At 40.4% G+C, this 144179-nt stretch overlaps 3 protein-coding genes and 2 pseudogenes across 37 annotated transcripts; 2 read left to right on the top strand and 3 right to left on the bottom strand.

The window, feature by feature from the left end:
- Nucleotides 1-13925: 13925 nt before the first annotated feature.
- Nucleotides 13926-23189, bottom strand: SNRPE (small nuclear ribonucleoprotein polypeptide E). The gene is made up of 5 exons (XM_010381379.2): nucleotides 23061-23189; nucleotides 22549-22575; nucleotides 21017-21079; nucleotides 19642-19720; nucleotides 13926-15212 (listed from the first exon to the last, which is right to left on the bottom strand). Exons 1-5 carry the CDS (start codon nucleotides 23112-23114, stop codon nucleotides 15157-15159), a joined length of 279 nt encoding a protein of 92 aa, XP_010379681.2. The 5' UTR covers nucleotides 23115-23189; the 3' UTR covers nucleotides 13926-15156.
- Nucleotides 23190-25168: 1979 nt separating this feature from the next.
- LOC104659081 lies at nucleotides 25169-26676 on the top strand (annotated as a pseudogene). The gene has a single exon (XR_004055934.1). The product of XR_004055934.1 is annotated as a protein PIMREG pseudogene (transcript).
- A 5729-nt stretch (nucleotides 26677-32405) lies between these two features.
- ZC3H11A (zinc finger CCCH-type containing 11A) lies at nucleotides 32406-92056 on the bottom strand. Of its 34 annotated transcripts, XM_010381375.2 has the most exons (21): nucleotides 91802-91973; nucleotides 91240-91301; nucleotides 90993-91143; nucleotides 85947-86000; nucleotides 84553-84611; nucleotides 70745-70943; nucleotides 69499-69618; nucleotides 58354-58477; nucleotides 57142-57345; nucleotides 56900-57016; nucleotides 56589-56669; nucleotides 54731-54841; nucleotides 52029-52091; nucleotides 47513-47611; nucleotides 44628-44696; nucleotides 38663-39166; nucleotides 37947-38023; nucleotides 36475-36790; nucleotides 35820-35986; nucleotides 35386-35453; nucleotides 32407-34395 (listed from the first exon to the last, which is right to left on the bottom strand). In XM_010381375.2, exons 6-21 carry the CDS (start codon nucleotides 70796-70798, stop codon nucleotides 34137-34139), a joined length of 2433 nt encoding a protein of 810 aa, XP_010379677.1. In that variant the 5' UTR covers nucleotides 70799-70943; nucleotides 84553-84611; nucleotides 85947-86000; nucleotides 90993-91143; nucleotides 91240-91301; nucleotides 91802-91973; the 3' UTR covers nucleotides 32407-34136. The 34 variants fall into 34 exon arrangements, with proteins under 34 accessions (XP_010379662.1, XP_010379665.1, XP_010379677.1 ...); XM_010381360.2 differs by having other exon boundaries at nucleotides 32406-34395; nucleotides 84553-84905; nucleotides 90993-91301; nucleotides 91802-92056; XM_010381363.2 differs by having other exon boundaries at nucleotides 32406-34395; nucleotides 84553-84905; nucleotides 91098-91301; nucleotides 91802-92056.
- Nucleotides 80393-82006, top strand: LOC104676529 (annotated as a pseudogene).
- On the bottom strand, nucleotides 87037-90980 carry ZBED6 (zinc finger BED-type containing 6). The gene has a single exon (XM_010381347.2). The coding sequence runs from the start codon at nucleotides 90064-90066 to the stop codon at nucleotides 87133-87135; it is 2934 nt and encodes a 977-aa protein (XP_010379649.1). The 5' UTR covers nucleotides 90067-90980; the 3' UTR covers nucleotides 87037-87132.
- Nucleotides 92057-144179: the final 52123 nt, after the last annotated feature.

The following is a 144179-nucleotide window of genomic DNA, read 5'->3' as shown; positions in this document are numbered from 1 at the left end:
GCGCCATGACCCTACTGCTGCACTCCAGCCTGGTCAACAAGAGTGAGACTGTCTCAAAAAAAGAAAAAAAGAGAAATACTCATGACGGGATAAACCTAACAAAATGTGGTAAAGCTGAAAACTACAAAATACTGATGAGAGAAAGAAGAAAAATCCAAATAAATGGGGAGATATACCATATTCACCACTGGAAAGACAATATTGTTTTTCGTTTTTTTGTTTGTTTTGAGATGGAGTTTCGCTCTTGTTACCCAGGCTGGAGTGCAGTAGCTTGATTTCGGCTCACTGCAACCTCCACCTTCCAGGTTCAAGACATTCTCCTGTCTCAGCCTCCCGAGTAGCTGGGATTACAGGCACACACCACCACTACCACGCCTGGCTAATATTTTTGTATTTTTAGTAGAGATGGGGTTTAACCATGTTGGCCAGGTTGGTCTTGAACTCCTGACCTCAGGTGATCCACCTGCCTCGGCATCCAAAAGTCCTGGGATTACAGGTATGAGCCATGCGCCTGGCCAACAATATTGTTAAGATAACAATTTTCCCCAAAATGCTTAATAGAGTTAAACAATCTCAGCCAAAATCCCAGGTTTTTTTTTTTTTTTTAAGAAATCAATAAACTGATTCTAAAATCTAAATGGAAAAGCAAAGACCCTAGAATAGCCAAAATACTTTCAAAAGGAAGAACACAATTGGAGGATTCAAATTACCTGATGTCAAAGTTTACTATAAAGCTAAAGTAATCAAGATAATGTGGTATCGGTAAAATGATAGACCTATAGGTCAACGAAACAATAAGAGAATCCAGAAAAATACCCATGTATATGGTCAATTGGTTTTGAAAAAAGGTACTAAGGCAATTCAATGAAAACCAATAGCCTTAAACAAATGGTTCTGGAATAAATGAACATCCATATGCAAAAAAATGAACCATAATCCTTAACTCACATCATATTTTAAAAATTAACCCAAAATGTATCATAAATGTAAAAATATAAGAATTTTTAAAAAGGGTGGTCATGGCCGGGCGCGGTGGCTCAAGCCTGTAATCCCAGCACTTTGGGAGGCCGAGACGGGCGGATCACGAGGTCAGGAGATCGAGACCATCCTGGCTAACACGGTGAAACCCCATCTCTACTAAAAAATACAAAAAACTAGCCGGGCGAGGTGGCGGCGCCTGTAGTCCCAGCTACTCGGGAGGCTGAGGCAGGAGAATGGCGTGAACCCGGGAGGCGGAGCTTGCAGTGAGCTGAGATCCGGCCACAGCACTCCAGCCTGGGTGACAGAGTGAGACTCCGTCTCAAAAAAAAAAAAAAAAAAAAAAAAAGGGTGGTCATGGTGGCTCACGCCTGTAATTCTAGCACTTTGGGAGGTCGACGCAGGCAGACTGCCTGAGCTCAGGAGTTTGAGACCAGCCTGAGCCACACGGTAAAACCCCGTCTCTACTAAAATATAAAAAATTAGCCAGGTGAGGCGGCGTGTGCCTGTAGTCCCAGCTACTCGGGAGGTTGAGGCAGGAGAATTGCTTGAACCAGGGAGGCAGAAGTTGCAGTGGCTAAGATTGTACCACTGCACTCCAGCCTGCGCGACAGAGTGAGACTCCATCACCAAAAAAAAAAAAAAAAAGAAATAATAAAAACAAAAAACTTGTGTTTTTTCTTTTTCTTTTTTTTTTTTTTTTGAGACAGGGTCTCACTCTGTCTCTAAGGCTGGAGTGCAGTGGCATGATCTCAGCTCACTGTAGCCTCGACTTTCCAGGTTCAAGTGATACTCCCACCTCAGTCTCCCAGATTTCAGTCCCCCAGGTAGCTGGGATTACAGGCATGCACCACCATGCCCAGTCAGCTAATTTTTGTAGACATGGGGTTTCACTGTGTTGTTTGTCCAGGCTAAAACTTGTGTTCTTTAACGATATTATAGAGAAATGAAGACAAGCCACAGACCAGCAGAAAATATCTGCAAAACACCTATCTGACAAGGAACTTTTCATCCAGAAGAACCCTCCCAACACAAAAAAAAAGGAAATCAAACAACCCAATTTTTAAAAATCAGCAACAAGTCTTGAGATACTTCACCAAAGAAATATGTGATGTCAAATAAGCACATGAAAAGACACACAAAAATCATTTGTCACAGGAAAATGACAATTAAAACAACGATACTGCTATTCATCTACTAGCATGGAGAAAAAAATAAAATAAATCTGACAATATCAAGTATTGGTGAGGATACAGAGCAACTAGAACTCTTTTTTTTTTTGGAGACGGAGTCTCACTGTCGCCAGGTATGAGTGCAGTGGTGTGATCTCAGCCCACTGCAACTTTCACCTCCTGAGTTCAAGTGATTCTCCTGCCTCAGCCTCCCAAGCCAAGTAGCTGGAACTACAGGCACATGCCACCACACCCGGCTAATGTTTTGTATTTTTAGCAGAGATGGGGTTTCACCGTGTTAGCCAGGATGGTCTTGATCTCCTGACCTCATGATCCACCCACACCGGCCTCCTGAAGTGCTGGGATTACAGGCATGAGCCACGGCGCCTTGCCGCAACTAGAACTCTTATTGCTAGTGGGCATGCAAAATGGTGCCACCACTTTCAAAACAGTCTGAGAACCTCTCACAAAGTTAAACACAACTAATCATTTGACCTAACCATCACATTCCTACTCATCCAAAAAAGTTAAAATGTTCACAAAAGGCCTACACGTAAATTTTACTTTATGCAAAATTGCCCTAAGCAGTAAATATCCTTAAAGTCACTTTTCTATTTTTTTTTTTTTTTTTTTGAGATGGAGTCTTGCTCTCTTACCCCCAGTTTGGAGTGCAGTGGCATGATCTTAGCTCACTGCAACCACCGCCTCCCAGGTTCAAGCAATTCTCCTGACTCAGCCTCCCAGGTAGCCACCCACCACCATGCCCAGCTTTTTTGTGTGTGTGTATTTTTAGTAGAGACAGGGTTTCACCATGTTGGCCAGGCTGGTTTTGAACTCCTGACCTCAAGTAATCTGCCCGTCTTGGTCTCCTAGAGTGTGCTAGGATTATAGGTGTGAGCCACAGTGCCCAGCCTAATGTCAACTATTAATACTTGATCGACAAAAGTACATCCATACAAAGAAATATTAATCAGTAATTAAATGGAACAAACTATTGATACATGCAAGGAATTAATAAATCTCAAAAGCATTGTATGGGCCCAGTGCAAAAGCATTGTATGGGCCTGTAATCCCAGCACTCTGGGAGGCTGAGGCAGGCAGATCACTTGAGGTCAGGATTTCAAGACCAGCCTGGCTAACATGGTGAAACCCCCATCTCTACTAAAAATACAAAAATCAGCCTGATGTGGTGGCATGTGCCTGTGATCTCAGCTACTCAGGAGGCAGAGGTCAGGAGTACAAGACCAGCTTGGCCAATATGGTGAAACCCCGTCTCTACTAAAAATACAAAAAAATTAGCTGAGCATGGTGGTGTGTGCCTGTAATCCCAGATACTTGGGAGGCAGAGGCAGGAAAACTGCTTGAACCTGGGGGGCGGAGGTTGCAGTGAGCCGAGATTGTACCACTGTACTCCAGCCTGGGCAACAGAGGGAGACTCTGTAAAACAAACAAACAAACAAACAAACAAATAAACAAAAAAACGCATTCTATGAAGGAAGTTAGATACAAAAGACTATATATTATAATATTTCATTTACATAACATTTGGAAAAATATAATACTATAGAGTCGGAAATCAGATCAGTGGTTACTAGGAGCTGTGGGTGAGACAGGTTGACTGTAAAGGGGCCTAGGGCAACATCTGAGATCATAGAAATACTGTATATTTTGACTGTGATAACGGTTACATGACTGTATACACTTGCCAGAAATCATCAAAGTATACACGTAAAAAGCATGAGTTTTGGTACCTATAAATTATACCTTAATATGTTTGACTAAATAAACAAAACTGATCCTCAAAATTGTAATTTCTTGTCTTGCTCTATGTGGAACAGAAGCTTGAGTTTACCTTTTCCCCACACATATTCCTAGATAAATCATTTAAACTATAAATCATTTTCATTTGTAACAAATACTTTCCAAGGATTTTTGCAGCCTGATAAAGTACTTTATACGTATTATCTCAGGTTATTCCAACAACCCTATGAAACTGAGGTTGAGAGGTATGGGTAATTATAAAGTTGAGATTTAAACCCACGTATGTTGGACTGGGTTTAAATGTCTCCATGTCATCTTTCCCTCTATACCATACTGTGCCACCAAAACTCCAAAAACAGACTGAATTTTATATTCTTCATTGTGCCTAGCATATAATAATATCCAATAAAAGCCAAGAATGGTGAAAACTACTCAAAAACTGAGTCCACTATCAAGTTCAGGATCTAAAGAAGTCGGCTTTTCTAAAGAAAATACTCCTTCCCCCATTCCATTCCTACTGTCTACCATATCTCTGATTTAGCAATCAGTTCATCAGGAAGAGATATTCATTTGTTCTTTCCTCCCAGTTCCCCTGTACAATTTCCCTGCCTAGCAAAACACCTTTATCTCAGGATGGCCCTGGGGACACAGCTAATCTCTTAGCACTCCAGAGACAGTAGTTTCTATGGACATGAAATGAAGATCCAGATCATCTTTCCTAGGAATTATTTTCTTTTCTTTTCTTTTTTGAGACAGAGTCTCGCTCTGTCATCCAGGCTAGAGTGCAATGGTGGTGTGATCTCGGCTTACTGCAACTGCAACCTCTGCCTCCTGGGTTCAAGCAATTCTCCTGCCTCAGCCTCCTAAGTAGCTGGGATTACAGGCGCCCACCACCATGCCCAGCTAATTTTTGCATTTTTAGGAGACGGGGTTTCACCACGTTGGTTAGGCTGGTATGGAACTCCTGACTTCGTGATCCACTTGTCTCAGCCTCCCAAAGTGCTGGGATTACAGGCATGAGCCACTGTGTCCAGCCAAATTATTTTCTTAATTAGAGGAGGGAGTAATATCTACCAGTTTACTGAGTAAAATCAGTTGCATCACTTCTTCATTTGCATTCCCCCATAGAGTCCAAGATTACCACTTCAACTGCCAACTTTTTCAATGATTTAGCATTTAACAATTCTTCATTGGACAAATGATCCCCTTCTAAGATTAAAAAGTACTGAAGAGAGGGACTCCTGGTCTGAGCCATGGCCCCTGACTGAGCCTTTCATTTTTATTGAAACTGTTGCCTGATGATTGGCTGGTATAAGGAAAACAATTTTCTCATATGTTCTTTAGAAGGCAATTTAGAAGTACCTACAGAATTTTTTAAAATATACGTATCCTTTGATTTAGCAATTCCACTTGTAACAATTTATCTCACAGAATCATGTAGGTAGACACAAACAGGTATAAAGATGTACAAGAACTCTCTATAACAGCAAAAAATTGGAAAGACCCTAGAATATCTATAAAAATGGGGCTGATTACTTAAATTGGGAGAGCATACAATGGAGAATGTCACAGCTATTTAACATGGAATTATGTCCAAGTTTTACTGGCAAGAGTCAAGCTGCAGATAGTATGTGTGTATTAAGAGTAAAAATGTGGGTAGTGACATCCAGCGAGATGGCAGAATAGGAAGTCTCAGACTCCAGTCCCTGACACCTCCAGAAAGTTCAACTAGCAACTATCCACAGACTAAAATATCTTTTTGAAAACCCCATTATTTGGAAACAAGCCTAAAACACGTGTGGTCCAAAGGACTGAATGAAAATTGAATTAGAGGGGTAGGGAAATACAGCCTCACTTCGACCATGCCACCCCTTCCCCAAGCTAGCACACCACCAGAGGGAGAGAATTTCCTTGGGACCATGGTTTCTACAGAAGAAAAGAGAACTGAAGGCAGACACACCGCTTCCCTAGCATTCTGAAGTGCTTCTCAGGAAGCCCAACCTGGTCGTACCTCACAAGGAACAGTGGAGATAATGACACAGCTAGACTGCCTGTTCAGGGCTGAGGCAGGAGAACCACTTGACCCCAGGAGGTCGAGGCTGCAGTGAGCCAAGGTGGCACCACTGCACTTCAGCATGAGTGACAAAGTGAGACCCCATATCAAAAAGAAAGAAAAAATGTACAATATTGCTAATCATTTGGGAAACACAAATTAAAACCACAATGAGATATCATCTCACACTTGCCAGAATGGCTATTATCAAAAAGAGATAAGTGTTGGAGAAGATGTGGAGAAAACAGAAAACTTATATATCATTGGTGGCAATGTAAATTACAAGAGCCATTATGAAAAACTGTATGGAGATCTGAAGTCAGTTTGTCAAAGACATCCACACTCCCATATTGATTGCAACACTATTCACAACAGCCAAGTTATGGAATCAACCTGAGTCCTCATCAACAGATGAATCAATGGCTGGTGCAGTGGCTCACACCTCTAATCCCAACATTTTGGGAGGCCGAGGCAGGAGGACGGCTTAATCCCAGGAGTTTGCAAGACCAGCCTGGGCAACATGGCGAAACCCTGTATTTATAAAAAATACAAAAAAATTAGCCGGGTGTGGGGGTACACACCTGTAGTCCCAGCTACTCAGAAGGCTGAGGTAGAAGCAACATCTGAGGCCAGGAGTTTGAGGCTGCAGTTAGTTGTGGTCATGCCACTGCACTACAGCCTTGGCAACAGAGTTAAGACCCTGTCTCAAACAAACAAACAACAGATTAATAGATAAAGAAAATGTGTTATATATACATGATGAAATAATACTCAGCCTTAAAAAAAGGAAATTCTGCTATTTGAAACAATGTGAAGGAACTGGAGAACATTATGTGAGAAAAAATAAGCCAGGCACAGGAAGACAAATTCTCCCAAGCGAAATTTAAAACCATTGAACGCATAGAGGCTGAGAACAGTGGTTACAAAGGCTGGAGAGTGAGCAGAATGGTGTGGTAACAGTAAATGGGTACAAAATCTCAGTTAAGCCAGGCACAGTCGGTAACACAGTGAGAACTGGTCTCTTTAAAAAGATGTCAGAGGGCTGTGCACAGTGGCTCAGCCCTATAATCCCAGCACTTTGGAAGGCCGAGGCGGGAGGATTACTCGAGATCAGGGCTTTGAGACCAGCCTGGCCAACATGGCGAAACCCTGTCTCTACTAAAAATACAAAAATTAGCTGGGTGTGGTGCTGCACGCCTGTAATCCCAGCTACTCGGGAGGCTGAGGCAGAAGAATCACTTGAACCCGGGAGGCGGAGGTTGCAGTAAGCTGAGATAGCGCCACTGCACTCTAGCCTGGGCGACAGAGTGAGACTGTCTCAAACAAACAAACAAACAAACAAAAAGATAGGAGACAGAGAAATAAGTAAGTCTTTGATACCTATCATACATCATTACAAATGTAGTTCATAACAGTGTATTGAACATTCCAAAATTGCTAACTTTCAAATGTTCTCACCACAAAAAAAGGGTTTGAAGTAATGAATATGTTAATTGGCTTGATTTAATTATTTTAAATTGTATTCATAAATGTAATATCACTTTGTGTTCCATAAATGAGTACTATTTCAAGGCCAGGTGCGATGGCTCATGCCTGTAATCCCAGCACTTTGGGAGGCTGAGGCGGGCAGATCACTTGAGGTCAGGAGTTTGAAACCAGCCTGGCCAACATGGCGAAACCCCATCTCTAATAAAAATATAAAAATTAGCTGGGCGCCTGTAATCTCAGCTACTAGGGAGGCTGAGACATGAGAATCACTTGAACCCAGGGGGTGGAGGTTGCAGTGAGCTGAGATCATGCCACTGCACTCTGGTCTGGGCAAGAGCGAGACTGTCTCAAAAAAAAAAAAAAGTACCATTATAAACTGTCTACTTATAATAAAAAATACAGTTTGAGTATCCTTTACCCAAAATGTTTGGGACCAGAAGTGTTTCAGACTTTAGGTTTTTTCAGATTTTGAAATATTTGCATTATACCTACCCATTAATCATCCCAAATCTGAAAATCCAAAATCCAAAATTCTCCGATGAGCATTTCCTTGGAGCGTTATGTAGGCTCTCAAAATACTTCAGATTTTGGAGTATGTCAGATTTTGGATTTGGGATACTCAACTGTAAAAAGAAGAAAAAAAGAAAAGAAACCCTCTCCAAAGTAAAAACACCTAAGACACCAAAAAGGCAATAAAGGTAAAAATAGATAAAATGAACATCAAAATTAAAAACCTTCTTTGCACCAAAGGACCCAATCAATGGAGGGAAAAGAAGCAACCTACGGAATGGGAGAAAACATCACAGATCTGATACGAGATTAATATCCCAAATATACAAAGAATTCCTACAACTCAACAACAAAAAAACTAAATAACCTGTTTAAAAATGGGATTTGAATAGACATTTCTCCATCTGAATAGCCAATAAACACATGAAAAGATGCTTAACATCAATAATTGTTAGGGAAATACAAATCAAAACCACAGTGATACCATTTCATACCCATTAGAAAGGTGGCTATTGAAACAACCAGGAAAGTGTTGGCAAAAATATGGAAAAACTGGAACCCTTATCCACTGCTAGTGAAAATGTGAAATGGTGAAGCTGCCATGAAAAATAGTAGGGTGTTGGCCGGGCACGGTGGCTCAAGCCTGTAATCCCAGCACTTTGGGAGGCCGAGACGGGCGGATCATGAGGTCAGGAGATCGAGACCATCCTGGCTAACACGGTGAAACCCCGTCTCTACTAAAAAATACAAAAAAAAACTAGCCGGGCGAGGTGGCGGGCGCCTGTAGTCCCAGCTACTCGGGAAGCTGAGGCAGGAGAATGGCGTGAACCCGGGAGGCGGAGCTTGCAGTGAGCTGAGATCTGGCCACTGCACTCCAGCCCGGGCGACAGAGCGAGACTCCGTCTCAAAAAAAAAAAAAAAAAAAAAAAAAAGAAAAATAGTAGGGTGCTTCCTCAAAAATTTAAAAACAAAATTACCATATGATCTAGCAATTCTATATCTAGGTATACATCCAAAAGAACTGAAAGCATGTTCTCAAAGAGACATTTGTATACCCATGGTCATAGCAATATTATTCACCATAGGCAAAGATGGAAGCAATCCAGATGGTCCATCAATGGACAAATAAACAAAATGTGAAATGTGGATACAATGGAATATTATTCAGCCTAACAAAGAAAGAAAGAGGCTGGCCATGGTGGCTCATGCCTGTAATCCCAGCACTTGGAAGGCTGAGGCAGGTGGATCACCTGAGGCCAGGAGTTCCAAGACCAGCCTGGCTAACACAGTGAAACCTTATCTCTACTAAATATACAAAAAAATGAGCCAGGTGTGGTGGCACACACCTGTAGTCCAAGCACACAGGAGGCTGAGGCACAAGAATCACTTGAACCTGGGAGGTGGAAGTTGCAATGAACCGAGATCGCATCGCTGCACTCCAGTCTGGGTGATGGAGCGAGACTCCGTCTTCATCCCATGTCCCCCCAAAAAGACGGAAAAAATTTTTTCTACATTTTCTAAATTTTGACATTTTCTACAACATGAATGAAGCTTGAGGACATTATGCTAAATAAAATAAGCCAGTCACAAAGAGACAAATACTGCATGATTCTATTATATGAAGTACTTAAAACAGAAAATATAATAGAGACAGAAAGGAAGAAGAATGGTGATTGCCAGGGCATTAGGGAAAATGTAGAGTTAATAGGTACAGAGTTTCAGTCCTGCAGGAAGAAAAGTTCTGGAGATTGGCTGCACAATGTGAATATACTTAACACTACCAAACTGCACACTTAAAAATGGTTAAGATGGTAAATATATGTGTATTTTACCACAATTCAAAACAATTTTTTATTCTTCTGAGACAGGGTCTCACTCTGTCACCCAGGCTGGAATGCAGTGACATAAACCTAGCTCACTGTAGCCTCTCTCAACCTCCTGGGCACAAGTAATCCTCCTGTCTCAACCTCTGAAGTAGCTGGGACCAGAGCCATAACTGGCTTTTTTTAAATTTATTTTTTATAGAAATGGGGTCTCACAGGCCAGGCACGGTGGCTCACAACTGTAATCCCACTACTTTAGGAGGCTGAAGTGGTGGATCACCTGAGGCCGGGAGTTCGAGACCAGCCTGACCAACACGGAGAAACCCCGTCTCTACTAAAATTACAAAAAAATTTAGCCAGGCATGGTGGCACATGCCTGTAATCCCAGCTACTTGGGAGGCTGAGGCAGGAGAATTGCTTCAACCTTGGAGGTAGAGGCTGTGGTGAGCCGAGATCTTGCCATTGCACTCCAGCCTGGGCAACAAGAGCGAAACTCGGTCTCAAAAAAAAAAGAAAAAAAGAAAAAATAAATGGGGTCTCAACATGTTGCCCAGGCTGGTCTCCAACTCCTACGCTCATGTGGTCCTCCTGCCTCAGCCTCCCAAAGTGCTGGGATTACAGGTGTAAGCCACTGCACTCAACCTAAAAACAATTTTTTAAAAAGGAATAAAATACCAAAATGATAAACAAAACAATCTGTACCTATTAGCATGAGGTTTAGAAGAATAAGCATCTAACTCTTTTAACAGTGGTCATCTAAGGAGAATACTAGTAGGAAAAGGAGCAATTTTTTTTCTATTTCTATTTCTATACTGTTTGGATTTTGATCATGAAAATGTACTAACATTTTTTAATTTTTAATAATTCCATTGGATATAACTTTTAAGTTAATCTCCAGGTACTAACAGACTTAAGTCCTCAAGCTACCTTAAAAATAAAGTTTTGCAGAGCGCAGTGGCTCACACCTGTAATCCCAGAACTTTGGGAGGCCGAAGCAGGATTGCTTCACCTCAGGAGTTGGAGACTAGCCTGGCAAAAAAAAAATTAAAAATTAGACTAGATGTAGCTTCTCTATTCTCTCTCAAATCTCTGCCTGGTTTGGACCATCTGCCTCCACTCTTGCCCCTACCATGTTCACCAGGGTGATCCAGAAGTCCCACAAGGTATCCGTCTCTGGTCCCTGAGTCTTCAGCAGCTGCTTCTACATGAGTAGGCCCAGTGCCCACATTAGCTCCTCAAGGCTCTCCCAAGTGGGTAGCAGCAGTGCTTCTGGGGTGGTCTGGGTGCCGGCCCGGGTCTGAGTGGAGGCTATAGCGGGGCCAGTGGTAATGGGGAGCATTACAGCCATCATGGTGAACCAGAGCCTGCTGAGCCCCCTCAAGCTGGAGGTGTAACCCAACACCCAGGCCACGTGTACCCAGGAGAAAGAGCAGATCAAGACCCTTATCAGTAAGTCTGCCTCCATCACTGACACGATACAGCTCCTGGAGCAGCAGAACAAGATGCTGGAGAGCAAGTGTAGTCTCCAGCAGAAGCAGCAGACAGCGCAGAGCAACATGGACAATGTGCTCGAGAGCTATATCAACAACCTTCAGCAGCAGCTGTACATTCTGGGCCAGGAGCAGCTGAAGCTGGAGGCAGAGCTTGGCAACATGGAGGGGCTGCTGGAGGACTTCAAGAATAAGCGTGAGGATGAGATCAATAAGTGTACAGAGATGGACCATGAATTTGTCTTCAAGAAGTTTATGGATAAAGCTTACATGAACAATGTAGAGCTGGAGTCTTGCATGGAAGGGCTGACTGATGAGATCAACTTCATCACGCAGCTGTATGAAGAGATCCAGGAGCTGCAGTCCCAGATCTTGGACACATCTGCGGTTCTGTCTATGGACAACACCCACTCCGTGGACACAGACAGCATCATCACTGAGGTCAAAGACCAGTACAAGATTGCCAACCGCAGCTGGGCCGAGGCTGAAAACATATACCAGATCAAGTATGAGGAACTGCAGACACTGGCTGGGAAGCATGAGGATGATGTGTCGCACAAAGACGAAAATCTCTGAGATGAACCAGAATATCAGCCGGCTCCAGGCTGAGACTGAAAGCCTCAAAGGCCAGAAGACTTCCCTGTAGGCTGCCATCACGAACGCCAAGCAGCATGGGGAGCCTCCATTAAGCACAGCAATGCAGCTGGGTGCAGTGGCTCACATCTGTTAATCCCAGTACTTTGGGAGGCCAAGGCAGATAGATTGTTTGAGGCCAGGAGTTTGAGACCAGCCTGGGCAACATAGCGAAGTTCCCTCTCTACCAAAAATACAAAAATTAACCAGTCTTATAACCCAGTCTAAAAAAAATAAATATTTAAAAATATATATATATATTTTTTTAAAAGATACCACCCCCAAGCTGGCATACCACGAGCTGAGGAATGTCAAGCTGGCCCCGGACACAGAGGCTGCCACCTACATGAAGCTGCTGGAGGGCAACAAGAGCAGGCTGGAGTCTGGGATGTAGAATGTAAGTATATATATAAAGACCACCAGTGACACTGAGCTTGGCCTATGGGGCCTCACAAGCTCTGGCCTCAGCTATGGCTAGGTTCCAGCTTTGACTCTGGCAGGGGCTCTAGCTCCTCTAGCCGCACCAGCTTCTTCAGGGTTCCTCCAGTGCTATGGTTGTGAAGAAAATAGAGATGCAAGATGGGAAGCTAGTGTCCGAGTCCTCTGATGTCCAAGTAAAGGGCCATGGCAGCCCCTCCCAGCCCATCCCTTCCTGTGGATGCCCCAGAGCCAGTGGAAGAGGCCACTGTGCAAGGGAGCATAGGGAACAGGAGTGAATATAGCCTCACCTAAGTGAGGCTCAGTCCTAGCCCTCAACCCACTCATCGAGAGAGTTTATTGCCTGGGGTACCCCCCTGGCCCATGACTCCAGCTATAAAACAATTTTTTTTTTTCCCCAAAATAAAGCCTCAACTACCTCTGCCATTTAAAAAAAAAACTGCCAGGCTTGGTGGTGTGTGCCTGTGGTCCCAGCTACTCAGGGGGCTGAAGTGGGAGAATCGCTTGAGCCCAGGAGGTCAAGGTCACAGTCAACTATGACTGTGCCACTGCACTCCAGCCTGGGCAACAGAGCAAGACTCTGTCTCAACAATAAAGTTCAAACAAGCATTTCCTCACAAAACCATGCATCAGTAGATAGTTAAGGAAAATGCCTGTGTTACCCAGTTAACCTGAGATGCTACTAGGCTTACCCCACCATGACACTTTACGGCCCATAATGCCTTAATCCAAATTAGACGTACACTCTCTAATCCTGAAACTGTTGACAAGTGTGATATGACAAGAGTTGGTACCCCAAAGCACAATATCCTATTATTTTCAAACTTTTCCTTCTCCCTACCTGCTACTAATTGAACACTAGGCCCACATCAGCACTTTTCTTTCAGAGCCTGATTCTCTATTCCTCCCACCCCCACTTCAAGAATGCTATGAGGGTTAGGGGTGTCTATCACGACCCCCTCAGCAACCAACAGCCGTTCTAGAAAAGGTGACATAACCCAGGGCTGCCAACAAGAGCAGCTTCCCAGCAGGATGTTCTAGTAACCTTAATGAGGCAGAGAGCAACGCCTCCCGTAAATTCTGGTTGGAAGAAACGATTTAGAGATGGTGGAAAAGTACAACTTAAAAAGCAAACACCACAGGCTCCGGTAGAGCAGGAAAGCAAGCAGGGATTTCTAAATACAGACCTCAATTGTAAGAGTTCACTGTACCTTAATTCTCACTATCATCATTTGCTCTGTCAAAAATAGAACCTTCCATGTCTTGATCCATTCAGAATAAGCCACAGCAGGCACAGCTCTGCTTCCACAGGGCAGCCAGGTCAGAAAGGCCACACAGGGAAATGGAAAAGGCAGCCAGCAGGTTTTCTTAGAGATTATACTCCTCTGGGCTTTTATCCTTCTTCCCAGCTATTCTGGTGCCAAGAAAGCTGCAGGGAGGTCTTTGCTCTGCTCTGAAAAAGCTTCAACTCAATCTTTTCACCAGCAGGGCTGAAGCAGTCTCAGGGCTGTAACTCCCTCTGCTGCCCAATGTTTTCTTTGCATGTTGTGATCAGTTTAATTAATTTCAAACTCAAATGTTAAAAGAACTAATGCAGCCCTTTATTTCAAAATATAATCAAAAGAGCATGAGTTCAGACAGGAGGAATATAGATGGAATGCACGGTTCAAAGCTGGATACACTTCTGCATTCACCTACAAATCTCCTCTATCTCAGAAAGGATTTCTTTTATTCAGTTTCATGAACTGAAACTAGTCTCCTTCACAGGCGTGTAGAAAAGTAGGAGCCAGACTTCTTGGTCCTTCCTCACCCATCCTTAATAACAGCATTGCCTTTAGCAGAACTTAAGGCAGGCCTTATTCACCTTTCAAGATCCAATTTAAGTAGTACTTAGGATGACGCATTAAAACTACCTGTTTACCAGTCTGTTTCACTGTATTGATTCAACACTGTGTCTAGCTAACAGCATATGCTCACTATCTATCTAACAGAATTCTAACTAGAACCATGTGCGATATTGGGGGAAGGGAAACCTGCCCACATAAGAATTCAACCAGAAATCACTGGGGGAAGAACCAAAATTCTTAAGAGATAAGAGTAAGAGACAGGTGTGTTTCTCTAATATACCATTATTCTGCCTAACAATTTACCTACCAGCTGTGCTTGTGGTCCTTTTCAGATTACCAATCTCAGTCTCTTTCCTGTAAACTCTTAACTCATTTTTAAAGTACTTGAAAGGCACTTCATTCTTTGCCTATACCCAAATACTTTTCACATTCTGATCTTAGTGATAAAATTCACAAAGACCTCACAGTGACTCAGTGTTGAGCAATACTGACCCAATTAAATAACGTACCCAAACTATTTAGGTTAGAAACTCTGGTATTCCAGCATCCAGAACCAGAAGTGATGAAGACATTTATTAGTGCAATAACCCCAATTTATTTTTGTGAACCCTCCCCTTCTCCACCTCCCAATACTGGAAGCTTACCTGTCAGGCAGAATTTCTAATCTGCCTCAAAATCTACAGGTCCAAGCTCTGCAAATACCAAGTGCTCAAGGCAACTACCACCCTTCAGAAAACTAAAGTAAATACCAACAACGAATGGTGTTAGTGTGTAAAAACTCTCTACTGATGAATAGGAAGAAGCAATGTAAATTTTTTAATACAAACAATCCCACAGCATTTATTGACATCTTGTATAACACAAGGCTAATCAAAACACTATGAATAAATGTTCATATTGGACAAAGGACATCTAAAAACAAACTGTATTCTTCTCAACAATTTCTCACTTCATTGATCATTTCTAGTTGGAGACACTTTGTAGCAGAGTAATATTATCTCCTTTCAGCATGATCCGACCTGCAACACAAAAACAACAAACGGCTATTTAATAGCCACACACATAGATGTTTTACTCTCAGAATTTTGTATCCAGTTTTTGAACAATATTTTGAAAATGCTTTCTTATAAAAACATGTAAACATTTTCAAGTGTCCATATAGTGAAATGCTTTCTGGCTCCATTAGAATACACTTACCTTTTCAACAAACTAACAAAGGTAGATGATATTTCATGACAAGTATCATTTCTATGAAATAAGTCAACTCAATAGGCCTCATACAACATTTCCCAATGCTGAGTTTGTAAAAGTTTGGAAATGAGTCGTATGTCAAGTTTGGGAAATACAGCATATTATAACTCCATTCTTAAAGCTCTTAGTATATTAAAGACTCCACCCTATCTCTACTAAAAATACAAAATTAGCTGGGCATGGTGGCGTGTGCCTGTAATCCCAGCTACTTGCGAGGCTGAGGCAGGAGAATCGCTTGAACCTGGGAGGCGGTGGTTGCAGTGAGCCGGGATCGCACCATTGCATGCCAGCCTGGGCAACAAGAGCGAAACTCCGTATCAAAAAAAGAAACAAACAAACAAAACTCCACCCCACAATAAACAAACCTATTTAAGTTTTACCCAAACTTTCCTAAGGTTATTTAAGACAATACTTTTCTGAGAAATCTATAAACATCTTCAGGAACACTGGTGTTCACTGGCAGAACAGTTTGAGACGTGTTGATCAACTCCAACAGCAATTAAACTATTCTACTTTCCCAGGCTTCTGCAGGTATTAATACTCTTCTATTCTACAGGATGAATACTACCATGAGAATTCAACAGTTGGTGAATAATTTATAAATAATATGACCTCGGTGAGGCTAAGCTTGCCCTTCCTGGCAAGACATCTTAAAATCTGAAAAACCCAGCTGGGCATGGTGGCTCACGCCTATAATCCCAACACTTTGGGAGGCCAAGGTGGGCGGAATGCCTGAGTTTAGGAGTTTGAGACCAGCCTGGACGACACGGTGAAACCCTGTCTTCTACTAAAACACAAAAAATCAGCCAAGTGTGGCGGCATGCACCTGTAATCCCAGTTACTTAGGAGGCTGAGGCAGGAAAATCGCTTGAACCCATGAGGTGGAGGTTCCAGTGAGCCGAGATTGTGCCATGGCACTCAAGCCTGGGAGACAAAGCAAGACTCCGTCTCCAAAAAAAAAAAAAAATAAATCTAAAAAACCCAGGTTTTCATAAAAATAGTATAAGCAGAAAGAAGCTAGCGAAACACCATACTGCTTCTCAGAATCTACTTTCCACATATCTAGTATAGGTTCATGAGAATCCTGAGGGTCTGAAAGAGAGACACCTGAAACCCACCACTGATAAAAGTATTAGTGAGCATTTAACAAATGAAGACAAAATGCCTAAATAAACCTCAAGTGAATGGGATGTTAATAGAAATGATTCAGTGTGTCTTGAAACCGTGAATCCTAAGACCATTCATTAACTGGGTTAAGAAATACCATTCATTGCCAGGCTTAGTGGCTCACACATGTAATCCCAGCATTTGGGAGGCCAAGGCAGGTGGACTGCCTGAGCTCAGAAGTTAAGAGACCAGCCTGGGCAATACAGCGAAACCCCATCTCTACTAAAACACAAAAAATCAGCCAGGCGCGGTGGTGCACGCCTGTAGTCCCAGCTACTCGGGAGTCTGAGGCAGCAGAATTGCTTAAACCCGGGAGGCGGAGGTTGCAGTGAGCCAAGATCGCGTCATTACATTCCAGCCTGGGCAACAGAGTGAGACTCCGTCTCCAAAAACAAAAGAAAGAAATACCATTCATTGTTCAAGTAATTTTTAGTTTCTATTATGCGCCAGGCATTGAGTTAGGTACTGAGCACACTAGGGATCAAAAAAGGCATGATTCATGCACTTACAGTGAAGCATCTCATAACAGGAGAGACATTAATAAAATAATTTCAATAATAAATGTTTTACTACAAACTCAGGGAGCACATAACCCCGCCGCCCCCATCCCCAGCAAAATCAAATTAAACTCTGAACTTTTTAGAACAGGGCTTCCTAACCCCTGGGCCACAGACCAGTACCAGTCCTGGTCCCTGTTAGAAACCAGGTCACACAGCAAGAAGTGAGCAGTGGGCAAGGTGGCGGAGCTTCATCCGTATTTACAGCCACTCCACATCACTAGTATTCCTGCCTGGGCTCTGCCTCCTGTCAGATCAGTGGAGGCCTTAGATTCTCATAGGAGCACGAAACCTATTGTGAACAGGGCATAGAGGGATCTGGGTTGCACACTCCTTATGAGAACCTAATGCCTGATGATCTGTCACTGTCTCCCATCAACCCCAGATGAGACTGTCTAGTTGTGGGAAAATAAGCTCAGGGCTCACACTGATTCTACATGATAGTGAGTTGTATCATTTCATTAAATATTACAATGTAATAATAATAGAAATAAAGTGCACCATAAATGTAATGTGCTTGAATCATCCAAAAACCATCCCCCACACTCCGGTCCATAGAAAAACTGTCTTCCAAAAAACTGGTCTCTGGTGCCAAAATGGTTGGGGACCACTGTCTTAAAAGAACTGATATTTGATCTAAAGACACAAGGAATATCATATACAAAGATTAATGGTTGGGCAAATGTGCAGATTCAAAGAACTGAAATAAGGCAAGTGTTGCTAAAGCTCAGAAAGTAAGGCACAGTGATATGAGATGAGCAGAGGGAGATAAGACTAGATCATGAAGATCATTAGATTTGCAGAATCATTAGATTTTTTTTATCCTAAGAGCAACAGGAAGTCACTGAAGAATTTCAAGCAAAGGGATGACATGTTCAGATTGGTGTTTTTAAAAGATGACTGAGGCCTGGAAAGCAAACTGGAGGTTGCTGCAGAGAAATCGATTAGTAAGCTGAATTGGAAACTAGTGCCATTCAATAAGGCGGGAAATAATAATGCAATAGCTCTAAACAGTGTGAGTTGGAATTGAGTTTGCTTTCTGATATGCTGACTTTAAGAAGCCTTTGAAACATTCAAGTAGAAATGGTGATTAGGCTCAGACTTGGGAGTCCCAAATTTGGGAGGCAATATACATAGATGGTAATTGAAGCTGTACTCCAGTGCCTAGGGAGACGATACTGAATGACAGGAGGGCCTAGAACCAAGCCTGGAGCAACTCATTTAGTGACTGGGTCCCAAAGAATGAACATACAAGTCTGAAAAATAGCCAGAAATGAAAAATAAAAACCCAAGTATAGTATCGTAGAGCCAAGGTGTGATACTGCAAAATGTTTATTTGGTCTTCAATCCCATACAACTCCTAAAATTCTTAGAATCTCTAAGGTGTTGCCTTTTTGTATGCTAATGATTGACTGACGGCCAGCAGCCCCTGCAAAGTTTCAGCATTGGAGCTGCTCACTGAAAGGACCAAGGCATTAGTGAGGTCAGACTTTCAGCCCCACCCTCCAACCCAGGGAGGAGGAGAGGAGCTGCAGGTTAAGCTGATCACCAATGGCCAATTTATTCAGTCAGGCCTACATAATGAAGCTTACATAAAAACTGAAAACAATGGGTTTCTGACAACTCAACATATGGAGGTTCCCAGAGAGCGGTGAGCTTGTAGAGGGCACAAAAGCTTCGCATCCCTTCCTATATGCCTTGCCCTGGGCATCTCTTCATCTGTATTCTTTGTAATATCCTTTATAATAAACCAGTAAATATAAGTGTTTCCCTGAGTTCTGTGAGCTGCTCTAGCAAATTAATTAAACCAAAGGAGGGGTCATGGGACCCAGTTTACAGCCAGTCAGTAAGAAGGACAGGTAAAACAATCTGGAGCTGACAATTGGCATCTGGTGGAGCATCGAGGGGCAGGGAAGGCAATCTTGGGGATTAAGCCCTCAACCTCTGGGAATTGACACTATCTCCAGGTAGACAGTGTTAGAACCGAACTGAACTTGACAACTCTGAGCTGACGTCCACTGCCGAACTGACTGCTTGCTTGGTGTGTGGGGAAATACGCCCACACATCTGGTCACAGAAGTCTTCTGTGTTAATTATTGTCAACTGAGGAAATAGAAAAATCTACTTGGGTTCCCCCCCCCACTCAGACAAGGGAACAAAGCGCTTTAAGGAGGGAGTGGCCAACAGTGCCAAATGCTGTTGAGAGTTTAATTAAAATGAGGATTAGTACTGATCATTAGATTTAACACCACTAGTCTTTGGTTCCCTTGGTGAGAGCTCTCTGGGCAGAGAAGCCAAAATGGAATGTGGTAAGAAGTGAGTGGTACAGAATAATTTCAAAAGTGTACCACTACTCTGAATAATAACTTCTCAAATGCAAAGTAAATTCAAACATGAACTGAGTTGCAGGTCACTGAATTCTGCAAGTGAATACAACATTTCTAGAATTCTGTAAGACCACTTATATCCTTACCCAGTTGTTTTCTTGACTTTGTTTTAGAATGAATCTCTTCTGCATCATCTAATACAAGGTTCATATATTCATCAAAACCCTAGAAAAATAAACAAACTGTCATCGTCGAAGAAAATCACATCCAACCCATTTTAAATGAGTATACCTATGCAGATAAAAAATCCAACTAACTTCAAAGATTCACTCATCTCAAGCCCCGCACTCCACCTTCCACCTAAAGTCTTTTTTTTTTTTGAGAAAGGATCTCACTTTGTCTCCCAGGCTAGAATGCAGTGGTGTGACCTCGGCTCACTGCAGCTCAACCTCCTGGGTTCAAGCAATTCTGCTGCCTCAGCCCCACCAAGTAACTGGGACTACAGGGCGCACCACCATGCTACTTTCTATATTTCTGGTAGAAACAGGGTTTCACCATGTTGCCCAGGTTGGTCTCGAACTCTGGAGCTAAAGTGATTCATCATGCTCGGCGTCCCAAAGTGCTAGGATTACAGATGTGAGCCACCGTGCCCAGCAAAATATTTAAAAATTAGCTGGACATGGTGGCGTATGCCTATAGTCCCAGCTACTAGAGGCTGAGGTGGAAGAATCACTTGAGCCAAGGAGTTCAAGATTGTAGTGAGCTATGACAGCACCTGGGTGACAGAGCAAGACCCTAACTTAAAAAAAAACATCACTTAGGGTAGCCTGCTATCCCTATTTAACCCCACTGAGCTCTATTCAGGTATCACCTAACCCACAACAAATAATTCCATTAGTCCCCACCCCCCCAATTTCCTTTCTTCTGTCCCCTCTCTCCATACTAACATCGTTGCTCAAATATATATTTTTTCAAATAATTTTTAAAAGTTAATTTTCAGCCAGGCGTTGTGGCTCATGCCTGTAATCCCAAGACTTTGAGAGGCTGAGGTGGGAGAATCACCTGAGCCCAGGAGACCAGCCTGGGCAACATAGTGAGACCTCGTCTCCATAAAAAATAAAAATTTAGCAGGCTGTGATGGTGCACGATTGTGGTCCTAGCTACTTGGAAGGCTGAGGCAGGAGGACTGCTTGAGCCCAGGAGGTTGAGGCCACAACGAGCCATGACTGTGCCACTGCACTCCAGCCTAAGCAACAGAACAAGGCCCTTTCTCAAAAATAAAATACAAATTTTCTTCTCAACACAGACAGATGAAAGAAAATGAATTAAAAGTTAATTTTCCCTATTAAAAATTACCCAATCCTTACCTATCAGCAATGAAAAAAGGCTAAATAGCAGCCCCCGAAAACCTTTGCTTAGCTTGGATCTTTCACTTTTTATACACTGTTCTGGCTAGTCACTTTCTGAGAAATCTTTTTCTATGACCAAACTGCTATGAGATAAAATTGCCTGGATACTCACAATGATACAGCCTTCTATCCGCATATTCACTTGCTCGTAGAGCCACACCTGAATCCGCGATCTCTGAAATAATCATAAAAGTGAAAACGTTAAAAAAAGAAAAATAGGGCCGGGCACAGCGACTCACGCCTGCAATCCCAGCACTTGGGGAGGCCCAGGCAGGTGGATCACAAGGTCAAGAGATAGAGCATCCTGGCTAACATGGTGAAGCCCCATCTCTACTAAAAATACAAAAAAATTTAGCTGGGCGTGGTAGCACACGCCTGTAGTACCAGTTATCAAGAGGCTGAAGCAGGGGAATCACTTGAACCCGGGAGGCGGAGATTGCAGTGAGCCGAGATCGCGCCACTACACTCCAGCCTGGGCGACAGAGTGAGACTCCGTCTTAAAAAAAAAAAAAAAAAGAAAAGAAAAGAAAAAAAAAGAAAAAGAAAAAGAGGCCAGCTTCCTCGATTCACACCCGTAATTCCAGTACTTTGGGATGCCAAAGCAGAATAATTCGCTTTGCGGCCAGGTGTTCAAGATTAGCCTGCGCAACATTAAGCAAGATCTTGCCCCCCACCCCCCCTCCTTCCAAAATTGAAGTATACAAAACCTAACCATTTTGGTCAAACGACAAGAGAAATATGGCTCCTAAAAAAAACTGTAATGAATGTAAGTCAAGAGTTTTAACTAATTAGCCCATATCTAAGAATTATTCACCAGTAATAATAAACTCAAAGAGAATTTTCATTTAATAAGTTCTATATTGGAACTACATAACTTAATTTTCCTGTGATCTTGGGACTCGATATTTCTTACTGCTTCTGGTTTCAATCTATTTAAGAGTGAAAGTTTTTGACAGCATAGCACAAAGCAGCAATTTCTAATGACCAAGGGCTTATCTCCTGCAGCAAAATCCAGTTCCAAAACAAAGCTTTCTCATGTCACACACCTAACAACCAGGACAAGAGCCCTCAATTCAGGTGGTTAAAAATTATTATCACCCGAAATTAATGTTTTTCAGTTGTGTTGTCACATTATAAAATTTAAGTTGCTAAAGTTTCCCCCAAAGGAAAGTAGCTGCCACCAAATTCCTCTGAAGCTACCCCTTCTTTCTTTTTCCGTCTTGAAGTTTTCCAACAGGTATTAAACACCACCTCTTGACATGGTTTAAGTTGGTTGGGTTTTTCTTCCAATGTTTCATCCTAAAGGGGAGAGGTTCCAACGTTCTAGGCATAATCACTACTAACAAAACTACTGATGCCCAAATACCATGCTCAAGTCTGCTGATAATACTTTTTGGAATTAAAAAGTATTTTTGATCTTGCAAAGTAATAATACAATTCTTTGCATGTTGGGAAGTGGCATGGATACACACCACTTCACCACATTAGTGCTTTCTCAGTACTCCTTCCCCTCGATTACCCTCCAATCTCCAGTTACATCTATTTTTAAATTCTAGAACACAGTGATTGCTCAGGTTAACACAAAAAACTAAATCAGTTCATTTCTTATTTAAAAAGTAGTTACGAAAAAAGCAACTTACGTACATTTTGTAAGTATCTGAAGATGAGGTTCTGCACCACAGTGGCTAAGGAAAAAATACAAAAGCAGCATAGACTCTGCTTCCTGAAACAACTGGACGACCCTGTTCCCGTCTCACCTTGGTATAATGAACGCGAGGTCTGGTGCTTACGCAAACAAAAAGTGCCCAGCTGGGCATTCATTAGGGGTCTTCTAAAGATTAAAGAACATCTCTTCCACTTTCATTCCCCTGGAGTTTCCCGAAACCTTTAACTCCCGTTTTCACTCCGCACCTAAAGTTCTCTTCCCTCCTTTCGCCGCCTCCATTCCTGCACTCCCCACGGCAGGGGTCCACCCAAGACCACCTCCCCACCATCACGGTTCTTCAACTACCCGCGCTTTCTTCCAGTTTTGGTCGCCCCGGGGGCTCATGGGATGTGGATTCGTACTCCGCTACCCCAGGCCTGCTCTCAGTCTGCGCCTTCGCACCCCGTATTCTGGCCCGAACCTCCCAGTCCTAACATCCTGCGTAGGATACGATGGGCTGCACCATAACCTTCTGTACTTTCTGGCCCTGGCCACGGTACGCCATGGTGAAACTTCACAAAGAGCACAACCTCACGCAGCCTCTGAGACCAATTTCCGGAATAAAGAACCGGAAGCGGAAGTGTGTGAAGGTCATGCGGCGACAAGGGCGGTGCCTAGGAAATGCCCCTCTAGCCACGAAGTCACGTTTCTTCGCTGCATGGCCTCCGAGGGAGGCCAAACTGAGGCGGCTGCGCTGTGGAAGGTGGACCGGTCCTATAGCGCCACCTGGAGGCAGGCGGGAGGAGGTGCCTTCGGTTGCGGTGTCCCCAATTTCTTTTCTTTTTTCTTTTTTTTTTTTTTTGAGACGAAGTCTCGCTCTGTCGCCCAGGCTAGAGTGCAGTGGCGCGATCTCAGCTCACTGCAACCTCCGCCTCCCGGGTTCAAACGATTCTCCTGCCTCAGCCTCCCGAGTAGCTGGGACTACAGGCGCGTGCCACCACGTCCGACTAATTTTTTGTGGTTTTGGTAGAGACCGGGTTTCACTATGTTGGCCACGATGGTCTCGATCTCCTGACCTCAAGATCCGCCCGCCTCGGCCTCCCAAAGTGCTGGGATTACAAGCGTGAGACACCGCGCCCTGCCCGCATCTCCATTTTCTGAGTTAGCTTAAAAAGCCAAAATCGTCCCACTGTGTATCTGTGTGTGTAAAGTGAGCTAATTTCGTGCCTTTCCTACAAGTTTAGGCTTGATAGCAGCGTTGTGGTGGAAAGGGTAGGGCGGCAAGAAGCCCAAACTTCAGGCCTCCCACCTCTGGCAGTCGGCCAGGGGCGGTCTGCATTCCAAAGCCAGACGGCTGGTTCGCTCCAGTTACGGATTCAGCTCAGCCACTTCGTGGAGCGAGTTACTGTTCAGGTGGCAACTGAGGGTGGCGATTTCCCATGAAGACGCTGAAATCCACATGCTGGGCGCAAATCCAGCTCTTTTAGAGTTGGGTGACAAAGGATAAATTAGCCTCACCGTGTCTTGGCTTAGTTTTCAAAACGGAGATTAAAGTAAAGATTAACTTTACTCAGGGGCTTGAAGATTCAATGAAAGAATTGTCTATGTGTGCACACAGGCGTCAGCCAGTGTCAGAACATGTTCTTCCCTGGATAACACAGCTACTAAGTGGAGGAGCTGGAATTCGTAGGTGTGCCTGACCCCAAAGGCCACCTACCTTTCCATTGTGTCATGGCTTGTGGCCTGGCAGAGAGTTCATTTAATTGGCATACACATGTTATAGAGGAGGAAACTGAAGTTTAGACTTTTGAAAGGACTTGCCTTAAGGGAACACGGATTAGGGCAAATGGCAGAATCAAAATTAGCTTTTCTGAGGGCTTCTGTTTAGTGGGGATAATAGTAATGACGACCTCAGAAAGGGGTTGAGTTGAAAGTGATTTTTAAACTACGCAAAGCGGCCAGGCTCATGCATGTAATCCCAGCATTTTGGGAGGCCGAGGCAGGTGGATCATCTGAGGTCAGGAGTTCGAGACCAGCCTGGGCAACATGGTGAAATCTTGTCTCTACTACAAATACAAAAATTAGCCATGCATGGTAGCACACGCCTGTAATCCCAGCTACTTGGGAGACTGAGACAGGAGAATCGCTTGAGCCCGGGAGGCAGAGGTTGCAGTGAGCCGAGATCATGCCACTGTACTTCAGCCTTGGCGACAGAGCGAGACTCCGTCTCAAAAAAATAAATAAGAATAAATAAATAAACTACACAAAGCTAGCAAATGCATGGGATAACTATTTCCTTTAAAAAATTTCAGCCGGGGCTGGGCACAGTGGCTCATGCCTGTAAATCCCAGCACTTTGGGAGGCTGAGGCGGGCGGATCACAAGGTCAGGAGTTCGAGACCAGTCTGGCCAATATGGTGAAACCCCTGTCTCTATTAAAAATACAAAAATTAGCCAGGCGTAGTGGCGGGCACCTGCAGTCCCATCTACTCAGGAGGCTGAGGCAGGAGAATTGCTTGAATCTGGGAGGCTGAGGTTGCAGTGAGCCGAGATCGCGCCACTGCACTCCAGCCGGGTGACAGAGTGAGACTTCATCTCAAAAAAAAAAAAAAAGGTGCTCCGGCTGTGATCCGCGTTGGTGCTGTCCGGGTCTAGTGGACAGAGAAGACTCTTGGTCAGGCAAATGGCTTCTCGGTGGCAGAGCATGGGGACCTCTGTGCGCCGGAGATCTCTCCGGCACCAGGAGCAGCTGGAGGACAGCAAGGAGCTGCAGCCTGGGGCCAGCCATCAGGAGACCTCTGCAGGGGCCCTGGGGTCTCTGTGCAGACAGTTCCAAAGGAGGCTGCCCCTGAGAGCCGTCAACCTCAACCTCTGCACAGGCCCCTCCTGGAAGCGCCTGGAAACCGCAGAGCCAGGTCAGCAGGGCCTCCAGGCTGCAGCTCGCTCAGCTAAGAGCGCTTTGGGTGCCATGTCCCAGAGAATCCAAGAGTCCTGCCAAAGTGGCACCAAGTGGCTGGTGGAAACGCACGTGAAGGCCAGGAGGCGGAAGAGAGGCGCACAGAAGGGCAGTGGATCCCCAACTCACAGCCTGAGCCAGAAGAGCACTCGGCTGTCTGGAGCCGCCCCTGCCCACTCTGCCACAGACCCCTGGGAGAAGGAGCATCACCACCTCTCGGCCCGAATGGGCTCACGTGCCCACCCATTACGGCGGTCAAGGCGGGAGGCTGCCTTCCGGAGCCCCTACTCCTCAACAGAGCCCCTCTGCTCTCCCAGCGAGTCTGACAGTGACCCAGAGCCTGTGGGGGCAGGAATCCAGCATCTCCAGAAGCTGTCCCAAGAGCTAGATGAAGCCATTATGGCGGAAGAGAGTGGTGACATCGTCTCTCTCATTCATGACTGAGGAAGTGCCTGCAGGAAACAAGCCCTATCTGACCGCCAAGTCTTCATACTCAAGGATGTCTATGCTTCCCCATGAGCTTCCCGGAGGAAACCCCCAGGAGTTGTCAGTACCCCCGGGCCACTGCTAACAAGCACCTAACAAGGGGCCCAGAGCCCCCTGCTCCGGCCACATCTGGACCCATCAGTGACTGCCTGCCATAGCCTGAGAGTGTCTTGGGGAGACCTTGCAGAAGGGGAGAATTGTTCCTTCTGCTTTCCCAGGGGACTCTTGAGCTTAGAAACTCATCGTACACTTGACCTTGAGCCTTCTATTTGCCTCATCTATAACGTGAAGTGCTAGCCTCAGATGTTTGAGAGCTCTTAGCTGTGTACCCACGTGCCTGGTTTTTGGGGAGTCATCCGCAGAGTCACTCACCCACCGTGTTTCTGGTGCCAAGGCTCTTGGGGGCCCCATTGTCATCCCCGCTTTCCCTACCAGGGACTCGGAGGAAGGCATAGGAGATATTTCCAGACTTACGACCCTGGGCTCACGGGTACCTATTTATATGCTCAACGCGGAGTACTGTGGGTGTGCCGGGAGGGGGTAGCCCTGTTCAAAAGCAATTTCTGCCGTGTGTAAATTATTTAAGAAACCTGCTTTGTCATTGTATAAGAAACCAGCGTGTGACTTTCCTAGATAACACTGCTTTCTCATAATAAAGACTGTTGGCATTTGAAAAAAAAAAAAAAAAAAAAAAAAATTCAGCCAGGTGCGCTAGTTCATGCCTGTAATCCCAGCATTTTGAGAGGCAGAGGCAGGAGGCTTGTTTGAGCCCAGGAGTTCAACACCAGCCTGAGCAACATGATCAGACCTTGGCTCTACAAACAAATTTAAAAATTAGCCGAGCCTGATGGTGCGTGCTACTCTGGAGGCTGATGTAGGAGAATCTCTTGAACCCAGGAGGCAGAGGTTGCAGTGAGCAGAGATCATGCCACTGCACTCCAGCCTGGGCAACAGAGCCAGGCCCTGTCAAAAAGAAAAAAAAAAAAAAAAGATTGCCTAGCTGGGTTTGGTGGCATGGCCTGTTTTCCCAAGTACTAGGGGAGCCTGAGGTAGTAGGACTGCTTGAGCCTAGGAGTTCAAGAGTGCAGTGAGCTGTAATGGCACCTATAAATAGCCACTGCACTCCAGCGTGGGCAATATAGTGAGACCCAGTCTTTAAAAAAAATTCCCCCATCCAAACCCAATAGAGTGTCACGTTGTCTGACTTCAAGATAGCATGTTTATTTTTCCCCACTACCCTCCCCCTCTTTTTTTTTAGACAGGATCTTCTGATGTGGCACAGGCTGACGTGCAGTGGTGCAATCTCGGCTCACTGCAACCTCTCCACCAGGGCTCAAGCGATCCTCCGACCTCAGTCTCTGGAATAACTCGGACCACAGGTATGCACCACCACACCTGGCTAACTTTTTGTATTTTTAGTAGAGACGGGGTTCTGCCATGTTGGCCAGGCTGGTCTTGAACTCCCGGCCTCAAGTGATCTTGCCTCTGCCTCCCAAAGTGCTAGGATTACACGTGTTAGCTGAAGCCGGCCAGGATTACTTTTTTAAATCCAAGTACATGATGTCTTCTTATTTGTTCAAACTTTCCTTTGAATCTTTCAAAAGTTTTTGGTTTTCTTCATATAGACCTTGTGATTTAAGTTCAACCTTAGATATTTCATCTCTCTTGTTCTTAAAAACTGTATCTTTTCCTCAATTATATGCTCTAGCTGGTTTTTGGAGAAAAAAGGAATAAATGCAACTACATAAAAATAAAATTTTGCGTGACTAAAAAGTGAAAACAAAGCCAAAACATCTGGGAAAAATACGTTTGCATTACATCTGAAAAATGACTAATTTTACTAATATGTAGAGTTCCTGAAAAAGAATGCTATTCTGGTTCTTTAATGATGTGTAAGAAATATTCCAAAACTTAGTAGCTTAAAACCACCACCATTTTGTTATAATTCATGACTTCATTGGTCAGGAATTTGGGCAGGTTCTCAGCTGGGTGATTCTTCTGCTCCACAAGACACATCTAAGGCTTTGGTGTGTATCTTTGGAAAACTGGCCTTAGCTGGGTCCCTATCTCTATGTAGTCTCAGCTCTCACATGGTTTCTCTAGAAGGGTAGTATGCTTTCTTATATGGGGAATTAGGGGTCTAGCAAAGCAAGGCTGAAGCTACCAGCACTTTTTTTTCTTTTTTTTTGAGATGGAGTCTCACTCTGTCGCCAGGGTGGAGTGCAGTGGTGCAATCTTGGCTCGCTGCAACCTCCGATTCCTGGCTTCAAGCGATTCCCCTATCTCAGCCTCCCGTAGCTGGGATTACAGGTACGTGCCAGCACGTCTAGTTGATTTTTGTATTTTTAGTAGAGATGGAGTTTCACCATGTTGGCCAGGATGGTCTTGATCGCCTGACCTCTTGATCCACCCGCCTTGGCCTCTCAAAGTGCTGGGATTACAGGTGTGAACTACCGCACCCGGCTGCTCTACCAGCACTTTTAAACGCCACGCCTGGGCCGGGCACTGTAGCTCACTCTTGTAATCCCAGCACTTTGGGAGGCTGAGACTGGCGGATTACCTGAGGTCAGCAGTTCAAGACCAGCCTGGCTAACATGGTGAAACCCCATCTCTACTAAAAATACAAAAATTAACCAGGCATAGTGGCAGGCACCTGTAATCCCAGCTACTCAGGAGGCTGAGGCACAAGAATTGCTTGAACCCAGGAGGCAGAGGTTGCAGTGAGTGGAGATCGCACCACTGCACTCCAGCCTGGGCGACAGCGAGACTCCATCTCAAAACAAAACAAAACAAAACAAAACAAAAAAAACACCCAAAATTAAAATTGGCAATGGATGTGAGCAATCAGTTTGTAGCAAAGGAAATAGGAAAGTTCTTTAAACATGAAAAGACGCCCAGCTTCACTCATAAGAGAAAGGTTACATTCAGAATGTTGTCATAAAAGAAAAGAAAGAGAAAGGCAAACCAAACTACACTGAAGTGCTATTTCCCTTATTTGGCAATGATGAAAAAATAGTGGTACTGTAAATTATTAAGCTCTATTTCTAGGTACTTATCCTCCATACAAACCTACATGTGTGGTATAATGTAATCATCACAACATTGTTTAAAATACCCAGATGGGAAGCAACCTAAATGTCTATCAATAGGGACTACTATAAATTACTGCATCTTCATAGGGTGTAATTCTATGCAAGTGTTATTAAGATTAAAGTTCTCTGTGCCACGATATGAAATGATATCCAATATACAGGATGAGAAAAAAAGGAAAGTATAATGTGCTTGAGATTCACTTCAAAATAACTCAGGGGAGCCAGCAGGACCATATCTCAGATAAGGCAAGTCTAAGGATTTAGCATAATTGTAGGAATCACAATCACATGTGCAAATACAAGCCTTGAAAAGTGAGTGCCTCCTTAAATTGTGCCTAAGTACCTTGCTTGCCTCACCCTCAGCCCAGCCAAGTAGGTCAGAATAGGGGGTGATGGATAGTTAGTATGGTAAAGAAGAGGATTGGCCATGAATCTGTAATTGTTGAAACTGGGTGACTATGTGGAGTTTATTATACTTTAATTCTAAATACATTTGAAATTTTAATAAAAAAGGCAAGGTTCAAAATGTCATGTGTTTTACAGCATGATACTGTATGGAAGTGTACTGCCTTACACGTGGCTCAAGTATCTCTGGAAGAATACCTGAGATACAGATAATGGAAAGTAAGATGAAACATTTGTTTCCTTTTGTTATTACAACTACCTTTAAGGTATCTTTAAGGTATCTGCAAAGTGGGCTTCAGAACCACTGGCCCAAATAAACATACCCCTGAGCAAGGAGTCTGCCAAACCTCCCAAATATTTCAGAACATTCTTCCTCTCAGCTTGAAGTTTCTTTCATCCCAATCAGAAGCTTCACAACTTGCTGAATGGCTGTGATTAACTATTCTCTGTCATGCCATAGATTCAGACTCTGCAACGTTTTTAGCAGTTAAATCCAACCAAATATAAATAACTGTAGTAACAGACCCTCTCAGTAAATATAAATTATTATTATTTTTTTGAGATGGACTCTTGCCCTGTTGCTCAGGCTGGAGTGCAGTGGTGTGATTGATCTTGGCATCTCGGTTCACTGCAACTTCCGCCTTCCAGGTTCACACAATTCTCCTGCCTCAGTCTCCCAAGTAGCTAGGATTACAGGTGCGTGCCACCCCATCTGGCTGTTTTTTTGTATTTTTAGTAAAGATGGGGTTTTGCCATGTTGGCCAGGCTGGTCTCAAACTTCTGACCTCAGGTGATCCACCCAACTTGGCCTCCCAAAGCGCTGAGATTACAGGCATGAGCCACCGCGCCCAGCCAAAATTACTTTTTTTAATGTAAAATTAAATTCTAGATTGCTGTTCTTATTTAGGGTCATCACTTATTTTTTGCCCACTTTATTGTACAGTGTTAAGAGAATGGTCAAGGATTTTAATTGTGCTCATGCCCCTTAACATCATTTTGCAAATTCAAAATAAATTGCAGTTTGGAGTCTTAATTATTAATGCAGTTTAATGTCTGCATTTGGTTGTAGGAACTTTCAAAGATTTATTGAGCAGCTTCACAAAATCAAGATTTTAAAAACACTCTTGGCCGGGCGCGGTGGCTCAAGCCTGTAATCCCAGCACTTTGGGAGGCCGAGACGGGCGGATCACGAGGTCAGGAGATCGAGACCCTCCTGGCTAACACGGTGAAACCCCGTCTCTACTAAAAACTACAAAAAACTAGCCGGGCGAGATGGCGGGCGCCTGTAGCCCCAGCTACTCGGGAGGCTGAGGCAGGAGAATGGCTTAAACCCGGGAGGCGGAGCTTGCAGTGAGCTGAGATCCGGCCACTGCACTCCAGCCTGGGCGACAGAGCAAGACTCCATCTCAAAAAAAAAAAAAAAAAAAAAAAACACTCTTGAAAAGATCTACTAATCAAACCCAATGGCACATAATATATAAACACACTGACCCTGAAACTATAGTGGGGGAATATTCATCTTTAATGTCCTGTAGAATTTAGTGTCTAAATGAGTATGTGAATTAAAGATACACACAGTAAGTACTCAGTAAATGTTGGCTAGTTTAAAAGTGTTACCTATTAAGCAGTTACAACTGGAGACCATGTATTTCCTGTTGCTACAGCCAAATTCAAAGCAATCAAATACTTTACAGAACTGCAGAATTGCTGGCTGGGCGTGGTGGCTCTGTAATCCCAGCACTTTGAGAGGCCGAGGAAGGCGTATCACTTGAGGTTGGGGGTTCCAGACCAGCCTCGCCAACATGGTAAAATCTTGTCTCCACCAAAAATACAAAAATTAGCTAGGTGTGGTGGCACACCCCTATAATCCCAACTACTGGGGTGGCTGAGGCAGGAGAATCGCTTGAAACTGGGAGGCAGGGGTCGCAGTGAGCCAAGATTGTGCCACTCATTGCATTCTAGCCTGGGCAACAGAGTGAGACTCTGTCTCAAAAAACACACCGTGCAGAATTATTCTGGCAAAATAAAGCCACCATTTTAGAAAAGGATCATAGAACTCTGATCAATATATTAATAGATCAAGTTTTGTCACTGCAATTGTAATTATTAAACATCAGTCTTATCATTCAAATACTGATCAAGATGAAAACATACTATGTTCTGGCTTTAAAGAGGAACCAGAGATTTAGGGTTAAGGCCACAACTTTAGGAATTACTACCTTGAGATAAAAATATGAAACATAAAACTATCTTATTTCTGGCTATAACCAAACTGGAACATTTGGGCCCTTTTCTTACTGGTAAAATGAAAAACTATCAATCAAAACCAGTTTTTGCTTTTTGTGAAAAGTTGATTCAACTTGTTGGGACGAATTTAGACTAACAGGAAAAATCTATGTTCTTTAGTAGCTAACAAACATATGCAATCCCACAATTTAAAAAATTGGCACACCTGTTAAGAAACCTGGACTTCCATCAATTTAATTTCTTATCTGCTGCACCTTCATGCTTGAAAATTCTATATCGTTGACTCTAAAGATCACGTTTATTCATTTATTTTTCATCAGCCTCTTGAGCCAGAGTAGGCCCAGAGAGACTCCCTAAGATCACTTTTAAACCCTCCCTCCTTTTAAAAACTTAATGGCATTGCTTGAGTTACAACACTAAGGAGTAAGTATCTGTGTCAGAAAAAAAATCTTCACATTATAATAATATAAATTCTTACCTAAAGCACATGCAGCTAAAACTGAGCACACTTGTTAATTTGGCAATATATCCAGGTGAAAGATTTCTAAGCCAAATAATAACTGAAATTTGGGCACTTACACGAAAGGCCAATAGCATTCTGATTGGGGTCTCTTGTCAAGGTGGATCCTAGGCTGACATGATGATGTAAGATTACTTAGCTCACAACATCAAGACTTTCCTACATCAGTTTTATTTAAAACACAAACAAGTATTTCTCTTTCTGTAAGGGCAAATGGTTCAAATAATGCGGAACACGAAACATTGACTAATACAAGTGCTTTAAATATGAAACAAAATTATTTTTTAAAAAAGCAAAAGAATAAAGAATATATACAAAAGGGATCTGGAATCTGTAAGCTGATTCCAAAAATGAAATAAGTAGAAAATTTGTGGTGCAACCTGAACATTCTACCCCTGCTTTGGAGAAGGGCTATCATACAACATTCAGTCAGCTGAAGATGGATTGGTAGAGGTGTGTCTATACATAAATTTCAAGTCATTTTTGCTTGTGCAGAATCATCCAAATCTTCCCAAGACTGAATGGGCAGTCCTGTGGCTTTCTTCCTTTTCCATATTCCCAACAAGGCTACATGAAGTTCAACTCTTGATGAGCCGCTTACAACAGCAGTTCCTTAGGAGCCAACATGACAGGTGGGTCAGATTTCCCTATGAGAAACAAAACTGGCCACCTACAGCAAAATATCAAAATGGGTAAGTCCTTCCTTCCTCCTCCTCCTCCTGATTATATACAACGTATCTCCTTTCAAGACTATTATTCCCATCATGCTTATTCCTTCACAAATCTAAACCTTGAGGTGATATGAAGGAAACCAACATCAAGAAAAGAAAACTCAATTCAGAAATGAAGAAAACTGGCAGGTATACAATACACCCCCAGAGCATCTCAATATCCCTGGCACAGTACAATTCCACGTACTGCTATAGCCCATAGATAAACACTGGCAGCTTGAATAAGCTCATTTTTTCCCTCAGGTGGGTGAAGGCAACCAAATAAATACTGGGCAACAGGGGTTTGTTGGGAGAGTTAGAAATAAAAAATTTACCAGATTTTGTCCCTGTGATAATTCCATGCCAGTAAGGAGGCAAGTACTGAAGAAGAAAAGGGACAATTTTCATACTACAAAAGAATTTCCTCTAATCATGTCACCATCTCATAAAATGAATCCAGGGAATCCCAGAAATAGAAAATTAGTTTCAGGGGACCCCCTGAGGCACTTTAAAGCCTTTTAAAAAATTACAGTAATAATAAATTAGATATTGCTCTTCAGAGGCTAACGGAGCAGCAGAAGCATCAAAATCAGGTCCAAAGAGTGAGGCCCACATTACAGGCGTCCTGAGCTGCTCAGCCCTCTTTAAAGCTTAGCTGAATCTCTAAATACCTTTAAAAAGACATACAATTTAACACAGACTGAGTGGGTATTTTTGTTTAGTGGTAGCACAAAATTTGGTCCTTAATGGTAGCAGCTGTCTTCATCCATTTCAAACTCAGGTAATATTAAGTACATCAAGACAATACATAAAGAACACAACAAAGGAGAAAAAAGCCAAAACTGACAAACACCTCAAGGAGTCACTAAGTTCGCTTGCACCCTTTCACTTGACCTCCCTCTCAGTCTTTTTTTTGTGGAGAGAAGGGTATGACAGAACTTTTTTCTCAAAAGATGATAAACAATGGCATCAAATGGACAAAATGGTTATAAAGTAACTTGAAAAATCTGACCCCAAGGAATCCAGGACACATACAGATAATTCAGAGGTATACTTCTGATTTGGGGCAAATTCTAGACTAAAGAAATGATCATCTCAGGTAAATGTTACAATAGATGAAACTAAGTCCAGCTTTTTGGCGATTTTTTTTTTAAGTGTCCTCACTACCACCTTCAGCTATCAATCATTTCTGATAGCTCAAGCAGAAGGTCATCTTCATCTTTCCCAGGATCCAGGTCAATCTCAGCTTCCAATTTGCCTCCTGAAATCTCCCATATTAGTTTCTCAAAATCATCCTCCACAGAGAGTGGGGGCTTTCCTGTTGAGGCAGAGCTGAGTCGGCGAGTTTTCATGCTCATTTGGGATGAGGAAGGGCCAGACACCTCTGGGGGTGAGGAATCAGAAGAGGACTGGGTTGGAGGCAGCACAAGACTGTAAGAAAAAAAAGATTATTAGAAAACTGCCCTTTTTTCAATAGTTGGCTGAATCACCTAGTCTCATGGACACAAAGAGTGAGCAAAAATTTGTTTAGAAGAACATACATAAAGAAACAATTCTTTTACTGATTTGGGATCAAGCATCTTTTTTGGGGGGGGGCAGAGTCTCCCTTTGTCACCCAGGCTGGAGTGTAGTGGTACAATCGTGGCTCACTCCAGCCTCGACCTTCTTGGCTCAAGCGATCATTCTGCCTCCACCTCCCAAGTAGCTGGGTCTACAGGTATGTGTCACCATGCCTGGATAATTTCTTTGATTTTTATTAGAGACAAGACCTCACTACATTGTCCAGGCTGGTCTTGAACTCCTGAGCTCAAGTGGTCCTCCAGCCTCAGTCTCCCAAAGTGCTGGGATTACAGGCATGAGCCGCCTTGCCTGGCCAGCACCAAGCATTTCTATAACTCAAAGTAGGTGTTAAAGACATCTTTCAGAGGCTGGGCATGGTAGCTTACGCCTGTAATCCCAGCACTTTGGGAGGCCAAGGTAGGTGGCTCACTTGAGGTCAGGAGTCTGAGACCACCGAAAATAATGTGGCAAAACCCTGTCACTACTAAAAATACAAAAATTAGCTGGTCCTTGTGGCAGGCACCTGTAATCCCAGCTACTTGGGAGGCTGAGGCAGGAGAACTGTTTGAACCCAGGAAGTGGAGGTTGCAGTGAGCAGAGATTGTGCCACTGTACACCAGTCTGGGTGACATAGTGAGACCCTGCCTCAAACAAAAAAACATCTTTTAGGTAATATAGCAAAATGTAAACAATGGCACCAAAGGAGAACAGCAACCCTAAATTTTCATATTTTCTTGCATTTAATTTGAAGTGCAGCAGATTTATTTGGATGTTGCTAAAGTTATTTATCAGTGTTATTCTCTAGAGAGCCTACAGTAACAGGGGCCTAGAGTTTGTTTAGAAAGAATTACAAAGCATTACCTGTCTCTAGGATTTTCTGCTTCAGGCACAGTGACTGATTTGTCCTCAGAGACAAGCGGGACAACAGCCTGCAAAAGAAGAGTCATGTAATTCAGTGAGAGTTGGCTTTTTAATTTGAGCATATTCATTTTCTTTTGCTGCCTTCTTAGAATTGTGGCTACGATTCTTGAAGCCTGTGAATCTAAGAATCGATAATCTAAAGGTTGAGTATATAAATAAGCAAAATATCTTGCCACCTAAAAATTAGCTTTTAAAAAATCCTGTCCTGCTACTTCACAAATGTCAAACTATGAGTATAAAATACAGTAATAACCCAAATTACGGAAATGCCAGGAAGCGATATACACAAGATATGGATAAGAGTGCTAGTAGACAGTCTTTCCCGCTTTCCCACCACACAGAATAAAGCACCACGAAGTGAATATACGTCTTACCACAGCTGCTTTTTTGGCTGGGGGTTCCTGTAGGACACTGCTGGAGCTGAGTGGCTTCACAGCGGCAATGACAGCAGGGTGCATCTCCACTGCCTTACGTTTTGGGGCCAATTTGGGGGATGACACAACTTTAACCACAGATGGCTTCACATTCACTTTGGGTTTAGCTACAAGGGGCAGAAAATATCTGATAAACAGCGAGAATAAACTCTTTTAAAAATGGAGAATAACTCAGAATAAAATATCAAAACTCCTTCAGTACTAGAAATATCACAAATAATTTATTTAAAAAGAGACTGAAAATGATCCAAATGCAATTTGTGGTCACCATGGTGGTCACCACAGGTGGTCACCGTGTAGATATAATACCACTTAAATTTGTTACCATTCCTCTATTCTTTTTTATTCAATACTAGAGGAAAGATGCACCATAGAAAGTTTTACACAAAGCTTTTTAAATAGCAATTTTAAATTCTGAGAAAAGAACTCATCTTGTTTTGCCTTTGTATAAAAATATCAGAAATATTACTGTCTACCTGTGGATATAAGGCAAATGAAATTCAACCCAGTTGTTGCCAGTAACTTCCTGGCAACAACTGGGTTGAATTTGGTAATTTTGATAACCTGAAACAATACATAGTATAGAAATACTTGCCTTTACCCCTTTTTTCCAAGGTCTGTGCTGCACATTTCACATTCAATACTGAGTCTCCAATCCCTGAGGTTTCTACCTCCACCTTCTGGGATGACTTTGTGGGAAGCCGTTTGGTCAGGTGCCGTGTGATTCCTGGTACAGCAGTGAGCACTGGTTTCTCTGCCACTTGGGTATTGCAAGAGGCCACATCTCCCCGAAGAGGTGTCAAGACTGATTTTTCCCTCTCCTGCTGTTTCTGCATGTGCTTCTCTCTCATGGTCTCACATCTCTTGACTTGAATTTTAGTGATGTCAACTCCTGTGGTCTCACCTGAAGTCTGTGGATAAATTAAATGACAGAATTAAAATCTGATACCTCTAATAACCTCTATGATGTAAGTACCAGGCTAACATCTAAGTTAAGCAGAGTCTCACATGATCCAGAATCTGAGAGAAAAGCTCTTTATTTGATGTCAAATAGACAATACCCTGTTAGATATGAAAGATTAGAATTAGACATGTGTGCAGTAATAAAAAACCCAGATTCTACAGGCTGGACAACCATGACTCTAAGTCAAATACTAATGATTCCTAAATAATCAAATACTTGCACAAAGATTTATGTACAAAGATATTATTTTATTTATGATTGTGTAAAACAAAATCTGAATGTCCAGAAAAAGACTATATTTGTATAATGGAGAATCATGTGGTCAGTAAAAACAAACTTCTTGAAGAATTATTAACATGATAAAGCAGGCTGTAAAATGATACACTGTAGAGTTCTCGATTATGTTCTAAACATGGGTTTAACATTAAACAAATTCACATGCATGCATATATAAACAAAAAGGTCGAAGAAGGCCAAGTGTGGTGGCTCATACATGTAATCCCAGCACTTTGGGAGGCCAAGGCAGGCGGGTCACTTGAAGCCAGAAGTTCGAGACCACTCTGGACAACAAGGCAAAACTCTGTCTCTACTAAAAATACAAAAATTAGCCAAGCATGGCGGTGCATGCCTTTGATCCCAGCTATATGGGAGGCAGAGGCACAAGAATCGCTTGAACCCAGGAGGCAAAGGTTGCAGTGAACCGAGATAATGCCACTGCACTCCAGCCTGGGCAACAGAGCAAGACTGAAAAATCTCGAAGAAATCCATGGAAAAGATAATGATGGTTACATCTAAGCTGTATATTTTTAGGGCTTGTTCATTTTTTAAAAAAATTAAATTTCCAACTTTTGTATGATGCATAGCATTAGAAAAAACTCAGTTTAAAAAATATTGATGGCCAATTAAACAAAAAACTTTAAAACGGCAGCAAATACTGATATACACAGAACTATAGGAAATTCTCATAAGAAATTATAAGTAAAAAGAAAGATTGTTTACCTAATATATGAGTGAATTATTTAGAAATTTACTGTAAGGTAAAACTACCAATTATCTAGCCTTTGTTTGCCATGAACAAAATCATACAATGATCTTAAATTTACCTCTTTAGCTTCTGTTCTAATACTGCTCTGAGAATCAACTTCATTTCCTTCCTGAAGGTTCTTCTCTTCTTTCATCCCTGTATTCACATTAAAGACATCATTAGTTACTTTATTTAAGCTGCAACTTCATGATAGATATGTTAAACAAAACTTTATTTAATGAAAGTAGTAGGACAGGACAAATAAAATTACAGTTAAAGTCCATTTGTGCTCCTAAAGTCTCAAAATACACATTAAAATAGCAAAGGTTGGCCGGGCATGGTAGGTCACATCTGTAATCCCAGCACTTTGGGAGACTGAAGTGAGCAGATCACACTTGAGGTGAGGAGTTTGAGACCAGCCTGGCCAACATGGTGAAAACCCATCTTTATTAAACATACAAAAATTAGCCGGATGTGGTGGCACATGCCTGTAGCTCCAGCTACTCGGGAGGCTGAGGCAAGAGAATCACTTGAACCCAGGAGGTGGAGGCTACAGTGAGCCAAGATCACGCCACTGCACTCCAGCCTGGGTGACAGAGTGAGACTGTCTCAAAAATAAAATAAAACAAAAGCAAAGGTCTACATAGCACTACTGAAAAAATTCATTTAATTCAGTGTTTTCAACGTTATCTGAGTAAAGAAAGGTTGTCAAAGAACTCCTACGAAGATCCCATGGAACACCCCTCTAGAATATTATGTGGGGACGTGGTACTAGAGACCAAGTTCTCTTGTTACCTGTTCTTTTGGTGATTCGCAGCAGCCGCCTTGCCCCTGGAGTGGCCTCATGTTGAGACGGGGAGCTGGTGCTGCTCTCAGAGCTCTGCTGCACCCTCAGTGCCTTCTCCAGTTTAATTTCTTCTAGTGTCTTGATGTGCAACTCCTGCATAGACTTTGTTTTACCTGCAGGCTCCTCTGATTGTCCTTTGCTGGCAACAATGGGTGGCAAAACTACCGTTTTTTTAATTTCACTATCAGTCTTTAGCTTGATGTAAGTTGCATCCTTTTTGCTTTTTTGTCTCTCTGCTTCCTGCTGCCGATGTTTTTTTTCAGCCAGGACCTCAGAGAAGGTTTTGATACGGATAGTGGAGGAGCTTCTTGCTCCTGAAGTAGAATCATCAGTTTTTGAAGGTCCTTCTGTCTTGAGTTTAGTTTGCAATTCTCCACGTTTCTGACTGGCTCTTTCAAGAAGAATTTCTTCTAATGTCTTCACATGGATCTCACCAACTTTATTAACTTTCTCTGTTTTCATAGGAGAAAAACATGTCATTATACTTGAAGTTCACCTCTTATTGACTTATGATCTCTCTTTTCTTGGATCAAGACAGTCCAATAGAGAGCTATCATTTAAGCAGTCAATTAAAAGGATCAAAAGGGTAACATTTATTTCTTTTCTTTTCTTTTTTTTTTTTGAGACAGTCTTGCTCTTTTACCCAGGCTGGAGTGCAGTGGTAATAATCTCGGCTCACTGCAACCTCTGCCTCCCAGGGTTCAAGTGATTCTCCTGCCTCAGCCTCCCAAGTAGCTGGGACTACAGGTACCCGGCCACCAAGCCCGGCTAATTGTTTCTATTTCAATTTTAGATTACTACAAGTTTCAGGCAGTGGTCCTCAAGGAAAACTCTTTGGAGGCAAAAATCGATTTGCATTTCTATTCAGAAGCTTATTCTTCAGAAACTGAAAGCCATTTACTAGTTGGTTAAATTTGTCATTATAAACCTTAACAAAAATAGCAATAAATTATTCATTAACTTATGGCTATAAACACGTAATGAACACTGGGCTAGAAATACAATGGTAAGCAAAATAAAATCTCTGTCCACATGTAATTTACAGTCTAATAGATAAATAATTAAACAAGCTATAGCAGAGTATGGTAATGATAACTGCTTTGATAAGGGAAGTATAATGCTATAAAAGGACACAGCAGGAACACCTACCCTTGTCTACAAGGAAGTGATATTAAATGATAAAGGATAAAAAGAAGGTAAAACAAGTGACGAGATAGAAGAAAAATGCAAAAGGCCCAGAAATTGGCATGCCACTGAAGAGCTATTTTCAATGATACATTAATCAATCTATATCTGTCTAAACTGAAGAGCAAATGTCACATTTCACAGATAGAACCATTCTCATTACCGAAGGGCTAAGAAAATAAATAATGAAAAGAGATAGTGCTATGAAATAAATAATTTGGAGATCATACACATGTAATCACTGAATAACAGCTTTTAATGAACTCCCACCCCCACACCTAAAAAAAACCATCCTTCTAAAATCTTTTTTTTTTTTTTTTTTTTTTTTGAGACGGAGTCTGGCTCTGTCGCCCAGGCTGGAGTGCAGTGGCCGGATCTCAGCTCACTGCAAGCTCCGCCTCCCGGGTTTACGCCATTCTCCTGCCTCCGCCTCCCAAGTAGCTGGGACTACAGGCGCCCGCCTCGTCGCCCGGCTAGTTTTTTGTATTCTTTAGTAGAGACGGGGTTTCACCGTATTAGCCAGGATGGTCTCGATCTCCTGACCTTGTGATCCGCCCGTCTCGGCCTCCCAAAGTGCTGGGATTACAGGCTTGAGCCACCGCGCCCGGCCTAAAATCTTTTTTTTTTTTGGTAGAGATGAGGTCTTCCTATGTGGCCCAGGCTGGTCTCCAAACTCCAGGCTTCAAGCAATCCTTCTGCCTCAGCCAACCAAAGTGCTGGGATTACAGGTGTGAGCCACCATACCCAGTCTGAAATCTTAAATATACTGTGTTCTGTCTCACTTTCTGAACCCTTGAGTATGCTATTCCTTCTACTTGGAGTATTCCCTGCTGATCTCATTTCTCTTGCTACCTGGTTTTTTTTTTTTTTTTTTTTTGAGACAGAGTTTTGCTCTGTTGCCCAGGCTGGAGAGCGCAGTGGTGTCGTCTTGACTCACCGCAACCTCCACCTCCTGGGTTCAAGTGATTCTCTGCCTCAGCTTCCCAAGTAGCTGGGCCTAAAGGCACCCACCACCATGCCTGGCTAATTTTTGTATTTTTTGTAGAGACAGGGTTTTGCCATGTTGGCCAGGCTGGTCTCAAACTCCTGGCCTCAAGAGATTTGCCTGCCTGGCCTCCCAAAGTGCTGGGATTACAGGCGTGAGCCACCACACTGGGCCTGGTTAGTTTCAACTGAGTTCTGCTTAAAACCTGATACCCTCCAATTTAGTTTTTCTGATCACAGCACTGAATACTCAGTACACTGTAATTGCCTGTATCTTCAAGTTCTTTAATAAAAAATTGCAAATTCTTTCAATCCAAGGTAGCAAACATTTCACAATTACTACTCCAAGAAAGTACAATATGAATGGTGACATGCAGCCCCTGTTTCCCTCCCTCCCCTCCCCCACCAAAATTTCATTGAAATGACAAAACATTAAAAATAAATCCACACCAGCAATGAGAAATAAGGATGTCACTGGCAGAGCATACATCTTGAAGAATTTCTAAAACAGAAAGCAGATGTCTGAATTTACAGAAAAATGGAAAAAGAATAGTTAAAACCATAGGCGTGAGTTCTGCTCCTCCCAATAGAGCCAAAGGAAACTGCCAAACTTGGGTTAACTAGTATTAAAAGCAACAGTGGGATCTGACATAACCATTAGGGTAGAATTTAAGGACCACCTATACAACAGACGGGCCAGTCAAGACCTCCTCCTGAGAACTGCTCCATAAAAAGAGGCAAGTTTGCCCATGAAGAGCACATTATGAAGATGTTGGGGCTGAAGAGAAGCAGAGCATGAAAATCCCAGGCTTTCACAATACCAAGCAGAAAAAGGGGAGGGAGGAGGGATAAAAGTAAACAGCAAATCCAAAAAAGGAAAAAAGTTGTTTCCATCAGAAAATAAAGTCTTACTGTGGCAACTGTATTGAGCCCCCAGACTTCCCATCTTCAGTCCACACAAGCTGCCTGTTAGTACACCCTCTCCACTTAGCCAGACGTAAATGAAGTCTCCCAGTCAGGAAAGAGGACAACTTGGGGATAGGGTCTTTAAAATCAAAGGAAACCCAAGCCAGGTACTTACAACTATAGAAAAACAATATGCAAGATAAACCAAAATAAACAAAAAGAAGTGGTTAAGAAGCCAAAATAATACACAAACTTTTAAAAATAAAAATAAAGACTTGAATTAGAAATCCCAGAGCAGGCCAGGCACAGTGACTCACACTTGTAATCCCAGGGCTTTGGGAGGCCGAGGTGAGCAGATCACTTGAAGTCAGGAGTTGGAGACTAGCCTAGCCAACATGGTGAAACCCTGTCTCTACTATAAATACAAAAGTTAGCCAGGCACGACTGTGCGTGCCTGTAATCCCAGTTACTTGGGAGGCTGACACAGGAGAATCACTTTAACCTGGGAGGCAGAGGTTGCAGTGAGCTGAGATCACGCTGTACTCCAATCTGGAAAACACACTGAGACTCTGTCTCAAAAAAAAAAAAAAAAAAAAAAAAAAAAAAAAAATGGTGGGCACAGTGGCTCACGCCTGTAATCCCGGCACTTTGGGAGGCCAAAGTGGACAGATCACCTGAGGTTGGGAGTTCGAGACCAGCCTGACTAACATGAAGAGGCCCCGTCTTTACTAATACAAAATTAGCCGGGCGTGGCAGCGCATGCCTGTAATACCAGCTACTCGGAAGGCTGAGGCAGGAGAATCACTTGAACCTGGGAGGCAGAAGTTGCGGTGAGCCGAGATCGCACCATTGCACCTAGCCTAGGAAACAAGAGCAAAACTCCATCTCAAAAAAAAAATTAGAAATCCCAGGCTGAGAAAAAAGAAAAAAAAATAAGAGAACAAAGAAAGTTACTGAAAAATAAAATTTTTCAAGTGCCAAAATAAATTCATGTGAAGGACTGGATAATAAAAAAAGATAAGGCTGGCCCCAAATCAGCCATCTAAAAAGGAATAGGCAAACTACATATAGCCCATATGGCAACCACATAATTTTGTAAATGAAATTTTGCTGGAACACACCAGCATTCATTCATTTACATATTACATACATATGCATATGGCTGCTTTCACTCTATGGGGTAGCTGCAATACTGTAGACTGCAAAGTTATTTATATCTGACCCTTTACAGAAAAAAATTGTCAATTCCTTATCTAAAAAACAAAGTTGAACAAAGCTCACAGAAGGTTAGCCAAAAACAAAAAAACAAAAAGTATAAAGAGACATGCAGGCATATGTCCCAAAGTTCCAACATCTATCTAATACAAATTTCACAAGAAAACAAAAAGAAATGTGCAGCAGTCATACTCAAAATAAATTAATGTTTTCTAGAGCTAAAGAAGACAAATCTTTAGATTCAAAGGGCCCACTGAATCAGTATTTATGTATTTATCATAAATACTGATTTAGCAGAATGAACAAAAATGATCCATGTTTGATCCGTAACAGTGAACCTGCAGCATACTAGGGAGAGATAAAATCCTAGAAATCTCTGAATAATTCAGGTTGCGTACAACAGAATAAGAATGTCCAACATCGGACTTCCTTGTTATGATGCTAATATAACTTTAACATCCAAATCAGATAAGGATGGGGGATAAAAAGTAACCTAAGGCGGCTAACACCATTCATAAATAGAGATGTAAAAATATAAAATTTTTAAAAACCTCAAACTGAATCCAGCAAGGTATTAAAAAAAAAAGATGGAAGGTTGAATACATGGATGTTCATTTTATTATTCCTTAAATTGTACATATATATACTTATGTAGTTATATTTCATACTTTAAAAAATTTAAAAATTATAACACAGGAAGAATATACAGAAAACCTCAATACCCAGATAACACCAAATTTTATTTATATTCTGGTGTATTTTTGAAGATTTTTTTAAAGGCATAATGTTTATATCTTTACAAAATTAGAATAATCTCATATATATGCATGTTTCCCTAGAGAATAAGTTTCTATAAGAGGAAAATAAACTTAAAAAAAAAAGATTCTTATGTTGCCCTAAATCAGGTCAAAAGTGGTATGTGCTCTTTTGTTATCTTTCTTCACTAATGCAATTTGATTTTTCCGTATCATTGTTGTTCAGCATTTGACTTTTCACGACAGCAATTATTTTAGCACATAACTATCATAATTTTATCTAAACCCTTTTTGTTGTATATTTAAGTTGTTTCTAATTTCCTACTATTTAGCCAGGTGCGGTGGCTCATGCCTGTAATCCCAGGACTTTGGGAGGCTGAGGCAGGTGGATACCTGAGGTCAGGAGTTTGAGACCAGCCTGACCAACATGGCGAAATCCCATTTCTACTAAAAATACAAATATTACGAGGCGTGGTGGCACACACCTGTAATCCTAGCTACTGGGGAGGCTAATGTAGGAGAATCACTTGAACACAGGAGGTGGAGGTTGTAGTGAGCTGAGACCTCACCATTGCACGCCAGCCTGGGCAACAAGAGCAAAACTCTGTCTCAAAAATAAATAAATTAAATAAGTAAGTTCCTACTATTAATGCTATGATGAACAATCATTTTACCATCTCTAAGCACAAAAAAGGAATTGATCCCAATTGAGTTTGAGTTGACTTGATCAATTACTTAAAAAACAAACAGAACTACAAAAAAACAAAAATCCAAAGCCCTTAACGAGCAACAGGTAAATCTGAGAAAAAGCAAAGGCTCTTACAGCAAAGAAAAAAATTATCAGAATCTGGTCTTAGGATTTACTTACCTGTTGCATCCTCATTATTTGGACCAGCTGACATGCCTAATCGCTCCTTAAGAGACTTGGAAACTTGAGCTGTGAAAAGAAAGGTTTTCAAAAATCAAAAGTTGAATAGAAACTTTTTACAGCTTAAATATAGGTTTGCTGGGCATGGTGGCACACACCTGTAATACCAGAACTTTGGGAGGCCGAGGCAGGCTGATCACTTGAGGTCAGGGGTTCAAGGCCAGCCTGGCCAATATGGTGAAACCCCGTCTCTACCAAAAAAAAAAAAAAAAAAAAAAATTAGCCAGGCATAGTGGCGGGTGCCTGCAATTCCAGCTACTCAGGAGGCTGAGGCAGAAGAATCACTTGAACCTGAGAGGTGGAGGTTGCAGTGAGCTGAGATCATGCCACTGCACTCCAACCTGGGTGACAAGAGACTCTGTTTCAAAAAAATAAAAAAATAAAAATAAAGATTTAAAAAAATCAAAAGTTAAACAGAAACTTTTTACAGGTTAAATACAGGTTTGTTGGGCATATTGGCACACATCTGTAATCCCAGCACTTTGGGAGGCCGAGGCAGGTGGATAACCTCAGGTCAGGAGTTTGAGACCAGCCTGGCCAACATGGTAAAACCACGTCTCTACTAAAAATACAAAAATTAGTCGAGCATGGTGGCGTGTGCTTGTAATTCTAGCTACTAGGGAGGCTGAGGCAGGAGAATCACTTGAACCCGGGAGGCAGAGGTTGCAGTGAGCCAAGATCGCGCCACTGTACTCTAGCCTGGGCCACAGAGAGGGACTCTGTATTTAAAAAAAAAAAAAATTAAATTTTTCTTCTCCACAGAACAGATTTATGTCAACCATAGATTCCCTAGAGTACTCTGGAAAGCTTAAAACATGCCAGGCATGGTGGCTCACGCCTATAATCAAACACCTTGGGAGGCTAAGGCAGGCAGATCACCTGAGGTCAGGAGTTCAAGACCAGCCTGGCCAACTTGGTGAAACCCCATCTCTACTAAACATACAAAAATTAGCCAGGTATGGTGGCACATGCCTGTAATCTCAGCTACTCTGGAGGCTGAGACAGGAGAATCGTTTGAACCCAGGAGGCAGAGGTTAGGGTGAGCTGAGATCGCACTACTGCATTCCAGTCTAGGTGAGAGAGTGAGACTGTCTCAAATATCAAAAATACCAAAAGAAACAAAGAAAAACTTACTTTATATCTGAAAAGCAAAAACTACTGAATTAAAGAAAATAATTTTGTTATTGTAGAGCCTTCTAAAACCTTATTGTCATCGAAAGAATTTTTCCTCCAAGTAAATTTAAAATATGCTCCTTAGTTATGAAAATCTTCAATATGATCGATAGACAAGGAGGAAAGGAATGTGGCAAAGAAAGCAACTTTAGCTTGCTCTGAGAATGCAAGAAAACCTCCAAACAGGAACATCTACTCATCAAAGCCCCTTGGGCAAGGGGAAAAATTAAAGGAAGCTTATTTCAAAGAAAGTTAAAACCAAACACAATGAGAAGAAAAAAAACACCTATTCTTTAATAATTTAATGTCAGTGTTTCACTGCAAGTCATAAAAGGGGAAAAAACATAAATCCAACCTTGGCTTTTTGTTCTCCTTCAACCAGAAAGAATTCTAATTCCCTGAGGGGCACAATAGTGCATTCCTATATTCCCAGCTACTTGGGAGGCTGAAGGAGGAGGATGGCTTGAGGCCAGAAATTTGAATCCAGCCTGGGCAACACAGCGAAATCTTGTCTTTAAACAAACAAAACAAAACAAAAAAATCTAACTTCCAGCCATCTCTTGATTTAGTCCACATGCCTCAAATAAACTTCCAAAATACCAAACCTATGCCACGACCTCATCCTATCCAGATTATTTTAACAGCCTGCCAACTCATCTCCAGGCCAGTATGTTTGCCCCCTTCTAATCTGTCTCCATATTGCAGGCAAGGTAATGGTTTTAAAATGCACATTTGAACCTTTGATCCTTGTTTATAACCTTTCTCTTTTTTTTTTGAGATGGAGTCTCACTCGGTCACCCAGGCTGGAGTGCAGTGGTGTGATCTCGGCTCGCTACAACCTCGCCACCCAGGTTCAAGCGATTCTCTTGCCTCCGAGTAGCTGGGATTACAGGTGCCTGCCACTGCGCCCAGCTCATTTTTGTAGTTTTTAGTAGAGACAGGGTTTCACCATCTTGGTCAGGCTGGTCTTGAACTCCTGACTTAGTGATCCACTCCCCTCAGTCTCCCAAAGTACTGGGATTACAGGCATGACCTACCATGCCCAGCCTGTTTATGACCTTTCAATGGGTTGTTAATATCTTAGAATAAGTCCAAACTTTCTAACATGGCTTAAAGACTACATTATGATCCAGTCACCACGCTCTTCAGTCCACTTCTATGTTTCAGCCATATGCAGTTCCTTGAGCATACCACTCTTAGCTCTGCCTTTGCAGGAGTTATTCTCTCTGCCTGAGACACAGCCCCTGGCTCTCGAACTTCATCTGGCTAATTTCCAACTCATGTCTTAGGTCCAAACTTTAATATAACTTCTTCTGTGAACCTTCCCCTAACAGATGATAATAATAGGTGCCTCTCCTACATGTTACCATAACACTGTGTACTTTTCTCTGTTACAAAATTTATCGCATTTCTAAGTATTCCTACCTGCCATTTATCCTATAAGCTCCTGAGGAGTGTGACAGTGTTTTTTTCAATGGTGTCTACCCAGAATCTAGCAGAGTAAGGATTAAATGTTTGTTGAGTGAATAATGTAACAAATACAAGATAACCTATTTACCTGAACAAAAGAATGACAAACCACAGCTGTTAGCATTACAAGAAACAAGTGTCACAATTACATACACACACAAAGTATATAAGAACACAGGTACCTTTCTTTGGTGTTTTGTCAATGTTAGTTTCTGGAACTTCAACTTTCTTCCCTAGCCTCTGTGCCAGGCTACGCTTTAATGGAGGATCACTGTCACTGCCTATAAAGAGGGAGAACTTAGTTTAAGATTTCAAGTCAATCTTCAGCAAGGTCAAGAAATACAAACAAAAACAGACAACACAGCATAATTCTGTTAAGTGTTCTGCATACATATGGCATGTTTGTTCATCGGCCTCCTTAGAGCTCAATGTTAGAAACATAAAAGCGTCCTAGAAAGAAGAGGTAGGAAGGCGAGGTGCAGTGGCTCAGGCCTGTAATCCCAGCACTCTGGGAGGTCAAGGCAGGAGGACCACTTAAGGCCAGGAGTTCGACACCAGCCTGGGCAACAGAGCAAGACCTTGTCTCTAAAAAAATTAAAATAAAAAATAGTCGGGCATGGTGGCACACACCTGTGGTCCCAGCTACTTAGGAGGCTGAAGCAGGAGGATCACTTGAGCCCAGGAGGTAGAAAGGCTACAGTGAGCTATGATCGTAATACTACACTCCAGCCTGGGCGATACAGCAAGGCCTCATTCTCAAGAAAAAAAAAAGAGACAAGGAAAAGAGCAAAAAATTAGAATGCACAAACATTTACCACATAAATTAACTGACTAAACTTACAAAGGAAAGGTCATAAACCCTGGTTGAGATTAAAGTTCAGAATTAGAAATGTGAAAAATCTTCATGTACAAAGAATCTGTTTTTTTTTTTTTTTGAGACAGGATCTCACTCTCTCGCCCAGGCTGGAGTGCAGTGGTGCAATCTCAGCTCACTGCAACCTCCACCTCCTGGGCTCAAGTGATCCTCCCAACTCAGCCTCCCAATTAGCTGGACTACAGGCACACGCCATGCCTGGTTAATTTTTGTATTTTTAGTAGAGACAAGGGTTTGCCATGTTGCCCAGGCTGGTCTTCAACTCCTGAGCTCAGGTGATCTGCCCACTTCAGCCTCCAAATGCTAGGATTACAGCACTAAGCCAAGCATCCCCAAAAATCTTAACTGGTCAGCTGCTGAATTAAGTAAATGCATCCAGGATGAGGAAGACAGGTTAAGAATTATAAAAGGTTTTTAGTATGAAGACTTTTAGAGCCACATAACCCCTTTCTCTCCAATTCTAGAAAAGAAATCTAAGGTTCTGAAATATTCTGTATCTTACCCAAGTCATCAACTAGTTAGTGATACAGCCAAGACCTAAATCAAGTTTCCTAACTCTAGTTGCTATTTTTTTGAGACGGAGTCTCATTCTTTCGCCCAGGCTGGAGGGCAGTGGCGCAATCTCAGCTCACTGCCACCTCCGCCTCCCAGGTTCAAGTGATTCTCCTGCCTCAGCCTCCCGAGTAGCTGGGATTACAGGCGCACGCCACCATGCCCAGTTGATTTTTGTATTTTCAGTAGAGAACTTTTTGTAGTAGAGATGTTTGTATTTTCAGTAGTTTCACCATGTTGGTCAGGCGGGTCTTGAACTCCTGACCTTGTGATCCACCCGCCTTGGCCTCTGGGATTACAGGCATAAGCTACCACGTTCAGCCTTCTAGTTTTATTACACTGTTCAATACAAGTTGCTTAAAAGTCACCAGTTTTTAAAAATGGTTTTTTAGGCCGGGCGCGGTGGCTCAAGCCTGTAATCCCAGCACTTTGGGAGGCCGAGACAGGCGGATCACGAGGTCAGGAGATCGAGACCATCCTGGCTAACACGGTGAAACCCCGTCTCTACTAAAAAATACAAAAAACTAGCCGGGCGAGGTGGCGGGCGCCTGTAGTCCCAGCTACTCGGAGGCTGAGGCAGGAGAATGGCATAAACCCGGGAGGCGGAGCTTGCAGTGAGCTGAGAACCGGCCACTGCACTCCAGCCTGGGCGACAGAGCGAAACTCCGTCTCAAAAACAAAACAAAACAAAACAAAACAAAACAAAACAAAACAAAACAAAACAAAACAAAACAAAACAAATGGTTTTTTAGATTGCTTGACTGAAGTTACACTGTTTGCAAGGTACCATTAAAAACTTCAAAAGACCCTACACAGAGTATGATTGTCTTTCTCCCCTCATTTATAATTTAAATAGAAAACAATCACAAAGTTTATATGTATGCTGATGTTAAAATAGCTCATTTCTATATTTTAAAAACTTTTAATTATTATTTTTAGAGACAGGGTCTTGCTATGTTGCCCAGGCTTGACTCAAAGTCCTGGGCTCAAGGGATCCTCTAACCTCAGCTGCCCAAGTAGCTGGGACTACAGGCATGCACCACCATACCTGGCTTAGTATTATTTTTTTCTACCTAAAATTTCTAGATCAGCTTTATCCAAACTGAAAGTCTTATTAATTTGGAACCCTGGTTTGGTTTGTACTCTAAATACATGCTGAGACATTAAAATACTGCTCTTAGCTCTCCCCACCATCTTGGATCCTGTGGAGGCCTGCTGGGAACAGGACTTCTTAAAGGGAATATGTCTGGAAGGCTGTGGTCCATGGGCACAGGTCTCCGGAAAAAAAGGGAGCACATAGTTTTTCTTAAAATTGAAGGTGTTTATGTCCCAGAAGAAACAGAATTCTATTTGGGCAAGAGATGTGCTTATGTATACAAAGCAAAGAACAACACAGTGACTCCTGGTGGCAAACCAAACAAAACCAAAGTAATCTGGGGAAAGGTAATTCAGGCCCATGGAAACAGTGGTGTAGTTCATGCCAAATTCCAAAGTAATCTTCCTGCTAACACTACTGGACACAGAATCTGAGTGATGCTGTACACCACAAGGGTTTAAACCAATGAAAAGTCAGTAAAAGTGGATTTGTGATATTGTAAATAAATAAAAATAAAATACTGCTCTTTAAAACCTAGAACTGGTATTGTTTCTTGATTTACAGCTACAAGAGATTTCTAAAGACTGCCTCATTTCTGTCTCTTCTAAGCTCTTTTTGTAAATGACTGTATAACGTGTAAAGTATTCATTTGACTATAACCTTGGGCAAGTTATTTAACCCTTCCTGAGTTTGAGCTCAGTGCAGAAAATATTTACTGATATCAAGTGCCAAACATTGCGCATGGTTTACTCATGGTTGCCGAGGATTTGATGAGAATTTACATAATGCTCATTGATATACAGCAAAGCCACAGCAAACATTAATTTCATTCATGGGCATTATCTCATCACTGCAAGTTTTTATTACTTAGAGCGTAAAGTGCATAACTCATTCAACAATACACTCCCATCTCTCACTGTCTGAAACTCTGAAATGTTACTAAGTTCAGAACAATTCTGAAGATAGGGTAGTGAGAATTGCATCAAAGAAAACACAAAATGGAGGTAAGATTTCCTTTTTAGGACATTTAAAACAGTATGAAGAAAATTCTGAAGTCAGAAAAAATTCTCAAAATAATTTTTTGAAAGCCAGGCACAGTGGCTCACACCTATAATCCCAGCACTTTGGGAGGCGGAGGTGGGTGGATCACCTGAGGGCAGGAGTTCATCGAGACCAGCCTGGCCAACATGGCGGAAATCCCATCTCTACTAAAACTACAAAAATTAGCCAGGGGTAGTGCCTGTAATCCCAGCTACTCAGGAGGCTGAGGCAGGAGAATCACTTGAACCCAGGAGGTGGAGGTTGCAGTGAGCTGAGATTGTGCCAGTGCACGCCAGAGTGGGCGACAGAGCAAGACTCTCGTTTCAAAAAATAATAATAATTTTTTGGAGTCAGACACATTAGGGTAGTTATACAACAATTTACTAATATGGTAAAGTACCTCCCCCCAAAAATAAAATAGCAGCCAAGCATGGTAACTCATGCCTGTAATTGCAGTACTTTGGGAGGCCAAGGCCAGCAGATCACTTGAGCCCAGGAGTTGGATACCAGCCTGGGCAACATGGTGAAACCCCATCGCTACAAAAATTACAAAAATTAGCCAGGTATAGTGGTGTATGCCTATGGTCTCAGTTACTTGGGAGGCTGGCGGGAGGATCACTTGAGCCCAGGAGATGGTGGTTGCAGTGAGATGAGATTGCACCACTGCACTCCAGCCTGGGTAACATAACAAGACTCTGTCTCTAAATAAATAAATAAGCAAGCACCAACAGACTCAAGGACTCAAATTTTATATATACATATTTTCTTCTTTCTTCTTAGGGATTCCTATATTCAAAGAGACACACATTATATTAACCAATGATTTTTTTCACCTCTAAAACACTCACATTTAAGTATGTCCAGAGAAATAGAGGTGTTCTTTACCATTTAAAAAATCTAGTTCCTTCCAAAATGCTGGTCATGGTCATAATCTAATTCAATTGCAACACTTCAAATCTCTGTAACTTCAATAAAAGGTACAAAGCACTCATGAAAACATGAGGAATTTATAAGTGCTTTCAGCCAATACAGGGGCACCAGTAACAATGATGTGATCTGTTTAAAGAGAGTTTGGAGAAGCTATCATGTTAACACACAAACAAGCAGAAAAGAAAAGATATGCACAAAACTTTACCTGCTGAAAATTTTCGTTTCCCCAGTCTCTCAGTAAGACTCAGTCTAACCAAGGGTTCTTCTCCTGAAATGGCAAAAGCAGAATTTCTCTATCCTTAGTCAATTTTTCTGTATTCAGTAACAACTAATGGGTACAAAGTATGTTCTGATATTAGCATGAACCCACCCAGAAAGTCTCTTGAAAATCAGGTCTCAGTCTCAAGGAAGCCCACTACATTGAAAAGAAAAACCAAACAAAACCCCAGAACCTATTAATAACAAACAGCCAAACATACAGCCCAAACAGAAGCAATAGCACAGTACTAATTATTATTATTATTATTTTTGATAATAATAATAGAGTCTCGCTCTGTCACTCAGGCTGGAGTGCAATGGTGCCAACTTGGCTCACTGCAACCTCCACCTCCTGGGTTCAAGCAATTCTCCTGTCTCAGTCTTCCGAGTAGCTGGGACTATAGCACACACTACCATGCCTGGCTTTTTTTTTTTTTTTTTTGAGACAGAGTCTCACTCTGTCGCCCAGGCTAGAGTGCAGTGGCCCGATCTCAGCTCACTGCAATCTCTACTTCCTGGGTTCAAGCGATTCTCCTGCCTCAGCCTCCTGAGTAGCTGGGATTACAGGCATGCACCACCACGCCTGGCTAAATTTTGTATTTTTAGTAGAGACAGGGTTTCACCATGTTGGTCAGGCTGGTCTCGAATTTCCGACCTTGTGATCCGTCCACCTCGGCCTCCCAAAGTGCTGAGATTACAGGCGTGAGCCACCACACCCAGTCTAATTTTTGGATTTTTAGTAGAGATGGGGTTTCACCATGTTGGCCAGGCTGGTCTTGAACTCCTGGCCTCAAGCAATCCACCCATCTTGGCCTCCCAAAGTACTGGGATTATACATGTAAGCCACTGCTCCTGGCCTAGCATAGTACTAATTAGTAATAGCAGTCGAGTTTAAGACAGATTGTATTCTTGGCTGGGCGCGGTGGCTCAAGCCTGTAATCCCAGCACTTTGGGAGGCCGAGACAGGCGGATCACCAGGTCAGGAGATTGAGACCATCCTGGCTAACATGGTGAAACCCCGTCTCTACTAAAAATACAAAAACTAGCCGGGCGAAGTGGCGGGCGCCTGTAGTCCCAGCTACTCGGGAGGCTGAGGCAGGAGAATGGCGTAAACCTGGGAGGCGGAGCTTGCAGTGAGCTGAGATCTGGCCATTGCACTCCAGCCCTGGCGACAGAGACTCTGCCTCAAAAAAAAAAAAAAAAAAAAAAAGATTGTATTCTTAACCAATTGGTTATAAAGCTGAAACTATACTTTCGCTTATGCACTTTGATATGTTAAATGAAATTGTACTCTACTCCAGTGTTAACTCTCCAATATAACTTTTCTTTGATCACCTCAGGAAGAAGTGAGCTCTCTTCTAATTCTTTGTTGTTTGAATTGCACAAACATTTAAATGTATCTATAATTCCTTATTAGACTTAAAATTATTAAATGAAAATACTTTATTACAGGCTGGGTGTGGTGGCTAAAACCTATAATCCCAGCAATTTCGGAGGCCGAGGCGGGCAGATCATTTGAGGTCAGCAGTTCAAGACCAGTGTGGCCAACATGGTGAAACCCCATTTCCACGAAAAATACAAAAATTAGCCAGGTGTGGTGGCGGGTGCCTATAATCCCAGCTGCTGGGAAGGCTGAGGCAGGAGAATCACTTGAACCCGGGAGGCGGAGGTTGCAATGAGTGGAGATGGCACCACTGCACTCCAGCCTGGGCGACAGAGCAAGACTCCATTAAAAAAAAAAAAAAAAAAAAAAAAAATTAATGGCAGGGCATGGTGGCTCACACCTATAATCCCAGCACTTTGGGAGGCCAAGGTGGGCAGATCACCTGAGGTCGGGAGTTTGAGACCAGCCAGACCAACATGGAGAAACCCCGTGTCTACTAAACACACACAAAAATCAGCCGGGCGTGGTGGCGCATGCCAATAATCCCAACTACTCGGGAGGCTGAGGCAGGAAAATCACTTGAACCCAGAAGATGGAGGTTATGGTGAGCCAAGATTGTCCCATTGCACTCCAGCCTAGGCAACAGGAGTGAAACTCTGTCTCAAAAAAATAAAAAACTTTATTATAGTTTTTTTTTTTTTTTTTTTTTTTTTGAGACAGAGTCTCGCTCTGTTGCCCGGGCTGGAGTGCAGTGGCCGGATCTCAGCTCACTGCAAGCTTCGCCTCCTGGGTTTACGCAATTCTCCTGCCTCAGCCTCCCGAGTAGCTGGGACTACAGGCGCCCACCACCTCGCCCGGCTAGTTTTTTGTATTTTTTAGTAGAGACGGGGTTTCACCATGTTAGCCAGGATGGCCTCAATCTCCTGACCTCATGATCCGCCCGTCTCGGCCTCCCAAAGTGCTGGGATTACAGGCTTGAGCCACCATGCCCGGCCTATAGTTCTTTAGTCACATGGGAAGCCAATAAATGTATTGAGTGGGTATCAACAGTAAATGGAATAATAAATGTGAGGGCTGCTTGAAGGTTGAAGAATTACAACCTTTTAAATATTAGAGTTGAATGTACCAACTTTTCATCTTTATATCTCATCAATATACTAACAAATTCCTGAAAATTCATCAAAGGTAAAAGATACTCAAGGATTTTGCATTCCCAATTTTATAAAAGTAGAGGCTTGACAACTCTAAGACCTACTATACCTTACCTTGTTTGGTGGAGAGAGTTACTGTCCTCACCACAGTCCTGACATTTTCTTTTTCAGGACCTGGAACAGGCTCAGGGTGGAGTAAAAGACTGGAAACTCCTGAAGAACCCTCTGAATAAGGCAAGTCAAAGAACAGCAAATAATTTATGGAAAATAATGCTACTGCAAGTCAAAAGATTTGTTTTTGTAACTAGTTAAGTCCAATACAGACTGATATTATGACTATAAGCCAATCAGCCTTTCTGTATCTGTTTGCCTACAGTCAAACAGGGTAGTGGTGAGGGGAGCCTTGGGCAAGATGTGAAAACAAAATATAAAATTATTTTGAGTGACTTAGGCACCCAAACTACTTTTATTTACCAATAAGGCTAATATTATTCTAAAATTAACCTCAGAGGTATACTAGCTATCAGGTCTATCAATCCAACCTATTCTATTTAAATTTAATCATCTGAAAACATAACTCCAAGGTTCCTATAAAGCAAGCCTTAAAACAAGGTTCTTAGAACCATTTCTCTCTATATATACTACACTTCAAACTATAAATTTTAGGGTTAGAAGCTTGGGGCGGTGGATTACCTGAGGTTGGGAGTTTGAGATCAGCCTAACCAACATGGAGAAACCCTGTCTTTACCAAAAATACAAAATTACCCGGGCGTGGTGGTGCATGCCTGTAATCCCAGCTACTCAGGAGGCTGAGGCAGGAGAAGAGCTTGAACCAGGAGGTGGAGGTTGTGGTAAGCAAAGACTGCGCCACTGCACTCCAGCCTGGGCAACAAAAGTAAAACTCTGTCTCCAAAAAAAAAAAAAAAAAAATTGGGGGTTGGAAATACAGATCAGTCAGGCTGACGTAAGCTCCAGAAGAAAATCCTAGCAGCTCTTCAGGAATAACTCTTCTACTAGAAAATGAAGTTTTTCCTTTTTTCTTTTTTTTTGAGACAGTCTTGCTCTGTCGCCAGGCTAGAATACAGTGGTGCGATCTCGGCTCACTGCAACCTCCGCCTCACGGGTTCAAGTGATTCTCCTGCCTCAGCCTCCTGAGTAGCTGGGACTACAGGCACATGCCACCACACCTGGTTAATTTTTTGTATTTCAGTAGAGACAGGGTTTCACCATATTGGTCAGGATGGTCTGGATCTCCCGACCCCATGATTTGCCCTCCGCAGCCTCCCAAAGTACTGGGATTACTGGCGTGAGCCACCACGCCCAGCCTTTCCTCTCTTAATATAACTTCTTTTTAACCACTATAAGAACTTACAGAATTAATATAGTTCTTTTTTTTTCTTTTTTTTTTTTTTTTTGAGACGGAGTCTCGCTCTGTCGCCCAGGCTGGAGTGCAGTGGCCGGATCTCAGCTCACTGCAAGCTCCGCCTCCCGGGTTTACGCCATTCTCCTGCCTCAGCCTCCCGAGTAGCTGAGACTACAGGCGCCCGCCACCTCGCCCGGCTAGTTTTTTGTATTTTTTAGTAGAGACGGGGTTTCACCGTGTTAGCCAGGATGGTCTCGATCTCCTGACCTCGTGATCTGCCCGTCTCGGCCTCCCAAAGTGCTGGGATTACAGGCTTGAGCCACCGCGCCCGGCCTATAGTTCTTATATGATATTCTTTAGAGCTATATTTTTCAAGATATACAGGTTCTTTCAGATTCTTTATTGTACCCAGCTCTGAATCATTAGTGACCGAAACACAGCTGCAGTGAATTAAAAGCAACCACAATTTAAATAAGTTTGTGTTTTACTTCAAACAGGCCATGGAAATGAATATCTATTTTCTCATTTTGGCTGTTGCTTCTAGAAGCGCCCTTAGTATTCTTTCCTAGCAACATAAAACTATCCATGCCAAAACTTGTGATGACTTACCACCTTGCTTCTTAGATTTTTCCTTCATTTTCTTTGACTTAATTTCCTCAAGAGTTTTTATTCCAAAATTCAAACATTCACCTGAAAATACAAATAGAAATTTTATGAGGAACTAGAGCCTTCTCATCTTTGTATTTTATCTGTACATAGCAGGCATTTATTTTTTGAATAAATGATCAACAAAAACTAAGTATAGGTATGCATGTGTGTAGCATGGGAAAAGGAAGAGGGAAGCCAATTATTGTCAACTAAATTTCAAAGTTAGTTTCAACAGTGGTGTAAGATTTGGCACCAATATAGCCTCTTCTTACCTTGCTTTATATTGACTGCAGGTTTCCGGACAGAAGTCACTCGTAATCCATTGTGAACTTCAGGAGTTGGTTGCAGGGTAGGTGTTTTGGTTTCATCACCTTCCTCAGAAAACTGATCTGTATGCCAACATTTAAGGCAAATTCACAATTAAAAATAAGCCTATAGCTTTAATCCTGATTCTGCCCAATTTACTATGTGACTCTATTTATTTGCCTTAAAGAAGGAGCCACACAGAACTTACCATCATCATCTTCATCATCATCTGCAGCATTAATTACAACTGGTGGATGTGTGGGACTAGGAACATTTTCGGAACTTTCTACTTTCATAACACTCCGCAGCTGAGGGGAAGGATTGGACTGGACAGACAATTTGTTCTGCTGAACTGAAAGTTGGCTAGCCTTCACTTCCTCTTCTGGTGACTCAGGCACAGTGGGCAACACAGCTAAACGCACAAAATCAGTCATAAATTAAAAACAGAAGATACAACCCCAATTTACCAAACATTCCTGGCCCCCTATGAAAAGTATGGTGCATTTATCTTATGAGCAGTTACGTCTTTTCACTAAATTTCCTCATTTAAGTTCTAAAGTCCTAGGAGGGAAAAAATGCGCTTTTAGCTAATTAACTCTCCACTGTACATAAACACAAAGTGGGCACTCAAAACAGAATAAACAGAAGACTAGAAGAAGCATAGTACCTGTTCACAAATTCTAGACCTTTAATTTTAATAGTGCAATTCTAGGCTTTTTGCTCAGCAGAGTAGCTTTTAAGACCAAGCATATGATACTTATTTGAACCAAACCAGAAAGGAGTAAGTCTACTTTTTTCCCTTAAATTGAGGTAAAAAGATGTAGCCATCAAATTTTAATCACATAGCAAATGTGGCTTTTAAATGGCCAATTCCACTTTTAAATTACTTTAAAATGGATTTTGGGAATAACTACTAGCTTTTTAGTTTTACTTTATAGTCTAGAGTAGAGTTGGCAAATATTTTTTGCAAAGAGCCAGTTTTTAGGCTTTGTAAGCCATATGGTTTCTGTCTCAACTACTCAATTCTACAGCACTAGCACAAAACTAGTAATAGAAAATATGTAAATGAATGGGCAAGGCTGCTTTCCAATAAAACATATTTTACAAAACAGGCAGAGGACCAGTTTTGCCAACCTTTGGCCTAGAAAATCAAATTTATTTTGAAAATGTTTATGGGTCTGATAAGAATATGAGAAATGAAGTAAGTATAATAACTTAAATGGCATGCCAAGATATAATGGTTCTATGGCCATGGATAAATCATTTAACCTTAATAAGATTCAGTTCACTCTGTAAAGTGGAAATAATTCTGCTGTTTCACAAGACTGAAAGGAGCCAACGTCTGAAAAGTACTGTTGTACAGTGCGCATAATAGCTGTTCATTTGATAGTATTCTTTTAAAATTAAAAACTGATCTCACTTTTGCTCGGAGGTAGGAAAAGGCCATCAACATATCGTCCTCTATTGTGATGGAAAGCGCAGTTTAATTTTTGACATCCCGTTGGCTGATTTTCCCAATAACAAGGAATTTCACTGCGTTTTTTCTGTAAGAGGGAAAAACACATTGCTTTCAAATAAAACAGTGATACGTGTATTAATGTGGTAGTTTGTTTTCTAGACAAAGTTCATACAGGGTTCAAAAATCCGAGGCATGTGAGATGAGATGATTTTTAGAAGGAAGAGAGGTTGCTGAAAATAACATAACTTAGGCATGATGGAGAGTGGAAAAGAGCAGGAGAGTAGTTTATGTTATTCTTTCCCTTTTTACCCTCATCCTGGAACCCCTAAAATGTCTACACTTAATTTAAAGAAGCAGGGTGATACAGTATTTTAAGTTTATGAAATCAAAGATAACAGGATCTGAATCTCTATTATGCTACTTATTGGCCAGATAGCCTTGGACAATTTATGCCTCTAAGCCTCACTTTCCTTAACTATAAAATGGGAATAAATGGTTTCTTATGAAGAGTACATAAAATAAAGCACTAAGCACATAGTTCAAACTCAATAAACTGCAGTTACTACTTGAAGCTGAGAGTTCAAGGCTTTGAGAAAATTCTTCCCATTCATGAATTCTCCAAGTAAGGCACATGTAACAGCACACTAAGGATGTTAGGTATCGTTCCCAAGTCACCTTACTTTTATAAACGAAAATTGGCAGAAAAAAAAAGAATACCTGTACATCTAGAATAAACTGCCGGATCATAGGATATATGTCCAAGAAAAATATATACACTAGTTCTCCAAAAGCTGTGTATAAGCAACGTTCACAGCAATATTATTTTCAATAGCTCTATACTTTTGCAAACCCACGTGTACATCAACACCAGAATGGATAAAGAAACCGTAAAGTATTCATACAACAGAATGTCATCTAGTAATGAGAAGGAATAAACTATTGCTATACTCAATGCCACAGATGTGGAATGAAAGAAGGCAGACACAAGAGTGCATACTATATGATTCCGTTTATGAAAATATCAAAACAATCAAAACTTCTCCATGGTAGGGTAGTTGGGATGGTGATCAGCTTTGGGAATGTGGTTAGTAACAAGGGGATGAAGGGGAAGATAGATTACTGCTAATACTCTATTTCTTGAACTAGCTGCTGATCAAATAAGTATATTCACTTTATGAAAATTCTTTAAGTTGTAAGATTACGATTTGTGCACTTTTCTATATACATTTTAATAGCTCAAAAAAGGGGAAAAAAAGATATGAGAAGTACTCTGAAAAAGTAACTAACCTCCAATGAACTGCATTATGTTGAATCTCTAATCATCATAAACAGCCTAAGGTTTAAAATTCCAGGAAAAAACACCAGCATTGAAATGTAAGAATATGGAGAAGAGAAACACAGAAACAATAACCATTACAAAAAGATGCTCAAATGTATCAAAAAGGGCAAATTCCAAAATCTACTATATTGAGAGACTGATAAAATTCAATAATACACTGTTTTTAGGGATATGGAAGCATCAGGCAGTCTCAAACACATAATGGAAATGTAAATTAGCTCCACATCTCTGAAAGGTGATTTGGCAAAATCAGTTTTTTAAAAATATGTTCTAAGTTTATGTCATATGCATAATTACCTATTAACATTTTTTAAAAGTGTACTGGGCACACTGCTTATAGAGTAGCCCTGCTCCACAAGGAGCAGTAAAAATAAATAAAGTAAAACTAAAAGTACAGCAAATATCATTACTTTCAAAGAACTAGACAGAATTTCTTAGTCCTCTGTCACACCCAAATAGCTACCACTGTTTTTTAGACAGGAATAACAACAATTATTCAATTCTTCCTTTCTCAAGGCAGAACCTAATGCCAGTCTTCCTTGTTCCTAAGCCTGCCTTTGCTTAAATTTTACATCTTTCCTGGAAGCAATTTTCAAATTACTGAATGACTTCTGTAACAGTATCTTCTATATACAGAAGTCACATGACATTTATCTGATCTGTTTAACACATTTACTAGATTTTGTTTCTAATTGAAAAGTAATGTATGTGCAACGAAGACAACTTGGAAAATGGAAAGAAATGCCAATTATGCTATTACCCAAAGAGAATCACTTATTTTGGTATGAATTCTTTTTACTTGTAAAAAAAAAAAAATCACAAGTGACTATATGCATACTAAAAAGAAAGGTATTCCATATAATGCTGTACTATCCTCCACATGCCAGGCGCGGTGGCTCACGCCTGTAATCCCAACACTTTGGGAGGCCAAGGTGGGTGGATCACCTGAGGTCAGGAGTTCAAGACCAGCCGGACCAATATGGTGAAACCCCGTATCTACTAAAAAATACAAAAATTAGCTAGGCATGGTGGAGGGCGCCTGAAGCCCCAGCTATGCAGGAGGCTGAGACAGGAGAATCACTTGAACCCGGGAAGTGGAGGTTTCAGTGAGCCAAGATGGAGCCATTGCACTCCAGCCTGGGAGACAGAATGAAACTCCGTCTCAAAAAAAAAACCAAAAAGAAAAAACATCCTCCACAATAATATTTCTCCTACATAATTATGTCTTCACATTTTTAACAGTAATACAGCACATGATCCAAAGTTAAAACAAGTTGATTCTCATTATTTGCAGTAGTTATGTTCTACAAAGTCACTAGGAACACTGAATTAGTAAATACTAAATCGTTTTTCCTAAGGGAAATAGAGTTGGGTTCCTGTGAGCCCTTGGTCACATTTTCATCAACTAATCAATACATAACTTGGTTTTGGGTGCATTTAATATTGTTCATTCATTAATATGAAACTCAAGACCAATAGCACTATAACTCACACTTGAATAAAGCTTATCTAACATCTATTTTCTTTTTTTTTTTTTGAGATAGAGTCTCGTTCTGTCGCCCAGGTTGGAATGCAGTGGCACAATATCGGCTCACTGAAACTTCCACCTCCCAGGTTCCAGCAATTCTTCTGCCTCAGCCTCCCGAGTAGCTGGGATTATAGGCACATGCCACCATGCCCAGCTAATTTTTTTGTATTTTTAGTAGAGACAGGGTTTCACTATGTTGGCCAGGCTGGTCTCGAACTCCTGACCTCATGATCTGCCTGCCTTGGCCTCCCAAAATACTAGGATTACGGGCGTGAGCCACCGCGTCCGGCCTAACAATCTGTTTTCTCTGTAAGACACATCACAGCTTTCTTCTACTCAGGAAACACTACAAAGCACTTCAGCAATAGGCCTAGGAACCATTTTAAGCAGCACCACCACCAACCAAAAGCCGTGGAACCAAACAGACTATGAAAAGGACACTTGTTTACAGTATCAGAAGAAGGCAGAGCTCTGTTCCACCTCACCTGGAAATGTGACTCAATTTGTGAACCAATGTGACACATGTCAGATGACTCAAATTTTTTGCTGCTCTGAACATGTCTACGAATGACCAAGTACTGATTTGGGGGTTATAAATTTTAGCAAGTAGGCAAATTCGCAAATATGGAACCAATGAATAATGAAAATGAACTGCACATAGAAGGGGTACACAATAAAAAGACTCCTTCTCATCCCTGTCACCTTCCCATAGCCACTGTTGTTAAGTTTCACCTTTATACTTCCAGAGATTTTTAAAATTCATATGCAAGTGAAAAACAAATATAAACTGTTTTCCCTCTCTCTTTTTTTTTTTTTTTTTTTTTTATTTTGAGATGGGAGCCTCACTGCATAGCCCAGGCTGGAGTACAGTGGTGTAATCTCGACTCATTGCAATCTCCGCCTCCTGGGTTCAAGTGATTCTCCTGCCTCAACCTCCTGAGTGCTGGGACAACGGGGTGTGCCACCACACCCGGCTAATTTTTGTAATTTTAGTAGAGATGGGGTTTCACTGTGTTGGCCAAGTGGCTTCAAACTCCTGACGTCAGGTCATCCAGCCACCTCAGCCTCCCAAAGTGCTGGGATTACAGGCATGAGCCACGGCACCAGGCTTCCCTCTCCTTTTTTTAACCCATCTTGCTTTTCACCTTAGGTTTTCCACTTGACAATATATCCTAATTATTTCCATATCAATAAATTAGTTTCCCCTTTAAAATTTTTTGTTAACAGCTACCCGGCACTCCACTGTATGAATGTAGCAAAACTTTATTTTAAAAGGACAGGTTATTTCCAGTATTTTACTATTACAAATTACTACAATAAGTAATTCTGCACACATCTTATTTTGCAGGTAAATACCTATGTGTAAAAAGTATAAGCACTTAGTTCTTTCAAGCCATATAGCCAATAAGCCTCTGTGCAGAAAAGAGGTAACACAGCAACTCTGAGACTAGTATCCTTAGAAATGCCTGCTTGCAAGGCTTGTTCTTGGCTAACATCTGGGAACTTGGCTTTTAGATGCTCCAAGCTAATTGGTAAGTGGGGGAGGGAGAAGGCTCAGTATATCTAGACTGTTTGTGCAAACGACATGGTTAATGCTGAACATCTGCCTTCCTTTTGGGAGTCTGGAATTCGGGTACATGTTTGGTAAAGGGTGCTTACTTGGCCAGCACCAATGAAAATCCTGGATGTTGAGTCTCTAATGGATATCCCTGCGCAGGAACACCACACATGCACTGCTGCATTTTCATGACTCGGAGAAGAGTGTGCTCTGTGTCACCCCTAAAGTGAGTGGGCATAAAAAAACAGGCACATGGATTCTTCCAGATTCCTCCAGTGTCTTTTTCTCTTATGATCTGACAGTGTGTCTTTACTCTATTGCTGTAATAAATCTTAACTCTGAATACATTCTAGAGAATCTCTAAAATGATGAGGTGCTCCTGGAGACACTGACATACCCTCCGTAGGAGTTGTGCCAATACACTCCACTAACAATGTTACAACAAGACTTTTCATGTTGTAACATAAAATATAAAAGCTGCAGAGTACTCCTTTATCAATTTGATATCTGCTGCTATTTGCAAGACAGGTAGCTTAGAATGTAGTTAAGAGACAAGAAATATGAAACCAGACTGGAGTAACTGACCCCAGGCATATGAACTGCATATTTAGTCTCATCCTAACAATTCAGTCCAAAGTCGTTAGATGGGGCTGAGGGAGACAGGCATTCAGATGGGAGGAGGGAAGGACATGGTGACCCAGAGCAGGGTATTGGAGTCTGACTGAGAATAGGAAGGTATCCACATGACCATGTGGAACTGGCATAGGGTGTTGGAACCCATGGAGAGTTAAGAGGACATGTGCATGAGAAGGTACCCTGACAAGTGTTGAGCCTGAGCAGGGTTAGCAATGTTTCTGTGCAGAAGAGATCCCAATGTAGGATAAAGAATACATACTCATGTAGGGTCAGTTTAGAATGGCATCAAAGACCAAGTAGGGTGAGGAAGGCAGGGTACTCCCAAGGGAACCTCGTACAGAGCTGGAATATGTGCGCAGGGTCAGGACAGCATCTCACATCAGAAAGCCGCTCAGCACAAAGTATCACAGCCCAAGGGTGTGAAAACAGTATCCATTGTAGGGATCGGGTTGGGGGTCGAAAGTAGGATGCTGGGGTCCAAGTAGGGTGAGAAAGAGGTCCCTACAGTGAAGGAAGCAGGGAGGCTTAGCACAGGGCACTAGAGTTGAAACATGGTGAAAAAGGTGTCCCTGTGGAGAAGCTTTGTGTGTCATGCCAGAGCCTGAGAGGAAGGAAAAGGCTGTAACATAGTATCGGTTTTTATACTAGGAGACTGATCAAATAAATAAAAGTATTATGAACAATGAAATCCAAGTTTCTCACTTCTGGAGAAGAGTCACAGGTATGGAAAAGAAGAAGCCTAGACTAAGTCCTGTGGTATTGATGAACTGGAAGCACCTATATGAACTCATAATTTTTAATACTAAGTATCTATTATTGAATACATAGGGCTGGGCATGGGGGCTCATGCCTGTAAACACAGCACTTTGGGAGGCTGAGGCGGGCGGATCACGAGGTCATTAGATGGAGACCATCCTGGCTAACATGGTGAAACCCCATCTCTACTAAAAGTACAAAAAATTAGCCGGGCGTGGTGGCAGGCACCTGTAATCCCAGCTACTCGGGAGGCTGAGACAGGAGAATGGTGTAAACCCGGCAAGTGGAGCTTGCAGTGAGCCGAGATTGCGTCACTGCACTCCAGCCTGGGCAACAGAGCGAGACTCCGTCTCAAAAAAACAAAACAAAACAAAACAAAAACAAAAAATAAAAAACAAAAAAAAGTTCTGATGTAAATGTCTGTTAAGTGTATACATTTATATATTCCTTAGCTCTGTCCACTGAGACAACCTGAAAGTGATGACACTCTAGGAGCAGCCCAAATCTTAACTTCTACATACCATTCTTCACTAAAAGAAACTAGGGCACCTTGGATAAATGGCTGAATCCAGGGCTGAAGTAGGAAAAGTACAGGATGAGCCTGGAAAATCTTGGCTAGGCCAAAAAGCAGAGATGCTCAAAGAATGATGGAAACATCAAAAGGACACAAAAATCAGCTTGAAAGGCTCCTACTGGCCAAATCTGGGTCAATCTGAGCATAAAAGTCAGTAATGATAGTAACAGAGTATGACACACTGGTTAAAATAGAAAACCACATATATCAGTCCATTTTTACACTGCTATAAAGAACTACCTGAGACTGGGTAATTTATTAAAAAAAAAAAGGTTTAACTAACTCACAGCTCTGCATGGCTGGGGAGGGTTCACGAAACTTAAAATTATGGCAGGAGGTGAAGTGGACGCAAGGCACAAACAAGGCTTACAAAGCAGCAGGAAAGTGCAAGTAAAGGGAGTCCTACACTTTTAAACCATCAGATCTCATGAGAGCTCACTCATCACAAGAATAGCATGGGGGAAACTACCTCCAAGATCCAATCACCTCCCATCAGGTCCCTCCCTTAACACATGGGGATTACAAGAGGTGAGATTCAGGTGGTGATACAGAGCCAAACCGTATCATCACAAGTTTGCATTAACTCACATAAATAACGGGGAAAAAGTTGAAGTCTGATGAGAAACGGGGTAAAGGGTCTAAAAGTACCTCTCCACAAAATATTTATGGGAGGCTGAGGCAGGTGGATCACTTGAGGCCAACAATTCGAGACAAGCCTGGCCAACACGGCAAAACCTCGTGTCTACTAAAAAATACAAAAAATTAGGCCGGGCGAGGTGGCTCACGCCTGTAATCCCAACACTTTGGGAGGCCAAGGTGGGCGGATCACAAGGTCAAGAAATTGAGACCATCCTGGCCAACACGGTGAAACCCCGCCTCTACTAAAAATACAAACATTAGCTGGATGTGGTGGCGCACACCTGTAGTCCCAGCTACTTGGGAGGCTGAGGAAGGAGAATCGCTTGAACCTGGGAAGCAGAGGTTGCAGTGAGCTGAGACCGTGCCACTGCACTCCAGCCTGGCAACAGAGCAAGACTCCGTTTCAAAACAAAACAAAACAAAACAAAAAAACCCAAAAATACAAAAAATTAGATGGGTGTGGTGATGCAGGCCCGCTATCCCAGCTACTCGAGAGGCTGAGGCACAAGAATCACGTGAACTCAGGAGGCAGAGGTCGCAGTGAGCTGAGATCACACCACTGCACTCCAGCCTGGGCAACAATGTAAGACTCTGTCTCAAAATAAATATATATATATAATTTGTGATAGTCCTGCTAAAGATACATAACCTTAATTTAATAATGAGGGGGAATACAAACAAACCCAAACTGAAGAACATTCTTAAAAACAATTTCCCGGCCGGGCACGGTGGCTCAAGCCTGTAATCCCAGCACTTTGGGAGGCCGAGGCGGGCAGATCACAAGGTCAGGAGATCGAGACCATCCTGGCTAACACGGTGAAACCCCGTCTCTACTAAAAAGCACAAAAACTAGCCGGGCGAGGTGGTGGGCGCCTGTAGTCCCAGCTACTCGGGAGGCTGAGGCAGGAGAATGGCGTGAACCCGGGAGGCGGAGCTTGCAGTGAGCTGAGATCCGGCCACTGCACTCCAGCTTGGGCGACAGAGCGAGACTCCGTCTCAAAAAAAAAAAAAAAAAACAATTTCCCTTTAGCTACCGTAAGTGTTAAGGCCAATGAAACGCCAAAGCAGGACTGAGCGACTGCTCTCAACAGAAGGAGACAAAAAGAGTCACGACAACTATGTACAACACTTGAATGTGGACTTGCTTTTTTTTTTTTTTGAGATGGAGTCTCGCCCTGTCACCCAGGCTGGAGTGGAGTGGTGCAATCTCGGCTCAACGCAACCTCTGCCTCCCGGGTTCAAGCGATTCTCCTGTCTCAGCCTCCTGAGTAGCTGGGATTACAGGCGCCGGCCACCACACACAGCTAATTTTTGTATTTTTAGTAGAGCTGGGCTTTCACCATGTTGGTCAGGCTGGTCTCGAACTCCTGATCTCATGATTCGCCCGCCTCAGACTACCAAAGTGCTGGGATTACAGGCATCAGCCACTGCACCCAGCCTGGACTTGCTCTTTCTAAATTAAAAGATATGATTGTGAAAACTGGCAAACTTTGAGTGAGATCAAAGGATTAAATGGCGGTAATATTTCAATGTTAATCTTTTTTAAAAAATTGTTGGGGTTGGCTGGGTGCAGTGACTCATGCCTGCAATACCAGAACTACGGGAGGCCGAGGTCAAGTGGATCACCAGAGATCAGGAGTTTGAGACCAGCCTGACCAAAATGGCAACACCGCATCTCTACTAAAAATACAGAATTAGCCAGGCATGGTGGTGCATGCCTGTAATCCCAGCTACTTGGGAGGCTGAGGCAGAAGAATTGCTTTAACTAGGGAGGCTGAGGTTGCACTGAGCCAAGATCATACTATTGCACTCCAGCCTGGGCAACAAGAGCAAAACTCCGTCTCAAAAAAAAAAAAAAAAAAGGCCGGGCGCGGTGGCTCAAGCCTGTAATCCCAGCACTTTGGGAGGCCGAGATGGGCGGATCACGAGGTCAGGAGATCAAGACCATCCTGGCTAACGTGGTGAAACCCCGTCTCTACTAAAAAACACAAAAAACTAGCCGGGCGAGGTGGTGGGCGCCTGTAGTTCCAGCTACTCGGGAGGCTGAGGCAGGAGAATGGCGTAAACCCAGGAGGCGGAGCTTGCAGTGAGCTGAGATCTGGCCACTGCACCCCAGCCTGGGCAACAGAGCCAGACTCCGTCTCAAAAAAAAAAAAAAAATTGGGAGTCAGCTGGGCACGGTGGCTCATGCTTACAATCCCAGAACTTTGGGAGGCTGAAGTGGGTACCTGACCTGAAGTCAGGAGTTCGAGCCCAGCCTGGCCAACATGGTAAAACCTCATCTCTACTAAAAATACAAAAATTAACCAGCCATGGTGGCAGGCGCCTGTAATCCCAGCTACTCAGGAGGCCGAGGCAGAAGAATCGCTTGAACCTGGGAGGCGGAGGGTGCAGTGAGCGGAGATCAGGCCATTGCACTCCAACCTGGGCTGCAAGAGTGAAACTCCACCTCAAAAAAAAAAAAAAAAAAGACGTGGGAGTCTTGCTCTGTTGCTCAGGCTGGAGTGCAATGGTGCAGCCCTCACTGCAGCCTTGAACTCTCGGGCTCAAGTGATCCTCCCACCTCAGCCTCCCGAAAAGGTGGGACTACAAGCACTAGCCAACATGCTCAGCCTAGTTTTCTAATTTTGATAGCTGTATTATGATTATGTAGGAGAATGTACTACTTGCTTGTAGGAAACACTAATCAAGTATTTGGAGATAATAGGGAATGTCAGTAATTTACTCCTATACAGCTTTAAACATTTTTATACTATATTGACCACTTTCCTCTAAGTATGTAATTTTTTAAAAATAAAAAGAAATTGCCGGGTGCGGTGGCTCAAGCCTGTAATCCCAGCACTTTGGGAGGCCGAGACGGGCGGATCACGAGGTCAGGAGATCGAGACCATCCTGGCTAACACGGTGAAACCCCGTCTCTACTAAAAACTACAAAAATCTAGCCGGGCGAGGGGGCGGCGCCTGTAGTCCCAGCTACCCGGGAGGCTGAGGCAGGAGAATGGCATGAACCCGGGAGGCGGAGCTTGCAGTGAGCTGAGATCCGGCCACAGCACTCCAGCCTGGGTGACAGAGCGAGACTCCGTCTCAAAAATAAAATAAAATAAAATAAAATAAAATAAAATAAAATAAAATAATAATAAAAATAAAAAGAAATTTACAGATACTCTCCAAATATGCATATGTATTTTTAAAGCTTAGATAGTACCAAACTGTCCTCCAGAAAATTTATATCAATTTATGCTTATATCATTTAGACATTAAGTGAACATTAGTAATGATGGGAATTTCACTGGATCATTAAGAAGAAATAAAAATTGGCTAGACACGATGGCTCATATCTGTAATTCCAGGACTTTGGGAGGCAGAGGCGTAAGGATAGCTTGAGCCCAGGAGTTTGAGACCAGACTGGGCAACATAGCGAAATCCTGTATCAACAAAATATATAAAATTCCTAAGTTTTTTATATATATACACACACGTGTATATATGTATATACACACACACATATGTATGCATACATATACATATATATACAGATACACACGTGTATATATACACACACGTGTATATATACACGTATATACGCACATATACACACATATATACATATATTCATATACACATACACATATATTCACGTGTATATATAAATGTGTATATGTGCATATATACGTGTGTGTGTATATGTATACATATGTATTTTTTGAGATGGAATGTTGCTCTGTCACCAGGCTGGAGTGCAGTGGTGCAATCTTGGCTCACTGGAACCTCCAACTCCCTGGTTCAAGTGATTCTCCTGCGTCAGCCTCCAAGTAGCTGGAATTACAGACACACGCTACCACACCCAGCTAAATTTTGTATTTCTAGTAGAGATGGGGTTTCACCGTGTTGGCTAGGATAGTCTCCATTTCCTGACCTCGTGATCTGCCCACCTTGGCCTCCCAAAGTGCTAGAATTACAGACATGAGCCATCGCACCCAGCCTTAATATGTTTTTTAGAAGTCACTTTTGTCCCTATATTTTTTATTGGCCCACCAGGTCCCCAGACTACTTATTAATGGAAATCAAAAACTTACATCAATCTCCATGTGCCGAAACCTGCACACCTGTCGAAAACAGCGCCCTTCTTGCCATAATGTGCAAACAGTTTCATTTCCTAGTGCAGCTTCACAGTGACGGAATGGGCAGCTGTCGCCCTGTAAACAAACAGAGAACACAGAAAAAAACTGTAGCACTGAAATACACCCTAGGTAAAATATCCATAACAACAGCTCCTGGAATTTAGATAAGCACAAATGAGTAAGAAAGGATAGTAAGGTAGAAAACAATGGAGATGGAATGACAGGAACAAACTGAGAGCAACAAATTTATTATTTCCTATAACCTATTTCTTGACAGTACCCTTCATTTGATCTGGCATGAGTGACACAAGCTGAGACAAAGGGTTGAAAAAGACAAGTAGGAGTGTTAGATACTCTTTAAAAATGTATTTTACAGTTCATCTTCAAAACTGACATACTGACTTGTGTAACTCTAGCTTGTGATGTAAATCAGAAAGTAAACAGAATTTAAATATAATTAACAGCTACTCAGGAGGCTGAGGCAGGAGAATGGCGTGAACCCGGGAGGTGGAGCTTGCAGTGACCGAGATCGCGCCACTGCACTCCAGCCTGGGCGACAGAGCGAGACTCCGTCTCAAAAAAAAACAAATCAAGATGACTGAAGAACAAATTTTTGTAATATATACATTTATAGAATTAGTCATAAAATCACAGAAAGCAGTAGGCATATGTAAATAGAGCTGCAAAAGAATCAAGCAGAAAAACAGAAGTTTTGACAAAGATAAAGCCATTCTAAATATGCTTTTGCATATTCAGAATGATGGCTCTATATTCTCAGTACTCAGCAGGAAATCTGGGAGAAGAAAGAAGTCACATTCAACCCATGACAGTTTCTGCAAGTACAACACAATTCACTCACTCATTTAATATGAAGTATATAAAATCAAAGTTAGTAAGGCATAGGTCAAAGTGACCCCATTTCCAAAGCCACCCTGAACAGATTAATTGTGAACACTGAATGATGACTACATGCCACATGCCTTTTCACTTTTGTAGAAGATGGGAATTAGTTAGATATAAAATGAAGAGAAAAAAAATGAATTATTCTAAATACATTATCCTTTAAAAAACTGACAGCCAATAATAAACAGCTAGGCAAAAAATATATATATACTAAAAACAACTTAAAATGTTGGGAAAATCTTATCCAATTCTATTAAGCAATGGTAGAAAGAACTGATTTAAAGATGTCAATTCTTACTTTGGTACATGTAGAATAGAAAAAAAAATAGCAGTCTTCTCCTTGATTAGGCATGCTGGGTAGATTCTTAGATCAGAAGTGGCTTCCTGAAATAAGCCACTGCTTCCTCAAAGCAAGGACCAGGCTCCAAGTCCTCGTGAAATGAGTTTAATCTTCCAAATGACAACTCAATCACAGAAACTGTCTTTAAACTGTAAACCTAAAATGAGGAGACAATGAATTAAAATATTTCAGGTAAATTCTTCCTCCTTCAAATCACCGTGGCTAATGAGATCATATTGCTAGAATCAAATTTTATTAATACAAACTTGCTTATACAGAGCCTTGTAAACACACTGATTGTGAATACTATACATTCTCATCTGCAATGTAAAATTTTGGCTAGAAAGGCCATGCCTTTCTTTTATATTCTCTATGACGCTTATTACACGATTACAGCATTGTAAATAAGCATTGTTAACTAAAGATCTACATTTTATTTTTAATTCTTTTTAGAGACAGTGTCTCACTCTGTTGCCCAGGTTGGAGTGCAATGATGTGATCACAGCTCACTGTAACACTGAACTCCTGGGCTCAAGGGATTCTCCCACCTCAGCCTCCCCCAAGTATCTAGGACTATAGGCCCATGCCACTACGCCCACCTAATTTTTAAAAAAAATTTTTTTGTAAAGACAGGATCTTGCTATGTTGTTCAGTCTGGTCTTGAACTCCTGCCTCAAGCAATCCTCCTCCCTTGGCCTCCCAAAATGCTGGGAATACATGTGTGAGCCATCCCGCCCAGCCTGATCTACATTATACACATATGTATATATATTTTTGCCTACTAACTTGAAAGTCTCAAAACACTACATACATTTTAGATTATTAATGGGACTTAGGTTACTAACACAAGATACTTGCTAACAAAATATATTAAAGTAGAATGTTTCATCTAAATGAAAAAGTTCAAATATTTTCACAAGCATTTTTATTTCAAAAGTATATAATCATAACTAGGTGAGAAAATCCTGTTTAGCTAGAATAACTGATGAAACAATTACTTCTGAAAACATTTACAGATCTAGCTTACATTAATGAAGATGACTAGAGCTGTACACCAATTACAAACAAGAAGCAAAAGAAGTCTTCGGGGCTTTCCATAATAGTGAGCCCACAAAACAACAAATATTTTCTCCCCTAGTCCATGGCATACCCTGATCTCCACACTAAAACGTCCAAGCAAGCTTCTACAAAAGCATATAACAAGAGCACATATGAGAATATGGAAGGTGTTTCCACAAACTTATATACACCATAAGATCAGGTTTCAGAAACAGTGATCTACAACTTCAAATCAATTAAGTCAAATTCAATCACATCTCCCACTAATAATTCTTAATGCAAGAATGGTATGCCATGATGAAAAGTCGCCTTGATGTTAACAACCTGGATTAGGAGTAACAGTCTCACACTAACACGTACCCAAATGTTTAAAGTTTACATACCCTTCGACAAACAATTCCATTTCTAGAATTTATTATAAGGTAGAAGTATTAAAGGTAACAATGCACAAGAAATGTTATCACAATCTTCTTTTAATAATGAAATAGGCCAGGTGCAGTGGCTCATGCCTATAATCCCAGTACTCTGGGAGGCCGAGGTGGGCAGATCACTTGAGTCCGGAGTTTGAGACCAGCCTGGACAACAGGATAAAACCCCACCTCCTAAAAAGCAGAAAAAAATTTAGCTGGCTGTGGTGACGCACACCTGTGATCCCAGTTACCTGGGGGAGCTGAGGCACAAGAATCACTTGAACCCAGGAGGCAGAGGTTGCAGTGAGCCAAGATTGCACCATTGCACTCCAGCTTGGGCAACAGAGCGAGACACTGTCTCAAAAAAGAAAAAAGGAAAGGAAAAAAATAATGAAATAATATCTAGAAACCTAACTGTTCAAAAACTGGAGACTATTTTTAAAAAGTTATGATATATGGCCAGGCACGGTGGCTCATGCCTGTAATCCCAGCACTTTGGGAGCTAGAAGTTGGTGGATCACTTGAGGTGAGGAGTTTGAGAACAGCCTGGGCAACATGGCGAAACCCCATCTCTACTAAAAATACAAAAATTAGCCAGGTGTGGTGGCACACACCTGTAGTCCCAGCTACTCAGAAGCCTGAGGCAGGGAAACTTCTTGAACCCGGGAGGTGGAGGTTGCAGTGCACTCCAGCCTGGGCAACAGAGTGAGACTCCATTTCAAAAATAAATAATAAAAAAAAAATTACGGTATATTCACATAATGTGACAATATACAGCCATTAGAGTTTCATACCAGAAAGTAAATGCTGCCGTAAAAAAACAAAAAAATCTAAAAATATGGAAGTAGTTTTGTTATTGGGTCATGGGTGGAGGCTGGAAGACTTTTGAGGTGCTTGATAGAAAAGGCCGAGAAGAAACTGCTGCTAAAGCATATGAGCATTAAAGGCGCTTAAGGTACTTATGGTGAGGTTTCAGTCAGAAATGAGGATCGTGTTATTGGAAAGTGGAGGACAGGTTATCTTTTTTTTTTTTTTTTTTTTTTAGTTGGAGTCTTACTCTGTCACCCAGGCTGGAGTGCAATGGCGCCATCTTGGCTCACCGCAACCTCCGCCTCCCAGGTTCAAGCAATTCTTCTGCCTCAGTCTCCCAAGTAGCTGGAATTACAGGCTTGCACCACCACATATGGCTAATTTTTGTATTTTCAGTAGAGACAGGGTTTCACCATGTTGGCCAGGCTGGTCTCAAACTTCTGACTTCAGGTGATCCACTCACCTCGGCCTCCCAAAGTGCTGGGATTACAGGTGTGAACCACTGTGCCCAGCAGGAAAGATTATTCTTGTTATAAAGTGACAGAAAACTTAGAATTGTGTTCTGTTGCACAGAAGGCAGAACTTAGAAGCAATGAACTTGGGTTTTAGCTGAGGAGATTTCTAAGCAAAGTGTGGAAGGAACAGCCTGGGCTTTTCCTGCTGCTTATAGTGAAATGCAAGGAGAGAAATATATTGAGGCAAGAACTATCAAGCAAAAAGGAATAAAGAATCTGAACTTGAAAATTTAGAAAATTCTCTCTATCCATATTGAAAAAAAAAAACAAGAATGTATGCTCTGTAGAGAAAAGGGTATGGGTGGGCAGCAGTTTGTTGGAGATTAGGTGTGTGACTAGATTCAGGCAACCATCTTAGCAAAAAATGTTGCCAGCTCAAAACGAAAGACAGACATGTACAGAGGGGACGTGATGAGAAGATACACAAGAAGATGACCATGTGGCTGGAGTGATGCATCTACAAACCAAGGAATGCCAAGGATTGCCAACAAACACCAGAAGCCAGAAGGGGTAAGGAAGGATCATTCCTCTACAGACTTCAGAGGGAGAATGGCCCTGCTGAAATCGTTTTGGACATCTCACCTTCAGAATTGTGAGACAACAAACTTCTGTAGCTACCCAGTTTGTGATACTTTGTTATGGAAGTCCTAGGAACTAATACAGATTACAAGCATAGTCAAATGACCTTTGACAAAGGAGCAAAGGATACTCTTTCCAACATGTTACTGGAACAAATGGATACCCACATATAAAAAAATAATTCTAGACACAGACTTTACACTTTTCACAAAAATAAAATGGATAACAACTTAAATACAAAAGAAAACCAATAAACTGGATTTCAATAAAAACCATTAAAATTTAGCCGGGCATGGTGGCGAATGCCTGTAATCCCAGCTACTAGGGAGGCCGAGGCAAGAGAATCACCTAAATACGGGAGGCGGAGGTTGCAGTGAGCCGAGATCACGCCACTGCACTCCAGCCTGGGCAACAAGAGCGAAACTCCATCTGAAAAAAAAAAAAAAAAAAAAAACCATTAAATTGGAGTTCATTAAAATTAAAAAAGGTCTGCTCTGTTAAAGGTCTGTTAAGAAGCTTTAAGAAAGAAAGAATGAAAAAGTCACAGGCTGGGAGAAAATATTTGCAAAACATAAGTGATAAGGTCTGATATACAAAATACATAACCCTTGAAACTCGAAAATAAGAAAACAACCCCCCAATTCAAAAAGGCAAAAGATCTGAACAGGTACCTCACCAAAGAAGGTATACAGATGGAAAATAAGCATTTGAAACCTTGCCCAACATCATACATCATTAGGGATTGCAAATTCCTTTTCCAATGGCTAAAATCCATTCAGGCACAGTGGCTCACACCTGTAATCCCAGCACTTTGGGAGGCTGAGGCAGGTGAGTCATCTAAGGTCAGGAGTTCAAGATGGCCTTGGCAAACTGGTGAGACCCTGTCTCTACTAAAAATACAAAAATTAGCTGGCCGTGGTAGCATACACCTGTAATTCCAGCTACTCAGGAGGCAGAGACAGGAGAATCATTTGAACCTGGGAGGCAGAGGCTGCAGTGAGCCAAGATTGTGCCACTATACTCCAGCCTGGGCAACAGAGTAAGACTCCGTCTCAAAAAATAATAATAATAAAAAATAAAAATGGCTAAAATCCAAAATACTGAAAGCACTAAATGCTGGTGAGGATGGGAAGCAACAAGACAGAAGTCTGAAAAATCACAAAACATGGAATAGTATGCAGCCAATGAAAAGGAACAAAATCATGTCCTTTGCAGGGACATGAATGGAGCCAGAGGCTATTATCCTTAGCAAACTAATGCAGAAACAAGAAACCAAATACAGCATGTTCTCACTTATAAGTGGGAGCTAAATGCTGAGAACACATGGACATAGAGGGGAACAACAAATGCTGGAGCCTATCAGAAGGTAGATGGCAGGAGGAGGAAGAGGACCAGGAAAAATAACTAATGGATACTAGGCTTAATACCTGGGTGATGAAACAATCTGTACAACAAACCCCCACGACATACAATTACCTGTGTAACAAACCTGCGCATCCTGCACATGCACCCCTGAATTTAAAATAAAAGTTAAGGCCCAGTGTGGTGGCTCACACTTGTAATCCCAACACCTTGGGAGGCCAAGGTGGGTGGATCACTTGAGGTCAGTAGTTCAAGCCCAGCCTGGCCAACATGGTGAAACCTCGTCTCTACCAAAAAATACAAAAATTAGCCAGGCATGGTGGCACACATCTGTATTCCCAGCAACTCAGGAGGCTGAGGTGGGAGAATCACTTGAACGCAGGCGATGGAGGTTGCAATGAACCAAGAACACACCACTGCACTCCAGCCTGGGTGACAGTGAATGAGACCTGTCCAAAAAAAAAAAAAAAAAAAAGGCTATCTGAATAATTTTCAGATGTATATGCAACAAAGGAAAAAGTTTAATAATAATAAAAAGTCATTTGAGGTCAGGAGTTCAAGACCAGCCCGGCCAACATGGCGAAACCCCATCTCTACTGAAAATGCAAAAAATTAGCCAGGCGTGGTAGCCCACACCTGTAGTCCCAGCTACTCGGGAGGCTGAGGCACAAGAACTGTTTGAACCCAGGGGGCAGAGGTTGCAGTGACCCACCATCTTGCCACTGCACTCCAGACTAGACAACAGAGCAAGATTCTGTCTCCAAAAAAAAAAAAAAAAGTTATGAAGGGGAATAAAAGGCTTAGAGGTCAATTTCACTCATGATATCAACATTCCAAAGAACATATCTGAAACTGTTACTGGTTTCAGAAAGACCAGCAACAAAGTAACTGAAACAATAAAATGGTAGCTATGAAATGCAAAGACACAGTAGAATTGACAATTTTTTGGCAACGAATTTTATTTATTTATTTATTCTTTTGGAGATGGAGTTTCGAGTTTTGCTCTTATTGCCCAGGCTGAAGTGCAATGGCACGATCTCAGCTGACTGCAACCTCTGCCTCCTGGGTTCAAGCAATTCTCCTGCCTCAGCCTCCCAAGTAGCTGGAATTACAGGTGCCCACCACCACACCTGGCTGATTTTTTTTTTTTTTTGAGATGGAGTTTCACTCTTCCACCCAGGCTGCTGGAGCGCAGTGGTGCAACCTCGGCTCACTGCAACCTCCACCTTCTGGTTTCAAGTGATTCTCTTGCCTCAGCCTCCCAAGTAGCTGGGATTACAGGCGCCTATCACCACACCCTGATAATTTATTTTTGTATTTTTAGTAGAGATGGGGTTTCACCATGGTGGCCAGGCTGGTCTGGAACTCCTGACCTCAGGTGATCCACCCGCCTCAGCCTCTCAAAGTGCTGAGATTACAGGCGTGAGCCGTCCGGCCCACAACTAATTTTCAAATCAGCTTCTGCAAAAAGCCCTCAAAGTTGGGCGGAGTGTGGAGAAATGGAATCCTGAGTAGATAACACTCCCTTACTAATGTTTCAACAGATAAAAACTCCTTCATAAGATCTAAGAGCTGGCCGGGTGTGGTGGCTCACGACTGTAATCCCAGCACTTTGGGAGGCCAAGGCAAGCAGACCACAAGGTCAGGAGCTCAAGACCATCCTGGCTGACCCAGTGAAACCCCTGTCTCTACTAAAAATACAAAAAATTTGGGCACCTGCGGTCCCAGCTACTCGGGAGGCTGAGGCAGGATAATGGCGTGAACCCCGGAGGTGGAGGTTGCAGTGAGCTGAGATCACGCCACTGCACTCCAGCCTGGGCGACAGGGCAAGACTCCATCTCAAAAAAAAAAAAAAAAAAACAGATCTAAGAGCTACAATGTAAAACAAGAAAAAGTAAGAGATAAAGAAAAAAAGAAAAGTTTCTTTATATATCATCTTCATACACTAAGCTTCTGTAACTTTCACTAGGGAAAAAACAAATATAATTGCTATTCAAGAAAACGGCAAGGCGAGGTGCAGTGGCTCTTGCCTGTAACCCTAGCACTTTGAGAGGCCAAGGCAAGAGAATCACTAGAGACCAGGAGTTCAAGAACAGCCTGGGCAACAGAGAGACCTCATCTCTAAAAAAAACAAAAACAAAAAAATCCACTCCAGCTTTTAAATGATGCTCCAATTACTTTATAATAAATACTATTCCATGCAAAAACACAAAACAAAGATGCACATTCATATATTTCTTAAGTTTAAAAGGAAAAAAAAGTATCCAGGTTGCCAAGAAAAACCCACTTTTTATTTTTTTTTGAGACAGAGTCTCGCTTTGTTGCCCAAGCTGGAGTGCAGTGGCATGATCCTGACTTACTGCAACCTCTACCTCCTGGGTTCAAGCAATTCTCCCGCCTCAGCCTCCTGAGTAGCTGGAATTACAGGCGCCTGCTATGACGCATGGCTAAACTTTTGTATTTTTAGTAGAGACAGGGTTTCACCATGTTGACCAGATTGGTCTCAAACTCCTGACCTCAAGTGATCTGCCCGCCTCAGCCTCACAAAGTGCTAGGATTACAGGCATGAGCCACCACACCCAGTTAACCTGGTTACTTTTCAACAGAAAATAACTGCTTGAAAATATGAAGCCAAGAAAAATAACAGGACCTTCTCAACCCACTCTCTAGAAGTTAATGTAGGAAAAAGGAGATATTATTTTAAAATCCTCATGCGCTCAGCAAGTTTTAAAGGATATAGCATTGCTACAAATGAACATACCACTATGAAAAAGGAATGGGGCTGGGTGCGGTGGCTCAGTAATCCCAGTAACCTGGGATTTCAGAAACGGGCAGATCACGAGGTCAGGAGTTCGAGACCAGTCTGGCCAATATGGTGAAACACCGTGTCTACTAAAAATATAAAAAATTAGCCAGGCGTGGTGGTGTGCGCCTGTTGTCCCAGTTACTCGGGAGGCTGAGGCAAAAGAATCATTTGAACCCTGGAGGTAGAGGTTGCAGTGAGCCGAGATCACGCCACTGCACTCCAGCCTGGGAGACAGAGCAAGACTCCGTCTCAAAAAAAAAAAAAAGAGTAGGAAGAAAACAAAGCTTAAAAAATAAGAAAACTCAGGCTGGGTGTGGTGGCTCATGCCTGTAATCCCAGCTACTTGGGAGGCTGAGGCAGGAGAATCACCCGAACCCAGGAGGTGGAAGTTGCAGTGAGCCAAGATTGTGCCATCGCACTCCAGCCTGAGCAACATGGAGAAACGCCTTCTCAAAAAAATAAATAAATAAAGTAATAGTAATAAAGAAGAAGAAAAAGAAGAAGACTGCGATGATGACGAAGAAGATGAAGACTCAAATTTCCAGCCCCTACCTTCAAAAATAGATTTCAGTAGAGGAAAGAACAGAATAAACACTGATGAAAAATATAATAACTGAATTATAAGAGATTACTGACAGGACATCTCCACAAATCCAAAGCAAAAATGCCAACATATGTCACTAAGAGGGAAATTGTATATGAAATGAAAGTAATTCCACAAAACTCAATTTCTATAAATAGAAATTCTAAACAGGAACGGAATGTGTAGAGATGATGAAAGATACAATGTAAGAACACTTCCCTAAATTTGATGGACTTGAGTCTTCACATTAAAGGGGCTCATCAAATGCCAGGCAGAACTTTTCTTTAAAGACATCTCTGCTATACACAGACATGGTGAAATTTTTGAATTCCAATGGTAAAGACAAAATCATACAAACTTTCAGGAAAAATCAGATTGACAACAAAGAAAATCAGACTTGACATTATTAGACTTCTCATCTGAATCTCTAAATGCCAAAAGACAAAATGCTATTCATCCAGAATTTAAAGGAAATTATGACCTTTAAGTTTAGAATTTCAAACTATATTTCACAGATAGCTCTATACCACCTAGGTACTCATACTTTCAAAAAATCAAGTATTCTAACTTAAGAAAAAGAATTTACAAAAATGTACTCAATGAAAGTAGAAAAAAAAAAAAAAAAAACAGGCCAGGCATGGTGGCTCACACCTGTAATGCCAGCACTTTGGGAGGTCCAGACAGGAGGACTGCTTGAACCCAGAAGTTCAAGACCAGCCTGAGCAACATAGTGAGACCCAGTTTCTACAATAAATTAAAAAATTAGCCAGGTATGGCAGCATATGTCTTTACTCCCAGCTACTTGGGAGGCTGAGGCAGAAGGACTGCTTGAGCCCAAGAGGTCGAGGCTACAGTGAGTCATGACTGCACCACTGCACTCTCGTCTAGGCAATAGGGCAAGACCCTCTTTCAAAAAATAAATAAATAAGCCTGGGCAACATAGTGAGACCATGTCTCCCTCCCAAAAGAACAAATTTAGCTGGGCGTGGTCCACGCATCTGTGGTCCTAGCTACTCGGGAGGCTGAGCTGGAAGGATCACCTGAGCCCAGGAGTTTCACACTGCGGTGAGCTACGATCACATCACTGTACTTCAGTCTGGGAGGCAGAGCAAGACTCTATCTCTTTAAAAAAGAGAAAAAAAAAAAAAGCAAGACAAAACAAAACTTTGTGCCACATACATTACAAACTCAAAAAACAGTCATAATATTTTTACCAATAGCCAGGCGTACTGAGTCACGTTTGTAATCCCAGCTACTCAGGGAGCTGATGCTGGAGGAAGACTTGAAGGAGTTTGAGGCTGCACTGAGCTATGATCACATCACTGTATTCCAGCCTGGGCAACGGAGCAAGACACTGTCTCTAAATAAATAAAAATTTTAAAAATGTTTAAAACAGCTGCTTTGGACATATGATTTATGATAGATGAAAAATCCTAAATAAAGCACTAGCAAATTGAACCAGCTGTATATTAAAATAGTAACATGGTCAGGTATGGTAGCTCATGCCTGTAATCCCATAGCTTTGGGAGGATTACTGACTTGAGGCTAGGAGTTTGATACCAGCCTGGGCAACACAGTGAGACCCCATCTCTAAATAAAAATTAAAATAAAATAAATAAAAATAACACTACATAATCAAACAGGTTTATTCTGGGACTAGGAATGGGTTAACATTAGGAAACTCATTATATTTAATAGAGTAAAAGGTGTAAAAAACAAAAAACAAAATTCTGTAGTAATTTTTGAAAGACTTCAAAAAAGAAAAAATGGTTAAAAAGTGAAGAAAAGTATTTGAAATAGTCTTTTTTAAACTATTAAAATAGCTAAAAAAACAAAACAAAACAAAACAAAAAAAACCAGAAAGGAACCTAAAGTGCAATATCCACTCAATAAAAACTTGGTAAACTATAAGGTACTTCCCAGCATAAATGCACATAATCACCAGAAATCATCAGCATATGCAATACGGTAAAACACTAGAGGTAAACTAACTCAAGATAAATGAAAAAAGGACACCCATTCAACTGTCTTCACCATCTTTCAACACTGTTCCTGATGTTCTAGTATATGCATTAAGAAAAAAAGGTGTTAGGCCAGGCACAGTGGCTCATGCCTATAATCCCAGCACTTTGGGAAGCCCACGTGGGCTGATCACTTGAGCCCAGGAGTTTGAGACCAGCCTGGCCAACATGGTGAAACCTAATCTCTACTAAAAAACACAAAAATTAGCTGGGCATGATGGCAGATGCCTGTAATCCCAGCTACTCAGGAGGCTGAGGCAGGAGAATCGCTTGAACCCGGAAGGCAGAGGCTGCAGTGAACCGAGATCACGCCACTGCACTCCAGCCTGTGACAGAGTGAGACAAAAAAAAAAAAGAAAGAAAGAAAGAAAGAAAAAAAGGCGTTTGGGTTTCTTCACAGCCACTCAAGATGAACTGATTCTTCAGAAAAGTGAAATTAAAGCTCTGTCGCCCAGCCTGAATGACTGCATTGGCATGGTGGACAGCAGGGCAGAATCCACTGACAAGAAGATTTCTAGATTGGATGCTGAGCTAGTGAAGTTTAAGGACCAGATTAAGATGAGAGGGGGTCCTGCAAAGAATACTGTTACGCAGAAAGCCTTGCCAGTTTTAAAACAAAAGCGGATGTATGAGCAGCAGCAGGAGAATCACACCCAACAGTCATTCAACATGGAACAAGTCAATTACACCATCCAGTCATTGAAGGATACCAAGACCACGGCTGATGCAATGAAACTGGGAGCAAGGGAAATGAAGGCATACAAGTGAAAACTGACCAGACTGAGAATTTATAAGACCAGGTACTGGACATGATGGAAGATGCAAATGAAATCCAAGAAGCACTGAGTCGCAGTTATGGCAGCCCAGAATTCAATGAAGATGACCTAGAAGCAGAGATGGATACACACTGGGTGATGCGCTTGTGGCTGACAAAGAGAGTTCTATTTAGATGAGGCAGCATCTGCACCTGCAATTCCAGAAGGTGTTCCCACTGACACAAAAAACCAACGATAGATTTCTGGTGGATGAATTTGGATTGCCACAGATCCCTGCTTCATACATTTGCATTATTTAAGTACATCATGTAAAACAAACACATATTATGGGACCATGAAATACTGATCTTTCGAAACTTACCATAAGAGATATGTTTCTGTCCTTTCTTTGAAGGAAAGTTTAATTACATTACTCTTCTATTTTTTTCCTTTGACACTCATTGCTTGGGAAATGCTTTCTTTGTACTAAAACTTAATTCTGGCCAGGCACAGTGGCTCACGCCTATAATCCCAGCACTCTGAAAGGCTGAGGCAGGCAGATCACGAGGTCAGAAGTTCGAGACCAACCTGGCCAACATGGTGAAACCTCATCTCTACTAAAAATACAAAAAATTAGCCAAGCATGGTGGCGGGCGACTGTAGTCCCAGCTAGTAGGGAGGCTGAAGCAGCCGGGAGGCAGAGGTTGCAGTGAGCTAAGATCGCCCCAACAGCCTGGGTGACAGAGCGAGACTCGGTCTCAAAAAAAAAAAAAAAATTCACTACTGTATCAGAAGTGGGTATTCTGATTCTGTGGTTTCCTCAATACTATATCTTGAAATCAATAATGAATATTTCTTGATATCTGATGAACAGGACATTTACTCAATTTTTTCAAAAGGAAAAAAAGGCATAAATTACAAACATATATTAAAAAGATGAGACAGGCCGGGCACAATGGCTCACGCCTGTAATCCCAGCATTTTAGGAGGCCGAGGTGGGCCGAGGTGGGCGGATCACCTGAGGTCAGGAGTTTGAGACCAGCCTGGCCAATATGATGAAACCCCATTGCTACTAAAAATACAAAAATTAGCCAGGCATGTGCCTGTAATCTCAGCTATTTGGAAGGCTGAGACAGGAGAATCACTTGAACCTAGGAGGCAGAGGTTGCAACGAGCCGAGATAGCACCATTGCACTCCAGCCTGGGCAACAAGAGCAACACTCCATCTCAAAAAAAAAAAAAAGAAGATGAGGCAAAAAAAAAAAATCCAGAACCTGCAGATTACATGCTTGCAAACTAGAAAATCTAACAAATAAAACAAATTGAAAATAATAAAAATATAAGATCTACAAGAAGCAGTAAATATCCTTCATACCAGCAATAATCATTCAGATGATGGCACAGTACCATTCACAGTAAAAAGATATACAGGAAGACACAATTCACAATAAAAAGATATACAAGAAGAAAATGAAGAAGTATGCAAGACTCACATTAAATTAAAAACAAAACCAATGCCGGGCGCGGTGGCTCACGCCTGTAATCCCAGCACTTTGGGAGGCCGAGGCGGGCGGATCACAAGGTCAGGAGATCGAGACCACGGTGAAACCCCGTCTCTACTGAAAATACAAAAGATTAGCCGGGCACGGTGGCGGGCACCTGTAGTCCCAGCTACCCGGGAGGCTGAGGCAGGAGAATGGCTTGAACCCAGGAGGCGGAGCTTGCAGTGAGCCGAGATCACGCCACTGCACTCCAGCCTGGTGGACAGAGCGAGACTCCGTCTCAAAAAAAAAAAAAAAAAAAAACTAGGGCACAGAAGACCTGGATAATGAATAAATAGAGTAGAGGATTAAAGAAATTACTTCTCCCCAAAATAATGCACACATCGAATGTAATTCAAGTCAAAATCCCAATGAGAGTTTATTACTGGAACTTGATTAGAAAATCATCTAGAATCGTTATTTAAAAAGGAAGGGGAGGCCAGGTGTGGTGGCTCACGCCTGTAATCCCAACACTTTGGTTGGCCAAGGCAGGAAGACTGCTTGAACCCAGGAGTTTGAGACTGGCCTGGGCACCACAAGGAGACTCCATCTCTATAAGAAGTTTTAAAAAGTAGCCAGGTACAGTGGTGCGCACCTGTAGTCCCAGCTACTCGGGAGGCTTCAGCAATAGGATCTCTTGAGCCCAGGAGTTCGACGTTGCAGTGAGCTATGATCATGCCACTGCACTCCAGCCTCGGTGACAAGAGCACAAGACCCTGTTTCAAAACGAAACAAAATAACCCTGTGCTTTTCTCCAAGGAGATGGAATTACAGGAGGATTTCACTTTGGCTATACTGTTTTTACCTTTTTTACAATGTACATATATTATCAAAACAAAGAAAGAAAAAATATGGGCCAGGGGCGGTGGCTCAGGCCTGTAATCCCAGCACTTTGGGAGGCTGAGGCTGGTGGATCACCTGAGGTCAGGAATTCCAGATCAGCCTGGCCAACATGGTGGAACTTCATCTCCACTAATAATACAAAAACTAGCTGAGCGTAGTGGTGCATGCCTATAATCCCAGCTACTTAGGAGGCTGAGGCAGGAGAACTGCTTGAACCCAGGAGGAGGAGGTTGCAGTGAGCCAAGATTGCGTCATTGCACTCCAGCCTGGGGGACAAGACTAAAACTCCATCTCCAAAAAAAAAAAGAAAGAAAGAAAAAAATACGTTTCCATTCAAAAACTAAAAGTTTGTAAACAATTATGTACAAGCAAAAATATCTGAACAATGACCTTTTAATTTCTTACTGATCCATGAAAATTATGCCTTAAATGACAACAATGTTCACTCCTTTCATGACAAAAATGTCTGCTTCCCCACTTACATTAGCTGGTTGCTCTCACAGGAACGTCTGTGTCTTCACTGAGTTCCAATCTATTACGCCTGTAGGTCGAATCAACACTCAATCCATGAATTAATAATAATGAGGCAGAAAAAATTTTCCTCTTCACACTGCCAAGAAAACCTCTCAGCCACAATTCAATCACAGCATGTGTTTTTAAAACATCTCCCAACTACTGGGAGATAAAGTCCATTCAAATAACCTTTGTCAGACTGGAGACAGCTAGGGTTAGTTATCTCCTCAAAAACAAAAACAAAAACAAAAAAAAAAAGAGTTCATTTAAAGATGAACTTGAGAGTCAAAGGATCATGAAAAAAAAAATCCATCTTCCATAGCTGAACAATATAATTTAAAAAAAAAACAAAAAAAACCATCAGTTTTTCAGTAAGATCCAATTTCTGGTCTTCAAGATTTCTTCACCTATTAAGAAAAACACAGAAACCTTCCCCCATCTTTATTATCTGTATAATAAAAACATACTTGTATGTAAAAATATAGTGTTTTATGTATATAATATACATACAGATACATACTAACTGGCTTATACACACACACACACATATATACACAAATGTATACAAATATAACATTTGGGTGAGTTTCCCCTTTTAAAATGCACTATAAAAGACTTTAGATTTGGGTTCATTATAAAAATAAAGAACTTACTCTTATACCAAAGTATCATGAACTTATTGTTACACTAAATTTTGCCCAGCCCACAAAATAAAGACGAAGGTAAATCCTTACACATATATCAATATGTATAATATGGATGTATGTATATAAATCCATCATCGTCATCAGGGAGTGTTTAACCAAAAAAGATAGAAACGTATGGTAATAGAGTAACTACAGAGTGGTGCAGCAAGCTGTAGAAGGCAGAGCAGCATTATAGCCATTCTAAACTGGCACTGTCAAAATACAGAAAGCTTTACCTAAGGGAAAATTTATTTATTTTGTATCAACACCAGTGTCACTGGTTTGCCATTAAATAGTGGCCCTGGAAAGGCTTGCTTACGCAGCCTAGGTCCAAATTCTTTACTACTAATGGCTCCAGCTAAAGACTTTGTAAGTATATATTTACTCCAGTTAGTAAAAGGGTAAACTTTTGGAGTTGAGATTTCACTTCACAATGGCGTATTTACCATTTAAGAATTTCAAAAAAAAAAAAAAAAATCAAAAACAAAAACAAAAACAAAAACCCTTATTTTGATACATAGAAATGAGTTCTAAACTTTGAAACCAGCCCAGTAACAAAGCAATTTTGATTCTCATGTAATAAATACTACATAATTTCTAGGCTAAATCTTGCCAAATACTATCCGAGACAAAACTAAAGTCAAAACTTAAAAAAAAAGTGGACACCTTTTACTCACACTTAATACTAGTCAATTTTCCAGGAATTTTTTGGGCAGGGAATATCCCCAAATCTAAAATGAAAAAAAGGAAAAATTGGGATCTCACATTAGTTATTCAGTCTGAAACTTTTAATAGACTTTTACTAAAGTCATCATTTTCTGGCTTCCTACTCAATCACAGAAACATACTTTCAGAGTAAAAAGGGATCTTAAAATGAGATCAATTCACTCATTTCACCAATGATTCCTAACACATAAAAATACCGACCTGTTAGTTTTCATTAAGAATTCAATGGCCAAAACAACCGCACAGTTAGGGTAATACAGTATTATGCGTCATTAAGTATGTTTTTAAAAAGATTACCTAAAATTACAGAAACAATCTTTGGGAATTATCTACTGGGTTTTTCCAAGCATGTTCAAAGGGCTCTCATTACAATTCCCATTCAATCTTTTCCAATTCTTGCAAACGTTTTAGTCTGTTTTTGCCCATAAATCATTTGAAAGTACCTACACAATCCTTGTTATTTTTATAATATTTTATAAAGGTTAAAACAGGCATTTCAAAGACTAAAAGTATATTTTCCTAATTTTTTTCTAATATTTCCCTTTTATATAAGATCCAATTCCAAATATAAAGGGTAACACTATCACACGCAACAATTTGAAATTATAAAGCTGACCAGTATGAGGAGGCAATTAGAAATTTCCAAATATAAAACAATTTCACGGGTTTTCTTTTTGCCAAGTTGTAATTAAGCATCAGGGTTTTTAAGGAAACAGAAAAACAGAGGCAGGAGGAATGCCAGCCTACAGTACTTTTTTCTCATTTCGTTGGTTTCAGAGCAATACAATTTCCCATGGTGGGGGAAATTTTACTTAAAACCAATTACTAGTTCAATCTACCAGGCAGAAAGCCTAAGGCCTTTCAATGCTGCACTATATTTTTTTTAATTAAAAATATCTTTTATCTCTCATTGGTATAAGCAAAATTTTCAAGTGCTAGCGACAATGAGTTATAGCTATGAAATTTTTAATCTTAATTTTATCAAAATTATATTGCCTCTGAGGAATTTTCAGCCCTTTTGTGATTTCAGGTTTCCCCAGATGTGTTTATAAAGATAACGATTATATTTAACAACTATAGCTATTAAGATACAGTAACACAGCAAAACGTTGCCCATTTTAAACGGAGAAAAAGAAATTAAGGCAGTATTTCTTTTTCATTGCTTTGAACAACTTCATTCTCAGGATCCCAGCTCAGAACCAATGTAGAATAATCGTAGTTAACATTTTTCAAGTTCATTTTCAGAAACATCAGTTGTTCTATATTGTCAAAGTCCAGGCTCATGATCTGTTTTGGATGAAAGTGGCTATTTTTAGTAAAGATACATTCAGATTGCCAACTACACATGGGGCAACTTAGATACTGGATGGCAACCTGGGTCAAAGCTGGCCATATGCTTATCTTCCTCTGCCAGTAAATTAAAGGGTCATCACCTCCTGAGAGCTCTGAATACTTCTCTTTGAAGTACTCATCCACAACTGCTACAGCAGAAGGGAACATGAAGCTTTTGCTTCCAAGGGCACAACTGTCTACAGCTGAGCTATCGACAGACCCTGAATTGGAGGTGCCTTCTTTTAGAGATGAGGTAAATGAATCAGTTCCTACTGTAACTGAGGGACAAGCTTCTGAAGTTGGAATTTGGCAGATCTCTGGCGAAGATTCCATATAATTACAGACCTCTTCTGCAAGGAACTGCTTATAAGTTTCTAAATCAGCACCTTGAGGAAAAAAGTCTTCCAAACTGTTTTTAAAGCAAGGGTCTAACAAAGTAGCCAAGATACAGGGCTTGGATTTAAGCATAGCACTTAGCAGGGTATCCGTTTCAAGTTTCAGAGATAAACTATCCACCAGATTGAGGGCCTGAGTAATACCTCTGACTTGAAAATCTTCTCTGAGTTTCTGCAAGGAAAGGAGTAGATGATGGATTAGGGGTAGCACCTGATTCAATCCTGCGGTCTTCACGCTCACTTTCTGGGTAGCCTCCTCAAATGGCGTAAGAATATCACAAACATAAGTCATTAGAGTCCACTGAAGGGAGGTGAGCACAACTCCACTGGCTCTACCAAGACTATGGTGAACTGAGTAGCAATGCTCCAAGAGCCATTTTAACATATAAAAAGTAGAAATCCAATGGCCAGTTTCATCCTGCTTCAAATTCTTCCATGGAAGTTGGTGATCATTTTGGAACTCTTGCAGTATCTGACGGGCCTTGACCGAATGACTAAAATGATGACAGGTTTTCCTAGCAGCCACTAACATATTCTCAATGCTTTTGTGCTCACAGAAGAAGTCCTGAATGACCATATTTAAACAATGCAGGAAGCATGGCACATGGGTAAAACCACCATCTTTGATTGCATGTACCACATTAGAGGAATTGTCAGAAACAATGAAGCTAGGGATAAGGAAATTTGGAGAAAGCCACAGACCAATCTGGTCATTCAATTCTTGTAAAATATTGGTTATCAAACAGTCTTTAGCCAAACCTGTAACACAAAGCACTGCCCACTTTCTAAAATCGGGGATCCTGCCATTATTGAGAAAAGATGCAGTTTCCAAAGAAACCCAGTGTACAGTCACAATAAAATAGTCAGTGGAAGGGTCATGGGTCCATATGTCAACAGTCAGGTGTATTTTTTGGCTTTGAACATTCTCTAAAGTTAAGAAAATTTTTTCTCTGACACAATCATATAACTGAGGTACAGCCTTAGTGAAAAAGTAAGTCTCTGATGGCAACCTATAATCAGGGGCCACAATCTGCATGAACCTCTGAAAGGCTGGAGTTGAGAAGTAGTTGTAAGGATGCATATCCTCCACAATCATTTGGATAATTGCCTGACTTATTTGACTTGAGACTGGATTTCCACAACATGTTGTTTCTCTCTCCTGCGCATGCATCAGAGTGCCTTGCTCTGCAACGGGAATAGGACTTTCAGATCTATTTTCAACCTCTAACATAGGTTCATCTGAATCAGAGTCACTAAGGTCCTCAGCTGTTAAATCTTGGCTGCCTGTAGACTTTTCTCCATGCAAGGTATCACTCAAGAGATCACTTCTCTCAGTCTCAGCTTCATCTAATCCATTTGCAACAGCACCACTGTCTTTGTTGGCAACAGCCCAATGGATAGGATGTGTGGCTTGCAGGTGTCGTTGAAGTGTTGAAGTCCCTAAGTGGGACCCTGGCCTACCCCGGCTCACACTTCTTTTACATATATTACACACAGCTCTTGAGATGTGTTGAGGATCAGTGTAAAAAAAATTCCAAACGGCAGATGTCTTGGCTCTAGTTCCAGGAATTAAAGCATGCTTGACAATGTTACTTTTGATGAGAAATCTCCCTCTTTCTGCCCTTAGGGCATCAGATGCTGATTTATCATGCTTCTTACCCATTCTATTATCATCTAATGGATCAGTAGGAATATATTCAAAGCTTCCATTGCTTCCAGAAGAGGGAGACAAAGATACATCCAAGGTAAAGTCCTCCTCTCCACTAGTAACTCCAAACTTGTTGGCCCTGGTCCAATGAGGTGAATGCCTTGCTTGCAGATGTCGCTGAAGAGTAGATGTACCAAGATGGCTACCTGGTTTACCCCTGCTGACGCTTTTCTCACAGAGGTTACAAATAGCCCGCCAGGTGTACTGGGGGTCAACATGAAAGAAGTGCCACACAATGGAGGTCTTGGCTCTAGTACTAGGCAGATAGATCTGTTTTTCTATATTGCTCTCAAAAAGACTTTCTTCATCCTGCTCAGCATCGTTGGAAGCTAACAAAGCAGGGGCATCTGCAACAGGCCTCCCAGATCCCAAATCCTTACTAAACTTCTTGGCAAGAATCAATTTTTTTCGACGCCTTTTCCCCTTAATTCGCAAACCCTTCTTTCTTTTCTTTTTAGCAGGCTGTTTGGCCTCTTTATTCACTCCTTCCGCTACCATCTTTTCCTCTACCACATCTTCTTCATCTGTATTAGAATTAATAGGAACACATCCCAGAATCCCAGAATCACTAAAAGTGCTGCATCTTCTGCCAGGAGAGAGTGAGGAAACTGGTACACTTAAAGTACATACACTCATTATCTTTATGTCTCCACAATTCGTACCAGAATCTGTTAGTGGGTTTATAACTCAAGCAGAAATACAGCTGTCCCTCTCTGCTTGCATTACCTTTTCTCCAATTTCTATGGGGAATCAAATTCCCACTGGACCAATAACTTCCAAGCCCGGTTATTTCTGGAGGAAAAGTGACAGCAATGGAGAACATTCCCGAACTCTTTCTTAGAGGGCTTTAAGGTCCCTTCCAATTTTCTAAGTTCTGAATTCATATAGTCCAGTGTCCTCATGTTACAGAAGTTAAGAACTGAGTCCCCCTTTCCCAGAGTCACAGAGTTGGTTAGTAGCAGCTAATAGCTAGGTCTTCCAAATTCCAGATCCATGTTCTTTCCGCTTCATCAAGAACTATATCTGCTTGAAATGCCTTCGCCTTTTAAAATATATATTTTTATGATGCCTCATGATAGCGACATCAATTTCCCTTAATTCTGAAATTAACTATTTTCAGGAAATCTCATTTAAACAAAAACATAGTGCATCATTCAACATTCATCATTTAGGACTGTGATTTGCCAATACAACCCAAAAAGTCAGTTCTGGAAAACCAACACAGACTCCGCATACTGGTCACAGCAAATGCTAGTTGAGCCCTTTCAGTTCTAACTAAAAGTAATACAACCTTTTAAAAATGTGACTGGCTGGAAAAAAATGCTTTGAGAATAAAATTTTAAAACAAGGTTAAATACTGAATTTTCAAAGTACTATTTGTATCAAGAGTTAATTCAAGTTTAGTTTTCAGATATTTTTAGACTGGAGAAGCTTTTACAGCCTGTAAGTAACTCACAAGTTGGACGCTATAGGGATAGCAAAAAGTGAAATATGAACTTTAAACCACTTCCATTTCTTTTCGATTGATCCCTCCCCTTCCCCCAATACCTACATACATTTACCCTAAAAAGCATCGCTATCTCTAGTTCCACAGCCTCCTTCTCAAGGTCCAGAACCAAGGCCTGGAAGATGTCAACAATATAGGCCTTCCCCATAGGAATCCGCACCGATTATGGGAGTTTAGGGGTGTTCTTCATTACGGTTTCACCAATCCTACAAGGAGAACGGAAGTGTCCCTGTTGCTCTTGACTCCGACGCTGAGGGCCAGGGGTGGGAGTGTAATGAGGGTGGGGAATGGGTGTAGGATACCGGAATAAGGTCGGTGGCTTTCTGTATGTGGAGTTTGAGACAAGCTCCAAAGTAGTGGGACCCTGGAGAGGAATGAGAGTAGGTAAATTCAGCGCCCGGCACTCAGTCTGATTGATTTAGGCAGTGAGGGTCCGCTCAACTAGAGAAACTGTTGCCCCGAAGAAAGCAATCTAGTGTCAGTACTCTCTTCGGATTCGGGGGAACAGTCGGCTTTCGGGGGCAGCTCCGGGCTCCCCCAGATTAGCGAACACCGGATGTGGGGGAGGGGAGAAAGGCTGGCTGGGAAAGGAGCAGGCGCCGTGGGGGTGGGGTGAAGGGGGGTGGGGGTGGGGAGGATGGGAAAAGTGAGCGGGAGCCTGGGGCTCTCAGCCCGCCCCGGCGAGGGCCGCGGCCGGGAGGTGGCGGGGGAGGGGTCGTTACGGCGAAGCTGGAGGATCCGCTCTGACTTCCCAGGATAGGCCGCGACCCAGGGGCGAGGGGAGGCCGCTGCCACTCCCCTCGCCCTCTCCCCCACCTCCCCGGCCCCAAGCCACCCGGGAATCAAAAAAACGGGTCTAGTTACCAGAGAACAGAAACTTTACCGAACCGATGACACTATCCCCGACTCCCGCTTGCTGCCACGTCTTTCTTCTTGCTTGGCCGTTGCCGTCCGTCGTCCTCCCAGCAGCAGCACCAGCAGAAAACCAAGAGTGCCAGCGTCAAAGATGGCGCCCGGCTACAGGCTCTGCTCTAAGGCCCGGCCGGTAAAAGTGCCAGCACGACGCAGGGCGCGAGGGTTCTGGAAGATGTAGTTCTTCTATGAGGCGATGCCTAAGATGGCTGCTCCGGGTCACAGGGTCACGTGACGGGGGAGGCGCTGGGTCGGGGAGTCCCTTCCCTTCAAAGGAATGCCTTGAAGCTGGCTTTCATAACGTTTTGTTTTTGTTTTTTAAATCAAATGAGGTAATAAGCGGGAGGGCCGCTGGAACTGAGACTACCATTCAGTAAACGCTCAATTTATTCTTACCAAAGTGTTTTCTTAATGAGTAAATCTCCCAAACCATGTATACATTTAATTTAGAAATAAACTGTACTTTTCCTAAGCATGCAATGTAGAAGGATTTGTTAGTTTATTTTTACTTGAAGAAGTGAGATTGGGCTTTGGGGACGTTTCTTTGATTTCTTAAAGCAAATCTGTATGTTGGAAAATTAATTCAAGCTCGTGACAAAATTCAGGAGGGTTAGTTGGAGGTCGCAATCAGCAGTCTCATCCCTGCTTCATTATTAACATTGTCCCTTATTTTCCCTTTTGAATGCTTTTACCTTTTCCCCCTGGTTATAAAAGTAATACACGTGGCCGGGCGCAGTTCCTCACAACTGTAATTCCAGCACTTTGGGAGGCCTAGGCAGGGGGATCACAAAGTCAAGAGATCAAGATCATCCTGGCCAAGATGGTGAAACCTCGTCTCTACCAAAAATACAAAAATTAGCTAGGTGTGGTGGCACACGCCTGTAGTCCCAGCTACTCGGGATGCTGAGGCAGGAGAATCGCTTGAACCCGGGAGGCAGAGGTTGCAGTGCACTGAAATCGCACCAGGCTAGGAAAGGATGTACACCTTAGAATGAATGAAAATATGAACAGGCTAAAACTCTACATTTTGTTTTGCAATTTGCTTTTTTCACTTTACAATATATCTTGAATATATTTTAATGGTCATCAGCACTTAGAGGCCTACCATATTCTTTTTTATTTTTATTTTTTTGAGACAGAGTTTCGCTCCTGTTGCCCAGACTGGAGTGCAATGGCACAATCTCGGCTCACTGTAACCTCCGCCTTCCGGATTCAAGCTATTCTTCTGCCTCAGCCTCCTGAGTAGCTGGGATTACAGGCGTACGGCCACCACACCAGGCTAATTTTGTATTTTTAGTAGAGACGGGGTGTTTTCATGTTGGCCAGGCTAGTCTCCTGACCTCAGGTAATCCGCCCGCCTCGGCCTACATTATTTTTAATAGCTCCCATCCCGCTCTCTGTAAGCCTCTTTTTACAATTTATTTCACCAGTCCCTTAGTGATAGAAACAATCATGTCTCATTTTCCATTAATATTTCTCAAGGGGGGAAACAAAAAATAATACGGTAATAAGGACATTGAAGAGGACAAGCTGGGCGGGGTGACTCACGCCTGTAATCTCAGCGCTTTGGGGGTCCCAGGCCAGCAGATCACTAGAGGTCAGGAGTTGACGATCAGCCTGGCCAACATGGCGAAACCCTGTCTCTACTAAAAATACAAAATTAGCTGGGTGTGGTGGCACCCACCTGTAATCCCAGCTACTCAGGAGCCTGAGGCAGGAGAATCACCTGAACCCAGGAGGCAGAGGTTGCAGTGAGCCAAGATTGCGCCACTGAACTCCAACCTGGGCAACAGAGAGAGACCCCGTCTCACCAAAAAAAAAAAAAAAAAAAAAAAAAAAAAAAAAAAAAAAAAAAAAAAAAAAAAAAGAGGGCAGAAGAAAAAGCCTGAGGCCATTGGAGAGAGAGTTGGGAAACTCCTCCAAGAGTCAGGAGAGTGCACATGCCAACCTCCCCCACCCGCCATATATACACACAGTATTCTCAGGAGTGTGTGTATGTAACAAACACTTGTATGTTACAAGTAGGGGTGAAGTATCTAAACGAAGAACACAATGCCAGATTCCCGCTACTCATACTGCACTTCAAATCCTAAATGGATTTTAAATAGTCTCTAGATCTCTTCAGTGAGTGACAAAACCTTTTGGGACATTCAGTGTGTTTTTGCTTTGAGAGCAAAAGTTTGGGAAAAAATTGTGAAATTATTGAGACAAAATTAGGTTCAAGAGAATCTTTATTTAGACTAGAAAAGGAAATCACAATAAATTACACATTAAAAAAAAAAACCACTCTGCGCGATGCCTCATGCCTGTAATCCCAGCACTTTGGGAGGCCCAGGTCAGTGGATCACTTGAGCCCAGGAATTCAAGACCAGTCTGGACAACATGGTAAAACCCCATCTCTACTAAAAATACAAAAAATAAATAAATAAATAAAAAATAAATAGCGGACGTGGTGGCACGTGCCTGTAATCCCAGCTACTCAGGAAGCTGAAGTTTAAGGACGGCTTGAACCCGGGAGGTGGAGGTTGCAGTAAACCAAGATCGTGCCATGTACTCCTGCCTGGGCAACAGGGCAAGATCCTGTCTCAAAAAAAAAAAGAGAATACTTTGTGCCTGGTGTGGTGGCCCATACCTGTAATCCCAGTGATTTGGGAGACTGAGATCAGAAGATCACTTGAGTCCAGGAGTTTGATACCAGTCTGTGCAAGATAGTGAGACCTCATATCTGCAAAAATATAAATAAAACTTTGTTCCAGAGACATGAAAAACTAAAAGAAAAGTCACGATATTTTTACCAATAACTGGGTATGGCAGCACACACCTGAAATCTCTACTACTCAGGAGACTACGGTGGGAGGTTACAGTGAGCTCTAATCACAGCACTGCACTCCAGCCTGGGTGACAGAGTGACACTGTCTTTTAAACAAGTAAATAAATTTACATATCACTATAATCCTCTCCAATACTTTTTTTCTCTATACGAGGCTGCAGACTCTTTGATTGCCTCTTCATATGACAACAATTTTGTAATATCTTCTATAAAGAGAATGAAAAGAGGCCAGGAATGGTGGCTCATGCCTTTAATCCCAGCACTTTGGGAGGCCAAGGTGGATGGATCACCTGAGATCAGGAGTTCAAGACTAGCCTGGCCCATATGGCAAAACCCCATGTCTACTAAAAATACAAAAATTAGCTGGATGTCATGGTGCGCACCTGTAATCCCAGCTATTTGGGAGGCTGAGGCGGCAGAATTGCTTGAACCCGGGAGGTGGAGATTGCAGTGAGCTGAGATTGTACCACTGCGCTTCAGCCTAGGCGACAGAGTGAGACTCAGTCCAAAAAAAAAGAAAAAAAAATATATATATATGATTATTGTCAAATTTGGTACAGCTACTGTCAAGTTTCTTACATATATATATAAGCACTAAGACTTTGTTGAATTATTATTAAATTATTTAATACCCTCTTTACCAGGCAAGAGCTACCATTTTTACTAAATCTATTATTTATTGCTATGTAACAAATCACCCCAAAATGTAGTGGCTTAACCAACAAACATTTGTTATTTCATATGTCTGTGGGTCAGGAATTCAGAAGCAGTTTGGCTGGGTGGTTCTGGCTCAGAGTTTCTAATGAGTTTGCAATCAAGTTGGCCAGGACTGCAGTCATCTGAAAGCTTGACTGGGGCTGGAAGATACATTTCCAAGTCAACTTATATAGCTGTTAACAGGAGAGGAGACCTCAATTTTTCACCCTGAGGGCCTCTCTGTAGGGATGCTCAGGATATAGGCAACAAGCTTCCTCCAGAGTGCATGACAAGAGAAATATACTAAGACAGACACTGTAAGCTGCAATGCCTTTTACCTAGCCTTGGAAATTACATACCACCATTTCTTCTGTATTCTATTGATTACACAGATTAACACTGGCATAATGTGGGAGGGGACTAAGCAAGGGCATGATAACAGGAGCCAGAGATCATTGGGGTCTTTCTTGGAGGCTTGCTACCACACCAGCTGTTGGTGATAACTGACTCTCCTATTTAAAGTTTTAGATGTGGCCGGGCACAGTGGCTCATGCCTGTAATCCCAGCACTTTGGGAGGCCGAGGCAGGCAGATCACCTGATCAGAAATTCAAGACCAGCCTACCAAACATGGTGAAACCCCGTCTCCACTAAAAATACAAAAATTAGCTGGGCGTGGTGGTGTGCGCCTGTAATCCCAGCTACCTAGCAGGCTGAGGCAGGAGAATCACTGGAACCTGGGAAGCAGAGGCTGCAGTGAGCCAAGATCACACCTCTGCACTCCAGCCTGGGCAACAGAGCAAGGCTCCATCTCAAAAACATGTAAATTTAAAAACTAGATAAAATTTTAGATGTGTGGCCAGGTGCAATGGCTCACACCTGGATTCCCAGCACTTTGGGAGGCCAAAGCAGGTAGATCACCTGAGGTCAAGAGTTCAAGACCAGCCTGGCCAACATGGTGAAACTCCTCTCTACTAAAAATACAAAAATCAGCCGGGTGTGGTGGCATGCACCTCTAGTCCCAGCTATTTGGGAGGGTGAGGCAGGAGAATCGCTTGAACCCGGGAGGCAGAGGTTGCAGTAAGCCCAAGTCGCGCCACTGCACTCCAGCCTGGGTGACAGAGCGAGACTCCATCTCAAAAAAAAAAAAAAAATTTAGACGTAGGAAGAATTTTCCACAGACTAGCTTCTGATGCCATATGATTCAAACCTTGTCTCTCCTCAGTGATTTACATTCTTCCAGTGCCAGATGTTGTAGGTAGGGCAGGTTTAAAACAAAATGTGACCTCTGGCCCTACAACTTTGGGTCATAATGCTAGATGAGTCACTACAGTGGGCAATAGGGGTATTCCTGAAAACTGTTTCTAGCCCCATAAAAGTGACTATGAATTACATAAATATAGCCCAAAATAATTGCATCCCAACCCCCTTTTAGCCAGATCCCAAAATGCCCAATAAGAGGAAAGTACTAGAAAGAACAGCTGAGTGAAAAGAAACAGGGCTTTTAACCATTGCCATTAAAATCTTGCTTTTGCAAGTTTTAGAATGACTGCATTGTTAAGGCGCTGCCCAGAGCCTTGAAGGGAGCCTGTGAAAGAAAGGGTACCTGAAGGTTAAGCTTCGTTATTTGCATATCAGGTCTTCTCTCTTTGGGTGGTGGTAGGATGTGTTGACTATCATATAATCTGGATTCAAATCCTGACCTAGCGTTCACCCTGAGGCTCTAGTCAACCCTGCGGGCTTCACAAACTGAGGGTAGCCCTGTGTTTGTACTACCCGGCATGAGAGATCGGAGTGGGTGAGGAACTACCATGTGAGTAGCTAGTCCCTTCCCCCACAGTGTTCATCACCACTATCCATCAGCTTGCTTTTTTGTTGTTGTTACTGTTGTTGTTTTGAGACAGAGTTTCGCTTTTCTTGCCCAGGCTGGAGTGCAATAGCGCACTCTCAGCTCACTGCAACCTCCGCCTGGCGGGTACAAGCGATTCTCCTGCCTCAGCCTCCCGAGCAGTTGAGATTATAGGTGCCTGCCAACACGCCCGGCTAATTTTTTTGTATTTTTAGTAGAGACGGGGTTCTCCATCTTGGTCACCATGTTGGCCAGGCTGGTCTTGAACTCCTGACCTCGGGTGATCCGCCCACCTGGGTCTCCCAAAGTGCTGGGATTACAGGTGTGAGCCGCCGCGCCCAGTCTCATCTTGCCTCTTTTTATCCCTGCCTTTGGGTCTCAGCTGTCTGATGTGTGAGAAGACAGTGACTAACAGAGCCTTCTAGCAAGAAGCTTTAGACAGGAGTCACAAATAACCTACTAACTACGGATAACACAATGTAAGCTTCTTTCTCTGACTGTGGGATCTGAAAACCAACCCTTCTAGGCCTGCCTTCCCCTTCCAATGCTTCCAGTGCATCCTTTTGCTGTTTTATTTCCTCATAGAGGATTTTTTGCTTGGTCCTCAAATAACATTGTTTCATTCAATGTCATTTTATTAAAATGACAATGAGAAAAAAATAAATCAATTCCTGGCCGAGTACACTGTCTGTGTGGAGTTTTACACATTTCCCTCGTGTCTGTGTGAGTTTTCTCCAGGTACTCCAGTTTCCTCCCACATCCCAAAGACGTGCAAGTTAGGTGAACTGGTGTGTCTAAATGATCTCAGTCTTTGTGAGCCTGGATGTGTGTGAGTGTACCCTGTGATGGAATGGCAGCCTTTCCAGGTTTAGTTTCTGTTCTTCTCCCTGAGCTGCTGGGATAAGCTGCAGCCACCAAGACCCTGAACTGGAATAATTGTGTAAATAATTAGCTTGTTCTTACTAATTCTTTTTTTTTTTTTTTTTTTTTTTTTTTAAGACAGAGTCTTGCTCTATTACCCAGGCTGGAGTGCAGTGGCACAATCTCAGCTCACTCAACCTCCACCTCCTGGGTTCAAGCGTTTCTCCTGCCTCAGCTTCCTGAGTAGCTGGGATTACAGGTGCCCACCATCATGCCCAGCTAATTTTTATATTTTTAGTAGAGATGGGTGTGATGGTTAATACTAAGTGTCAACTTGATTGGACTGAAGGATGCAAACTGTTGATCCTGGGCATGTCTGTGATGGTGTTGCCAAAGGAGATTAACATTTGAGTCAGTGGGCTGGGAAAGGCAGACCCACCCTTAATCTGGGTGGGCCCAATCTAATCAGCTGCTAGCGTGGCTAGAATATAAGCAGGCAGAAAAATGTGAAAAAAGAGACTGGCCTAGCCTCCCAGCCTATACCTTTCTCCCATGCTGGATGCTTCCTGCCCACAAACATCGGACTTTTTTGTTTTGGGACTTCAGTTTTGGGACTCAGACTGGTTCTCCTTGCTCCTCAGCCTGCGAGCCTGTTGTGGGACCTTGTGATGGTGTGAGTTAATACTCAATAAACTCCCCTTTATATGTGTATCTATTCCATTAGTTCTGTCCCTCTAGAGAACCCTGACTAATACAAGGGCGTGTCACCATGTTGGCCAAGGCTGGTCTCAAACTCCTGACCTCAAGTGATCCACTGGCCTGAGCTTCCCAAAGTACTGGGATTACAGGCATGAGCCACTGCTCCCAGCCTACTGACCTTTCTTAAATGTATCTATAACTCACATTTATTTCAATGTTAAATATTGAATGTTTAATGTTCAATGTTTTGGTCTTTATTTAGAAGTTTGAGCCTGGACAACACAGCAAGACCCTGTCTTTAAATAAACAAAAAAATACAAAATTTAGTGGGGCATAGTGATGCACACCTGTCACCTCAGATATTTGGGAGGGTGAGGCAGGATGATCACTTGAGCCCGGAATTTAAGGGTGCAATGAGCTATGATCATGATACTACACTCCAGCGTTGGTGACAGAGTGAGACTCCATCTCTAAAAAAATTAAAATTAAAAGAAATATGTTTGAGGACATTTCTATGACCAGAAGTATGCTGTAGGAACTCAAATTTTGTTTATATCAGTTAGCCTATAGTAAAATTGGTTTTGCTATCACTGTTTCACTTAAAGTTGAGGTTTCTGAGAACATATCAATAATATTAAATGAGAACCTTACTGTATGTAGGTGGTGGTGGTGATGGTAGTGATTGTTGTTGTTGTTGTTGTGTTGATACGGAGTCTTGCTCTGTCACCCAGGCTGGAATGCAGTGGCGTGATCTTGGCTTATTGCAACCTCCTCCTCCCAGGTTCAAGCGATTCTCCTGCCTCAGCCTCTCCATGAGTAGCTGGGATTACAGGCACCTGCAACCACGCCCAGCTAATTTTTGTATATTTAGTAGGGATGAGGTTTCACCATGTTGGCCGGGCTGGTTTTGAACTCCTGACCTCAAGTGATTTGCCCACTTCAGTCTCCCAAAGTGCTGGGATTACAGGCGTGAGCCAGTCACTGCACCCGGTCTGTATTTAGTTTTTTTTTGAGATGGAGTTTTGCTCTTGTTGCCCAGGCTGGAGTGCAATGGCAGGATCTCAGCTCACCACAACCTCCGCCTCCCCGGTTCAAGCAATCCTCCTGCCTTGGCCTCCCAAGTAGCTGGGATTACAGGCATGAGCCACCATGCCCGGCTAATTTTGTATTTTTAGTAGAGACGGGTTCTCCATCTTGGTCAGACTGGTTTCGAACACCTGACCTCAGGTGATCCACCTGCCTTAGCCTCCCAAAGTGCTGGGATTACAGGCGTGAACCACAACTGAGGCAGCTGGCGTGACCCTAGGCTGTGGCAGCTGGACCATTTGAGGTCAGGACTTTGAGACCGTCCTGGCCAACATGATGAAACCCCGTCTCTACTAAAAAAAAAAAAAAAAAAATTAACTGGGCGTGGTGGCATGTGCCTGTAGTCCCAGCTACTCAGGAGGCTGAGGCAGGCTAATCACTTGAATCCGGGAGGCAGAGGTTGCAGTGAGCTGAGATGGAGCATTGCACTCCAGCCTGGATAACAGAGCAAAATTCCATCTCAAAGAAAAAAACAAAAAAAGAGGTAATGCAGTCCCTGTGTTGCTGCATCTTCTGATTTTTCAGGAAAAGCTAAGAATTCAGATTTTTAGTGGAAGTTTCTGATTTGTAAATTTAGCAGCTAATTCAAACAGAACAACAAAATAATCATTTTATGGGCATATGCACCCTTTACTTCAGTTCTAGCCGGGTTAGAAAGGAGGAGGTGGTCATTGGAAACTGGTGTTTCAGGAAGTACTTCCGGAAGCAGGTGAGGCTTGAGCTTAACCTTAACCTGTGCAGAGGTGAGAGGTAAGTGAAGAGTAGTGTATTAGTGTCTTCACACTGCTGATAAAGGCATACCTGAGACTGGGCACTTTAAAAGAAAGAAAGAGGTTTATTGGACTTACATTTCCAATACAAGGGAATTGTGGCTGGGGGGCCTCACAATCATGGCAGAAGGTGAAAGGCATGTCTCACATGGCGGGAGACAAGAGAAGAGAGCTCGTGCAGGGAAACTCCCCTTCATAAAACTATCGGATCCCTTTAAAACTTTGCTGTTACAAGAACATCGTGGGAAAGACCTGCCCCCATGATTCAATTACCTCCTACAGAGTTCTCCACAACAGTGGAAATACAAGATGAGATTTGGGTGGGACACAGCCAAACTATTTCAAGGAAGAAAGAAATTATACTGACCGGGTGCGGTGGCTCATGCCTGTAATCCCAGCACTTTGGGAGGCTGAGGCAGGTGGATCACAAGGTCAGGAGTTCGAGACCAGCCTGGCCAATATGGTGAAACCCTGTCTCTACTAAAAATACAAAAATTAGCCGGGGGTGGTGGTGGACGCCTGTAGTCCCAGCTACTCAGGAGGCTGAGGCAGGAGAATCGCTTGAACCCGGGAGGCGGAGGTTGTAGTGAGCCGAGATCGGGCCACTGCACTCCAGCCTGGGAGACTCCGTCTCGAAAAAAAAAAAAAAAGAAATTATGTTACAGAGATCAGAGATCCTTGAAGGGATGATGGAGAAGAGCTCACAGGTTACAGGAAGGAGGACATTGTAAAAGTAGGTTGGAATTGCATTGTAGAGGGTTTTGAATGTTGAGAAGGCATGGGAATCATACTCCATTGGCAACAGGAATTCCTGGAAGACTTTGAACTGGAGACAAAATGGTAGAAGATGTGACATTAGCAAAGTTGTGTTTCAGAAAGGCTGAACTAGTGGTGATGTTGGGCAGAAGTGACAGCAATAGTCAGTGAAAACATCAATGAGTGTTCCCTCTTGGTCCTATCTGTTGTCCCCTTTTTCTCTTACAGCTTAATTTATCCCTCTCTAGTTGTTCCCCAAAGCCTACTAACATACATGCATCCTATTCTATTATGCTCAATCTTTCCTTTCCCTCTGGCACTGCTAATTTCTTATCTTATCTTCCTGCCAATTTCCTTGACTGCTTTGTTGGCTCTCATACACTCTTTAATCTGTTTCATTTGGGTCTATATTCTCATGGATTCCCTGAAATTACTGTGTTAAGGTCATTAGTTTTAAATTGAATAGATCCTTTTCAGTTTTTATTTTTCTTCATGTTATTAGCATTTATTGACAGTTTATTATGTGCCAGCACTGTGTTAAAGGCTTTATTTTCATTATCTAATTTAATCCACACAATAACTTTATAAAATAGGTGTTATGATTGTTAACCCCTTTTTACAAATGTTTATAAACTTCTAGTGACCTCTTAAAAGCGTCATTGCTGATAAGTGGCAAAGGCAAGTTTTAAACCCAGGTCTGTCTAACTACAAATCAATATGCAAAAGTTTGACCTCATCCACCATTTTCTTTAAACTCCCCTTCCTTTTAAAAGACAAAATTCTTTCATTCTTTTTTTTTTTTTGAGACAGCGCATCACTTTGTCACCCAGGCTGGAGTTCAGTGGCATGATCTCAGCTCACTACATTCTCCATCTCCCAGATTCAAAGATGACTCTATGCCTCAGACCCCCGAATAGTTTGGGACCTACAGGTAGCCCCATCACCTTCTAGTTTAATTTTACTATATGTTACTTGATAGAAGACAGGTCGTTTTTGGCTAGTGTTGGTCCAGGCTGGTACTCTAAACCATCCTGGCAACTCAGATAATCTGCCTGCCATCAGCTCATCCAAAGTGTCTGGATAACAGGTGTGAGCCACATAGGCCTGGCCAAGACAAATTCTTCTAATCCGTTCTTTTTTTTTTTTTTTTTCTTGAGACGGAGTCTAGCTCTGTCGCCCAGTCCTGAGTGCAGTGCCGGATCTCGCTTCACTGCAGCTCCACCCTCCCGGGTTTACCCGGCCATTCGCTCCCTCGCCTCAGCCTCCGAGAGTAGCTGGAACCAGGTTTCCCGCCACCACTCGCCCGCTAGTTTTTTTTTTTTTTTGTATTTTTTTTTTTAGTAAGACGGGGTTTTCATCAGTTAGCCAGGATGGTCTCGTCGTGCCTGACCTCGTGAGCCCCCGTCTATCGGCCTCCCAAAGTGCGGGATTACAGCTTGAGGCCACCGCGCCCTGGCCCCTCTATCCCTGTTTTTTTTTCTTTTTTTTCCCGCAAACTCTCTGGCTTGCTCATTCTCTAGTTGTCCTCTGGCAGTTTCCTCTTTCTCTCCCATTTAACTGTGTGTTTGTTGTTGTTTGTTTTTGTTGTGAGACAGGATCTCTGCCTTTGCCTACGCTTGGGTGCAGGGCGTGATCATCATCACTGCAGCCTCAACCTCTTGCACCTCAACGTGATCCCCTCACTTCAGCCTCCTGCGTAGCTGAACTACGGTGGCCCACCACCATGTCTGCTAATTTTTGTATTTTTTTGTAAGATGTGGTTCACACATGTTTGGCTTAGGCTTTTTCTCAAACTGCTTGGCCCAGCGATCCACCTCTTTGGCCTCCCAAGTGCTGGATACAAGGGTTAGCTATCCGTGCACTGGCCCTTTGAAACTTTTCTAGTCACATCGCATCAAGTCAAACAGAGGGGCTATTAATACGATAAATAGACTTCAGAACAAGGAATATTAGCAGCAATAAAGAGGGGGCATTAAATAATGACAAAGGAGTCAATTCACCAATAAGGCATTAGCAATCCGAAATATGCATGCAACTAACAATAGAGCTTCAAAACCCATGAAGCCTTTACGTAGGTATAACTGAAAGGAAAAACAGAGAAATCCGCAATTATATTTGAATCCATCAGCACTCTTCTCTGAACAATTGATGGAACAAGTAGATGGAACATCAGTAAGGATATAGATGACCTGAACAACAAACACTGTCAACCAACTTGAGTTCACTGATGTGTTCAAAGCATTTTGCTCAACAGCAGTTGAATATACGTTCTTTCATGTGGAATCCCTACAAGCCAACTGGAATTATTTCTGTCCTAGGATTGTCAAGAATGGGCTTCCCCCTCTTACAGAGTCAGAGTTTTCCAGGACACCTCGGGCAACTGCTCAACTTTGTGTCAGTAGTTCTCTGCTTCTAGTACAGCTTTTTACGTTATTGACCTAGCTTTTACTTTCAGCATGTTGGAGATCTCCTCCTCAAATGTCCTCCTTAGAGCCTAGGTGTCCTCCTAAGCCACTAATGGCTAGCATGCTGGTTTCCTGCTCATTTGATGTTTGTCTATCAACACTACAGGGAGAAACCTTCCTTAAATGATGCTGTTCTGATATCATAAACATCAGTTTATTCTGCGGTGGCTCATAACATGTAAGCCCAGCACTTGGAGGCCTGACTCCGGGCGAATCACATGAGGCCAGGCGTTTGAGACCAGCCTTGGCCAACATGATAAACCCCATCTCGTACTACAAATACAAGTTACTGGGTGTGTGTCAGGCGCCTGTAATCCCACTACGGGAGGCTGAGATGGTGAGAATCGCTTGAAACCTGGGAGGTGGAGATTGCAGGAGATGGATTGCAACCCATTGCACTCCAGACTGGTGCCAACGATAGTGAGACCCTGTCTCAAAAAAAAAAGAAAAAATATTAATTAATGTATCAGAAACCAGCGCAGAGTAACAGGCCCACCTAGCCTTCTTTTCCACTTCACCATTTCTTCTTTTTCTTGTTTTTTTGTTTTGTTTTGAAGAGATCCTACCTGTCGCCCAGGCTGAGAGCAGTGGTGCAATCTCGCTCACTGCAACCTCACTTCCCAGGTTCACGCGTCTCCTGCCCCAGTCTCCCGATACCTGGACGATCGGCGCGTGCCCTCATGCCAGCTATTTTTTTGTATTTCTCAGTAGAGTACGGGTTTTCAACTGGTTGCCAGGATGGTCTCGATCTCCTGACCTTGTGGCCCATCTGCCTCGGCCTCCCAAAGTGCTGGGATTACAGGCGTGAACCACTGTCCCCAGCCCTTGTTTCTTCTTTAGAAACCTAGATTTGTGTGCATGCCTACATATGCTTGTATCTTTTTACTTCTCTGAATCTTACAACAAGGCTTCAGATATTATCACATTCTTCTATCATCAGGCACATTAAATTATGTCATTGTAGTAGATAAAATAATGCCCCCTTCAACAAAGATGTTCACATCCTAATCCCTGAAACCTGTGACTATGTTACCATGCATGGTAAAAAGGATTTTGTAAGACCAGGCGCAGTGGCTCACCCCTGTAATCCTAGACTTTGGGAGGCCTAGGCGGGACCGCTCAACCTGAGTCAGGAGCCTCGATGACATCTTGGGCCAACATGGAGAAACCTGTCTCCACTAAAAATAAATAGTTAGCCGGAGCATGGTTGGGCACATGCTGTAAGTCTCGCAGTCTACTTGGAACTGAGGTGAGAAAAAAAAGATCCCTTTAACCCAGGAGTGGCGGTGTGCAGTGAGCCGATGTCAACACCACTGCAGCTCCAGCCTGGGTGACCAATAGTGTAGATTTCCATCTCAAAAAAAAAAAAAAAAAAGAAAGAAAGGAAAAAAGGACTTTGTAGGTATGAATAAAGGGTCTTGTAATGAGGATGATTACCTGTTACAAGTGGACCCAATGTACATTATGAAGGGTCTTCCAAGAAAAAAGACAAGGGGTGATTGCAAAAAGAGTGGTCATAACAGAAGCAGAGGTTGGACTGTGTGCCCTGAAGATGGAGGAACCGTGGCTCTGGAATCAGGCAGCCACTCTATGAAGTCTGTAAGGCGAGAAAATGGATTCTCCTCTGGAACCTTCAGAAGGGAACACAACCCTACTAAGAACTTGGTTTTAGCTCCATTAAAATCATTTTCAGACTTCTGACTTCCAGAACTGTAAGCTAATAAATTTGTGGGGTTTTTTGTTTGTTTGTTTAAGACGGAGTCTTGTTCTGTTACCCAGGCTGGAGTGCAGTGGTGGGATTTCAGTTCACTGCAACCTATGCCTTTCAGGTTCAAGTCATTCTCCCTGCCTTCACCTCCCCCAAGTAAGCTGGGATTAATAGGCGTTGCGTCACCACCAGATAACAACTATTTTTTATTTTCATAAGATGGGGTTTCACCATGTGGCAGGTCGTCTCAAACTCTGACCCTCAAGTGATCGCCTGCCTCGGCACTCTCCAAAGAGGCTTGGACTTACAGGCACTAGTCTCTGGCGCCTGGCCACATTTCTGTATGTTTTAAAAACAGCCACCAGTTTGGCAATTTTTATAGCAGCAGTAAGAAAACAATAAGCGTCAGAATTAGTTCCATCTTTCTTTTTTTTCTCTTTTTTTTTGAGATAGAGTCTCACTCTGTCACCCAGGATGTAGTGCATGGTGAGATCATGGCTCACTGCAACTTCTACCTCCCCAGATCAAGTGATCCTTCCACCTCAGCCTCCAGAGTAGCTGGGACCACAGGTGCCTACCGCCAGGCCCGGAAATTTTTTGTAGAGATGAGGTTTCGCCGTGTTGCCTAGGCTGGTCTCAAACTCCTGGACCAAGATCCTTCAGCCTTGGTCTCCCAAAGTGCTGGGATTACAGAAGTGAACCATCGCACCTGGTCCCATCTTTCTTTTTGTAGTTGTCTAGGTTTGAGTACTTGTATAGAAAGACCTTTACCACTTTGAGATTATGAAACATTTTCCCCAGTCTCTTTTTGGAACTGCCATGGTTTTAGATTGTATTACTTTAATATATTACTAATTACAGATTAGTACCTCTTTCTGCAGCTGATTAGCGTAACACAAAGGACATATGGTTGGCAAAATTATTGTCCATTTGACCTTTGGACTGGGGCCTGTCTTTCCCTGTGGGAGTCTGCTGCTAGCATAGATGGCGATGGCTGTTTACTGTCTATACAGCTGACATTCAAGACTGCAAAACTTAGGCTTGGGCACAGTGTTCTTGGGAGAGTGAAGGAAAGAGAGCAGGAAGTCTTTTTGTGAGAAAGGATATGTTTTCCTCCGTTGGAGTAGAGAGGTGGGACGTCCACATTCCTGAGAAAAGACTCAGATAAGCACATAAGCATGAGGGCTGGCTACATAATGTGTGGGGCCCACTGCAAAATGAAAATGTGGAAACACTTGTTCACAAAATAGAAAAAAAATACTGTCGGTTGGGCATGGTGGCTCACTCCTGTAATCCGCACTAGCTGTGGATGCTAAGGCCATCAGATCCCTGAGGTCAGGAGCATTTGAGACCAGCGCGCCAAGCATGGAGAAACCAACCCCATCTCTGCTAAAATCAAACATTAGCTGTACGTTGTGGCACATTCCTGGTAATCCCAGCTACTCAAGAGGCTGAGGAGGAGGAACCCCTTGAACCCGAGAGGCAGATGTTGCCGTGAGCCGAGATTGTGCGCATTGCAGCTCAGTCTAGGTAACAAGCAAGACTCCTCTCAAAACAAAAAAAACAAAAAAAAACAACAAACCAACATCTGTTAAAGTGCTAAAATATAAGTTTCCCCTTCTTTGTCCAGTCCAAACTTGTTCAACCCGCAGCCTGCAGGCTGCATGCAGCCCAGGACAGCTTTGAAAGTAGCCCAACACAAATTCAAATTCATAAACTTTCTTAAAACATGGAATTTTTTGGAGTTTTTTTTTTTTCCAACTTATCAGCTATCATTGGTATTAGCATGTTTTATGTGTAGCCCAAGACAATTCTTTTTATTTTTTTTTTTTTTTTTTTTTTTGAGACGGGAGTCTCGCTCTGTTGCTCACAGCTGGAGTGGCGTGCTGGATCTCAGCTCATGCAAGCTCCACCTCTCCCAGTTTACGCTTCTCTGCTCTCATGCCTCCGATGTAGCTGGACTACAGGCCCCTCGCCAACCTCGCCCGCTAGTTTTTTTGTTTATTTTTTAGTATCGAGCGGGGTTTCACTGTGTTTTAGCCGGATGGGTCTCGATCTCCTGCCCTCTGTGATCCGCCTGTCTCGGCCATCCCAGATGTGCTGGATTTACAAGGGCTTGTACACGACGCGCCCGGCCTAATCTTTTAATTCAATGTGGTCCACAGAGCCAAAAGAGTGGACATCCTACATCTAGTCTTTCGTGACAATGGCATGGTTAAATTTACTATTTATGCCATTCTTAGTAAAGAAATGAATTCTTTTTTTTTTTTTTTTTTGGACGTAGTAGATGTTACCCTAACTTGTCAAGTGTTCCCCCCCAGCCTGGAGTGCATGTGACCAGTGGTAATCTCACACCGTACTCCCCAGCACTTTGGGAGTCCGGGTGGTGATCACCTGGAGTTGCAGTGAGTTCAAGACTAGCCTGATCAACGTTGTGAACACCCGTTCTCTACTAAAAATACAAAAATTAGCAGGTTTGGTGTGCAGCCTTAATCCCAGCACTTGGAGAGCTGAGGCATGGAATTTAGCTTACAACGCCAGGAGGTGGTGGTTTGTTCTGAGTCAAGACTCATGCATTGCATTCCAGCCTGGCGCAATGAGAGCAAACCTCGGTCTCAAAAAAAAAAAAAAGAAAAAAGGAAAAAAAAAAAAGAAGAAAAAAGAAACGAGGTGGCACATAATGAAAACAATGAAAAAATGGTAATGGAACATATGGCAACTATTTCACGACCGGTTATTGATAAAAAACTCCTATTTTGTATCTTCATCACTTTTCACTTTCTTTACCCAATCAATAATTGTATTGTTTACAGATGAAAAAGGAAAGGAAAAATAGAAAGAAAAAAAAATATTAAAGTTCAAGATTCTGCTACCAAGATGTTCTCATTTCATATCTCTTGTGGCCAAGATTGTACCGCTTTCCTTTGCACTGCCTTTGCAAAAGACACACCATAATTTCCAATAATCATGTTTTCACCTCGCCCAGCATTTGGCTCTTTGGCAGCTTTTATCATCAGTGTAAATATTATAGGGAATTGGAATGTACCATTCGAGTGCACAGAAAGAAGAACAGGGGTCGGGCTGTTGGGCGGCTAATATGTAGTGGGGGTGGAGTCTAGGGTAATGGGGGGGGTGGGGATAGTTGGGGGGGTGTTGTAGGTAGATGAACGTAGAATGTCGGTGACATGCTTGTGTAAGGATAGGGATTCGGGCAGGTAGATTGTTTTGAGGGGGGAGGAGGTGTGGTTAAGAGAGCTGGTGTTGTAGGTTGGGGGCGGCGGGAGTTTGGAGGACAAGGGGTTGTGTTTTGAGGGCAAAGGGGAGCAGAAGTGTTTTCTCGCTGTGGGGGAGGAATTGGGAGAGTGGGACCGATGATCCTGCCTAGGGGGTGGTGAAAGGGAGGAGAAAGGATGGTGATGGGCGGTAGAGCAGGAATGCGGCCTAGGAGTTTGTATTTGTGTGTGAGGAACTGGGGGTTGGAGCCGTAGTTGTGGGGAAGCGGGAGAGGTGGCTGTGGGAAGATTAGAGTAACGGGGTTAGAAGGTAGAAAGATTAGGGGTGGTGTTGAGAGTTGACTCTGTTTTTGGTAGGTGCTGGAGATTGCGCAATGGGGTGTGGGGTAGAATGGGTATGGGGGGCGGTGGACGGGTTCGTAGCAGTCTGGATTGACGGGGGGGGTGATGCTCGGGTACGTGGGATGTGGGTTCGGGACGTCAATCCAAGGGGAAGTTCTGAGGATGGAATATGTTAGAGGTGGATGAGGGAGTGGGGGCTGGAATGGTATACGGCGGGCTTTGGTGGCATCGTGGCTAGTTGTGATTTCGGGATAATAGTAAAAGGGAGTATTGGAGGGACATAGATTTTTCATGCCGTGGTTGGTCATCGTCTGTGGCCGAAGTGTACCTGTCTTTGCACCTGACATGTGAAAAGAAATAATTATAACATGTTTTCACTCTCCCGCATTTGTGCCTTGCAGCTTTATCTCATTAGATATTATAGGGGAATTGGAATGACCGTTTGCACAGGGAAGAAAACCTGGTATTGTGTGCTGGTGGAATATCAGTTCTAGAGACAAACAGAATATAATGTCAGCGTGTTACCTTAATGCCTCAGCAAATATCACACTTTCTGAAGAACATCATAAACAGATATCTCTTCCACATTAGAAACCCTCTTCCAGGTTAAGAAGTGTGAGAACATTTCCCATGGTATCTTCATTACGCATAGTAGAAAACTGTTAAGAAAAGTGTCTTCTTTTTTTTAATTTTTAGTTTTAGGGGAATGAGCACAGAGCTTCCTGCCTTTCATGGTTCCACCATCCTCCAGAAACCTCCAATTGTCCAGCTCTCGGAAGCTCTGAGAACAATTTTTGTAAGTTTTATAATATACATCTGGTAAGAGTTGAAGATTTATTTCTCTCTCTTCATTGACATCTTTGTTTACTGTTAAGTATAAGATACAGAGGAGGAAGTATAGGCTTGTGGGACAATCCAAACACTAGTCCCAGATCTGCTAGTCTACATGTGTAACTACTACAAGAAACTCTAACACTCAGTATTTCAGTCCTTCATATTAACAGATAGTTAACTTCCTTTTTATAACATGGTTCTTATAGAATGAAATTTGCTATGACCACCCATGAAAAATGATAAAGTCTTTTATAAAGGGAAGGTAGCACTTTATTGCTCTTGCTATTATTTTATCATCTACAATTTTACCATAATTTCTATATAATAACATAAACCTGTTTCCTCCAATCTTAACAGTCATAAATTCCATTTCATACCTCTAAATGGATGCTGGTAACCCTAAATCTATCTCTTCATTCCCAAACTCTCTCATTATAGTTAAATGCATAGTCAACTACTAACTTAACATATCCACTGATATCTGATGGGGACTTTCATACTCAACATGTTCAAAGCAAAATTTGATGCTGTTCCTCTAATCTTTTTTCTACTCCCATCATCTCCCTTGTAATAAATTGAACTGAAAATCACCAGTTGCTCAGGTCAAAAATCTGTCATTCATCAGTATTATTTCTCTTCACCTTAATTCTTATTCATCAGCAAGATCTCAAAATATATCTACAGCATAATGTTTTTTCACCACCTTCACTAAACCACTCTAGGAAGCCTTCCTTCTTCCACATTTACCCCCTGGTAGGCTACATCTAAGAAAGCGTTCAGGTGGTTCATTCTGCATTGCCATATTTTGCAGCATGTGTTACTGTTTCCAAACCAGCTATTTTGACAGCTGGGCCAGGAATTAGATATTTCTTTCTTTCTTTCTTTTTTTTTTCTGTAGACAGAGCATCATTCAGCTGCCCAGGCTGGAGTGCAGTGGTGCAACTTGGCTCACTTCAACCTCCACTCCCCAAGTTTGAGAGATTATCCTGCCTCAGCCTCTCAAGTATTGGGACTACAGGTGCACACCACCACCCTGGCTAATTTTTATATTTTAGTAGAGATGGTTGGCCATCATCACCATGTTGGCCAGGCTGGTCTCCATCTTATGACCTTGTCATCCATCCACCTCAGCCTCCCAAACTGCTGCATTATAGGACTGATTCACCACGCCCGACCAAGAGATTTCTTAAACAAGGTTCTCCTCAGTAAAAGTACTCTATATTTGATAATGACACATTACACTAAAACAATTAGGACTGCTGCTTAGGAGTTTTACTGTGAAAGGGAGTCAGGAATATTGACAACAATCCAAGCAAGTCCACTGGAAAGGCAATGAAATAAGAATATTGAGTGGGAGAATGATGTGTGTATGCTGGTGTGTATATGTGTGTGTATGTGGTGTGCTGTATTATATCAGTATGTTTGACATTAGAAGAGAGACAGAAACATAGTTTAGCCATTGCATCCTTGGGAAAGAGAACTGCTAGGATAGTCTTGTAAACTGAGAGCCTCTATTAAGAATCTTGTTTACACAACTTTTGAAATGTTTGCTTTTGTCTTTTGTGTTTCTTAAACCATCTTTAACTGAGGTAACCAAAACAAGTCCATGTTCTTTGTAGCTTGAAAAAAAATGATCAAAAATAGCTATTTCAGGTGGTTTTCGAGTAACAGATCTTTAGAGAAGCTTGGAGGTTATGAAATAGCAATCGTGCAAATGTGGAGGGGAGAGTAAGTGTTAGCCTATGATTTGTCTGTGAAGCTGATGATCTCTTACATAAAAGATGTCCCTGCCAAGCAAAGTTTTGACTACAGTTTTGGAATTCTTTCAATGTGTTTAAGTAATGTAGGCACAGTAGAAATAAAAGTTTGCTTCTCACACCTCTAAATTACTACATAGGAAAAATACAAAAAAAGAAGAAATACTTGTGTTATATAAAATTATTTTATATTTTCTTCTTCTAACTGGTGCCTAAGCTAGCTTTAACTAGCACTTAAGACATGCACAGCACAATTAAAACCCCAAAACACTGAAGTCTAAAGTGATAAAATTTCCTGGTCAAGATCATGGTCAAGGTCTCTAATAGTGAGGGTCAGGCACTTAGAAATTTGAATGAGATTACTCAGGAAGAATTGAAAGTGTAGAGAAGTTGGAGAATCCCATCAGCTCTGATATAATCACACAACTAGAGCAAATCAGAATGCCCCATGAGCCTGGGAACAATGTCAATAAACCAGATTAACAAACTAGGAAATTTAGCAAGAATTGTATTAATCTTTTAAGCAAGCCATTAAACAATTAGATAAATATAAACTTTAACGGTTCCTGATGTAAAAGCGTACAAATAGGTAAATATTACATTGAGATGATTGATTGCTTGCTTGGTGGAAATGCATGGGGAAATAACAGACTGTTCAGTGTGTTAATGTGAACACTCTCTATAGCTTAATACTTCTTGGGTTAACTAATGCAAATTAGTCCCAGTGGTGACCCACACTTCTCAACACTGGAGAATTAATGACTACCAGCTATGGGAGGAAAGATGGAATTGTACCTATCACATGCATCTGGTTGATTCACTCCTGCCTTAAAGTCCCAGGCAGGATGCAAACACAACAAAACAAAATGTGCACTGCCATGCATTTAGGAGAAGCTGTTAAAGTTAAAATATCGGCCAGGCGTGGTGGCTCATGTCTGTAATCCCAGCACTTTGAGAGGCTGAGGCAGGAGGATCACGAGGTCAGGAGATTGAGACTATCCTGGCCAACATGGTGAAACCTGGTCTCTACTAAAACACAAAAATTACTGGGCTAGTGGCATGACTGTAGTCCCAGCTACTTAGGAGGCTGAAGCAGGAGAATTGCTTGAACCAGGGAGGCAGAGGTTGTAGTGAGCCGAGATCGCCACTGCACTCCAGCCTGGCAAGACCTGTCTCAAAAAAAAAAAAAAAAAAAGTTAAAATACCACTTTTCCGATAGTCCTGTCTAAGCAATAAATGCTAATAAGAGAGAAAAACTACAAAATATTAACCACAAAATCCCAAAGGCCTTAAATATAGCAATGGTGTATTGTTCACTCAGGCTGTACTAAGAAAAAAAAAACAGTAGGGACTTTTATAATTCAATAGTAGTAGCTCAAGTCATGTTTCCTGACAGCCTGTTGGGTGAACTATCACAAGGCTTTGCCAAATTGCAAGGTGGCAGAAAAATGCCAAATGAAATAAAGGGGAACATCATTGTTTCTGTTTCTGTTTTGTGCCATTCTGTTCACCATCTCTCCCCTGACTGTCTTTTCATAGAACACATTCAACCCTTCCCCAAGGGAGATAGCCCAGATGTTTCTGCTTATCTTGCTCTAAGTTTGGAATACGTAGGTGAGGTATGGAGAGTCCCTACATAGTCATTACCATTGTTTTCTCTTGGTCTCAAGGGAAATAACCTAAAAAAAAAAAAAAAAAAAAAGTGATCCACCAAATCTAATGTGTCACAGAATGGGATGAGTACTACAATGATATATCTAACTAGAGAGAAAAAAGTACATCAGTCTGAAGCTCACTGGGCAGATGTCAGGTCTGCCCCCACCCTGGAGAGGGAAACTGCTCATCAGGCCTCACCCTGAGAGTGACTTCACTGCTACGTTTCTTTCCTTTCTGAAATTCTTCTTTCTCTGTTTTCTCTCTTTATCGTAACTGACATTGAGTTTAGGAAATAAACTCTTTTTTTTTTATTATACTTTAAGTTCTAGGTACATGTGCATAACGTGCAGGTTTGTTACATATATACTTGTGCCATTGTGTAGCTTTCTCTTTGCCAAAAAACCCTGGGGCCTCGATGCTGGTTTAGTTACAGTCTCTTTTAATCCAGACCTAAAACCTGGTGACTGTGATTTGTTTGTATTCTATTGTATCCGCATCATGTCCAGTACCTATGCCTACAGTTTTGTTGTTGTTGTAGTTCCTGTTTTAGATGGGGTCTCCCTCTGTCACCCGTCTGGATCATGGCTCACTGAAGCCTCAACTTTCCGGGCTCAAGCCATTCCCCAGCCTCACTCTGATAGCTGGGACTACAGGTGTGTGCCACCACACGCAGCTAATGTTTGTATATTTTGTAGAGCTGGTTTTTCACATGTTCCCCAGGCTGGTCTTGAACTCCTGAATTCAAGCGATCTGCCCACCTTGGCCTTCCCAAGGGCTGGGATTACTGGCGTGAGCCACTGCACCTGGCCAACCTATGTTTCGTTACAGTTACATTTCTCATGATGAATATGTTTGGCTCTCATTTTCCACTTTCCTTCTCTTCTTCCCTCCCCTTGCCTTTTTCACTCACTTAGTGGAATTAATGGTAGGCACCTTGTGGTTATATAACCAGAAGAGTTAAAAGAGCCGCATCACTATCATAAACTTTTCCTCTAATAATTTTTTAAACTGAAAAAATTTACTGGGTACCACTCCTTAGTATGAACTTTGCTTTGAGGCCATTTATTAATTGGAAGATTTTGCTAAATATTTGTGGCTCAAAGTCATTCTCATTCTAGTTTCTGCCTCTTTGCCATTGAAAGTTACCATTAGGACATATACCTAATGCTGCAGGGCTTAAAAGCTAGATGACGGGTTGATGGGTGCAGCAAACCACCATGGCACATGTATGCCTATGTAACAAACCTGCACGTTTGGCACATGTATCCCAGAACTTAAAGTAAAATTTAAAAAAAAAGTGGCATTTCTGATAGTGCAACTTCACTAATTTCTGAGATTTCTCTAGTCCCTTTCATTTCTGGTCAGAAAATTGACAATCCGTCCGTGAGTTCAGCTTTTTCCTGCAGTGCCTCCCTGTGCAGCTGAAAACAAATAAAGCCCACTACTATTGTGCTCAAAGCTATTTGTCCATAGCTAAGGTTCTTTCATCTGTGATTTGCCTTCCAATTTTCCACGTGACAGTATTACCTAATATTTTGCCATTGTATTACTTGGATCACTGCTTTTCAGGGTTTTAGATGAGTTTTTCCCCATTATCATGACTACCCTAACAATTGAGCTAAGGGCATACATTTTCAGCTTTTTTTCTTTTGTTTATTTCTGTAGTTTGTCCTCCTTTCTCCTCCTTCTCCTTCCTTCTCTTCTTCCCTCCTCTTCTGCTTCTCCTCTTCTCCTCCTTTTTCCTTCGCTTCTTATTAATAATTAATCAGAATAGAAAGGCTATGCTGTAATGACAAACCCGTATATCAGAGGTTTTATAAACTAGTCGTGGCATGGCACTGATGGCGGGCAAGGGAAACTTTTTCTTGCTTATGCTATGTTCTATCACCTTGTGCTCTCACCATTTTACAAAACAATTGGCCTATTTGGTTGTCATAAAAGAGAAGGAGAGACTAGAGGACAATACTTGTTTGCCTATAGGATTATTTTTACTGACTCGAGTCGTAAAAATATGTAGTAATGTGCTTACTTTACTTTCCAGCACAGCCCTAGGGCCAAGCATCATGGCTCTATAGGGTGGTCGAAAATTTAGAGGTGAAATAAGTATGTGGTAAGCATTGCAGTCTCGCAGTGGCTCAGTGGTGCCTGTAAGTGTTAGAAGGTATGTGATCATTGTCATGTGACTAAGAGACTTTTGATCCCTTTTAATAACTAGATATAACTATAGTAGATAAATTATATTCATAGCTGACCTGGAAAGGAATCAGCTAGAATTTGCTTGCTGTAGAATTATTTGGAAGGATAACCAAGAAAGGAAATCTTCTCATTTGGGATAATTTAGTGCATAATATCCATAAAATATCATAGCCCTTTGTCCAGAGAACAGTTCAAGGCAGAAGGTGGACATTTACAGGTGAATAATTCATACCAACAATGGTCTTGTAAAATAGCTCTGCACAACGGCCCACTATAACAGGGCACATCTCTGTTGTGACTAATGAAGCCCATCTTAGTCCTGCTCCTGACTTTTGAATATGAGACACAGGAGAGGACATCACCAGAAAACAAGAAGCAACTGGAACTACGTCCTGAAATATATCTTATGAAAATCTCCATTTACTGAGATAAAGTGTTTCTATTTCTTGCAACTTGAACATCCTGACTCATCAAAAAGTGGATATGTGCAAATTATGAAGATATTGTATCCCCCAGAAGTCGATATTAAAGTCTCACCCCCAACGTGGCTATTTGGAGATAGGGCTTTTTAGGAAGCCAGTTAGTTTTAAATGAGTCATACAGTGGGTTCCTAATCCTATACGACTGGTGCCCTTGTACGTAGAAAACTCACACTAGATTTTTTCTTTTCTTTGTTTCATTTTGAGACAAGTTTCCCTTTGTCATGCAGGCTGGAGTGCAATGGCATGGTCTCAGCTCCCTGCAACAGCACGATCTCACTCATTGCGACCTCCGCCTCCCAGGCTCAAGTGATTCCTGTTCCTCAGCCTCCCAAGTAGCTAGAATTACAGGCACATGCCACCATGCCCAACTAATTTCTGAATTTTTAGTAGAGATGGGGTTTCACCATGATGGCGCTGGTCTTGAACTCCTGGCCTCAAGTGATCCACCCACCTCAGCCTCCCAAAATGCTGGGTTACAGGCGTGAGCTACCGCACCCGGCCTAGACTAGATATTTCTTTCTCTGTGCAACAAAGGAAAGGGCATGAGAGGACGCAGCAAGAAGGTGGCTGTCTACAAACCAGAAAGAGAGACCTCACCAGAAATAATGTGACGGCACCTTGGTCTAAGACATTCAGCCTCCGAAATTTGGAAATAAATTTCTGTTGTTTAGTCCGGCAGTTGATGGTATCTTGATATGGCAGCCTGAGAAGAGTAAAACGGCATGTATTCTTTACTGAGCTCCTTGGTATGAACACACTATGCCTACTGCTAATTGTTTTTCTTTTGTCTAAGAGCCTCTTATTCAAACGTTTTCAGTTCCATAACAGAAGTATTACTTTATTCCTTTTTGCCTTGGCAAGTTTTTGTAGTTTAATGGTTTGAAGATCAACAAAGACAATACATGGGCTTTACAAATCAGTAACAGTAAGAAAAAATAAATTATCAATATTTTACTAATCTTCATGGAAGCTGGTGGTGAAAAATTGAGGCAATTATATGAAACAAATGCCCCTGATAGTTGCAATACTTGCAAGTTTTTTGTTTACTCTTATTTTTTGAAAGTTTTGTCTAGAACTGTTTTTAATAACTTTTAATCATTTTAATAATAATTCAACTTAAACATATTTTGAGCATTTATTATATGTCGAGTTCTAGGTGCCGAGGAGTAATTAGTGAACAAAATAGACACAAATTTATACTTTCACAAAGGTGGTAAGAGAAGGCAGGTAATAAATATAGATATGCTAAATATTTGATATGCTATGTAGTGATATGTGCTGCCATGTTGAAAGGGATTTGGGTGGGAAATTATAATTTAACTGAAGAACATTTGATTAGAAAATCTGGAGGAGATATGAGATAGTCAACCACGTATCTGAGGGGAAGATCTTTCCAGGCAGAAGACAGCAAATTCACATGTGAAAAAAACATGTTGATGGGTTAAGAAGTAACAAAGTCAGCATGCTGGAGGAAGATGATGGGAATGGGGATCAGAAAGGTGATCAGCTGGGTCCTGGTTAATTGAAGGATTTGTCTTTTGACGTCAGAGAGGTAGAAGTCACTGAAGAATATTGAGCAAAGCTATGACATGATCTGACATATTTTAACAAGACACTGGCTGCTGCATTGGAGAGACAGACTAAAAGATGCCAAGAAACAACAGGAAGACCAGTTAGGAAACAACCAAAGTGACAGGAGTAGATGATGGCACCTTGGATCAGAAGCCCTAGTGGAGGTATTGGAAAGTTGCCTGATTCTGGATACATTTTGTAACAGAGCCACTAGCAGGTGCTGACTTACTGAATACAAGTGTGACAAAAAGAGGGGTATTAAGGGTTATTCCAAGGTTTTTGGTCTGGACAAATGTAAGGAGGGGTTGTCATTCGCTGAGATGGGCTAAGTGAGACGCTACACATATGTTGGATGCAAGAGAATTAGCAGTTTCTTTTCGACCATGTTAAGTTTGAAATAGTCAATATATTGAAGATTGAATATTCTGTATCTGTGTGGCGATGTCAGATGAGTAGTTCAAGATTTGAGTCTGGAATTGAGGGAATGAGACACAGTCATTTGAATGGTGTCAGTAAATAAAAGATATTTAAAACCGTGGCACAGATGATACCCACAAAGGAAGGGTGTGTAGGTAAGTAAGAGAAAAAAATTCAAGGAATAACTAGAGATTCTGATTAGATGCAGCAACTTTTATGAAGCTATTGTCAAATACTTTATTTTAGCACTTGTTGATTATATCTTGTTGTATCCAAACAAATTTATAGAATAACACTGGACATTTACTTCCTTACTTACAGTAAGTCTTTCTTTATTGCATAAAAACGTAAGTTGATTGTAGTATGTCTCTCTTTTACAATATGGAGAATTTTTATATCTTTAAGTTTACTGACTTCCTTAACTTTCCGAAAAATATTATTTTTCACTCTTTCAAACATCATCATTCTTGATTATCAAGTCTATTGCTGATATTTCTGAATGTTATTCTGTGAAACAAAACAAATAAAATGTTTCCATATTCTAATTCTTTGAAGCAAAATAGTACCTTTCTGCATCATGACAAATCCAGAAAGAAGATTACTTGTTCATAATAGGGACATGAATATCATTGTTAAATGAATAGATTCAGATGTAAAGGAAGAGAGAGTTCATGAATAAAGAAGTGGACAGAGCTGATAGGAGGTTGTTTTGATCTGATTACAATTAATTGGAAGAGAAGACCCTACATTGATCAAGACTTAATTTCGGGCCGGGCGCGGTGGCTCAAGCCTGTAATCCCAGCACTTTGGGAGGCCGAGACGGGCGGATCACGAGGTCAGGAGATCGAGACCATCCTGGCTAACACGGTGAAACCCCGTCTCTACTAAAAAAAAAAAAAAAAATACAAAAAACTAGCCGGGCGAGGTGGCGGGCGCCTGTAGTCCCAGCTACTCGGGAGGCTGAGGCAGGAGAATGGCGTAAACCCGGGAGGCGGAGCTTGCAGTGAGCTGAGATCCGGCCACTGCACTCCAGCCCCGGCGACAGAGCGAGACTCCGTCTCAAAAAAAAAAAAAAAAAAAAAAAAAAAAAAAAAAAAAAAAAAAAAAAAAAAGACTTAATTTCGGTAGGTGTTGAAATAAAATGTCTGTTATTATATATAACAAATTATATAAAATAATTTGCAATGATGGTAGCTCTGTAACTGCTTCTATTCAGGACAATCATCATATAGCCCTATGTCCTGTTATTCATGTATGAAGAAGTGAGGGTGGAGAGACAATCTGGACAGCCTTCCTCTGACCAGGCTTTTGTCCAGTGTTAATTTGGTAACAGAGTCTGCCTGAAGTCAAAATTGAATGCTATGTACACTATCCTAATAAGTAATTGGAAATATTACTAAAATGTTGTGGATTTTTACTGAGTGACTTGTGTATGCTCACTGGTCTTCTAAATGCTAAGAATTTAGCAGTGAACTAGACATACAGTCTGAGCCCTCAAGGAGCTTGCATCTTAGTAGGCAATAAACAAAGAAATATATAAATGAAAAATGTCAGATATGATGTGTGTTAAAGAGAAAATACAGAAGGTTAAAGGGATAGAGACAGAGACAGCAGTAGGTAATAGACAATGTGTTTTATGCAGAGATCAGAAAACACCTCTCTGAGAAGATACTTGAACGATGACCTAAATGATGACGTGATCTAGCACCTACACACACTGGGGCAAGATTGGTACAGCAAGAGGAGAAAGTAGGTGTAATAAATGTGTAAGGATTCATTCATTCATTTAATAATAAACACTCACATAATAATAGATGCTAGATGCTACATTTCAAAGAATACAGTATCAGTCCTTGAAGAACTTATGTTCTACTGATCTGGTGAGCGCTCTTATGAAGGTCTATTATTAAATATCAACAACTTATTACCAGAACTAGAAGGCAGTGTGAGTGGAGTTTTGAGCAGCATTTCTTTTTCATTAAGGATAACAGGTCTTATGCTCATCAGGAATGGCTAGGTCATTGTCCCACTTCTACATTTTTTCTCTGTTCCTTTCTGTTATTTGTCCATATTTATATGAGTGTTGCAGAGATCTACACACTCTGTGTGCTATCTTTTCAGTGTCCAGTTACTCCATTGCTATGACATTGATGTCCTTTGCCATTTATTTTATTCTTCCATGTCATATACACTTTGAACCTCATGCAAACCGTGCACTTTCAAGACACTCTTTCTTGTGTACTTTCAGTTTTCTGACCCATGTAACTTACTAACTTGTCTTTTCCTCAATATCATCTGCTGCTGCTTCTCTGATACTTTTTTTAAAAACGGAAATTTTAGAATATTTTTAAGTGGCTAGAAAAGTTCTGAAGTATAGAGAGTATAATCAACATCTCACATTAGTATGTTACAATTGAAACAGTAAGTGAAACAGTATTTATCCATAATTAACTAAACTTCATGTTTCATTTAGGTTCCCTTAGACTTTACCTAATGTTCCTTTCCTGTTCCTTGATTCCACCCAGTAGTACATCACATTCCATCTAGTTGTTAAGTCTCTGTAGGCCCCTCTTTATTGTTACAATATCTCAAACTTTTCTTGTGTCTGATAACCTTGACAATTTTTAAAAGTTCCCCCAGGCTGTTTTGGAAAATACTTCTCAATTTGTATCTGTCTGATGCTTTTGCCCATGACTAGACTGGGTTTATGGGTTTAGGGAGGAAGATTAGAGGTAAAAAAAGTCCCACTGTGTTTACATCAAGAGTACATCAGTATGACTTCCTCTTGATGTTAACCTTGATAACCTGACTGAGGTGGTATTTGTCAGGTTTCTCCATTGTAAAGTTACTCTTCCCTTCCCCTTTACATACAATACTGTACTCTTTGTAAGTAAGTTACTATGCACAATCCACACTTAATGAATGGGAAGATATGTTCCACCTACTTAAAGGCAAAGCATCTATCAAAATTATATGGAATTTATCTGCACAGATTTCTATCTATCTATCTATGTATCTATCTATGTATCTATCTATCTATGTATCTATCTATCTATGTATCTATCTATCTATCTATCTATCTATCTATCTATCTATCTATCTATCTATCTATCTATCTATCTATCTATCTATCCATCCACTCATCCATCCATCTATTCAGTTGTTTACTTATATCAGTATGAACTAATGGATATTAGTTAAATTTTCATGAGTTTCTTATTTTTACCATCTTATTCCATTTCAAAACACAGAAGACTTCCTGATTTTTGTCTATTTTTCTTTTTAAAATGTGCCTTTTGTTTGTCAGAGAAAGCCAGCGTATTCTTTGGGGCAGGAGGTATGCAGTTACTTTGACCTTTGGGGCTCTAGCAGTATTCTCAAATTATTTGTTCAGCCTATGAGGGGGAAAAACTCTGCCAGTATTTTCTTTAGGGACCCAGGAGAGGTGAATAGCTGAATTAGGTGTCAGGAGGAAAGTGAACAGCATTGAAGTCCCATGCCTGGTAATTCCCATGACCCAGCTTCTTGAGGCCAGATTTTTAAACCTTCAACTCTTTTTTCCCATTCCTATTATATATTTAGAATGTACTCTTTAAACTCACTTTCAAAATGTTTTGATATCTATTCTCTCTAAATATTTTGAAATCTGGTTTCCACTCCACCGTTATACTAGAATGAAACTCTAAATATTTAATGTTTCTCAACTGCTAAAGTAGCAAAAATCCAAAATTTTAACAATATACTCTGTACCTAATGATTCAGGTTCTTGATGAGTATTGTTTTTTATTGAGAAGCCACTGTTTTCTTCACCAGAAATACTGATCAGAGATGTATAATGAACCCCTATGTGCATCTCATGGTTCCACGTATAGTTCTCTTTGCCATCATTGTGGATCAGCAACAAAGTTCTCACGCCTGTAATCCCAGCACTTTGGGAGGCTGAGGTGGGCAGATCAACTGAAGTCTGGAGCTCAAGACCAGCCTAACCAATATGGTGAAACCCCGTCTCTACTAAATATAAAAAATTAGCTAGGTGCGGTGGCAGGTGCCCATAATCCCAGCTACTTGAAAGGCTGGGGCAGGAGAATCGCTTGAACCAGGGAGTTGGAGGTTTCAGTGAGTCACGATTGCACCATTGTACTCCAGCCTGGGCAACAGTGTAAGACTCTATCTCAAAAACAAACAAACAAACAAACAAACAACACCACCGCCAACAACAAAACCCTCTCGTTTTGGTAATAAAGATCAATATTTGGCCAGGTCAGTGACCCCCTTTCTATGAATTTTTTTCCAACTGCATAAGGATTACAGGTTAGGGGTAATATCAGCTCTAAATTTAATATCATTTTTCCTTAATAATGTAGCACTAGGCAATGACTTACAAACTTTCATATTTGCCAGGGAAATAAACTTGCTAATGCACAGAACACTGGATCTGAATCACTTTTATATTATTTAACAAGTCTTACTTTATATTTTATTTTATTTTTGAGATGAAGTCTTACTCTGCCGCCCAGGCTAGAGTGCAGTGACACAATCTTGGCTCATTGAAACTCACTGCAATCTCCGCCTTCCGAGTTCAAGTGATTCTCCTGCCTCAGCCCCCTGAGTAGCTGGGTTTACAGCCACACACAGCCACTCCCAGCTAATTTTTGTATTTTTAGTAGAGATGGCGTTTTACCATGTTGGCCAGGCTGGTCTCAAACTCCTGACTTCAGGTGATACGCCCACCTTGGCCTCCCAAAGTGCTGGGATTACAGGTGTGAGCCACCGCACCCAGCCCGTACCTTATATTTTAGACATCTGAGTATGTACCTTATTTCCTTTAGTAGTTGGGAAATTATTGAAAGGACATTTCATATGTTAATTAGCATCATTTTCTCTATAGAGGCATCCCTACATAGCATTTTACTAGACTGAATGATGTTGTTTCTAGGTCACACATTTGTTAGTTGTTAATAGTTGAAGGAAAGCTTTTGCTTCCTGATTTCTTTGTTCCTTCTTTCCTTTTTAGTCAAAAAGCCATTAGGTAATTTAGGTAAATATTCTCCCTGCAAGGAGATGTATTATAACCCCTACTCTTTAAGTGTGGAATGCACATAATAAATTATTTCCAAAGACTATAATATGGATAGGGGAAAGAAAGTAAATTTACAGTGAAGCAACCTGGAAAGCTCTATTCCTGATGGGTGATCAAAGTTCACATCCACAGTGGTAAGGCAGGTTGAGTGTGTACCCTTTGATATGATATGATGAGAATGGCACTTTGTTTCTCTGGTCTCCCTTCTCAAAAGCTGTAACTCCTGTATAATCAGGAGAAATACATCAGATATATCCCAATTGAGTCAACCCAATCTCTGATCAGATCAATATTCCTTAAAACTGTACATTACATTATAAAGAAGAGATGTCTGGGAAACCATCACAACCAAGAGGAACCTATGAAGACAGGATTGATGACTAAATATAAGATGGTGTCCAAGGTAGGGTTCTAGAACAAAAACAACAAAAAAGGACATGAACTGAAGACTATGGGAATCTAAATAATGTCTGGACTTTAGATCATAATCACGTATCAATACTGGTTCATTAATTATTATAAATATTACATACTAATGTATGGTAATAGTAATAGAGGAAACTTGGTATGGGGTATATGAAGACTGTGTCTACTGTATGCAAAATTTGTGGTAAATTTCAATCTATTTTAAATAAAAAAGAACGTTTATTACAAAAGGTTTAAAAAAGACATTAGGTAGCTCAAATAGGGCACCTGATGGTGGCCAAAGCCCAAGCAAGGAGAATGTCAGAACAAGGTAGCTGTGGCAGCTGGGACCCACCCAAGGCAGACTTCAAAGCAGAGTAGCAATATGTTCCAAAGATTGACTGCAGTGAAGGAGATCGAGCCAACGATTAAACATATCTGATTAACAATGGATAATGGAGCCAGGTTTCTCATTTGTTGGAGAAGTGAGGTGCAAATACGGAAAGGAGGAAAGATAGAATGAAGCCTATGGTATTGGACAAATTCACATTAAAGAACATTCTAGAAAATTATTGGTCTATAATTTTTGAAAATGTGAGAAACTATTTCCTGGAAATCAAGAAAAAGAGAAAGATTGAAAAAAGATTCCAAAGATTCCATATTTTAAAAGACTAGAGAAATAGGACATCTAGGTGCAGCATAACATCTTTTTGCTCTAAAGGACATGTAACAATAGGCAGTTCTTTGTTCTAGCCCTGTTATCTACAAAAGAAAAAATAGAAATTAAATAAGGCAAATTTCCATTTTTCTAAAATTACACTTCACACATACACACATACACACACACACACACACACACACACACACACACACACCCATTCTTAAATAATAGATTATAGAGACATTTCAGTTCAAACTACCTAAGAAATATTTAAACATTCAAGTAAAGAGATTTGATACCTTGGGAAAACTGGCTTTCTTTCCCCAACCATTCTGATTAATTACATATTTTTCTCTAATAATTCTTTACTTATACCCCCTGCTCTTCTTGGTTTAGTGAAGTTTTTCTTTTTCTTTTTTTTTTTTTTTTTTTGGTTTGGTTTGTTTTTTCTGGATACCTAAATAAATTGTATCTAATCAATTATTTGATTAAACTCTAATCAACTTTAAACCGAAGAAAACCACTTCCATGTCAATAGAAATAGATTTTGGCCTATACTCAGGTTCCACATTGGATTCTATCCTTACAAAAAAAATTGTCATTTTTTTAAGTAAGAACCATACTAATAAAAATAGGAAAGAGACAACCCTATGTCAAAAGAGAGTTAAAAATTATTTCTACTTCTCTTTCTTCCTTCCTTCTTTTTTCCCCCTCCTTCTTTCCCTCCCTCCCTCCTTATCCTTCCTTCCTTCCTTCCTTCCTTCCTTCCTTCCTTCCTTCCTTCCTTCCTTCCTTCCTTCCTTCCTTCCTTCCTTCCTTCCTTCCTTCCTTTTTTCCTTCCCTCCCTCTCTCCCTTTCTCCCTCCCTTACTTCTTTCCTTTCTTCCCTTCCTCGCTCTGTCACTTACTGGCTTTGTTTTAAATATGTTGTGGTCTAAGATATCATCCATAATTTCTTCTAATTTCTTAACTTATTTAAAGTGAAGGTAGTGACATTTACAATAATAATATATAGTACAATTAATTAAGCAAGAAAGCTCAAATTATTTTTAATGGTTTTAATCACAGGGTTAAATGCCATGCTCATGAAACTCTCTAAGGAAAGACTCTATCCAAAATCATCTGGGATAGAGAAGGCAGAAATGACTCAGGTTACTCATCAGGGAAGAGTGGCATTCTTTGAATATTTGGCAATAAATTTTATAATAAGCCAATCGTCCAGAAGAAAAGAAACACTCAAGTAATAATTTATTTATAATTAATTTTTAATAGGAGCATAGCATAGAATATTTATCTTTTAATGAGAATGGTTTTATGATGTGTTTTAAGCAGCATACTTGAGAGATGTAATTCCAACTAACTTAGCTACTTTCTGAATAGTTCAGTGTACCTAAAATTCTAGAGACTCAGATTTATTCTATTTCTACATTCTAGTGGAAGTGGCCTGGAAGTGGAAAGCAGAACTGGCCTTACCACCTTCACTTTATACATCACATGAATTAAGTTGAATTGTTTTGTTTCCAAAGCTACTAATCTCCAGCTGTTATAATGTAGTGAACTAGAGTTTGTATTTGCCTTCTCCTTTCCTCTCACCCTGCTAGGGCTCAGTCCATAAGACTTATTTTTCCTTGCTTGGAAATAAATTCTCAATAATTTTTTCTTAATACTTTTCATTAACTCTGCAATAAGATATCAAAAATACCACAATTTTGTTGGAGTGAAATACTCTCACATCAGGAATATTGCAATCGCCTTTACTTTTGTATTTGCCTTCATGTAAAATTTATTGAAAATTACTATTCAGAGTAATTTTCTTAAAATACTGCTTTTGCTACAGCTCACAATTCAGTACTGAGTGCAGAAAATTATCTAAATTTCTATATGACAATTCCAGTCAATTCTCAAGCTGCTTTGCCCTTCATTGACAGGTATATTTTCTCTTGCTCACCTATTTGTTGTCTCAATTTCTAGTCAAAGCAGTTTCCTTATGTCCCATTATCTATGTTCCTATTTCTTGTGTCCACATCTTTGTTCATATTATCTCTCCTATTTATTATATGGGCAGCAAAAACTCCTTTCCCACCTCACTTTCCCTCCTTATCAAAATTGTATCAAACATTAATCTTCAACTTAAAATCTTTTCCAACAGCAGAATATGCACTCTTCTCAAGTGCATATGAACACTCTTCATTATAGATTATATCTTAGACCACAAAACAATTCTGAATACATTTAAAAATATTAAAATCATGCAAAGTATAGTTTTTGTTTTCTTTTTTTAATTTTTTAAATTATATTTTAAGTTCTGGGATACATGTGCACACTGTGCAGGTTTGTTACATGAGTATACACGTGCCATGGTGGTTGTCTGCACCCATCAACACATCATCTAATTAGTTATTTTTCCTAATGCTATCCCTCCCCTAGCCCCCCACCCCCTGACAAGCCCGGTGTGTGATGTTCCCCTCTCTGTGTCCATGTGTTCTCATAGTTCAACTCCCACTTATGAGTGAGAACATGCAGTGTTTGGTTTTCTGTTCCTTTGTTAGTTTGCTGAGAATGATGATTTCCAGCTTCATCCATGTCCTTGCAAAGGACATGAACTCATCCTTTTGTATGGCTGCCTAGTATTCCATGGTGTATATGTGCCACATTTTCTTCATCCAGTCTATCATTGTTGAGCATTTGGGTTGGTTCCAAGTCTTTGCTATTGTAAATAATGCTGCAATAAATGTACATGTGCATGTGTTTTTATAGTAGGATGATTTGTAATCCTTTGGGTATATACCCAGTAATGGGATTGCTGGATCAAGTGGTATTTCTGGTTCTAGATCCTTGAGGAATTACCACACTGTCTTCCACAATGGTTGAACTAATTTACACCCCCACCAGCAGTGTAAAAGTATTCCTATTTCTCCACATCTTCTCCAGCATCTGCTGTTTCCTGACTTTTTAATGATTGCTATTCTAACTGGTATAAGACGGTATCTCATTGTGGTTTTGATTTGCATTTCTCTAATGACCAGTGATTATGCGCTTTTTTTTGTATGTTTGTTGGCTGCATAAATGTCTTTTTTTGAGAAGTGTCTGTTCATATGCTTTGCCCACTTTTTGATAAGGTTGTTTGTTTTTTTTCATGTAAATTTGTTTAAGTTCCTTGTACATTCTGGATATTAGCCCTTTGACAGACAGGTAGATTGCAAAAAATTTCTCCCATTCTGTAGGTTGCCTTTTCACTCTGATGATAGTTTCCTTTGCTGTACAGAAGCTCTTTAGTTTAATTAGATCCCATTTGTCTGTTTTGGCTTTTGTTGCCATTGCTTTTGGTGTTTTAGTCATGAAATCTTTGTCTGTGCCTGTGTCCTGAATGGTATTACCTAGGTTTTCTTCTAGGGTTTTCATGGTTTTAAGTCTTACATTTCAGTCTTGAATCCATTTTGAGTTAATTTTCCTATAAGGTATAAGGAATTTCAGTTTTCTGCATATGGCTAGCTGGTTTTTCCAACCCATTTATTAAGTAGGGAATCTTTTCTCCATTGCTTTTGTCAGGTTTGTCAAAGATCAGATGGTTGCAGATGTGTTGTGTTTTTTCTGAGACCTCTGTTTTGTTCCGTTGGTCTATATATTTGTTTTGGTACCAGTACCATGCTGTTTTGGTTACTGTAAGCTTGAGGTATAGTTTGAAGTCAGAAAGCGTGATGCCTCCAGCCTTTTATTTTTATTTTTTTGCTTCGGGATTTTTTTTGTTATATGGGCTCTTTTTTTGTTCCATATGAAATTTAAAGTAGTTTTTCTAACTCTGTGAAGAAAGTCTGTGATGGCTTGATGGGGATAGCATTGAATCTATAAATTACTTCGGGCCATATGGCCATTTTCACAATATTTATTCTTCCTATCCACAAGCATGGAATGTTTTTCCATTTGTTTGTGCCCTCTCTTATTTCCTTGAGCAGCGGTTTGTAGATCTCCTTGAAGAGATCCTTCACATCACTTGTAAGTTGTATTCCTAGGTATTTTGTTCTCTTTGTAGCAATTGTGAATGGGAGTTCCCTTATGATTTGACTCTCTGTTTTCCTATTATTGGTGTATAGGAATGTTTGTGATTTTTGCACATTGGTTTTGTATCCTGAGACTTTGCTGAAGTTACTTCTCAACTTAAGGAGATTTTGGACTGAGATGATGGTATTTTCTAAATATATAATTATGTTATCTGCAAGCAGAGACAATTTGACTTCCTCTCTTCCTATGTGTACATCTTTATTACATTCTCTTACCTGATTGCTCTGGCCAGAACTTCCAATACTATATGTTAAATAGGAGAGGTGAGTGAGGGCATCTTTGTCTTGTGCCGTTCGTCAAAGGGAATGCTTCCAGCTTTTGCCCATTCAGTATGATATTGACTGTGGGTTTGTCATAAATAGCTCTTATTATTTTGAGATATGTTTCCTCAATACTGAGTTTACTGATAGAATTTAGCATGAAGGGGTGTTGAATTTCTGGAAGGCCTTTTCTGCCTCTATTGAGATAATCATGTGGTTTTTCTTTTTTTTTTTTTTTTTGAGACGCAGTCTCTCTCTGCCCCCCAGGCTGGAGTGCAGTGGCCAGATCTCAGCTCACTGGAAGCTCCACCTCCCGGATTTACGCCATTCTCCTGCCTCAGCCTCCAGAGTAGCTGGGACTACAGGCGCCCGCCACCTCGCCCGGCTAGTTTTTTGTATTTTTTAGTAGAGACACTGTTTCACCGTGTTAGCCAGGATGGTCTCGATCTCCTGACCTCGTGATCCGCCCGCCTCGGCCTCCCAAAGTGCTGGGATTACAGGCTTGAGCCACCGCGCCCGGTCTTATGCCTATATTTTATAACTGTATCTATTATATCTCTTATGTCTATATTTTATACCTACATCTATTATTTCTATATTTTATACCTCTATCTATTTTATCTATTATGTCTATATTTGATTCCTATATCTATTATATCTATTATGTCTCTATTTTATACCTCTATCTATGATATCTATTATGTCCATATTTTATACCTATACCTATTATGTCTATATTGTGTACCTATATCTATTATATCTATTATGTCTATATTTTATACCTATGTCTATTATGTCTATATTTTATACCTATATCGATTATATCTATTATGTCCATATTTTATACCTCTATCTATTATATCTACTATGTCTATATTTTCTACGTATATCTATTATATCTTTTATGTCTGTATTTTATATCTATGTCTATTATATCTATTATGTCTATATTTTATACCTATACTTATTATATCTATTATGTCTACATTTTATACATCTATCTATCTATTATGTCTATATTTTATACCGATTTCTACTATGTCTATTATGTGTATATTTTATACCTATATCTATTATATCTATTATGAGTATATTTTACACCTATATCTGTTATATCTATTATGTCTACATTTTATACCTATATCTATTATGTCTATATTTTATATCTATATCTATTATATCTACTATGTCTATATTTTATTCGCATATGTATTATATAATGTCTATTTTTTATGCCTATATCTATTCTATCAATTATGTCTATGTTTTATACGTATATCTCTTATATCTATATTTTATACCTGTATCTATTATATGTATTATGTATATATTTTATACCTACATCTATTATACCTATAATGTCTATATTATATACCTATATCCATTATATCTATTATGTCTGTATTTTATACCTATATCTATTATATGAATTATATCTGTATTTTATAACTATATCGATTATATCTATATTTTATAGCTATATGTATTATATCTATGATATCTATATATTTTACCTATATCTATTATATCTATTATATGTATATTTTATACCTATATCTATTATATCTATATTTTATACCTATATCTATTATATCGATTATATATATATTTACACCTATATTTACATCTATTATATGTATATTTTATACCTATATCTATTTTATATATTATATTTGTATTTCATACCTATGTATAATATATCTATTATATCTATATTTTATACCTATATCTATATTGTCTATATTTTATAACTTTATCTATGGTATCTATTATGTCTATATTTTATACCTATATCTATTATGTTTCCATTTGACACCTATGTCTGTTATATCTATTGTCTATATTTTTAATCTATATATACTATGTTTATATTTTATACCTATATCTATTGTATCTATTATGTCTATATATTCTACCTTTATCTATTATAACTGTTGTATCTATATTTTATACCTATATCTATTATATTTATTATATCTATATTTTATAACTATATGTATTATGTCAATATTTTATACATATATATTATATCTATTATGTCTATATTTTATGCCTATATCTATTACGTCTATTTTTTATACCTATAGGTATTATATCTATTATGTCTATATTTTATATCAATATCTATTATGTCTATATTTTATACCTACATCGATTATATCTATTGTGTCTATATTTTATACCTATACCTATTATGTCTATTATGTCTATAGTTTATACCTATATCTATAATATCTATTATGTCTATTTTTTATACCTATATGTATTATATCCATTATATCTATATTTTATACCTGTATCTATTATATCTATATTTTATACCTATATCTATTATATCTATTATATCTATATTTTATACCTGTATCTATTATATCTATATTTTATACCTGTATCTATTTTATCTATTATATCTATATTTTATACCTATGTCTATATCTATTATGTCTATATTTTATACCTATATCTATTATATCTATTATGTCTATATCTATTATATCTATTATGTCTGTATTTTATACGTATATCTATTATATCTATATTTTATACCCGTATCTATTATATCTATTATGTCTATATTTTATACCTATATCTATTATATCTATTATATCTATATTTTATAACTATGTCTATTATATCTATTATAACTATATTTTATACCTATATCTATTATGTCTATATTTTATACCTATATCTATTATATTATATCTATATTTTATACCAATATCTGTATCTATGATATACATATTTTATACCTATATCTATTATATATATTATATCCATATTTTATATCTATATTTATTATATCTATTATGTCTATATTTGATATCTATATCTATTACGTCTATATTTCATACCTATATCTATGGTATCTATTATGTCTATATTTTTTACCTATATCTATTATGTTTATATTTGATACCTATATCTATTATATCTATTTTCTATATTTTTTATCTCTATATGTATTGTCTATATTTTAAACCTATATCTATTATATCTATTATGTCTATATTTTATACCTATACCTATTATGGCTATTATGTCTATATTCTATACCTATATCTGTTATATCTATTATGTCTTTATTTTATACCTCTATCTATTATGTCTATATTTTATACCTTTATCTATGATATCTATTATGTCTGTATTTTATAACTATATCTTTTATATCTATTATGTCTATATTTTATACCTATATCTATTATGTCTATGTTTTTTACCTATATCTATGATATCCATTATGTCTACATTTTATACCTATTTCTATTATATCTCTTATGTTTATATTTTGTACCTATATCTATTATGTCTATATTTTATACCTGTATCTATTATATCTATTATGTCTATATTTTAAACCTATGTCTATTATATCTATTATGTCTATATTTTATATCTATGTCTTTTATATCTATTATGTCTATATTTTATACCTATACATATTATGTCTATATTTTATACCTATATCTATTATATCTATTATGTCTATAGTTCATGCCTATATCTATTATTTCTACATTTTATACCTATATCTATTATAACTCTTATGCCTATATTTTATTTCATTTTTTAATTTTTTATTTTTTGAGACAGAGTCTCGCTCTGTCGCCCAGGCTGGAGTGCAGTGGCCGGATCTCAGCTCACTGCAAGCTCCGCCTCCCGGGTTTAAGCCATTCTCCTGCCTCAACCTCCCGAGTAGCTGGGACTAAAGGCGCCTGCCACCTCGCCCGGCAAGTTTTTTGTGTTTTTTAGTAGAGACGAGGTTTCACCGAGTTAGCCAGGAGGGTCTCGTTCTCCTGACCTCGTGATCCGCCCGTCTCGGCCTCCCAAAGTGCTGGGATTACAGGCTTGAGCCACCGCGCCCGGCCTTATGCATATATTTTATAACTGTATCTATTATATCTCTTCTGTCTATATTTTATACCTATATCTATTATTTCTATATTTTATACCTCTATCTAATTATGTCTATATTTGATTCCTATATCTATTATATCTATTATGTCTCTATTTTATACCTCTATCTATGATATCTATTATGTCCATTTTTTATACCTATACCTATTATGTCTATATTTTGTACCTATATCTATTATATCTATTATGTCTATATTTTATACCTATGTCTATTATGTCTATATTTGATACCTATATGGATTATATCTATTATGTCCATATTTTATACCTCTATCTATTATATTTACTATGTCTATATTTTCTACGTATATCTATTATATCTATTATGTCTATATTTTATGCCTATATCTATTATATCCATTATATCTATATTTTACACCTATACCTATTATAACTATATTTTGTATATTTTATACGTATATCTATTATATCTATTATATCTATGTTTTGTAACTATATCTATTATATCTATATTTTATACCTGTATCTATTATATCTATTATGTCTATATTTTATACCTATTACAATTATATCTATATTTTTTACCTATATGTATTATATCTATATTTTATTCCTATATCTATTATATCTATTATGTCTATAGTTTATACCTATGTATATGATATCTATTATGTCTATATTATATACCTATATCTATTATACCTATTATGTCTATATTTTATACCTATAACTATTTTATTTCTATTTTATACCTATATCTATTGTATCTGTTATATTTATATTTTGTAACTATATATATTATATCTATATTTTATACCTATATCTATTATAACTATTATATCTATATTTCATACCTGTATTTATTATATCTATATTTTATACCTATAATTTATCTATTATTTCTATATTTTACACGTATATCTATTTTATCTATATTTTATACCCATATCTACTATATCTATTATGTCTTTATTTTATACATATATGTATTGTATCTATTATGTCTATATCTTATACCTATATCGATTATATCTATTATGTCTATTTTTCATACCTATATCTATTATATTTATTATGTCTATATTTTATACCTCTATTCTGTCTATATTTTACACCTATATCTATTTTGTCTATATTTTATACCTATATCTGTTATAACTATTATGTCTATATTTTATAACTATATCTGTTATAGCTATTATGTCTATATTTTATACCGATATCTATTGTATATATTATTTCTATATTTTATGCCTATGTCTATTACATCTATTATGTCTATATTTTATACCGATATCTATAATATCTATTATGTCTGTATTTCATACCTATATCTATTATATCTATTATGTCTATATTTTATACCTATATCTATTATATCTATCATGTCTATATCTATTATATCTATTATGTCTATATTTTATACCTCTATTATATCTAGTATGTCTGTATTTTATACCTATATCTATTATATCTATTATGTCTGTATTTTATACGTATATCTATTATATCTATATTTTATACCCGTATCTATTATATCTATTATGTCTATATTTTATACCTATATCTATTATATCTATTATATCTATATTTTATACCAATATCTGTATCTATGATATACATATTTTATACCTATATCTATTATATATATTATATCCATATTTTATACCTATATCTATTATATATATTATATGCATATTTTATACCTATATCTATTATATCTATTATATCTATATTTGATATCTATTACGTCTATATTTTATACCTATATCTATGGTATCTACTATGTCTACATTTTTTACCTATATCTATTATGTTTATATTTGATACCTATATCTATTATATCTATTTTCTATATTTTCTATCCCTATATGTATTGTCTATATTTTAAACCTATATCTATTATATCTATTATGTTTATATTTTATACCTATATCTATTATATCTATTATGTCCATATTTTATACCTATATCTATTCTGTCTATATTTTATACCTATATCTATTATATCTATGATGTCTATATTTTATACCTATATCTATCATATCTCTTATGTCTATATTTTATACCTATATTTATTATATCTATTATGTCTATATTTTATACCTTTATCTATTATATCTATTATGTCTATATTTTATACCTATATCTATTATATCTAATATGTCTATATTTTATATCTATATCTATTACATGTATTATGTCTATATTTTATACCTATGTATATTATATCTAGTATATCTATTTTTTGTACCTATATCTATTATATCTTTATTTTATACCTATATCTATTGTGTCTATACTTCATAGCGATATCTGTTATATATATATTTTATACCTATATCTATTATATCCATTATATATATATTTTATACCTATATCTATATCTATTATATCTATATTTTATATCTATATCTATTATATATATTATATCTATATTTTATACCTATATCTATTATATCTATTATATCTGTATTTTACACCTATATCTCTTATATCTATATTTTATATCTATATCTATTAAACCTATTATATCTATATTTTATACCTATATCTATTATATCTATTGTGTCTATATTTTATACCTTAATCTATTATATCTATTATGTCTATATTTTATAACTATATCTGTTATATTTATTATGTCTATATTTTATACCTATATCTATCTTATCTATATTTTATACCTATATCTATTATAACCATATTTTATACCTATATACAATTTATCTATGTTTTTTACCTATATCAATTATATCTATTATATTTATATTTCTTATAATTATATCTATTATATCTATATTTTCTACCTATATCTATTATATCTATTGTCTGTATTTTATACCTGTATCTATTATATCTATTTTTTATACGTATATCTATTATATCTATATTTTATGCTTATATCTATTATATCTATATTATATACCTGTGTCTATTATATCTATTATCAGGGTATATTTTTATAACCTATACTTTATCTTATGTCGAAATATTATACCTATAATTATTATGTCTAGATTTTTATAACTCATATCTATTGTGTCTATATTTATACCCCTCTGTATTCTATCTTTTTTTATGTCCTATATTTTTATGCCTCTACTTTCCAGCACTTTGGGAGGCCGAGATGGGCAGATCACGAACGTCAGGATATCAAGACCATCCATGGCCAATACGTGAAACCAACCCCCCGCTCCACTAAAAACTACAAACACAATTAGCCGGGCGACGGTGGCGGCGCCTGTGGTCCCAGCTACTAACTCGGAGGCTGAGCAGGAGAATGGCGTGAACCCCCGGGATTCGGATCTTCAGTGATCCGAGCTCGCGCCCGACTCCAGCCTGGGCCACAGAGCGAGACTCCGTCCTCAAAAAAAACTAACTAACTAAACTAAAATAAAATAAAATAAAATAAAATACAATAAAATAAAATAAAAATGAAAAGAAAGAAAATTTCAATTCCTCTTAAGAGATTTTTGTTAGCTACAACTGGTATTTAAAACATTTTAGACATTAAAGCAAAAAAAAACTAAACAAAAACCTAACGCAGCTCAACAAAAAATCTAACAAAAACTATAGGTTGATTTTAGTCTTTTCGGCTTTTGATCAAATGGATGTTTCAACATTGGTTACACCCCTGCCAGTCTTCCCCTAAAGGCAGGGCAAAGAAAGGAATATATACAGATGCTAGATAAATATAGAAAATAACGACAATATTATCCGATATTATGATATTGTTTTTTCTCTGTTTTGTTTTGCTTTGGGTTTACGTGCAAAAGCAGGAATACTCTCCACTTGTATTCTTGTTATTAAATAATGTTATGTCTCATGATTAACCACTCTTAATGTAATTATGCTTTATCTTGAAAATAATACATCAGAACTTGTGCACCCGTCTTTGTGTGACAGTGCCAATGCCTTTTTCCCTCTCTGCTGCCCTGTGCCCACTTGTAGCACCCTGAATGTGAGAACCCCTTTGTTCACTGATGATCATTCAAATAATATAATCTGAACTGTTTTTCTGACTCGTGGGTTTATTTTTCAATGTTTTTTTTCTTTAACATTTCTAAATGTGCATTGACATTTATTTCTAGTGCTTTTCCACTAAGCTTTTACTTTTTTTTGTTTAAAAGCCTCCTGGATTGAAAAAAAACAAATGGTTATTTAAACTGTTAATCTTATGAATCATTATGCTCATTTCAAAGTTGTAACATGTCAGAGCAATTGCCTTTAGAGAGCTTTGCTGTTTATTGCACTTTTTTTAATCTGAAATTTAAACAACGTTTGTTTTTCTCAGTATGCCTCTTTGAACTTAAAGAACTATATAACTATATCTTTATTTCTTTAAAATGCACTTAATACTTTTGTACAAACAATTTTCAAATGTTTTCCCACGTTCGTACTCTCAGCATTTTAAGTACCTAAGCTTAAATATTATTTTTCCTCCTACTTCCATCAGCTGTGGCTAAAGAACCAAATCTGTGAGCTATCATGGATACAACAACGTTTTTTCCTCTCCAGCATTCTCTCTTTGGCTTTAGAATTAGCCTAGTCTCTAACAATAATATTAGCTATCCGGCCGGGCGCGGTGGCTCAAGCCTGTAATCCCAGCACTTTGGGAGGCCAGACGGGGCGGATCACGAGGTCAGGAGATCGAGACCTCCTGGCTAACAGGTGAACCCCTCTCTACTAAAAATACAAAAAAATCCGGCGAGGTGGCAGGCGCCTGTAGTCCCAGCTACTCGGGAGGCTGAGGCAGGAGAATGGCTAACCCGGAGGAGACTTGCAGTGAGCTGAGATCCGGCCATCGCACTCCAGCCTGGGCGACAGAGCGAGACTCTGTCTCAAAAATCAAAAAATAAATAATAAATAAATAAAATAAATAATAAATATTACTCTCCTTTTCTCTGTTTGGCCTGCATTGCTGGCAGCCTGGCTTCTACCTAGTTGGTATCCTAGTTCAGAACTTTATTTGCCCCTAACCTGCATACTTTTGAAAGTTTTAGTGTTTTCTCTTGCACCCCCCCCTGATCTTATGTAGTATATGTTTCTCTTGTCATCAGTATTTTCGGAATATGTTATCCTCTAATTCCCATTTTGCTTCTCTTTTAAACAACGCTCCCTTCTTACATGGCTGCTTTGGAGAAAGGGCATATGAACACATCACAAGCTGATTTTCTTGCTAGGTCTCTTTAGAAAACCTTGAGAATCTCTCAAATCATTTTATTTCAATAAATCAATAGTTCTAGTTCAAATATTATATATTGATAGCTTTCTTTAGAGTCACTGTGTTTAGGTGACAGGAAAACAAGACCTGCTAAAAGTATGCTTCACTAAAGAATGTTTATTATTGCTTGATTATCTGATTAAATTTGACTGAAGTTTGGAAACTAAATACCTCATTGTCAAATTTTACATGTAATTTCTGAAAAAACTTTTCTTTTACTTATTTTATTATTTTTTTTGAGACAGGATTTTTGCGCTGTTGCCCAGCTGATCAGTGATATGGTTATAGCCCCTGATCCTCAAACTCCTGCTTCAAGTATTCCTTTCACTCAGCCTCCCAAGTAACTGGAGCACAGTGTGCAGGTCCACCATGTGGGGATAATTTTTAAAAACTTTTTGTAAAACAGGGTCCGCTGGTCTTCTGCCTCATGGAATCCTCCTGCTTCTGCTCTCCAAAAGGCCTGGTTTTCACAGGTGTGAGCCATTGCCTTGCCCACAAAAACTTTTTATATTTGCTAAATTATTCCTTAAAACAAAACAAAATTCCTGTTAATTTTAAAAAGATACGAGAACTTAAAATCCATATCTATAAATGCATAGTAAAATCTATTTTGCATGTTTTTCAACATAATTTTACTCCAGCTATTAAAAACTCTTGCTGAATCTGCATTTATTTTTTATATTTTCCTTTTTCTTTTCAGTAAATTTAGAAATATTTTAAATATAATTTCTTCATCTTTTTTCAGTTGTTTTCTAATAAGCTTTCAACCATATCTAGTGAACAGTTTTGTCTATGTCCCCCCTGAATCTCACATCTTGAATTCCCCACGTGTTGTGGTAGGGAATCCGTGGGAGGTTAATAGAATCATGGGCAGGTATTTTTCCTGTACTGTTCTTGTAATGAATATTCTCATGATATCCTGTTAGTTATTATAAGGGGGAGTTTTCCTGTCAAGCTCTCTTGTCTCTCCTGCTTTTAGTGTCATATTAAGAAAGATCAATAAAGAATTGAACCCTATGTTTCTTCTAAGAGTTTATTGTTTTAGATCTTACATTTAGGTTGCTTGATATTTATTTTGAGTTAATTCTTGTATATGATCGAGGTAATTCCCACTTCATATTTTTTGTAGTGGCTATGTCCCAATATGATTAGTTGAAACGCCATCCTTCCCAATTGAATAATAACCTTTATACTCTTGTTAAAATTACTTGACCATAGAAAAAAAATGGTTCTGTGTTGGAATCTCAATTCTATTCCAAAAATCTGCGAGTCTATCTTATGGTATGAACCATACTTTTTTGAATACTATACGCTTTTAATATTATTTTAGATCAGATAATGTGCATGTTCACAAACTTCAACTTTTTTTATTTTATTGATTTTTTCAGAGTGTATCTTAATCTGGTTTTTGTTGCTGTAACAAAATCCCTTAGCTGGGTAATTTATAAAAAGAAAATTAATTGATTTCTTCAGTTATGGAGGCTGGGAAATCCAAGGTCTATAGGGCCACATCTGGCCGAGCCTTCTTGTTGTAGGAACTACAAAGGCAATTTCAGGGCATCACAGGAAAATGGAAGTGAGCATTCTATCTCAGATCTATCCCCTTTTATAAGGCCCCTGATGACTGACCCTCATGACCTCCTCTAATCCTGGTTAATCCCAAGCCCACTTCTCCAGTAACTACAACTGGATTTTTTCCTAATCTTAATACGTTACAATGAGGATTAAGTTTTCCACTTGACTGTTGGTTAGGGATACACATTCAAATGAGAGCATTCCACGCCTGGCCTCCAACTCACTCCTCTCTATACAATACATTCATTCTGTCCACACCGCCCCATCCTTAATCATTTAAGTTCCATTTCAGCAACCGACTCAAAACAATCAAAGTCCCAAAGTATCATTGTAGCCTTTGAACAGGTATCTGCTTCCACAATACAATGGTGGGGCAGGCATGTATACATTTCCATTCCAAAATGGAAAAAATAGGAACTAATGAGGAGTAGACGACTCTAAATAAGTCTAAAACCCCAAACTGGGTGGATAAAGTTAACTCTCAAGGATCTAGATATCTTCTTTTGATTCCATGTTCCTGTTCTGGAGATACCTGGTTAAGGGTTGAGGTGCCAAAAGCCTTAGGCGTCCCAGCCGTGACTTAACTGGGCTTAGTCCAACAAGCTCTTTGTAAGTGGGGCTGGTACTGCTTGTAGCTGTTGCATGCCTGGTAGCTGTACAGTTTCTGATTCTTCAGTGTCATCTTGCCCCGGTGGCTCTGCAGGCATTGCCTTGATGGTGACTCTCTGCAGGCATCTCTGAACTCAATTTCCGTCTGCATTGCTCTAGTGGGGCTCTGACCCTGCAACAATCCCTTACTCTGGGCTCCAGCTGGTTGATACATCCTTTGAATCTTTTCCATGCCTTCTTAGCTCTCGCAATTTCTGCACGACTTGAGATTTGTACCATGTGACACTACCAAGTCCTTACTGCTTGAGCTCCTCCTGGAACAGTGCAATAAGCTGTATCTTTGTCCAGTTAAGCTATGGTGCGGGTTTTCCAAATTTACTGCTTGCATTTTTTGAAGGCAGGTTGACCCACTGAGGCAACTGGAACCACATTGAATGACTGAGTAGCATGCCACGGGATACAGGATAGAGTCCATCTGGGAGTCCTGGGCAGTGGACTCTGGAAGGCACTCTGGGGCCATCACTACAAAATCATCATTTCCTCCCTGCTGGCCTCTGAGCCCTGTTGATGGAAGGGGCAGCTTTGAAAATCTCTGAAATCCTTTGGGGAGTCCTTGTGAATACTTCTGGCTGCCTTTCTAGGCCATATATCACTCTGTAGCCAAACCGCCATTGGTCCATGCTTGGATTCCTCTGCTGAAAACTGCTCTTTCATTCTCTAACTGCATAGCCAGGCTGAGATTTTCCAAATCTTTCTGTTTTGCTTCCTTTTTATTATAACTCTAACTGAATTATTTCTTGTCCTCCTCGCTCAATCTCAGTATAAGTATACAAAAGTATCCCTTGCAGCATCCTTCTATATTTTTGCTATATATTTTTTTCCTGCCAGAATCCTCATTCATCATTTTTAAAGTTCCCTCATTTCTAAAGCTCTAGGATATGAATTCCAGTGTAGCAAGTTTTTTTTTCAATTGTATAACAAATAATGACTTCACTCGCTCCCATAATATACTCCTCATTTTCAATCTGAGACATTATTAGAAAGACCTTTGTGTTCACTTTTATCAGCATTTTTTGATTACAAACATTAACCACATCTAAGGAGTCCAAACGTTCTAAATCTTCTTATCTTCTTTCTGTCTTCGCCTTCGCCAGAATCCAGCTTTATCTAGCCGCTCCTTCAATTTTTAAACTTCTGCCGTTACTCAGTTCCAAAAGCTACTACTTTTCATTCACATTTTAAGTTACCTATACCGGCAAAACCACAGTTCTTGTTACAGTTTTTCTGTCTTAATCTTTGTATGTTGCTACAACCAACACCATCTTAAGACTGGGTACTTTTAAAGACAGGTTTAAATATGTATGTTGAAGCTAGTTTTTTATATTGTTCGAGAGTTCTATTATTTTGTTCAAATTCTTCTTATTTTTCTACGCATTATGACATAGGTTATTGATACTCTGAATTTAAATTATTGAATTTCTGGTTTTTTTTTCCTTATTTTTGTCTTATTTTTTCATATATTTTGACACTTTGTTACTAGGAGTTTAATATGGTTATATATGTTTTATAAAGAAGTATTCCTGATAAATCACTTTGCATCTCAAAAAATGTCCAGGCCAGCATTGTGGCTCGGCTTAATAATCCCACCAGCAACTTTGGGAGGTCAAAGGCATGAAGATTGCTTGAGTCCCAAGAGTTCACAAGACCAGCGTGGGCAACATAGCAATATCCTTTCTCTACAATAAATAGCTGACCTGGTGGCCTCATAGTTGTCCCAGCTACTGAGGAGGCTGAAGTGTTGCAGGATGCTTAGCCCAGGATATTGAGGCGTGTGAGCTTGTTCATGCCATTGCACTCCTGCCTGGTGACAGAGCAAAACCTTATCTAAACAAAACCAACAAAAAATGTCTATCTTGATTTCAAGTAACATTTTCAGTTTTTAAGATCCTTTTTCTGCTATTATTTATCTACTCCACTTTTTGTGTGTTATGTTGTTCACCGTTTTTATGTTTCTGATATAGCTTTTGCTTTGTCCGTTTAACTTTAACTATTTGTTCGTTGAATTTAAAGGTGCCTTTATGAAAGCAATATTTGGATCATGCTTTTAAATTCACTCTGGTATCTCTTTGCCTTACATGATTGTTTAAATTCACTAACTTTGAATGTTATTTTAATGTTATTGAAAAAGAGTTGAATTTAAGTTTGCCATTTACCTTTGTTCTCTATACATTTTGACCTTTTTTTTGTTTCAGTGCTCTTGTTACTGCTTTTTAAATTAAGCATTTTAATGTACATTTCAAGCATATTTAATTAATGTGTCACTAAGATTTAAAGTAGTTTTTTGACTATTTCCTTGGCAGTTGCTGTAGGGTTTACCATATATGCCTCAATTTGATTAGAATCAGGTCCACATTTATACAAACTTAATTCCCATGAGTAAGGAATTTACTATTTTATAGCTCTGTTCTTTCTCCTACTCTTGTGTATTATTGTCACACATACTATATCTATACATGTTTTTAAACACAATAATATCGCATTGTAATTTGTTAATTTCCATCATTTCTCCAACTTTAAAAGAAGACTATTAGTATCGTTGCCGTTTCTTACCCTAATAGAGTTTTGTCTTCTACTTACCTTCTTTATGTGTTGTTGTTAAAAATACATTTTCTATATGTTAAGCGGCCAACACAATTTGGTATATACATACTTGTTTTATTGTATTTCTTTTAAAACCATTATGAGAAAAAAAGTGTAAAAATTCATTAATTTTATAATACTCTGAAAAATTACCTTATAGGTGTTCTTTGATTTGAGTGTAGATTTGAACTACCAGCGAGGTCAGTTGCTTTCAGTCTGAAAGTTCTTTTAGAATTTCTCTGGGAGTCCTAGACGGTGCACTTGGCTCACGCTGTAATCCCACCACTTTGGGAGGCCAGAGGTGGGAATCACTCTGAGGCAGGATTGTTACGAGACAATCCTGGCTAACTAATGGTGACGAACTCCCATCTTACTAAAAAATACAAAAATTAGCCAGGGCTGGTGCGTTGGGGGCCGCATATGCCCAGCTACTCGGGAGCGCAGGCAGGAATAGTGTGAACTGCTGGACGCAAGGTTTGCATGTGAGCCGAGATCTCCAACATCACTCTCACGCCCTGGTGACGAGGAAGACTCCGTCTCAAAAAAAAAAAAAAAGAAAAGTCTGGAGCCGACTATGCTAGGAAAAATTTCTCTATTTCGTTCGTCTTTATTTCACCTTCCCATTTGAAATATAGTTATTATTGGGTATAAGGATTCTTAGTTTAGTAGAAATTTTTTATTTTGAATAGTTTGAATGGTGCTTTTAGCTTCAATTTTGTTTTCTATGGCAAGTTCGCAGTTGGTTTCATTTGATTACTTTATGAAACTGAGTAATTCTTCCCTTGCAACTTTCCATATTTCTCTTTTTCAGCTTTCAGAATTTTTATACTCTCGTGTCCTGCTTGTAGGGGTCCTTTTTGTTGTTTGTTGTTGTTGTTGTTTATCCTACTGGCATTTGTTGAGCTTTCTGTTTGTATATGCTCTGTTTTTAATTATTCAGTAATAACTGAATGAAAAATAAACACTAAATGAGGCTAAACATCAGATTTTATGAACTGGGCAAGAAAAATTACCAGACTTGAAGACCATTGCTACAGATATGCATCAAAAGAGAGCAAAAAGAATGCTCGTAAAAATAAAGCTTATAGAGATTGTGGAATATAACTCGTTAAGCAACACAGTGTTACACACAATGCAATTATCAGAAGGAGATTGGAGGAAGATAAAGGACTCTTGAAAAAAATATTGGAAGAAATTTTGACCTAAATCTTGAATTATGGCCTAATCTTGTGACTATGCCTTGACAACCACCCTGGGTAACCAGAAGTTTGACAAGAATCCTTTTGACTGGCCTTTTTTACCGGACACATCCTTTGCTACGCTTTCTATTCTAGCAAATTGCTTTCATTTTTAAAAACATACTCTGGGCAATTAACTGCTTACAGATCAATCCAATTAAATTTTGAGAGTTTCTTTGAAGGCATAGTCCCTATGAAACAGTGTTTGAAATTTGAAACCCTAGGCGGGTTGTTTCCAGATTTGTTATTTTTCCAGAGTCTCTTGAAAACAGGTGATACTGTTTGATTTGCATCTTATCAGTTGGCCAACCCCCGCCAATTGCCTTTTGCCATAAACCTGCAACTCTTTTTGAGTGCCCTTATGCTTGAACTAACTTCTAACTTCCCATATTTTGTTTATAAATAAATTATTTTAGGATCTAGGAAGCTACTCAGTCTTTATAGCCTGCGTTTCCCCACCAAGGCAAAGTCACTGAGAGGTCGCTCTG

This window comes from Rhinopithecus roxellana, unplaced genomic scaffold (genome assembly GCF_007565055.1).
Source record: "Rhinopithecus roxellana isolate Shanxi Qingling unplaced genomic scaffold, ASM756505v1 contig2860, whole genome shotgun sequence".
NCBI classification, from domain to species: domain Eukaryota; kingdom Metazoa; phylum Chordata; class Mammalia; order Primates; family Cercopithecidae; genus Rhinopithecus; species Rhinopithecus roxellana.
This window is presented reverse-complemented; position numbering and strand designations above follow the sequence as displayed.

Excerpts from the sequence above, each read along its gene's own strand:
- SNRPE (XM_010381379.2), bottom strand. The coding sequence starts at position 23,114 with ATGGCGTACCGTGGCCAGGGCCAGAAAGTACAGAAGGTTATGGTGCAG. Across the intron at positions 19,721-21,016 it reads GGATAGAAGGCTGTATCATT|GGTTTTGATGAATATATGAA; the intron begins GTGAGTATCCAG and ends TTATTTTTCTAG. Across the intron at positions 15,213-19,641 it reads AAAGTCAAGAAAACAACTGG|GTCGGATCATGCTGAAAGGA; the intron begins GTAAGGATATAA and ends TTTGTGTTGCAG.
- ZC3H11A (XM_010381360.2), bottom strand. The coding sequence starts at position 70,798 with ATGCCTAATCAAGGAGAAGACTGCTATTTTTTTTTCTATTCTACATGT. Across the intron at positions 56,670-56,899 it reads TGCAGTCAATATAAAGCAAG|GTGAATGTTTGAATTTTGGA; the intron begins GTAAGAAGAGGC and ends TTGTATTTTCAG. Across the intron at positions 52,092-54,730 it reads AACTCTCTCCACCAAACAAG|GAGAAGAACCCTTGGTTAGA; the intron begins GTAAGGTATAGT and ends TTGCCATTTCAG.
- ZBED6 (XM_010381347.2), bottom strand. The coding sequence starts at position 90,066 with ATGAGTGTATGTACTTTAAGTGTACCAGTTTCCTCACTCTCTCCTGGC.